The sequence below is a fragment of the Eschrichtius robustus genome, chromosome 10, assembly GCF_028021215.1.
Source record: "Eschrichtius robustus isolate mEscRob2 chromosome 10, mEscRob2.pri, whole genome shotgun sequence".
Lineage (NCBI taxonomy): Eukaryota > Metazoa > Chordata > Mammalia > Artiodactyla > Eschrichtiidae > Eschrichtius > Eschrichtius robustus.
The window spans coordinates 13,953,984-14,094,889 of record NC_090833.1 but is presented as its reverse complement, the minus strand read 5'-3'; the positions used below and the strand labels follow the sequence as shown (position 1 = coordinate 14,094,889).

Below are 140,906 nucleotides of genomic sequence, written 5' to 3'. Positions count from 1 at the left end.
CTGCGCTGCATTCCCATTTCAGAGATGGGGAAACTGAGGTCCTTGTTGAGGACCTCACCGAACTAAGACCCACGCCCTCATCAGACACCTGCAGTGGGCCAGGTGCTGTGCCTGGCAGGACGGGGGTTCTAAGAGACCCGTCAGGAGCCGGAGGTGCAAGCTTCCTGCGTGGGGGAGACAGGCTCACATGCACACTTTACCCTAAAACCCCGGGGAGAGTGGGATCGGATGGGCTTGAACCTCAGCTCCAAGTTTCCTGCTGAGTGGTTTTGTGGCCTGAGCGCAGTGTTCTCACCTCTAAAAAGGGGTGGATAGAGAGCTAACACCCCCAACGCCCCCATCCCCCTCTTACAGAGCTGATGTGAGAATTAAGTAATGATTTGAAAGGGCTTAACGCAGTGCCTGGCCCACAGTAAACCCTCATTTATGCTTACTACACTCAGTGTACTGTGTTAGGACAAGACCCATGCCGCAGCCCTGCGTGTACCCAAAGCCGCCTGCCTCTTGGGGTGGGTCTGATAGCAGGGCTTGACCCTGGGTGACACTCAACCCTGTGTAAAGCTGGAATTCCGGTGCGCAGCCTCGCACCATCGCCCAGGATTCAGAGCTCGCTCAGGCGCTGCAGCCTCGGCTCAGCAGCTTCTAGTGGCAGCCGGGCAGGGCGCGTTTGTCATCTGACAGGGCTTAATCCCAGCCCCACCGCCAACCCATTCCTGGCCTCCCCTGCGTGATGCTCGCTTTGTGTATGGCTTTCCATTAGTCACTGGCCTCCAGCAAGAACAGGGCGATGAGATTTGCGTGCAAACCCGTGTATATGTGAATTAAAAATGCATTTCTTTACCTGCATGAGGAGTGGGTGGGGAGAGGATAGTTTTGTGCTTGTGTAATGAAAACATAAACATGTTTGTGAGTCTGTGTGTATGAGTATTATGTGTATTTGTATGAGCTTATGAGTATGGGAGCTAGTATCTATTTTTGCATATTGTATATTTTAAGTATCTGCATGTGTTCTGATGTGTGTTTTATGTGTATTTTCTGTGTGTTTTTGCATTTGTGAGTACCTATGAGTGTGTCTTGGTAGGTCCATCTATATATGTAAGGGGAGGGGGCAAACTGGGAGGGCTGTGTATGGGTTCTGGTTTCAGACCAATATTTAGGAAGCACAAATCAAGATTCTGTTTTTACTTCTCTTGGGGAAGGGAGGGGACAGGTCATGCCTCTTTCCTATATTCTTTTGCTGAATCTTTCTAGCCCTTCAAACCCCAACCCAAATACCATATCCTCTAAGAGACTCTTCTGGATCTCTGAGTGGGAATTAATCTCCCCCTCCCCATGTTCCCACTGCTGTTTGTTTGTTCATTGATTATAGCCCTGATCTATCAATCTATCTCTCCCCTGCCTCTTCCTAAAAGGATTAAGGATGGCTTTCAGAAATACATACAACAGGATAAATAGAACTGCCCACGTGATTTTATTACTTCTCACAGGCTTGCATCAGCGGGAATACTAGAACTTGTGATTTCTGTGTCTGTCTCTCCCATTAGGCTGTTCTCTCTGTTCTCAGTGCTTAGCAGGGTTAATATGTGTGAGCACTGACCCATGCTGGTTAAATTGAATTAAATTGAAAAGAGATCCTGTGGTGCCCTGGGAAGAGCTTGTATCTTTAGCGTCAGACAGATCTGGGTCATGATTCTGCCAGCTGTGTGACCTTGAAAGAAACCTTTCACTGCTCTGAGCCTCAGTTTCCTCGTCTATAAAATGGGACCAATGAATTCTGTCTCACTTAGTCGAGCTGAGGCCTGAAGAGAATGTTTTTACAGAGCCTGGCACACAGAAGTTGTCCGATCTGTGGAGGGTCATTTCATTTATACCAGTGCTAACTTTGAGTCTTGTTGGCCTAAGGACCACAACCAGAAACAACTTCCCCATCAGGTGACATGGCCTGACAGTCACCCTACCAGATATCCCAAGTGACAGCTGAAAAATGCTGGGTTGGCCCTAAGCTGTGCTATATCAGAGATTCAATGGCACTAGGAGAGAAAAGCTGATGCAGCTTCTTTGCCTGGAGAATCACAGAGAAAAGACTAGAAGGCCTTGCCAAAGTAATCCAGGCCAGCTCCCTGCCTCAGACAGGGATCACCCCCACCATGGGTTCTAAAACGAGTTAATTACCCTGTAATAAGTATAGAAAATGTTGAATTTTTTGGAAAGGTGATTTAAGTGTATTAACGTTGATCCGCTCAACATTTAATCCTTAAATTTCCTGTTCTGCCTTTATCTCTAAAGTGCAAGATAACGTTTTTGTTTGTTTGTTTCTTAGGAATAGTATTTTATTTTTGTGTTTAAAAATTGGAAATGCTCCAAATATCCAAATCAGGGAAAGTTGTTATTAAATCTCTTCAATTTAATCATATAAAGTCATTGTAAGGGTGGCTCTGAAGACATTATAGTGAATATTAATAATCGACCATTGAGCTCTTACTACATGCTAGACATTATACTAAGAGCTACACATTAATTCTTTTGTTTAATCCTAAGAACAACCCCAGGAAGTAGGTACTATTATTATCCCTATTTTACAGCTAAGGAAACTAGGCCACAAGGAGGTTAAGCAGCTTGCCCAAGGTCACTGAGTAAATGATAGAGCCGGAAATCAAACTGAGGCTGGCTGGCTCTAGGCCGGCACCCTTAACAACTCTGCTCTAAAGGGAAAATGCTTATGAAATAATTTTAAGAAAATTTGAAAATAAAAATTGGAGCTATGACTCTCTGTGTAACAGAATGTCGTTTGGTACTTTGCCTGTGGCTCCAGAATTGCAGCTGAGGCCCAGGGCTCTAAAGAGAGCTGTCAACCCATCCATGGTATCCGGGGCCTCTGGACTTAATGGGGGGTGGTTAGGAGGCGCAGAACAGCAGGGGGCAGAGAGGGCTGATTCCTCTTTGTATCTTCGGCACCTAGCACAGTGGCAAATACAGAGAAGTGAATTGTATGTTGAGCTAAACAAGGCCTTATGATGTGGCAGACACCGTTCCAGGAGTTTTGCATTCGTAACCCATTTATTCCCCAAAGTTAGGACTATCATCTGTCCTTGAAAGAAGGAGAAACGGAGCCTCTGAGAGGTTAAGGGACTTGCCCAACATCTGCCCAGCTCCAAAATCCAGGCTCTTCTCCAGACTCCACAGGCCATTTATGTGGCTACTATGCCTTGCACATAGTAGGAGTTCAATGAACACAAAGAAAGAACAGGTATACACCAAATTAAACCCTCCTGCTAGAGCAGCATTTAAGAAAAGAGAAGCTTTGAGAGTAAGGAAAGAAGGCATAATAATATAATCAGCAAAATAACTTCATCTCCAGATTTCAATAAAACACAGAAACTTTCCCCTTTCTGGTTTCATTGAAACAGCAATGCTGACGTGGACTATTTCTTTTTTTTCTTTTTTAACATCTTTATTGGAGTATAACTGCTTTACAATGTTGTGTTAGTTTCTGCTGTATAACAAAGTGAATCAGCTATATGTATACATATATCCCTGTATCCCCTCCCTCTTGCATCTCCCTCCCACCCTCCCTATCCCGCCCCTCTAGGTGGTCACAAAGCACTGAGTTGATCTCCCCATGCGATGCAGCTGCTTCCCATTAGCTAGCTGTTTTACACTTGGTAGTGTAAATATGTCAGTGCTACTCTCTCACTTCATCCCAGCTTACCCTTACCCCTCCCCACGTCCTCAAGTCCATTCTCTACGTCTGTGTCATGGACTATTTCTAATCCTGCCAGAGCCTGGGCTCCTATAAGATGTGGCCAGATGCAAGGTTTGGCATCATCTGCAGACAGCTTTAGTTGTTGGGGCCACTATTAGCAAAGTCTGCTCAGCAGAAAGAGAAATACAAATGGCTAAGACACATAAAGCACTGTGTATTCAACTTAAGTCATCAAAGATTTGCAAACAGACAATAAGTTACCATTTTTTTTAACCTATTGATTTGGCAAGAATTTTTTAAAACTGGTAATACTTGTTGCTGGCAAGGGAATGCCTCACATAATTGATGAGAATGTAAAATGATACAACATTTCCAGGAAGCCTTAAAAGTGTTTGTACTCTTTGACTCGTTATTTCCACTTTTAAGAATCCATTCAAGAGAAATAAACAATTAGATGTAAATAAAGCTTTATGTATGAAAATGTTCACCAGAGTGTTATGGATAATAATGAAAATTAGAAAAATCTAAACAGATAACAGGGAATTCCCTGGCGGTCCAGTGATTAGGACTCCACGCTCTCACTGCCGAGGGCCCGGGTTCAATTCCTGATCTGGGAACTAAGATCCCACAAGCCAAGTGGCTCGGCCAAAACATAAATAAATAAACAGATAACAGTAAGGGAGAGGATAAATACTTTGTGCTGTTATGCCCTCCCTATGTTGGAACACTATACATCTATAAAAAATGATATTCACGAAGGAAATGCTTGCAATATAAAATTGTGGAAAAAATAGGTTATACACCTCTGAGAATAGCCAAAATCCAAAACTCTGACAACACTAAATACAAGAGAGGATGTGGAGCAGGAGGTATTCTTACTCACTGCTGGTGGGAATGCAAAATGGTACAGCCACTTTGGAAGACAGTTTGGTGGTTTCTTAAGAAACTGAACATACTCTAACCATATGATCCAGCAATTGTGTTCTTTGGTATTTACCCAACGGAGTTGAACACTTACTTACCCAATGGAGTTGAACACTTATGTTCATACCAAAACCTGTACGAGGATGTTTACAGCAGCTTTATTCATAACTGCCAAAACTTGGAAGCAGCCAAGATGCCCTTCAGTAGGTGAATGGATAAACTGTGGTGCACCCAGGCAATGGAATATTATTCGGCACTAAAAAGAAATGAGCTATCAAGCCATGAAAGGACATGGAGGAAAATTAAATGAGTATTACAGAGTGAAAGAAGCCGATTTGAAAAGTCCATATACTGTATGACTCCAGCTACATGACATCCTGGAAAAGGCAAAACTATGGAGACAGTTAAAAGTTCAGTGTTTGCCCGGGTGCGGTGGGGAGAGGAGGGGTGAATAAGTGGAGCACAGAGGATTTTTAGGGCAAACGAAACTACTCTGAATGATATTATAATGATGTATACATGTCGTTATATATTTCTCCAAACCCATAGAATGTACAACACCAAGAGTAAACCATAATGGACTGAGTGAATATGATGTGTCAATGTAGGTTCATTAAGTTTAACAAGTGTACTGCTCTCTCTTAATAGTGAGGGAGGTTATGCATGTGTGGGGCAGGGGATATATGGGAAATCTCTATACCTTCTCAATTTTGCTGTGAACCAAAAACTGCAATAAAAAAATAGTTTTATTAAAAAATAGGTTACATGGTTATTTGTACTATGATCTCAATTATGTAAAATAATATGCAAATATATATTCATATATTACTATATTCATATATTGTTTTACATAGTATAAATAACAAATGAATATATTATTAATTATATATAATATGAATATATTATTAATTATATATAGCATTAACTATATATTAATATGAATATAACATTTTATATATACATAAAATAAAAGACTAAAAGGGAATATACCAAAACATTAACAATCTCTGTCTCTGAATGATTGTATTATGGGTATTTACATTTTTTTCTCCTTCATACTTTTTCACATTTTCCAATTTTTTTTTTTTTTTTGCAGTAAGCACATATTACTTAAATAATCAGAAATAACCCACAATAGAACTCATTTGGATCTGGAGATATGTTTGCCAACCACATCCTGGATCTGCCTCCATGGTATCTCTTCTCAAGATAATGAGGAAGAGAAAGTTTTTGTTTTTGTTTTTTTAATATTTTGTCACTAGAAGAATGATAGCAATTCTGTATTTTTTTTTTTTGAAAGACATACTCATAATTTCTCAGATTTTCATGCACTTTTTTTTTTTTTATTTATTTATGGCTGTGTTGGGTCTTCGTTTCTGTGCGAGGGCTTTCTCCAGTTGCGGCAAGTGGGGGCCGCTCTTCATCGCGGTGCGCGGGCCTCTCATTATCGCGGCCTCTCGTTGTGGAGCACAGGCTCCAGACGCGCAGGCTCAGTAGTTGTGGCTCACGGGCCTAGTTGCTCCGTGGCGTGTGGGATCTTCCCAGACCAGGGCTCGAACCCGTGTCCCCTGCATTGGCAGGCAAATTCTCAACCACTGCGCCACCAGGGAAGCCCAGGAAGAGAAAGTTTTAAGTTGTAAACTCACATTAACAGCAAAGTGCCTTCCCCAAGGAAGCTAAATGTTGAAATCCTGCTTCAAAGTCCTTCTGATGCTAAAATAAGCTCAGAAAAGCATTTGCTGCAGTTCTTGGAGATCCACTGAAGGACGTCATTCACAGTGGGCACCAAATCAAACCCTCACTCGTCATCAGCACTGGCTGCAGAGCAAAGAATTTGAACCATCTAGAGAAGGAATGGGGTCAGAGCTTCACAGATAACTCTTTCCCTTAGGTTGCTATAATTATAATACAGGGGATTACTGACAGGTGCAGAACACACAAAGCTTTCCCAATCATTGTCTTGTTCGAGCTTTGCAACCACTCTGGAGAGAAGGTGGTGGTGGTATTAGTAGTAGTAGTAGTAATATTAGTAGTAGTGTAATAATAGTAATAGTGACTAACATTTACTGAGCACTTATTATATGCCAGACATCCATGCAAAACAGTTCATGCACATTATCCCTTTTAATCTTATACTGTGAGGCAGGAGTGATTATCCCCACTTTATAGGTCAGTAAACTATTGCTTAAAGAATTCAAATGACTTGCCCAAGGTCACCAAACTAATAAATGGAAGAACTAGGATTCATAGCCATTTTTTTTGTCCTCAATTCCGGAGTGATTTCCACAACTGCTTACTGAACTTCCTCAACTTTAATTTTTATTGCTATTGTTATTAAGAGAGACATTAGTGCAGAAGTAAAGAGTGCCTGGCTCGAGGAGCAACTAAGCCCGTGCACCACAACTACTGAGGCTGCGCTCTAGAGCCCACGAGCCACAACTAATGAAGCCCACGTGCCACAACTACTGAAACCTGCATGCCTACAGCCTATGCTCCGCAACAAGAGAAGCCACCGCAATGAGAAGCCCTCGCACCGCAACAAAGAGGAGCCCCTACTCGCTGCAACTAGAGAAAGCCCACGCACAGCAACGGAAGACCCAACGCAGCCATAAATAAATAAATAAATAAAATCTAAAAAAAAAAAGAGTGCCTGGCTCAATCCTGGTCTTTCTAGCTGTATAACTTTGGACAAGTCACTTTAGCTCCGTGTTTCAACGTCCTCCTCTGTAGAATGAGGATCATAATATCTATCTCACAGGTCGAGGTCAAACAAAGCAATGTATACAAAGTGTTGAGCTAAAGCCTGCCCCATAGTAAACACTCAGAAGACATTGGAACATATCTGATTTTCCTAAACCTGGTCTTTTCACATAGTGGGTCAAGGCCAGGAGAATACAATGACCTTGGGGGTCAATGCCCAGTATTCATACTACCCATGACCTCGGCCCCCTTGAAGAGCCTCCTTCACTGGAGTGAGTACCTGTCATTGGAATGTATACCTAGTATCTAGGGCTGGGAGAGTGGCAGGAGTGCACACCTGACTCCCCGGGTGTCCTTGAGAAACCCAGGCCTTTGGGACTAAGATGCTCTTTGTTGAATTATTTTAAGGTAGCCATGTTGGTTTCGTGCTGACTTCTGAGGGCTGGAAGATAAGGAAACCCAGTCCTAGGGGGGACCAAATGTTTCCTGAAAAAGCCACAGAAAGAGCAAATATCAGAGCAGGAAGAGGACTCAGGAATTAGCCCCTCCAAACCTGTCCTTGGACCAGTGATAAACCAAGACCCAGAGAAGGAAAGGGCCTTGACCAGATTCCATGCTGCACATTAGTGACAGAGCTGGGGTCAGATCCAAACCCTCTGCCTCTCAGGCCACCAACAGACCCAAATCTTTCCTTACAAAGGAGGCAGCTGAGGGCCAGCGAGGGACCAAGTGTCTGCTGGCTGGGAAATCCAGGGCCTGCCCACCCACATCACTGCCCTTCTGGCTTCTGGTCCAGGGCTTTTTATGTCACCAGGCTCCCTCACCAGGAACTTTACTCCTGGAATCAAAGAAATGGTACCCTGCTGTCAGCTCTTTACCAATGGCCAAGGCAGTATTTTAAATGATAACAATAATCAAGGTCTGCTCTCAGGCAGTATTTGAGACCTCAAGAATGGCAAAATCTGCCAAATTAGGCCACATGAAACTGAAGGAACTAGAAACAACATCTTTCCCATTCCATCAGGCCTAAATTAGAACAGCTCTGAAGAGGACCCTGGGAGATCAGGCCAGCTCTCAGGCCTGTGGGTTTGATTTTCTTCCCCAAGCAGTCACTGAACTTTTCTTGTGATCATTGGGTGTTTATTAGGTATGTGTGATGCCTCAATGCAGCCTGGAATTCGGAATTGATTGTAATCCTTAGCCACATACAGACACCTCTTTAGAGATAGGAACTTTGGAATCTCTGCCATCTGGTCCCATGTTGTGGAATTAGTATATGAATCAGCCAAGGTGGGTTCCCAACCCAGAGACTATCTCCCCTCAAGGTGAAATAGTCTAGCGGGAAGAGTTCATAATCTAGGGCCTGGCTACGCTACTTCCAGTCTATGTGACTAAGGCAAGAATCCACCTCTCTAAGCTTCATTTTTGACATCCGTAAAGTGAGCATATAATGCCTGGTCTATTCATTGTGCTGCTAGGAGGATTCAATCCATTCATTCATTTATTCATTCATTCATTCAGCAGAAATGTATTAAACACTGATCGAGAGATACCCTAGCGAGCAACACAAAAAAAGGGAGAGTACCTTGCACTCATGGTGCTTACAATATATCAAGTGAGATAACCAATTAACGTATAAACAGGTAAATAAGCAAGGTATTTACAGCTTATGATAAATACTACAAGGGAGATGAAAGGGTGCTGTGACACAGAGAAACTGGGAAACATTCCCTTAGGGTGGTCAAGGAGAGCATCTCTGAGGATGTAGCATTCAATCCGAAATCAAAAGAAGCTGGTTCTGCAAAAACCACAAGGAACAGCAAGTGCAAGGCCATGAGGTGGGAAAGGGTCTGAAAGGAGGCCAGAACAGACAAAGCATATTGAGGGAGAGCGTATTAAGTGGTACGAAATAAGGTGGGAGCTGGAAATGCAGAGCTCTGTAGCCATGTAAGTAGGTTGGATTTTCTTCTAAGAGCAGTTTGAAGTCCAGGGAGAATTTTCAGGAGGAGACGGAGGTGGATCAGAGGGCGGCAAGGGCGGGAGCACGGTGAGAAGGCTGAGTGGTCCAGGTGTGAGAAGGCGGTGGCCTGCACTGGCCTAGAGGAGATCCAGGATCAATTTTAGACGTGGGGTGTCAAGACTTGTTATTGGGTTGGGTGTGGGGTGGGGGAAAGAAAGAAAACAAGAATGATTCCTAGATGGGGAAATCAATAGGATCACTCATTGCACAATCATCAATGAAGCACGTAGATCTGCGTGACCCTATGCTTGGTGTTGTTGACAGAGACAGGGACGAAGAGCAAAGCTTAGTCAGGGAGGAAGACCGGAAAATAGGCAAATGCATGCATTTAAATAAGTTTAGTAGATGTAAGAGAACATCTAACTCTGTTAAGGGAAAAGGATCAAAGAGGTCTTCCTAGGGGAGAGGAATCTGAGCTGGGTCTTGAAGGAAGAACAGAAATGAGGAGGAGAAGGGCTCTGGGGTCATGGAACAGAGCTCTGAAATAGCAACAACAAAAACAACAATAATAGTAATGGTAGGTGATATTTGTAAAGCCCTAACAATGTGCTAGGAACTGTTGTAAGTGCAAGTTAAGGGAATTCCCTGGTGGTCCAGTTGTTAGGACTGTGCACTCTCACTGCCGAGGGCCTGGGTTCAATCCCTGGTCAGGGAACTAAGATCCCACAAGCCAAGTGACACAGCGAAAAAAAAAAATAAACCCTTAAAAAAAAATGGGTGTAAGTTAACTTATTTAATCCTCACATAAGAACTCTGTGTGGTAGATACTATTATAATCATGTCCACTTCATGAATGAGGAGACTGAGGCATACTTAACCCTTGTTCTACCACTTGCCCAAGGCCACACCATCTCATACCAGGCTTCAGTCTCATGCAGTTTGGCTCCAGAGGTCAGGCTCCTACCACCAGAAAAACTGCCTCTCCCTGGGAGAGCACTGCATGTGAAGGGGTTGACAAGTGCAGAAAGTATAGCGCGTAGGAAGGTAGGAGTGGATGGAAGGGGAGATAAATGACCTGAAAGTATTTTGCAAACTAGTAAGTACTGTCCCCCAGCGTATGATCACCACTGCGATTAAACAGTGTGAGAGACAAAGCTTTCTCAGCAGTGTCTCTGGATTATTGGCCTTGGGGGACTGTGGCTGCTTGGGGGGCTGCCCAAAGAGAGGGGATCTCAGGAGAGGATGGGCTGAAGTGAATCCGACCCTGAGTTGGGAAGCAGTAGGTGTGGGTTCCAGCCCCAGTTCTGCCCCTGACTTATTACACGGTTTCAAGTGAGTCACTTTTCAGCCTGGTCTTCAGTTTCCCCGTCTGGAAGACGGAAGGAAGGAGGAGTGGGGATTCCAAGGGCCTGTCCAGTCTTCACATTTTGAACAATTGCTGTTGCTATTGGTGCCCTGCTTCTTGACTAGACAAAAAAGGAACGTCTGCTTGGAGCCCTTTACCAAAGCAAAAATGGCACCTCAGATGGGAGTGGCACCTTCCAGAAAGCAGGACCCATGCTAGATGAGAAGCCTATGACATATGTCTCCTGAGTCCACAGACCTCTGAGTTAAACCCCTCTCATCCCTCCTGTCCCTGCCAGGATGCTGGTTTCCAGCACCCCGCCCAGCCCAAATCCAGCCCATTCCTATCCTTTTTAATCTTCCAGGGGTGGGTCTGAGAAGCACAGACAGCATTTTAGACAGTATATTTCTGAGGATGCAGCCAGAAGATGCTTTTACATCCTAGGGGGTCTTGTTTTGAGTTTTCTGTGAACCAAACCCTCAGGGCTTTTTTGCATGTGCTGCTCCAGGCTCCATCTGCGTGATTGGTTTGGGTCCACTGCCCTGGAGTAAAAAGTGTGCATCTGGATGCAGCATGGGATCTTTCTCCTCATGTCTTGGGATCTCCATAGTGAGAACAGATTCACAGGCCTGCAAGAGAACCTTTTCCATCAAAGCAATGCAATCCAATGCTGTCTTGCTGACGTAGAATTTTGTAAACTGTAAAGCACATTCATACATTATTAATTCACATATTATTCCTTTTGTACCTCATAAAATTCCTGAACTAGTTTGGACAGGGGTAGGGTTGCAAGATAAAATACAAGATGCCGGTCAAATTTGAATTTCAGATAAACCATGAAGAATTTTTTTACCGTAAGTATATCACAAATATTGTACGGGACATACCTATACTAAAATATTACTCATTGTTTATCTGAAATTCAAATTGTTGCGAAGTCTAACAACCCTGGACAGGGAACATTAACCCCATTTTGCAGGACTGGGGCTCAGTGGAGTGAAAGTATTTATCCAAACTCCCTGAGAGCATGGACTATGTCTGATTCATTTTTAAAATTTTAGTATTCATTTATTTTGTAAACAGGAGAGGTATATTCTCATGAAACCAGTGTATCAGTTCCTTTAGTGGTGATCTGAAAGATTTATGTACTATGAAAAGTCTTCTCCTCTGAGAATCTAACCCCCATGTTTGCATAGGTATGTGTATTACACAGAGCATTAAAAAGGTAATGGTTCATTTTTAACCCCCAATTCCCAGCCTGGACTTAGCTCAGAGGAGATACTTGGGAAATGTTTACTCAACAACTGGGTTTTCTGAGCCTCTCACTCTTATAAGAACCCTACAGGGTGAAAGAAAGAGCTGGCTCAGGACAGAGAATGGTCCCAGGAACCCAGTACTAGGCTTTCCTGTTCTTCCAAAGTGGTTGTGCTTAAGATTAATTCAGATGAATTTCAGGAAAGCAGAATGAAACTATAAAACATCATGAAATCACCACAGGGCATCATGAAAAGTCTCCTTTTCACAACATCCCCTTTCCACTCCAGATGCAGGAACACAGGGAGGCTGCCACACCCAGGGAGGTCTTGGGCTAAAGGCCACCCAAGGAGTCCCTACACTGTCAGTGACAGAGGCACAAAGTCCCTCTCCAGGTGTGGAGAAAAGGGAAACTCCTACACCGTTGGTAGAAATGTAAGTTGGTGCAGCCACTATGGAAAACAGTATGGAGGTTCCTCAGAAAACTAAAAATAGAGCTACCATATGATCTAGCTATCCCACTCCTGGGCATATACCTGGACAAAACTATAATTCAAAAACATACATGCACCCCTATGTTCATAGCAGCACTATTCACAATAGCCAAGACATGGAGACAACCTAAATGTCCATGGACAGATGAATGGATAAAGAAGATGTGGTGCATATGTACAATGGAATGCTACTCAGCCATAAAAAAGAACAAAATAGGGCTTCCCTGGTGGCGCAGTGGTTGAGAATCTGTCTGCTAATGCACGGGACACAGGTTCGAGCCCTGGTCTGGGAGGATCCCACATGCCGCAGAGCAACTGGGCCCGTGAGCCACAACTACTGAGCCTGCGCGTCTGCAACCTGTGCTCCGCAGCAGGAGAGGCCGCGATAGTGAGAGGCCCGCGCACCGCGATGAAGAGTGGCCCGCGCTTGCCGCAACTAGAGAAAGCCCTCGCACAGAAACAAAGACCCAACACAGCCATAAATAAATAAACAAACAAACAAACAAACAAACGAACAAAACAGACCTGCGGTTAGCTGTAGTTTGTTAAATCAGAAAATCAAATATACACATTATTTAAAAAAAAAAAAAAGAACAAAATAATGTCATTTGCAGCAACATGGATGCAACTAGAGATTATCATACTAAGTGAAGTGAGTCAGAAAGAGAAAGACAAATACCATATGATATCAGTTATAAGTGGAATCTAAAAAAAGGGTACAAATGAACCTATCTAAAAAACAGAAACAAACTCACAGCCATAGAGAACAGACTTGTGGTTGCCAAGGGGGAGGGGGAGAAGGAGAGGGATGGACTGGGAGTTTGGGGTTGGTAGATGCAAACTATTACATTTAGAATAAACAACAAGGTCCTACTGTATAGCACAGGGAACTATATCCAATCTCCTGGGATAAATCATAACAGAAAATAATATAAAAAAGAATGTATGTATATATGTATAACTGAGTCACTTTGCTGTATAGCAGAAATTAGTACAACATTGTAAATCAATTATACACCAATTAAAAATAGTTGTTTTTTTTAAATTCCCTCTCCTGCCCCTTGGATGAGCAGCCCAGTCAGGGACGCTGGAGCGACAGCCTCCAGGGTGACTCTGGACCAGATTCAGCTCATCTCTCTCCTGATGGACATCCCGGGCTCTGCCCACTGAGAAGCTTGCATGCCGATGTCATCTGCCCAGCCAACGCTGTGACTAAACACAGACACTCGGAGAAGACTTGACCTTCTGATGACGGACGTCGGGGGTCTTGGTTCCTTGCCAGGCTGCCCACTAAGAAAGATGTCCTGCTGAAGAATTGGAGCCTGGCACGAGCCCTGGCCACAGGTCTGAGGTTCACTGGGTAGCCTCCTGGAATGTTAGGATTCCAAGAGAGGCCCTTAGAAAGCATCTAGGTCTAATCCAAATATTCTCGTTTTTCCAGAAATACACACCAAGGCTCAGAGAGGGAAAGAACTTAGTCAAACTCACACAGTAACTTGGCAACAGAACCAGGTCTGGAACTCATATTTTTTCGAGGTGCTGCACTCCTGATTCAGTTGATCAGCTTTTCAGTGCAAAGCAAAGAGCAGGTGGGACAGATGTGGTTACTCACCAGTGCACTGGCGCTGTGGGTCACCGAACTTTAACCCTGGCACAAAATTAGCATCTTAATCCAGTCTGTCACTCCCTGAAGGCCCTGCAGGCCACAGGCGGAGGATTAGAAATAAACTCCTCTCTGCCAAGGCCCTGAAGTTGGAGATGAAATGGCTCACAAAGATCATCTGATCTAGTTCCCTCAGCAATGCAAAGTCCCCACATCCGTGTTGAGGCCAGTTCCAAGTACCCGTGAGCTCAGCGAGCTTGCAGGTTGGCAGGCAGGCCCCATGGACACAGAGGGCTGTGAATGGGCCGTGGAGGGATGGACCAGGTGTAAAGCTAGCCGAGGTAAGCAGCAGCATGATCTTTCGGCCTCCGGCAGCTCTGTTCAAGAGTACGATTTACATCCACCTCAAGTCTGTCCCTATGAGCTCCTGCCCAATGGGTCCAGTCTGCTGCTTCTTCAGACTTGGGTGGAGGAGGTGGCCCAAGTCACCTCATAAGTGAAACTACCAAGTTAGGCAGGAACCCCGATCTGCATGCCGTCCAGTCAGGGCTCTCTCCCCTGGTTTATCCCACTCAGGAGAGGAATGAGAAAACCGAATGAAGAAGAGCGGGGGCAGCTCTGCCTGGGATTCTTGGACGGATTCCCCTGTATTTGCCAGCTCTCAGCAGAGAACAAATAGCCTTTGACCCTGCGCTTGTGGAGCTGATGTTCTGGCTATGGAGCCAGACAGTATGTGGCTAAATAAATGAATAAAATAGTTTGAGGAAATGACAGTGCTAAGAAGAAAACACAGGCTGATGACGGGATAGTAAAAGGACCCAAGGGGCAGCATGACCTCTTGGGAAAGGTGCCCACTGAACTGAAGGCTGAATGAGGACAAGGAGGTGGGCATGGGATGATCTAAGGAGAGGGAACACGGCATGAAAAGTCTCTGGGGCAGGAACAAGCTTAGTGTATTTGAGGAAGAGAAAAGCCAGGATAGAGCATCGTGAATGATGGGAAGCGGGGGAGGAGATAAAATCTGAGAGGCGGTCGTGGTCTGAGCCACAGTGTATTGCACTGGGCTTGGCGAAAGATTAAATCACGGTGCCAAGTCTCCTGCCAGAGTAGCAGAACCTCCACAGAGCAGGATCACAGCATCATTGTGAGGATAACGGTGAAGGCCAGGTGCTCACATGCAATGTGGCTGGGATGGGGTCACTGGAAAACTCCACTGGGGCCTGTGGTTCTAGTCTCAAATCCAACAGGAAACATCCATCCCAGGGGTCTGTTGAAGCCCAACAACCCTGAGGGGCCTTGTCTGCAACTCCCCTGGGGGCACTGCACTCCTGGGGGAGTCCCACAGGTCAGAAGCAGTAGAGAAGGAAGCCTAGGTTTTAAGAGATTTTGTGAAAGGCTGGACTCAGCTTCACCTGCTTCTTCCTGGGGCCCTTTCTCTTGCTTTCAGGGTCTTCACTAGGACTCTTCACCTACTTCCTCCATCAGGCCTGTTCTCAGAGCCAGAGATGATACAGTCGTTCACCCTGGGGTATAAATGGCACTGTGCCCTCTCCTGTGTTTTATCAAGAGTCAAAGTCCTGATCCAGAGGAATGCATCTGAAATTGTGTAATTTCAGTCATCAGCACTCCAAGGTTGGGGTGGGAGGGAGCGCTTGTTGAGTCAACAGGTTGATGGCAAGGCCCTGCCTGGAGCTTGGGCTCCTCACTCCAGGGTGGGTACTGTGCTCCCTCCACCATGTTGCCTTGTTCTGGTAAAACATTGATTCCCACCCCAAACAGGCATTTGACTCTCTCGGGAATTCACAGGAAATTCTAGAGAGCGCCCAGCTCTGTGCTAACTGCCAAGGTACAATTCCAGCAGAGGTAGTTGAGGAGGTGGAGTGGCCCTGGATAGACTGAGGGTCTAAGGATCGTGATATCAGTTGAGGATGTTCTCACAGAAAAGAAAAATCCAGCCCCTTCCAGAAAATTCTGCCTGGCTCAGCAAATTGTCCTGTCACCTCATTGGCACTGCTTCTGCATTTTTTTCCCATTTCAGACTGGAAAGAACATGTGGGCAATCTCCACGCATTGGTTTTATCTTCCTTCAGGATGATCTAACCTTCAGGAAAGGCCAAGAAGCCCTATTCCTATCCTTTGCCTCCTCAGCTCGCTTCCAGGAATTTATGCCAAGGACATACTTACAAAGATTGATTGAAAATCTTGTTTTAATAAAGGTTGATGGTATATATATAATAGCAGAAAGTTAGAACTACCCAGGCACCAAATGACAGGTGGATGAACAAACTCTGGCCCATTCACTTGAAGGAATACTATGAGAAGCTTAAAAATGATAAAGATAAATCTAGTCGAGACATGGAAAAATATATGTGAAGGAATGTCCAATGAAAATACTGGAAACCCAAACTGTACAAGTCTATCTTTTTTTTTTCTTTTTTTTAAGCCTCCTCACTGTGCCCTTGAGAGGCCCTTGAAAGGCCACCTGTCTACTGTTCTAGTTTCCTCTTGTTCATGGCTGAATTCAGGGAGACATTGCCCCGTGTGAACTGGGCCCCATGACTAGGGTTTTCTTCAAGGATGAAGAAAAGCAGCCAGTACCAATTCCAATTTACTTTTTACCATGTCAAAGACTTGTCCTTAATAAACAGTTAGCTCTCGGGCTTCCCTGGTGGCGCAGTGGTTGAGAATCTGCCTGCCAACGCAGGGGACACGGGTTCAAGCCCTGGTCTGGGAAGGTCCCACATGCCGCGGAGCAACTAAGCCCGTGAGCCACACTACTGAGCCTGCGCTCCTGGAGCCTGTGCTCCGCAACAAGAGAGGCCGCGACAGTGAGAGGCCCGCGCACCGCGACGCAGAGTGGCCCCCGCTTGCCGCAGCTAGAGAAAGCCCTCGCACAGAAACGAAGACCCAACACAGCCAAACATAAATAAATAAATAAATAAAATTTTAAAAAAATAAAAAATAAAAAAATAAACAGTTAGCTCTCAGAATCTACAAGTTTCCCATCCTCGGATACAGAGAGCTGACTGGAGGCCTATAGATGAAAACCTGAAGAGCTCAAGAAAGATTTAAATAAAACTGAAATGAAGCCCATCTTCTTTTTCATGGGTATTTGTGTGCTTAGATAAGGTAAATAAAATAATCCCTGTGAAAATGCTTTCTAACTTTTAAGTGTTATTCAATATAAAATTACTATTCCCTTTCTTCAAAAAGTAAAACATCACTTTAATAACTGCTAATTGCTCAATTCTGCATTAGGTGGTTGGGACAGAAAAATGATCGTTTGCTACCCAAGATTCAGAAGAGTGGGGATGGAGTCTTGACCAGGCCTCCCCTTCCCAGGTTACTCTGGGAGTTGGGTTACAGAGAAGAAATAGTGCATGCTCACACCCAAAGGAGGGGAGGTCGCTTTCTCCGTCACGCTTGTGCTGGACCTGGGGAAACTGCCCATCCGGCCCAAGCGGCCTGTCCTCCTAGAAAACTGCCTTGCTCCCCCAAGTAATAACCTTAACTGTATCAGTTAGGATTCTTAGCTGCAAACAACAAAAATTTACCCTGGATAGTTTAATAATAACAACTATTATTATTGTTATTTTCATCATTAGTGTCACGGCTGTTATATGCAGGCACTTGCTAGGCCTGGTGGTAAGGGTTTTCAATGCATTATTTCTTTTTATCTATAACTTTGAAAAGGAGGCAATTCCTCTGGTGAAAATGAAGTAATCAAGCTTTGGAAAAGTTGAGAAACTTGCCCCAAGGCCAGAGATTTAGTAAGTGGTGGAGACGGTTTTCAAAGCTAGAACAGACTACAAAGCTGGAGGCCTGCATTGCCAGGTCCTGCTCTCTCGGCAACAAAGGTCCTTCTGGGCTTCAGCAAGAATCCACCAAAGCGGCGATGGGGCCTCCATCCTCTGGGGGCCTCTCCTGGCCTTCATACTTCAGGGCAATTTCCAGAGGGCTGGCTAGAGGTGGCTGTTGACATTCCCACCAGCAGAACCATGGAACCAGCTTTCCTAGCAGCCACATGAACTGGCAAGAAGCAGAAATGCTCTCATGGCCTCAGGAAACATCTGCAAGTCCTCAAGGAGGCAAGACCTGCTCCTTTATCGCCTTTCCAGAGGAGATAGCGGGCCTGTCCCATCTGTAGAGACTGGACAAACTTACTGCTTTTACTCTCCAGGCCGGGTTTCTGCAAATGGAACAATTCACTCCTACTACACTTTTAGGATTGGGCACTTGGCAGCAGACCCTGTACTGGGCAGTGGGGTCGCAGTCCTGGAATCAGAGCCACCAGATGCCTTCTAGGGCTCACAGACGATGATGGAGACAGTGACAAGTAGCATTTGCAATTCAAGGTGATTGTTGCAGGAGAGGGGATGTGGGGAAAGGGGAAAAGTATGAACTTTGGAGTCAGAAAGACCCGTTTCCTCACATCCTGGTAGTGTGACTTCGGGCAAATATCCTAACCTCACATAGGTTGTTTCTTCATCTGAAAGAAATGTAAATAATTATGTTTTTATTGCATAATTCCCGTAAGAATGAAAAGGACAAAGTACATCAATACTTAAAACTGCCTAGCACATAGTGGGGTCTCACTGAATGATAATTACTAGTATTAATATTACTAGCATTATTGTAAAGGCTCTAGGAGGGGCAACTATAAATGGTGTTTTTAAGGAGACAACAACAGAAGAGACTTATAAGCTGGGTTTTGACAAGTAAGTAGGAGTCTGTTGAGTGGCTGGTGGGCAGGAAGAGTTTTAGAACAACAGCAAGAGCAGCTTCGTGAAGGAGCATGGAATGTTCAGGCAGCATAAGAGGACCAGTCAGGAACTACTGAAATATTCCCATCAAGAGATAAGGGCCTTGCCTCAGGCAAGATGACACTCTGAAATCCCCTTTCTACTGTTCTCAAATAAAGGGCCCTCATTGACTTAGTGTGAATTCATAGACCAGCATTCTTACAATCTGTGCTACCTTGAGGGAAGCAGCCTCCACGCCCCTGGCCGGCCAGTCTACAGAGAATAAATGAAGCTCAGAGCTTCCTCCAGGCATCCTAGCCTCTGACTCACCTTCCCCGGAGTTGTACAGGCTTGGGTTTCGTTCCCGGTGGAGCCGCTCTCCTTGCTGTATAACCCTGGCAAGCCCCTCGTCTCTCTACCCTCTCAGTTGTGTTATCTGAAACGATGGGAATAATGACACAGTATGTAGAGGTCCTTGCACACCATCTCAGCTCCCAGCACACAGCAGGTACCCTGCTTTCAAGAACAAGGGGCTGGGACTTCCCTAGTGGCCCAGTGGCTAAGACTCCATGCTCCTAATGCAGGGGGCCTGGGTTCGATCCCCGGTCAGGGAACTAGATCCCACATGCTGCAACTAAAAGATCCCGCATGCTGCAATGAACATCCCGAGTGCCACAACTAAGACCCGCTGCAGCCAAATAAATAAAGTTAAAAAAAAAAAAAAAAGAACAAGGGGCTGCTCTGGCAGCTGAACTTATCGCAGAATCGGGGCAGGACCGACATAGTCCTGGGGAAGCCTCTTAATATCAACCGCTACAGATAGAAAAAAAGACTTTCACCAAAATGGTATACTTTAGATATTGCTCTGCAACTTTGCTTTTTTCAATGAATAAGAGATCATGTCAATAGACATCTTCCTCATTCTTTTTTTAGCTGAGATAGAATTCACATCCCATAAAGTTCACTTATTTTTTATTTTATTTATTTATTTATTTACTTATTTATGGCTGTGTTGGGTCTTCGTTGCTGTGCATGGGCTTTCTCTAGCTGCAGCGAGCAGGGGCTACTCTTTGTTGTGGTGTGCTGGCTTCTCATTGTGGTGGCTTCTCTTGTTGCGGAGCACGGGCTCTAGGTGCACGGGCTTCAGTAGTTGTGGCACGCGGGCTCAGTAGTTGTGGCGCATGGGCTTAGTTGCTCTGCAGCATGTGGGATCTTCCCAGACCAGGGATCGAACCTGTGTCCCTTGCATCAGCAGGAGGATCAGCCACTGCGCCACCAGGGAAGTCCCAAGTTCACTAGTTTAAAGTGTACAATTCAGTGGGTTTTAGTATATTCACAAGGATATGGAACCATCACTACTGTATGATTCCAGAACAATTTCATCATCCCCCAAAGAAACCCTGTACCCATTAGCAATCATTCCCCATTCTTCCCTCCTACCAACCTCCAGTGACTACTTAGCTTGTTTTCTGTCTCTATGGATTTGCCTATTCTGGATATTTCGTATAAATGGAGTCATCTGAGGCCTTCTGTGTCTGACTTCTTTCACTTAGCATAATATTTTCAAGGTTCATCCATGTTGTAGCATGTATCAGAACTTCATTCCTTTCTATGGTTGAATGAGATCCCACGGTATGGATATTATACCACATTTTGTTTATCTATTCATTATTTGATGGACATTCGGATTGTTTTTACTTTTGGGCTATTCTGAGTAAACTCCATTCATGCATAGTGTTCTATTGATTGGATGTAACATAGTTTATTTAAGTACTTCCTACTTCAGAATAGTTCTGGTCTTTGCCATTTGGGGCCGGTGCAAAATGCTAATGCAAAAAATGTTGCCACAACATCCTTCTGGTCTTCCATAACAGGTAGTCAAAACTTACCCCATTTCCTAAGGAAATTATTCAACTGAAGCAAAAAGTTATGTTGACAAAGATATTAATCGAAGCAATTTTTGCAGTAACAAAAATGGAACTACTTAAAGAGTCCACAATAAGGAGCTCTTTCGATAAATTCTATTATTTGATGAAATAATGTACAGTCAGTAAAAATGACAATCATGAAGGCAGTGGAGCAACAAGTGAATTGCTAATGATGATCTTAAATTTAAAAGAAAATACAACAAAATGCAAAATGGCATCACTTGCCCACGCTGGTTCTCACAATAGCAAGACATGGGGCTGGGAAGCACACCCATGCCCTTTGTCCTCAAGTGTCCCGTCTCTGCCACATCACCATGACAAACAGAAGCTGGGCTTCCTCTCTAAGGAGCAGACTGGGGGTCACTGCCACCCTGCACTGCTGAGGATGCCATGAGAGGATCACTCAGCAGTGGAGGAGCGGCAGTCACAGTGCCTTCCCTAGATTTAAGATGCCAACTCCTTGTGTTGTCAGAGGGTGGGTCATAGCTGGCTGTGTAGCTGTGATGAGCATCATGGATCAAGGTCATCTTGGGGCTGTGGAACCAGTCATTCGTGGAGGTAATGGGTGACCTCCTGTGGTGGGCACCCTCTGAACTTCCCATGTGCTCTGCTGGAGTCTCTTGCCAGCATTCAGCATCTGGGACAAAGGCTGCCTTCTTAGAGTGCTGCTTGATACTGTACTGTCCAGAGTAGTGATTGCAAATACATTCAACTGTCGCAGTTGTGAATGTATTCATGTGGATCTCTTTTTTTCAATGTATGCTTTCTATTGTCATAATCATGTATACTACAGTCATTGCCATTAAAGTTACACAATGCAGCTACAGGACAGACTTGTGGTTGCCAAAGGGGAGGAGAGGTGGGGGAGGGATGGATTGGGAGTTTGGGATTAGCAGAGGCAAACAATTATATATAGAATGGATAAACAACAAGGTCCTACTGTATAGCATAGGGAACTATATTCAATATCGTGTGATAAACCATAATGGAAAAGAATGTACATATATGTATAACCGAATCACTGGGCAGAAATTAACACAACATTGTAAATCAACTATATTTGAATAAAATAAATTTAAAAAAAGAATATACAATGTAGCAAAACCAGTGACGAACATGCAGTCTTTAAAATATTAATGGGAAAAAGTTAGCCCCAATGGAGGATGTTGGCTGTATGCTCGTAGTTGTGATTTTTGTGATTTTTTGTGATGGGTTCTATCAATACACTTAGATTATATTGATTATCTATTATGTCTTAGGTTATAAGTTACAATAAATAGCAACAGATTACAGGTGTTATTTCTAAACATTCTAAACTTAAAATATACTAAATATATAATTTTTGTGAAATCAAAGTTTATATGAAGGATAAGGAGCTTAAGTTAGACATGACTCAGAAAATGCGCATATCACTTCCTTTTATATCCTACTAGTCCGAACTTGATCATGGCCACATCCAGCTGCAAGGCTCATAAATGGACTCTCTACTCTGCCCAGGAAGAGGGAGAGGAGGGATTTGGGAGAGCAACCAGGGATCGGCAGAAGAGATTTTTTTTTTTAATTAAAAAAATGTGTAACAATAGAATTATATTACTTCACACAACTGCTGACATTTCTCTATGGTTCCTTCCACACTTGATAAGTACATATCTTTTTCCAAAGTTGTAAAAATAGTGTCTATGCAATTTACTTTCTGCTAGAATAAAATGACATGATTAAAAGAAATGATACACTATTTTTCATCTGTGATGTTGGCAAAGATTTTTTTAAAACACAGTAGCCAACGATGGAGAAACGATGGAGAAATAGCCACTCTCAAATATTACTAATGAGGATGTAAATTTGTGCAACTTCTCTGGAGGGCAATTTGATGATACATCACAAAGGCTTTACAAATTTAAGTGGGAAAATTCAGAGGTGTGTATACAGATTTGTATAAAAGGCTAGCCACCAAAGCCTTATTTATAGTGCTAAAAAACTGAACCAATCTAAATAATCAACAGCAGGAAATTGTTTAAATGAATTACGACCCATCCATCCATACGATAGACTACCACACAGCCATTAGAATCATGATTTTGGTAAGTCAGAAAGAGAAAGACAAATACCATATGATATCACTTAAATGTGGAATCTAAAATATGGCACAAATGAACCTATCTACAAGATAGAAACAGACTCACAGACGTAGAGAACAGACTTGTGGGTACCAAGAGGGAGGGGGAGTGAGGGAGGGATGGACCGGGAGTTTGGGGTTAGTAGATGCAAACTATTACATATAGAACGGATAAACAACAAGGTCGTACTGTATAGCACAGGGAACTATATTCAATATCCTGGGATAAACCATAATGGAAAAGAATATATATATGTGTATTACTGAGTCACTTTGCTATACAGCAGAAATTAACACAACATTGTAAATCAACTACGCTTCCATAAAAAAAAAAATTAAAAAAAGAAACTTTGAGATACCTAAAAAAAAAAATCATGCTTTTGTAGAACATTAATGATATGAAAATTATGATAATATATTAACTGAGAGAAACACATTGCAAAAGAGCGTATGTGGTCTGTGTTGATGAAAATAATCAATAAACAATCTACAATAGGAACAGAAAAGAGTTTTATTTGAGCCAAAGTGAGAACTATAGCCAGAAGACAGCCTCTCAGATTACTCTGAGGAACTGCTCTGGAGAACCATGGTTTTCAGCACAGCTTTATGTCTTGTCAGAACAAGGAACATCAAACACGTCAGGGGGACTTCCCTGGTGCTCCAGTGGTTAAGAATCCGCCTGCCAATGCAGGGGACACGGGTTCAATCCCTGGTTGGGGAACTAAGATCCCACATGCCGCAGGGCAACTAAGCCTGTGCGCTCTGGAGCCCACACGCCACAACTAGAGAGAAGCCCGCATGCCACAACGAAGATCCTGCATGCCACAACGAAGGTCCCACGTGCCACAACTAAGACCCAAGGCATCCAATAAATAAAAAATTTTTTGTTTTTTTTACAGGTTTATTTCTGGACTCTTTACTGTGTTCCACTGATCTGTACATCTATCCCTCTGTCAATACCACATTGTCTTGATTATGGTTGCTTTGTAGTAAATTTTAAAATAGGGAACTTTGAGTGCTTCAGCTTTGGGGTTTTTTTCCAAGATTGTTTTGGCTACTCTGGGTGCTTTGAGGTTCCATATTATTTTTAGGATCAGCTTGCTAATTTTACAGAGAAGCCAAATAAATATTAAAACAAACAAACAAAAAACACGTCAGGGATATATTTCTTTCAAGGTTTCAAAAACAGCAGATCAGCACATGCACAGCAAGTCAGGATGGCCTTGACACCCGAGAAGGGAGTCTTATTATCGAAGGAGGACCGGCATTGGTGTCCCAGGAAGGAAGGTATTTAATCTTGATTTTTAACAGGGACATTCTTTACTTCTGGTCAATGTGCCCTTTCCTTTAATAATTAAAGCAGATGTACAATGTACAAACAGGCTGTTTTAGTTAGCAGAAAATTCAAGTTAACTCATGTATAAGCCAGAATTACTTCCCCATCCCTCAATCTGTGAAGATTTCTTTTATCATCTAATTCCAATTTTTTTTCACTTAAAATTATCCAGAGTTATAAAAAGGGCTTGAAGAATATTCACCAAAATGTTAACAGTGGTGTAAGCCGTGATTTTTACTTCCTTATTTCTCCTTTTTAGTATTTTTCAAATTTTTTGCAATGAATATATGTTATGTTTATAATAAAGGGGTTATTTAAAATGCTGAATCAGACGTACAGAATCCTAACACATTAGAGCAGGATGGCTCCTCGGCAATAACTCCCTCAAATTTCTAAAAACAATTTCACCTCTGACAACTTAGTCCGTGTTGAGGTGGATACAAAACAAAATGTGTATGGAGGACTCAAAATAACTTAAAACACACACGCACACACTCCCCAAACTTCCGATACAACCAGTGCTAATGGGGAAACATACCCTGGGAAAACAAACATTGACATTGGCAGAGATAGGAGATGAGAACTTCATTCATTCATTAAAAAACTATTTGTGAGCACCTGCTATATGACGTTTTTGACACACTAGATCCTGGTAATCAATGATGAACAGATATGGTTCTTGCTCTTCTTGTCTTAACAGTATTTAAAGTCTGCTAATGGTTGCCGAATGTCTATTATACACGCTACGTTTTCACAGACATCTCTCTGTCATATTACACCAATAGTATTAATCCCCACTTATCGAGTTAGGGCCTAACTGTTATGCATGGTTACATAGGCATTATTTCTAATCTCACAGCAACCCTATGAAACAGCTATCATTAACCCCATTTTACAGATGAGAGAACTGAGAACCAGAGAGACAAAGAGAATTTCTCAAGATTGCACAGATAATTAGTGGCAGAGCTGTTTTCCAATGCATGTCTCTCTGCCCTTAAGCCTAGGGTCCTGTAGCCTACACAGAGCTTCGCCCTCCAGCACCACTCATCCCAAAGCCTAAATAAAAGCCCAGGACTCAATAAATTTGGACCTAACCAGACTTACTGAATTTACTGAGATGGGGCCCAGGAATCTTCTGCTCTTTTTTTTTTTTTTAAATCAGTTGTCAGATTTATTTTGAAAGTGTTTGTCAGAATCTTCTGTTCTTAATAAGTTCCCTATATACGTCATACTCATTCTAAAGTTTAGGACCACTGCCTTAATCTCTTTATCTCCCTCAAAATCCATTCTGCAGAAATTATTTAAGTGAAATGGAAGGGTGGAACTTGTAAAACAAAACATAAGAAGAGGCCTTTGTGGAGACAGAAGTCTGTCTGGATCTGGTATGTGTACCTGGGAGCGAGGAGGTGGGTACCTGCAGCCTGGGGAAAAGGCTGATGGAGGGAGCAGAGAAGATAGGCCGGAGGAGAGGCCTTTAAGTTCAGCTATTGCCTCACCCAGGTGTTGTCTTGGGATAAACACTGCCTGCCCCTTCCCATTAGAAACCAGCAGCACAGGTAGCCACATGGGTCAGCCTATCAGAAAAGCAAAAAGGGCCTTCCCTGGTGGTGCAGTGGTTGAGAATCTGCCTGCCAATGCAGGGGACACGGGTTCGAGCCTTGGTCTGGGAAGATCCCACATGCCGCGGAGCAACTGGGCCCGTGAGCCACAACTACTGAGCCTGCGCGTCTGGAGCCTGTGCCCCGCAACGGGAGGGGCCGCGATAGTGAGAGGCCCGCGCACCGCGATGAAGAGTGGCCCCCGCTTGCCGCAACTAGAGAAAGCCCTCGCACGAAACGAAGACCCAACACAGCTAAAAATAAATAAATAAAAAATAAATAAATTAAAAAAAAAAAAAAAAGAAAAGCAAAAAGCTCTCAATGAGAAAAAAATAAAATGGAACTAGAGATGACACCCTAGAGAGACTGCCCCCTCCCAGTGCTTACTATTGAATATTTAAGGACAAATCCCTGCCCAGAGAATCAATCCCACCTAGAAAGGTGGTATTAAACCATAGGGGTCAAGAGTGATTCTGTGGGTCCTGGGGTCCTGTGTTCTGGGGCTTATCCCCTCCTGTCTCCTTAAACCCAGCTGCAGAGACAGAGACTAGAGCCTGGTCTTCAGCCCTTCCCTCTGAAAACATTACAGAGGAGCTGCTGTCCCAGGGGACCATGAGCTCATAGACCAGACTAATGAGCCACCTGAGAAACACAACCACGGTAAAAGAGGACAAACATCTACCAGGACGAACATCTACCATCTGAAGCAAGATGATTGGAATAGACTGGCCAAGAATATGCTTGATAAATACACTTAGGAAAATAAGGGCTTTTAAAGTATAAAGCAAGAACAGGAAATCATTTTTTTACAACTTGAATGGTATGTAATTAACATACAATAAGATGCACATGTTGAAAGTATTCAGTTTGATGAGTTTTGACATAAATATACATCTGTGAAACCATCACTATCATCAAGATAATGAAGATCTCCATCACCTCCCCCCAAAGTTTCCTCCTGCCCCTTGTAATCCATCCTTCCCTCCACTTCCATCCCCATACAACTGTGGATCCGTTTTCTGTCTCTTGAGGTTAGTTTTATTTTACATAGAGAATTTTGTATAAATAGAATCATATAGTTTTCATTCGAGTATTGTTTATTTCACACAGCATAATAATTTTGAAGTTCATCCATGTTATTATATGATGATAATTCTTCCTTTTTTATTGCTGAGTAGAATTCTACCATATGGATATACCTCAATTTGTTTATCCATTTAAAAACAGTAAAACACATCGGTTAAGGTACTCCTAAAACTTTTGCACATTGAGTCCACGTCTTCTAAATCACTTTTCAAGTCAAGATTGTCAATGTCTGTGATTTTCCACATAATATCTTCCCCTATGATATCAAGAGCACTGGTTTTGCAGCATTTCTTTAAAAAAAAAATAATGAAAGAATTAAACGCCTATACTACTGAGCTCTAAAGCCAGATTTGCAATTATATATGACGCTAACTTACTTTTTTGGTACTTTTTCTTATTGTGGTAAAGTGTATATAAAATAAAATTTGCCATTTTAACCATCTTAGTTCAGTGGCATTAATCACATTCACAATGTTGTGCAACCATTACCATTATCCAGTTCCAAAATTTTTCATCACCCTCAACAGAAACTCTGTATCTATTAAGCAATAACTTCTCATTCTCTCCTGCCCCAAGCCTATGTATAACCGAATCACTTTGCTGTACACCTGAAACTAACACAACATTGTAAGTTAATGACAAGTGTTGAAAAGATTGTGGGAATATGGAAACCCTCATTCATTGATGGTGGGAGAGTAGACGGGGGCAGCCATTCTGGTATAATCTGACAGTATTTAGTCATGTGAGGCATTCACGCCTCCCCCCTGCCCCAGTGGAGAGAAGCTAATGGGAAACCCAGGAAGGCAGCCTGGCCAGAGATCCAGCATCCAGGGAAAAGAGAAACTTGGGCCAGGGCTGGCCCCATGATTTGCAACAGTGCTCCACCCAAGTGCATCCTGTTCCGGAAAGTCCTGGTTCCCCCAGGGGCACCTTTACCTCTTACCTGGACCACACCACCTTGTGATCTCATCCAGGTGCTGGAGGGAAACCTTGAGGCACTCAAATGCCCAGGAAGGCATGAGTGAATCTCTGTGATGGGGAAGCCACGAGATAGATGGGAAAACCTCTGGTTTGTGGATCAACAGACCTATGTTTGCTACCAGCCCCTTGGTCTCGAGCAAATTTAGCTCTCTAAGCCTCAGCTCCCAAATGTTAGTGGGGACAAAACGTTAGATGACATCTGTAGAAGTGTGTGGCATAGACTGCATACTCAATATTAATTCCGTTGACCACATTTTTGACACGCCAGTGCTGAAAGTCTCTGGGGACACAGGGGCTCTTTTTTCTTGTTACCCTGAAGGATAGCTCTAAACAGTTTTCCCCATGCTAGATCCAAATCTACCTTCCATAATGTTAAAAAAAAATTTAAATATTCAAAATAAAATTAAATAGAGCTTGAAAAGAAAAACAGTTTTACACTCAGAATGAAATAATACACTTGGAATAAAACCGGCAGTTTCTGCCCTATTCTTTCCCATCCCTGAGTCCTGCTCTACAGGGAGCCACAGAGCTGATTGCCTCCTCGCCCCCCATACTTAACTCCATATTTTTAAATAATGTGTGTTTATACAGCTATTTCTTTCTTAGGAATTTATCTCCTACGTGAGGATTTAGCACTGTTGAATGAACTGTCCTTTCAGCATCCTCATCTGCTAAATTAGACATCACTCCTCCATACACAACTGTTTTTAACTTCAAAAATATTCTCAGGAGTCTCCCATTTATCGATGCGTTCTCCTCAGCTCCCTTTGCCCTTGTGTGTTTATAGACTGTTTTTTATTCTTTACTATCATGTTGGGTCTATAGAAGGGGAGAAAATAAAGGCAAGATGAACTTGCTATCTTTTTAAACAGAAGCCCCATGAGAGAGCTTCTTGGAACAAAACTTTATTGAAAAAAAAAGAAGTCATTTACATCATTTTTGGTGAGTAGTTAATTCTTGGTCGTTAAATCTGAAACTGTGGTTAAATATCTTTTGCCCTTGCTGAATATATATACATGAGTTGAGATTCTCCAATCTGGTTAATGTCAAAACTAAAATTTTGAATTGGATTACTGATGAAGAATTTATCTTCATCTTTAAAAAAACACAACTAATATTGAACTGAACATTCCTTTAATATTAACTGATCATAAACAATTCCTTCTCTTAAGGAACTGATTTTCAGGTATGCATTTTTGTCAATTGATTTGTTATCACTTGTAATTCATTGGAATTTAAAATTTGTAATTTAAGAGATGAATAGCCCTATTTGATTCCTACTATATTTCTTTTTAGTAGTTTTTAACTTTGGCATTTGCCAAAATCAGAGATCATTTAACTTTCTCTAGGCTAGACTTTTTCTTTTAAAATAAGGAATGGGGTGGAAATATCCGGACCCCAAGATAGCTAGAGACCAGTTAAAGAGTTTTCTATGGCTTTTTTTTTTTTTTTTTTTTGGCTGCACCACTGTGGCATGTGGGATTTTAATTACCTGAACAGGGTTCAAACCCGTGCCCAGGCTAAACCACTGGATCGCCAGGGAGGTCCCAAGACTTCTGTTGCTTTTTATTCTCTACCCAAAAAAGTGTTTTACAAAAGTCGGATATTATCTCACTGGTTTCAGCCCTCCCTTGGGAGAGGGCTTTGTTTTTTTTCTCCGTACTAGAGCAGATCTAAACCTTTCATCAATTTGGAGGGGAAAGCCAGTTTTGTCAATCTGCTTCAAAATTGGGGGGAGGTGTCCTGGCCCCATTTATAACATCAGAGACAGGAACAGAGTTCCAATCATGATTCCTTTATTTCATTTCCAGCAGGTTAAATGGGCAGGTCGTTCTCTGCTATTTAGTAGCAACTTTAAACAGTAAGAAGGCACAATTTGGGGGCTAAAATTTCTCACAGAAACTTTGCAAATGCTACATGGTTCATTTGTGGCAATGATGTAAAATGGATCTTTCTGAGAAAGGTCCATATGCATTTTAGTTTGAGAACAATCATAATTTATGCCCACCTTTTTCCTGAGAGACAGGAAAAGATTTTAAATATATCCTGGGTGTCAGGAAGCTTTCAGTGTATAAAGGGACATTTGACTGAGGGATTCTTAGAAATACGACTTGATGGCAAGTGATAAATAGCTTTCCTTTACAATAAATTCATACAAGAAAAAGCAGTTGTTTCAAAGAAAAACATTAAGTGTGCAGAAAATGATAAAAACTCCAGGGTGGTATCTGAATACCAAAAGGTCTTGAAAACATTGTTTAGTTCATTTATTTTTTCCAGAAATATTTATTGAGTAGCTTCTAGCTTTCAGGCAATCTTTTGGGCACAGAATACAGAGGTGAGTGAAAAATTGTTTGACAGCTCCAAAATATAGAGCTCATAGAATGTTATATCTGGACAGGCTCTGAATAGCCACCTAGCCCAAGTCTCCTCTTTTTACTGACAGGGAAACTGAGGCCGAGAGAGCAGACATGACTTTTCCAGCTCACACATTTTGTTTGCGTGAAAGGAAAACGAAGGAAGCCTGCCAATTCCCCATCCAGTGTGTCACTGTGTCTTCATCCCTCTGAATCCCGGTTCTCTGGCGTCTGTTCCTGGGACTGGCATCTCCAAGACCTTTGTCATGAAGGTTCTGCCCTGGCATCACCCATATTGGAGGCAGCACAGTTTACACCTGGGGGAAGTCACCCTCAGGAGAAGGACTGCTCTGGTCTTATCTCAGGTTCTACTCCCATGATCAACATTAGCCAATCAGTGCCAACTGCCAGAAAATGCTGGCCTTGCTTCATCCTGAAGAAGCTACCCCAGTGTTTGTTGGAGGGAGGAATGAATTTTAACTACATTTATGGTGACCTGGTCTTCTCTTTTTTCTCTCATATGTGTCCAGGAAATCAGGATGCCTCTAGTTTTTTTACTACAGATTTTGCTTACAGTCACATAATTCATTTTGATTCTGTACATCATACAGTTCTATATGATAAAACCAAAAGAGAATTAAGGAAAATTAAAATTGTGGCTGCAGGGTCTTCCCTGGTGGCGCAGTGGTTAAGAATCCGCCTGCCAATGCAGGGAACACGGGTTTGAACCCTGGTCTGGGAAGAACCCACATGCCGCGGAGCCACTAAGCCCGTGCGCCACAACTACTGAGCCTGCGCTCTGGAGCCCGCGAGCCACAACTACTGAAGCCCGCGCGCCTAAAGTCCGTGCTCCGCAACAAGAGAAGACAGCGCAATGAGAAGCCCGCGCACCGCAATGAAGAGTAGCCCCCACTCGCCGCAACTAGAGAAAAAAAGCCCGCGCACAGCAACGAAGACCCAACGCGGCCAGAAATAAAATAAATTAATTAATAAAAGAAAATTAGTAAGTTAAAAAAAAAGAAATCTGTGGCTGCAGAGGGGAGCTTGCCAGAGATAAAAGCACACCTCTCAGAGATCAAAGGACATTTATAATAGCCCCTGGTTTTGTTAATCCATCTCAACCAAATCTCATCCATGTCATTGGAATCGATCACCATGGAGAAGTGCAAGAGCCGTATTATTTGTTGTGCTGCCTGCCTGCTGGTAACACTTCCGTCATAAGAGCAGAAATGGTGTTCCGCAGTGATAGCAAATGGCTTTATTTTCTATATAGCTCGTGTGCTATGTGAGATTCCTGAGAATTCCTCCCTGTTGGCTCAGGGATGTGTCAATTCACTGGGCCAAGATGACAAACAGCCACATACCAAGGTTTGAAATCAGAAACCCAGTTCCCGTGGATCCTGCAGAGTTCACTGTGTGCATTTCACCTCTTTCGGGGGAAAAATTATAAGAATATTCTACAATTTATACAAAGCATAGAGATGTGCAAACTTCTGGCTCTTCAAACCTGATAATTTACAAAACCAGCTGCAGCAAATTTCTGGGAAGAATCTTGCAGTATTACATCACAGTAGGGTCAGGAGAGGTAATTTACGGCCTGACATGTCTCCTTCCTGGCACTTCTTCTTAAAGAAAAGTGACTTTGCTTACTACAGCCAGAGGACAGCCCTCAGCAAGCACATTTATGGAAATATGCACAGGAGCCCATTTGTACTGCTCGCTGACATTGAGGAGACGGTGCTGCAGAGCAGGTGCCGGGAGTGGAAGGCTATGGTCGGGGAGCTCAGGCATTTACATCCGGATGGGGGGATTTTCCTGTTTAAAAACTTAGTCTTCCCCAGTACTGTTCAACATAAATCCCAGTTTTACAGGTCTTCATGGAAGCATCTCCTTGGGGGTGAGTGTGCTGCAGTCTACTTATAACGAGCAGGACTGGTTTAAGTCATGGAAATCCAAGAAAATGTTGGTTAAACCAAAGCAAGTTGTTCAAATTTCAGCACACACTGTCCTGGAGAGATGTGGTCCCTCCTTTGATGTGCCCCTAGATCCAGATGCTGGCTTTCCTTTACCGCTGCAGAAAGCCCCTCCTGAGGGACGAAACAATAGGGCAAAGTAGTAAGTCTGTAATTTAAAATGTGGGCTTTGTGCTAGGTAAATTATACTTGACAAAAAAAGCTCCTAGATTTCCTCTTAAAAGGAGAGAGAACCCTGAGTTAACTTTTGACAGGAGGCCCAAAGTCAGGTCCAGATGCTCCAAGTCATCTAATACAGCTAAACCAGACTCTAGTGGGACTTCTCAAATACAATTACTATTGAGTGGAAAAGTCCCTAGAAGAGCAGAGAAAGTCAGCAATTTGATCAGTCACCTGACAGAAACATCCAGCTTCATCCATTTGAATCTATGGGAAAGAGATGATCCTAGGTCTTAACAGGTTCTCTATAAATATTTGAAGGACATTCTTTTCCAAGGACATTTAATTAAAAGTACAGTATTTCAATTTTTCTTTCTTTTTGTCTTTAGAATAATGTTATTGGAAGCAGAAAAGAAAAACCTTGTATTTGAGACCTAGATCATTAAATACTTCTCTAGAAAAAGTCTTTGACTTTGCTATATCAAAGCTCTTCTCAAAATCATGTCTATCAAAATGTTGTGGTGCTGAAGATGTTAGATGTCTATAAGCAAGTAAGAGATGCCTACTTGAATGCTGATTGTATTTTTGAAAGGATGATTTTTCTTTTATAAGGATTTCACGGCATTTCTTGAGGGAGGCTCTCCTGGCATTCCGGATGGGGCAGTTCTTTGTTGTGCTGGAACATGTCATGCATGTCAGGAAGTTTGGCGTCACTAGCCCTGAGGCACAGAACAGTCTAGTGACCTAGGTCCTGGGGCAGCCACCTACAGATCCTACCACTGGACAAAGTCAGCAGTACCAAGTGCCTCTGATCCAGGCACTGTGGCCGGCATTTGGGACACAGACATGAAACAGAAAAGCACACCCATTGCCCTCAAGGAACTTACAGTCTAATGGGGAAGGCAGACATCAAACGACACAGATCAGGGGCTCTGGCCCAGTAGGGCCCACTTAGCTTGGCCAGCCTAGAAGTCAGGAAGGCCGCCTTGTGAAGGACTGTGCCACTGACCCCCAGGATGAGTAGGCGGTAGCTCGCAAGGCATCATCTGTTGTGTTTAGTTCTTATGTTGCTTCTAGTTTAGTCTTCGCTTCTAAAATAATTTCTAACTCTTTTCTGAATTCTTCATTTCATTTTTGAGGTTTTCTAATTGTGATTTATGCAGTTGTTTCATGTCTTAGGCCACTTGTTCAATGTATTTTCGTTTATTTTTTTTTTTAGTTTTTTGTTTTGTTTTGTTATTTTTATTTATTTATTTATTTATTTTATTTATGGCTGTGTTGGGTCTTCGTTTCTGTGCGAGGGCTTTCTCTAGTTGCGGCAAGCGGGGGCCACTCTTCATCGCGGTGCGCGGGCCTCTCATTATCGCGGCCTCTCTTGTTGTGGAGCACAGGCTCCAGACACGCAGGATCAGTAATTGTGGCTCACGGGCCTAGCTGCTCCGCGGCATGTGGGACCTTCCCAGACCAGGGCTCGAACCCGTGTCCCCTGCATTGGCAGGCAGATTCTCAACCACTGCGCCACCAGGGAAGCCCTCGTTTGTTTTTTAATAACTGTTTTGAACTGTTTCTGACATCTCCGAGGTGTGCTTTCATTGTCTATGGGGCTATCATTCTGCTCCCTCTTATCCTTTTAATAATTTTGGGTGGAAATTGGCCTTGATACTTTCCTATTGTTTATTTTTATGCGAAATTATTTTTCCTGACTTTTTGGAATGAGGCTGTATTCAGGAAAGATTTTCAACCTTCACAGAGCCCACTCTTTTGTTGTTTTTGTGTGGAGTGTAAAAATAAAGCAGCTTGATTTCTGGGATTTCCCGCCTCTGTCCTTACCCCTTCTTGGGTCTGGTCCATCTCATTCTTTCCTTGTCCTCAAACTCTGGTAGTGTCTTCCATGTTCCTCTGTCAGCTACAAAGACCACCCTCCCTTGCCCCCCCGGGCCCCATACAGCCTCTCTCTCTCTCTCTCTCTGTGTCTCTCTCGGTTTCTCTTCTCTCATCTCAGTCCTGCTCAATTCTGCTTTTAGTCCCAGAAGACAGCAGGTCAGCCTCGTGAGCTTATAAGGGCTACCCTGCTCCAGTCCTTTCAGGTGTTCTTACCATAGGCACTTGCACTCACCTACTGTTGGGGAGGACAAACCCTCTCCCAGCTTCAGCTGACATTTTCAGGTTGGTTGCCCAACTCTCCAGTGATCACCGTTGCCCATTTTGGGTTCTGTTCTCAGGTCCATGATGTACTTAGCCCTGTTCCTTCTTTCTTTTTTTCCTTCTCCTCTTACACAAATGCTGTTCCTGTGGCAGTTTTTGGTTTGCCCCTCTAGCTTGTATTTTGGGGCTCATGGGGTTACCTTGTTACCAATTTTGTTGTAAGTATTGTCTGATTTTTTGGTCTTGCTATTTAGTTGTTATTTTTATGTGGGGATTCGAAAAGATTGAAGAACTATGCCGCTACCACCAACCACCTGCTCCTTTTGTGTTGAGTGCCAGCTGTTTACAATGACTTTGTCTTCAAATTCTGGTAGTGTCCTATGTGTACTTGCATTGATTGTAAAGACCCCTGTGAGTAATACAGTCCAGACAACCACATGTATCCTGCAGCCCTCTAACAAAGGCTGGTAATTTACAGGATGTTTGCATCTAGACTCCTCATCTTAGCTTGGGAACTTGATGGAGGGTTACTTCCTCTGGGAAATCTTGGTTATCACCCCAAGAAGAACTTCTCCCTTCTTTGAGCTTCCTTCATTACACCTCTTGGGATTTTGTGTGTACTATCCCAGAGAACCGGGAGCCCCTAGAAGCAGGGCCCATACACAATTATCTCTGTATCCCCAGGCCCTAGCACTATGCCTGGTACAAAGTAGGGACCTAACATTTCCTGATAGAAGGAATTTGAGCTAAATGATGCCTGCAGCTATATTACATACTCATACTAAAATTTTTAAAAATTATTCTTAAAAATAATTTATGTTCATCATAAAACACTTAGAAAATACCACCCCCCCACAGAAAAAAGCATACAGAAAATATTCACCTATAATCTCATTCCCAAGAGAGAACCATTATTACCCTTCTGGTATATTTCATTTTGTTCCTGTGCATATTTAAATCATATAATTTGAATCATGGTGTATGCCATTTAAAAAAAATTTTTATAATAACTTAATTTTTTTAAACATCTTTATTGGAGTACAATTGCTTTACAATGTTATGTTAGTCTCTGCTGTATAACAAAGTGAATCAGCTATATGTATACATATATCCCCATATCCCCTCCCTCTTGCGCCTCCCTCCCACTCGCCCTATCCCACACCTCTAGGTGGCCACAAAGCACCGAGCTGACCTCCCTGTGCTATGCGGCTGCTTCCCACTAGCTATCTGTTTTACATTTGGTAGTGTATATATGTCAATGCTCCTCTCTCACTTGTCCCAGCTTCCCCTTCCCCTTCCCCATGTCCTCAAGTCCATTCTCTACATCTGCGTCTTTATTCCTGTCCTGCCCCTAGGTTCATCAGAACCATTTTTTTTTTAAGATTCCATATATATGTGTTAGCATATGGTATTTGTGTTTCTCTTTCTGACTTACTTCACTCTGTATGACAGACTCTAGGTCCGTCCACCTCACTACAAATAACTCAATTTTGTTTCTTTTTATGGCTGAGTAATATTCCACTGTATATATGTGCCACATCTTCTTTATCCATTCATCTGTCGATGGACACTTAGGTTTCTTCCATGTCCTGGCTATTGTAAATAGTGTTGCAATGGTACATGACTCTTTTTGAATTATGGTTTTCTCAGGGTGTGTATGCCATTTTTAATCCTGTTTTTTTCACCTTAAGTTTTTCCATTTCCCCCACAAATTATTCTTCATAGCATTATTTGACAGCTGTGTATTATTCCAGTGTATGATAAGAGACATTTTAATACAAAATTAAAGGTATTTATTTATAAAACAATAGGGAAGAGTTTATGTAGTCTGCCTACTGATGTCTTGACATGAAATGTGCTATAATAACTGAAAATAAAGTAGAAGCCAACTCCAGTTTTAGAACACATTCAGAGTGGCTTTAATTTTAAGTGCAAGAAAGTCCTTAGTATAATTAATGTATTCTACAGCAACCGACTTCTGCTCAACTCATTGCCACATGCTATTCCCAAGGATTCCACTAGATGGCAGAACAGGCTAGGTAACAGCCATGGTTCTCAACCTTCGTGGGCGCAGGAACCATCTGCCTAACTCCAGCCTCAAGAGTTTCTGATTCATTAGGTCTGGGGTCTGGCCCAATAATTTTCATTTCTACCAAGTTCCCAGGTGATATGAATGTGCTGGGAGGATATCACACACATTGGGAACACTGGATTATAGGAATCAGTGCAGACCAATCCAAAGTCCATTCACCCACACATCCATCCAGCCCCCCCTTCCGAGTTTATATTAAGCCAGTTCTAGGCAATATGGGCACAGAGAAGAGTAAGACACAGTTCCTGTTCGCAAGACATAGTCTTATGGGGTAGAAAAAAAGAAATTAAGAAAACAATGCTTAGTGTTGTCAGCTTAAGCTGACACATAGCCTTCCTAAGTGTTTTTTTTTTCTGATTCCCTCTCAAAGAGTTCAAGCAGGAATTCCCTGTCGGTCCACTGGTTAGGATTCAGCACTTTCACTGCTGTGGCCTGGGTTCAATCCCTGGTCAGTGAACTAAGATTCTGCAAGCTCCGCAGTACAGCCAGAAAAAAAAAAAAAAAAAAAGAGATCAAGCTTTATGACCTTAAAGCTTGAATGATCAACAAGCTCAATCTGCTGAACTAACAACCTCAGGAATGTTTGCTCTCCTGCAAAACCTCACAGATGGAAAATCTCCTCACTGAATTCACAGAGGCCCGAAATATAAAAGCACACCTGACAACACCCTCTGCATTAATGAGTAAAAATAAAACACTAGGATGACTAGGTCCTTGGAATCTGCACTTGGTTTCCTTCTGAATTAGTTCCTCATTTTAAATTTCAACATATTAGTTTTGGAGAAAAACCTTTTGATTCATGATTGCCCACATTTTCCTTTAAATATTATTAATCACCTGTGGTATATCTTCATTAGGAAAAGTTTAAATTGAGACAGCTCTATATATCCAGTACTGTTGACTGGCCCTCTTCTGAAGTTCTAGACCTACTCTGACAGGCAATGCAGTTTGTGACATATCGTGTTAATTACTGGGATGTAAACAGCGACTGTTGATAGGTTTACTTAACACGGATCCTTTTTATGGAATGAAAGAAAACTTCAATGCATGCCTTGGGTTGAATTCTTACTTTCAAGTGATGCCTAGATTAGCGAAATTTTATTTGTGACTATAATTCATCTCAATGTTTCCCAAGTTTTTGAAAATGTAATAAAAATAAATGGGTAAAAGAAGACGACAGAGTTCAGAAGAAATAAAAATAAGGACATAAAAATATCTGTCTTCACATGTTAAAGAAATGACAATTAAAGCAACCTTGAGATACCTTCTTTGTACCTACTAAATTGGCCGTTTCAAATAACCACTCAACACTGATGATATTGTGTTGAAACATGTACACTCAATCCAGTAAGGTGACAACATAAATCCCTTTAACCCACTTGGAAAGCCACATGATAAATATGAAGCAAAAGCCATAAAGTGTTCCTTCCTGGAAACAGAGGAGGTTTCTGGGAACCCAGAAACGTTCTTTCTTGACTTGGACAGTGGTTAGACAGGCGTTCACTCTATAACTACTCAATAAACTGTGTGTGTTTTATGGTCTCTTCCATGTCTATAACAGAAAAACGTTAAGAAAAAAATTTCCTTTGCTTTTACCAATAAGTCATCTACTGGGAACTTGTTCTAAGGAAATCATGCGCAAAGAAGTTCTCTGTAGCATTACCTAAAAAACAAAACTAGACACTACTTAATTATTCACCAAAACAGGAATGGTTTAGCAAAGTATATGTAATAAAGGAATATTACAAAGTATTATGGTAATTGCAAAGACAGAGCACAATTCTGACAACACAATACAAAACAATGATTTGTAATTACATAAATCTATACATATATGCATAAGGATTAGAAGAGAATATTAAAAATTGTTATGATAAAGGAGTCTGGGTAATTTTCTCCAAAAGTTTGTGTTATTGTTAGATGATCTTTGCCACAAACAGAACAGAACATGTGGTTAAAATGCAACGGACAGGGGCTTCCCTGGTGGCGCAGTGGTTGAGAATCTGCCTGCCAATGCAGGGGACACGGGTTCGAGCCCTGGTCTGGGAAGATCCCACATGCCGCGGAGCAACTAGGCCCGTGAGCCACAATTACTGAACCTGCGCGTCTGGAGCCTGTGCTCCGCAACAAGAGAGGCCGTGATAATGAGAGGCCCGCGCGCCGCGATGAAGAGTGGCCCCCACTTGCCGCAACTAGAGAAAGCCCTCGCACAGAAATGAAGACCCAACAGAGCCATAAATAAATAAATAAAATAAATAATAATTTTTAAAAAAATGCAAAGGACAGGAACATCCCACTGGCAAGGACTACCCTTGTCTAATCACAGAGTGATCGTCAAACATTCTGTTCAAGTGTACTCAGAACACTTTAGATGTTTATAGAACACGGCAGAACAATGCACCCCTATGTTCATAGCAGTACTATTCACAATAGCCAAGACATGGAGACAACCTAAATGTCCAAAAATGGATGGATAAAGATGTGGTAGACACATACAATGGAATACAGTTAAGTCCCCTACATACAAACCTTCAAGTTGCAAACTTTCAAAGATGTGAATGTGCGTGCATCCTCTACAAGTGGTTGTGCTTTTGTGTACTTTACTGTACAGTCCTGAATAGAGTACAGTAGTACAGTATCTTTATTTCAAGCCCAGGATGTCTGGAAGCAAGAGGGTAAATAGAATTGAATCCAGCAAGGAACCAGAACCTGTGCCATCAACATCAGGCATGAGCGAAACCGCACCTTGTCCTCCAACTCCTATTGTTGACGATCCTTCAGCTCTACCATCTCCCACCTCCTCTCCCTCCTCCAGTGAGTAACTCTTCTTGCCTGTTCACTCAATGCCAGCCCTTGTATGCCAGCCGTTGTACTGTACTACTGTACTTTTCAAGGTACTGTACTGTAAGATTAAAACCATGTTTGTTTTTTATGTATTATTTGTGTGCAAAGTATTATAAACCTATTACAGTACAGTACTGTATAGCCGATTGTGTTAGTTGGGTACCTAGGCTAACTATGTTGGACTTACGAACAAATGGAACTTAAGAATGCGCTCTCAGAATGGAACTCATTCGTGTGCAAGGGACTTACTGTACTACGTGGCCATAAAAAAATAATGAAGTAATGCCATTTGCAGCAACATGGATGGATCTAAAGATTATCATACTAAATGAAGACATAGAAAGACAAATGCCGATTGACATATATACACCAATATGTATAAAATAGGTAATAAGAACCTGCATATAAAAAAATAAAATTAAAAAATTTAAAAAAAAAGACAAATACCATATGATATCACTTATATGTGGAATCTAAAATACAACACAAATGAACTTACCTACGAAACAGAAACAGACTCACAAAGAGAACAGACTTGTGGTTGCCAAGGGGTAGTGGGGTAGGGGAAGGATGGATTGGGAGTTTGGGATTAGTAGATGCAAACTACTATATATAGGATGGATAAACAAGGTCCTACTTATAGCACAGGGAACTATATTCAAAATCCTGTGATAAACCATAATGGAAAAGAATATGGAAAAGAATTTATATATAACTGAATCCCTTTGCTGTACAGCAGAAATTAACACAACATTGTAAATCAACTATACTTTAATTAAAAAAAATACGGCAGAGCAGGGAAGTCTAAGAGAGGGAGAGCTGTGTGTAATTGGTCTTTCATTTTGCTTCAAGGCCCTGACATTCTCAAAAGTTATTTTTCCTCCATAACATGTAGCCCCTAAGACAATTCATGGAATTTATTAAAATATCAAGAATTTATTGAGCATCTTGTAAGAACTCAATCTTAAAATGTTACTGGAGAGACAAAGCATTCACCTAAATTTTGAAAAATGTATGGCTTAAGAGTAAAAGTTAATGGTTTACCAACTGCAAAAGGTACTACATGATGAACTGCCAAATGAATTGCACACCTACCTACCCTGGAACAAAACACTGAGTCAGGCCCAGTGGGGGTGGTGGTCACCAGAGGCTTTAAAGATGGTAGGAGGTTAATGGGATCCTACAGGCTGGCCCAAGGACAGGTTGGAAAGAGCACAGAGGGCTTCCCCACAAGGATGTGGGAAGACCCAAGGTGCAAAGGCAGGAAACGAAAGAGCAAGAGTCCTTTGAAGAGATGAGTTGGGACTCAATTACACTGATAGATCTAGACACCCCCTGCTGATAACAGGGAGTCATTAAGGTTGTTGAACAGAGATACGTGCTCAAAAGAGTGGTTGGGGAGAGGCCCTGGAAGCAGAGTCCATGGTGGCTCAAGAGGTGCACATGAGTGGTGAAGGCAGAGGGCAGAGGGCAGAGGGCCAGGTCTGGATTGAAGAGACTGAAGTAGAGAGAATGGGAAGGGAAACAAGGAAAGGCAGGAAAAATCCAGGTCTGCAGAGGCTAAACATCAGGGCCCCAGCCTCATCCTTGCTACTTACTACTCCTCTAAGCAATTAGCCACTCTTTCAAGCCTCAACTCCTTTTATTTTTAAAATAAATTTATCTATCTATTTATTTATTTATATTTTTGGCTACATTGTGTCTTCGTTGCTGTGCGCGGGCTTTCTCTAGTTGTGGTGTGTGGGCTTCTCACTGCGGTGGCTTCTCTTGTCATGGAGCACGGGCTCTAGGTGCCCAGGCTTCCGTAGTTGTGGCTCGCGGGCTTAGTTGCTCCGCGCAAGCCTCAACTTCTCATCTGTAAAACAGGAAGGACAATCTGCCCTGTCATGGCGCTGCTGGGGATCAAAAGTACAGGACCATGTTTGATGACAAGGAGTCCTACAAGTTTAAATTAAGAAGAAAGAATGAACCAACTTGGGGATGTGCTGAACAGAGGAGGGCAAAAGAGAGGAAGCTGATCCCAAGGTCTCGACCCTGCATAAACGTACTTTCCCTCCATCTGCATCTATTCATGAAGGTCACCAAAATCCTTCCTGCATTTTACTTTTAAATTTATTGTTTTCCCTCTTGGATCTCATTCAGAAATTGTTACATTGTTAGACTTACATTCTAGAACACGCAGAAACAGTAGAAGAACAGAGTCACTTTAGATCACTCGAGGGGCAGTTCATTTCTAAAGATGCATTCTAAAACACTCGCTTTTGAAAAGTTTCCTTAGAATTGGTTGGGGGGAAAAAAGTAAGAAAATAGTCTTAACTACAGAATGTAATTTTTAAGGAAATGCAGCTTTATTTCTTTCAAGTACAAACAATAACTTGGGCTTGGCTAACCAAATGTTGCCTAATCAAGGGAACCTGCTTTAATGTATAGATATAAATGATTTACAGTTAGCACAATCACTCACAGGTAGAAGAATGCTTCTATGATGCATGAAAATAACTTCTCGTCTTATAGAGACATCTTGTTCCACAATCACTCCACTATTTGCTTAAGCAATCCCTTCTCCCCCGCCCACCCACCCCACAGACAGTTCAAATATAAACTTCATTTCATTCCCCCTAGATCACAACATACATCAAATAAGTGAAACATAAGTTCCATGTTGCCACAGATGTTGGATTGGTGAGGCCAGCCTTTCTCAACCTGAGCATTCTCATCAAGAGTACTAAGTCTAAATGAGTGAGATATGTTCACAATGTGAGTATATGGACACCAAACAACTGTGAGCTTTTATCATCTGAATTCATAATTTGCCAGGTTTAAACATAGAAAAACACATTTTTATTTGAGCATATTCATGAAGAGTAGAAGTAGCTGGATTCTTTAAGCTGCAATAATTAAGTATGTTTACACTGGTCAAGACTGTAGTACTAGCTTTAAGCAACTATACCATTCTGGGGGAGACTGGAAACGCATTGAAACAACTTGACAGCAAAACACCTTTTTGCACTGAGCGCGATCATTCAGCCTGATTAGGCTGAAGGGAGTGATACAAAGACTATCCAGTAATCCATGTGAGGATTTATCCTGAAAGAAATTCACTTTCCTACAGTAAGTACAGGGAGCTACGGATCAGGACACTGCCAAAGATGGCTGGTAGGCATTTCTGTCAAGAATGCTAACCTGTTCTCTCCATGAGACATCTTATCTGGGGACTGCAGAATTCTCGAGTGTCTTGGTTGTCTTAAGTATCTTGGCAAGCACCAGCATAACCAGGTAGGAAGGCTGTGTCAAGGGGACAGACCTAAGGGGCCTCTCCCCTATACTGACAACTCTATGGCCCTAAAGGCAAAGGTCACAGTGTGCCCTGGCCCAGGCTGCATCCTAGGGCAGCAATCTGACTACACACTTTCCTACAGAGGATGGCAAGTGGTTCAGACACCAAGGCCCAGTAGAGGCCCAGACAAGGAGGAGGCACGGAGAACTAGAAGAGGGACGATGGGAAGATTCACCTCTAGGCTCCCAAGAAGCCAGGGCAACAGTCGTGGCTTCAAGGAGTTGGCTGGGTTTGGCCAAAGCAACATGTAAAGCCAGGCTCTACTCTCCTTAGCTACTTCTGTTTGGTTGAAAAGCCTCACCTAACAGAAACAAATTCTTCATGTCTAATGTAATACTGTTTCCAGAAGTATTTCTTTTCTCCCTAAGATTTACAAATGCAGAGCAGCAATCATTCTCCTGAGAGCAAATACTAGAATGATTACATAACCCTCATTCACATTTTACTGAGCATTTTTAGTGGCCAGCACAGATTAATTTTAAACTATGAAAAATGAAGTACACAGCTTAAAATAGCAATATTCTCCATCTTCCATTTAAAAGCTATTCAAACACGTGTACTTCCTGTGGAACGTCTTCAAAGTCTAGCCCCCGTCCTGGAGGAAGTCCTTCTTCCTACTTCTCTGATAGGTCTAAGAGGTCAGGTTTGACAACACTTACTACTTCAAATAATGGGGCTGGCTGGAGGAAACTAGCTTCCTTTGGAATGGGAACAAAGTCTGCTAAAACCACACTCGCTCAGCTCTCCTGGACCCCGTCCTCCCCCGGAGCCTTAAGTTGTTATGGTTCCCTACACAAACCGGAGAGGAAAGAACCCCCCCTTCTACCACACCAGGGCCACTCAAGAAATCCAACACTCACAAAGAAAGATGGAGTCTATCTGCTTATGATTAAGAATTTTTCAGAAATGAGAATATTCACAAAAGAAGGGGCAGAGGCAAATCCCTTGCCTCTGAGCTAAGGAAGCAGAAGTCAGTGTGTAGGGGAGAGAGTCCCCTAATTCCATGAAGGGAGACTGAGTTATCCCCTACCCACTGTTCTGACTCCCCACCTTGCTTTATTTCTTTTTAAAGGATAAGTTAAGTTTTCCATTTGTATAAAAGCTGACAATACTATGAATAAAGCTAGCATCCATAAAGCAATTAAATAAAATGCTCAGGTGAAGCAAAGATCTCTGTGAGGAGGATCAAAGTTAGGACTCTAAGCACTGCTGTCAAAATCAGCTGTACCACCTTGATGATAACTTTGGTATTCACCTCTGAAAACTGAAATGGGACATGCCATACAGGTTTCAGGTTTGTCATTTTCAAAAAATTTTTCCCACAAATGACTATAGTTATAATCGCTTGGTCTTTGAAGCTACTGGATATATCTGATGGTGAGGTGGGAATAGGGATGGTCATTAGATCAGTAATCTCAGTTTTTTTGTTCTGGCTGGATGAAAAGGAGTTAAGTTGTTTACCCTTATCATGGCCCAAAGCCTCCTGAGGTTCCTGCAAGATAGATTCCAGCTTCTAATCTGGTTCCACTTCTTGAAGGACCGAGCAGAGCTCACACACAGAACTCAATGTGAAAGGGATTTGGGGGATGGAGAAAGATAATTGTTCTTTTACGTAATTCCCTCAGAGCCTCAACACGGATATTAACTAAACCCGTCCTTGAAACCAACCATCAGAATTCTCTGAAACCCTAACTTTGCAGCATTCAGAGGTCCACTGTCAGACTCTAGGCTGACAGGATTCTGGGAGAGCTGTGTCCCCACTGTACTTTGAATCATTCTCAGCTCTGCCAGCAACGCTTTTCCTACCTGAAAAACGTTATGTGCTTTATATCAGAGTTAAGAAGAATGAATACCTCATATTCCCAGGCAAAGGCTCTCACTCCGGTTCCCGTTAAGTTCATCTCCAAACTAGTTTCCTGTCGGTCTGTGAATGAAATGCCCCCCTCACTCCTCTGTAACACAACGGGGAAGAGCTGAATTCTTCCTACTACTTGCTCCCTCGACTTTCTCCCTAATGTTTGTGACAGTTACGTTAAAACAGTTCCACTGCTGAATCACAGCATTATCTAATTTACAGGAATGAGAGGGTGGAGAATACAAACTGGCAGCCCGCAGACATGCTTTGTTTAGCCCACTACATCTTGAATGATCTTCGAGTCGTTGTCAACATTTTTAAAATTAGGGAATTACAAATACAATTCTGCAGTTCTACCTCCTGAAAAATCAGAAGACCTGCCAAACACTGGACTTGTTTCTGCCTAACACTTAGGGCTCCATAACTGCCCTGCCAGATAAGCTTCCCCTGGTGCAGCCCCATCCTACGCAGCATGCTGCACTGCTGCACTCGCTTATGTTTATCTGCGTGGCTCCCCTGGGCGTGTGACTTTTCGAACCTTAATCTAGGGCAATTCCTTCATTTCCAACAGAAAGTTAACCTGCCTGAGGCTACACATCAAGTTAAGAGGCACAGGAGGACGAAAGTCAGGGTCAGGGATCTTTCTTTCTAATACGGCACACTGCCTCTCTAGAGGACCACAGCTGCTCTCAGCATTTCTTCTACCAATCACTTACATTTTTAAAGTGGAACATGTAACATTTTCTACATTCCCTCTTATCCATTCTTTTTTGTACGTTTGGATTTCCTTATAGATGACAACTTTCTATCAGTGATTTCATTTATGTATTATCTCCAAACCTAAAGAAGCAATGAATCAGCCATCAGACAAAACTGAAATATCAACTTTTGCACACCTCAGCAGACACAGGACCAGAAGGAATCTTAGAAACCAAGTGACAGCCTAACAACTAGCTGTACAGACAGGGAAAATGGGGACCAGAGAAGTATATGCCTGGGGTGCAGGTTTCCTAGGTAACAGAGCCAGTCTTCAACCTGCCAGCTCAGGGCTCTTTCTACTGTACCATGTCACCTCTGTGCAGTCACCTAGGCTGTGGGGGACCAAGGACCAGCTTGCTCCACCTAGAAACAAAAACTACATTAACTTCCTCACATCTCAGACATGGCCCACCTTCACTCTGTCAAGAACTAGGGTTTAGAATGTGTTACAAACCATCAATTTATACAACTGGATTTGCACTGGAAGACAACTTTTCTTTAGAACTGGTATTTGGTGGAGAGTATGAATGTCACAGAACCTGGTGGTCTTTATAACACGGGTTGTTATAAAAGCTAAGCCCCATGTGAGAAAAGTTGCTGTAACAACATCATAGCACCTTTGCTTCAACTTCAAAAGAGAAAAAGGCAATGGTAAAAAGCTTTAATAATAGACTGAATGTGTTTTCATAGGCAACCAATTAGCAGATTAATGAGCCATTTAAATATCGTTACTTAAAACCAATATTCAAGAAAGATGAACCCCAAATGCAGCCTCTTATACTGACCAACATAACTAAGTACGAATGAAGTCAATGGTGCACCCCATCAGCATGCTGCGGTGTAGGTCAACAAAACGAGCCCTCCCCCACCCCGAGCCCTGGCCCCCTGGCAAACAGAGATAAATGATTGTACACTGCGTGATGATACCATTAGGTGAGAACTTTGGTTCATGCAGTCGGCTGCCACAGAGGTTGCACTCAAAACCCGCAGCCCTGGCGCCCGAAGTCAGTCAGCGGCGCAGCTCGCGGCATCAGCCGTGCTCCTTCCACAACACCAGGTGAATACTGTGGTCAGGCATGCTGGTGGCAAAGACCAAGCCCGTGTCATTGTGCCCATCCAGTCCATTCAGCCAGGACACTTCGCCTGCCAGGAAGCTGGAGCCTCTCTTGGATTTCCTATACTCTGGGAGAGGCCAGCGGCTAATCAGGCTCTCTGTCCGCAAGTCCATGATATACAGGTAGCGGTTATCAAACAGCAGGGCAAAGATATCTCCAAAGCCCAGCAAGGCCAAGTTTGCTATCTCAGGAGTCTTGATGACCCTACAAGGATGAAAGTTAATAAACATGAACCAGAAGGCAACTGTGCTTCTGTTTATGCTACTGTAATCTTTTCTGGAGACATTTAAAACCAATGCAAAACTCAAGCAAATTTAGAATTAAATGAAACATTTTTATAGAAAGGAAAATATGAGGACAAAAAGCTCACCCTCCTTTAGAAAAAAGGCCGGGGAGAAGAACCCTTCATAACGATAAGGTGATATAACACAGGCATATAAGGAAATGAATATTTATAAAAGCACAAGATGCCCATCTAAGCTGGAAAGGATCTTACAGATTATCTCGTTTAATACTCTCACTTCTAAGATGTGAAAGCTAAAGTACAGCCAGGGTAAATAATTTGGCTAAGCATTCACAACTAGTTAGTTACCAGTCAGAACAAGAGGGTAACACTCAACTCTTACCACTAGGTAAAAACTACTATACGGTCACCCCTTGTTATCCAAAGGGATTGGTTCCTGGACGTCCTCAGATACCCAAATCCGAGGATGCTCCAGTCCCTTACATAAAATGGTGTCGTACGGCTGGCCCTCCACATCCATGGATGCAGAGCACACGGATATGGAGGGCCGATGGTGCCTTGGGGAACCTTCCCAAGCCCAGAACAAAGACTAAAAACCAAGTGACTCAGACTCAGTGCTTCTCCATTCGGCACGTAGCAAACACCAGTTCCTCTCTAAGAACAGCAGAGGCTGAAAATATAAAGTTCCCCCAAATAATTCAGAAACATTTATTAATAGATTGATAATAAGTTAGAGAAAACTGGGAGAGTTGGGAGGACAGCCTTAACCGTCTCAGGTTGGCAGTTCCTAAAACATCGACGACAAAGGCAGAAAGTGGGAGGGACCTTGCCAAACAGGAACACAAATGAAAAAAAACAAAACAAAACGAAACCCTCCGTCTCTCTTATCTGCACATTTAGTAAGGCGAAAAGTTGACGTCCTCTTTGGAGGCACTAGGAAAAGAGCTATAAGACAAGGGATATTCAAGTTCTGCTGTGACAATATACTTGAGCCTAGGTGAGACTCCAGTGTATCCTACATCTTAACAAGGACACTACCAACTAGTGTTAACGTCCAAGAGGTCAACCAGAAGGGACAGGGCCTGGTAACCAGGACAAGCAAGGAGCAGCTGAAGAATATGAGCTTGAGGTGGGGAGAAAGCAGTGGCAGGGACAGGGAAGCTATACACGATCATCACCTGTCAATAGTGAAGGACGCGTGAGAGGCCAGGCATTAGGCGCTCTAGCAGAGAGAACGAAGGTCAAAGGGAAAGACCGTTACAAAGGAGCAGATTTCAGTCTGGTATCAGGAAGGGAGGGGATTTAGCAGTGAAGAATAAGACCTGTTCCTCACACTCAACCAGTCCAAAACAACCTTCTTAACCTGTTTCTCGTCTTCATTTCCTTGCTTGCTCATTCACCCAGCTGCTCAAGCTAGGAAACATGGCAACCATGCAAATCTCAAACCACAAATCCAATCACCAAGATCTACTGATTTTACCTCCTAAACTTTCCTTTGATTTATTCACTACTACCTGAATTGCCCCAACCCTGACCCAGGACATCACCTTTGCCTGCACTACTACCAAGAGTTTTCAATGGGTGCCCCCACATCTGCCCTTGGCCCCTCCCAATCAGTTAACCTCACACTAAAATCTAATCCTATCAGATTTTAAACTTTTAAACCCTTCAACGGCTCTCTACTGCACGCACGTCTGCCACTCTGGCCCTCTTTCAGTCACTCAGATGCACCGGGCTCCTGCGTCTCAGGGCCTTTCAGCAGGCTGCCCTCGCAGTCTACAATGCTCCTCACTGCACTCTCGCCCCGGCACTTAGTTAAATGCATCTACTCATCCTTTAGAGCTTGGCCCGAATCTCCTCCTCAAAGAAGCTTTCCTTTACTCCTCGAACTAGGCAGGGTCTCAAAGTACCCCGAACCCTGTTGCTCTTATCCCAACCATGAAAACACCTGCATGTAGTCAGCTGTTTAATGTCAGCCTTCCCTGGTTAGCCATTTCCACACGTTTGGTAAGTATCTCCGCTGGTTCCCAGCGTATATCACAGAGCCTAACACACAGGTTAAATAAATAAGTATCTGCTAACGACTAGAGCAGTGGCGCAGTAAGCGTGGGAAGATACAAATTCCTACAAGAGAGAGCCAAAGGAAACTGGGGAAAGCAGCAGGAAAGTCTAGTAAGTCCCACATCATCAACACCAGCAGAAAATGACCAGAAACTTGGAAAACAGAGTGGCTAGGGACAGGACTTAAGCCTGAGGAAGTTGAGCTGACTCCAAAGACCCCAGCACAAATGTGCTGCAGGACAGAACACAGGTCCTGACAGGCTCACAGCACCTTCTACTTTGATTACTTTAGAACTGTAAACAGACATCCCTGCTGTGCACTCTGGGCCCTTAAACCTACAAGACCCCACCTGCTGTACTGAGATAACCCAGCTCAAGGGATCGCACCATAACTTAGCTTTATGGAGCAACATGCTACTATTTGTGCTTTCTTTTCAATTAGCATCAAAGCTTACAGAATGCAACCTGGTCCTGGCAACTGAGGCCACAGGATTTGTACCAAGATTTCAAAGAGAGGCTGTTAATATTCATGTTTGAGGGGAAAAAGCAAGAGATAAAATAGCCCCTTTTCAAAAAACAAAAAAAAAAATCTGAACTTAGTACTTGTTAGCAGCAAACAATCTTGCAGGTTTATTGGTTACAGCTAGTATTTCCAAACATCACAAATTAACAGAACTTTCATCTGGGACTCTGGACTCTGTATGCCATTCTGAGTAAGAAGCACACACGAGAACATAGGATCAAATTAAACCTTTAGAGACTCTCAAACTCTAAGCATTAATCAGATTATAATACCTCTATTCCACCTCGCCTCTTCACCCCCGTCTCCCAAATCTTAATTCAAAACAAAAACAATATTAAACTATCAAAGATCTGATCTTCCCACGGTGACTAAGGTCGTATCTGTGGGGAACTGGTTCCAGGACCCCCTTGGATAACAAGATGCATGGACGCTCAAGTCGTTTGTATAAAATGGTGTAGTATCTGCATATAACCTACACACATCCTCCCGTATACTTCAAACCATCTCTAGATTACTTACATCTAATACAATGCAAATGCTATGTAAATAGTTGCTGGTGCACGGCAAATTCAAGTTTTGCTTTTTGGAACTTTCTGGACATTTTTAAAAAAAAATATTTTCGATCCTCAGTTGGTTGAATCTGTGGGTGCGGAACCCATGGCCAAATGTACTTCAATTTCTTACTTTGCAAAGAATCAAGTTCTTTCAAAAGTTCCTTCTCTCTGGGGCTTGCTGGTTCCTTAAGCATATGCCTGCCCGATGATCCAACCACGGATGGATGGATGGATGGATGGATGGATGGATGGATGCTGGACTAGGGTGAGCTGTGGGATATTGGGCAAGGCCCTTATCCTCTTTCAGCTTCAGTTTCCCCATCTATAAAATGAAGAGGTTGGACTAATGTCTTCTGGCATCTGTTCCAGTCTTTTTTTGTCAAAATGGAATTATCAATCATTTCTAGAAATTATTCTGAAAGCTTGGAAATCTAACTGGTGAGAAATGTAGGTCTAACTCCAGGAAGACATAAATGAGGTTGTAACTTTACGACCAGAGAGACTGGGCCCACCAAAGTCCTGCTGGCTAGTAGGATCAGATCCCATACAAGTTGACCTCAAACAGTCATGCATAAAACCAATGAAGAAAATGTTCAGTTTCTGTCCCCAGGCCAGCACTTCCTGAAGCATGCTATGGAACACTAATTCTGTGAGCTGTTAACATGTGCTCCTCAAAACAAGGGCTCTGTGCACAATACATGTGAGGTACAGTAGGTTAAACAAATTAAAACAGGTTTCTTTAATGTAGGACTTCTCACACCTATGAGTAATAAAAACCTGTCAGGTCCTCTACTAGGTCCTCATTACAGGCATTTCATTTAACCTTTACTTTACAGGTGAGACAATTCAGACACAGAAAGGTTAAGAAACTTACATAAAATCACACAGCTCATAAGAAAGAGAACTAGGTCTTAAACCAAGGTTTATTTATCACCAAAGTAGGTTCTCTTAATCACCATGTCACTGGCTTCCAACAGCCTCCAATATGCTAACAGATACCACCAGTATCCAAGAGGGGTCTATGATATACAGTGAATCACAAAATTATTTGTCTATAGACCTCTATTTCTTTCTTTGGAGAGAAACTCTGAAGGTTGTAATTTTCTCCAAGTTTCTCTGTCTTTCTGCTAGTCAGCGGAAAGCCACTCAATCCCTCAACACAGAATTTCAACTGACCAGGAAGTAGAACTTAAAATATTAGAACTAGAGGAGATCTGAAAGATCTTTTCATCCGAACTCTTCATTTTCCAGAGAAGCTGGAAGGGGAATTCAGAAATTCTCAAAGTGGAAGTAACTCAGAGTAAGAAGAGGACTTAGAATCTAGACCCTCTACATTCTAACATATAACTCTTTCTAATTTAATTACTACCTTTAAAACATTTTTATGTGTGAGATTTTCAGCACAGAACTGATGGAGTAAACATTTCCCCAAAGCAAGTTACTAACTGGTTTATGGAAATATTGAGTCTTGTCTTTATTATTAAACTGCAACAAACTGTTAAAGGTAAAGGTCCAAGGGAATATTACCTGAGAATATCATAACTGGCAAAGTCCCACTGGTAGAGACCCAGTGCTGAACTACAGACAATGTATTTGCCATCAAAATGAAGTCTTGGCTGCAGGCAGATACTTCTATCCTCAGAGACAGACAACGTCTTTAAGCACTTACAGTTAATTTCTCTCCCAATTGGCCAAATCTACAGATAAGAGAAAATTAGGAAAGATGAGAGATCACATCACCATAGAAAAGCCTGTCCTTAAACAATGTGGCTTGTGTTTGCTGACATCAAATACAAAGTGAAGTAAACTGGAGAGACCACAGGTTTCACAGCTGAAGCATGGGTTCAAATTCTGATTTGGCACATATGTGTTGTGTAATCTTGGGTAAAATATTTAACCTCTTTGAACCTCAGTTCCTGCCGTGAAGATGGTTAGTGCCTACCATATGGAACAGTTTAAAAGATGCAATAAAAATACATGTAACAGTGCTCTGTAAACTTTTTTGCAAATTGCTATTATTATTATACAAGTAAATGTTTATGTTTTCATACTTTAGATCTAAGAACTGAGGCGAGCAGGAGATATATGTCTTAAGAAAAGGTAAGAACGCATCGAGGATAAATTTCTGTGGATTTTTTTTCCCCCTTCATTTACAAATCAGAGTTAGAAACTACCTAGAACACAGGAAAATGAACAATTCTCTTTCCAGTGGGTTTAAGAGGGCTTAAAGACATTCCTTCCTCCCTTGAAATATTCCCCCTGTGCTACACTCTTTCATAAGGCAAATTAATGGAGGAAGAAAAACCTCACCTTGATCTCATATTTGTCTGCACTTAAGAGGATGTAGTCTCCAGGGCTGTGCAAGAGAGACTTGACTTTGCACTTTTGCAAGACCACCTAGAAATAATAAATATCCATGTTACAGAAAGATCCTTTTAGTACTGTTCTTATCCCTTTTAATTAAAATATGAAAAAGAGCTCAAAATGATATGGTACGTGAGTAATCTATAACTCTATGTTAACTATAACACAAGTTAACCTTTACTGAGAGTTTTACTATTACCAGATTCTTTACATTATTAGCAAGACCTAAAAGTGTCTAATGTTGCCAGCATTTACTCTTAGCTTTAGTCTGGAAGCAAACATTAGGACTGACTTTGAAAATTATAAAACGTGACTTCATAAAAAATGTGAGGGATAGGAAAGAAAAAAGTCCATTCACATAGTAGATACAAATGACCTGTTTTCATAAGCATGTGCATCATAAAGGGAAAAGCACTCGACTTGGGACCAGAATCTGTCATATGTTGACTCTGCAGCCTTAGGCAGGACCATCTAACCTCTTCGTTTCTCAGTTTCCTCATCTTTAATAGGGGATGGGGCACCTATTATCTCAGATAATTGTAGTGAAAATGAAATAAAACAATGAAAATAATAATGTAACAGAAGCTAACATTCCATTAGCATGTGGGATAATCTGTGAACACTAGCTTCTGGTTATTTTAGGAATAAATCAGCATAAAGTGAGAGGGGAGGCCAGGCTCACTCATTCAGAAGCCTGGGTTGCAGATTCAAATGAAACTGACAGACCTGCTACTGAGTGCCAGGCACCTTGCTGGGTTCTGTCCCATCATCTCATTTAGTACTCACAGGAACATTTAGCAGATGATGAAACTCAGGCCCTGAAGGGAAGAGTAACTTATCTAAGACATCTCAGTCAGTGTCCAGGCCCAAGTCCACTGTTTTTAACATAACACCAACTTGTCTTATATAACTTTTCTATTTAAAATTGAATGCACCCAGTACAGAATTTTTTCCCCCAATATTTTTATTGTGGTAAAATACACGTAACATAAAATGTAGAATCTTAACCATTTTTAAGTGTACCGTTCGGTGGTATTACTGGTCTTCTCACACAATCACTCACCCAGTCTAAAACCCACTAGTCATCGGATTCTTTCTTCTTCTTTGTTCCCCATGAGTAAGTTCAGTTGGCTTTACCTTAAAGACACATCCTTCGTGTACACCCTTCTCTTTCTTTATTGCCACCCAAGTCCAAGCCGTGGGTCTCTTTTGCTTAGACTACTGCAAAAGCCTAACTGGCCACCCTGCATCCATTTGTGCCCCACTCTAACCCATTTTTCACTCAGCAGTTATCTTCTTAAAACACGAATCACACCAGACTCTTGATCAGAACGCATCAATTGCTGTCTACTATACTTACAATAATCCAGAATCCTTAATGAGGTCTAGTAAAGCATACGTGCTGGCCCCTCTCCCACACCTCCCCCAGCACAGCCTTCCAGGGCATCAGCTTATCAAATGTTCTAGGCTCTTTCCCACCCCAGGGCCTGTGCACATACGGCACCCTCTGGAACACTCCATTTACACAGTTACCTTCCATTTATTCTTCACATTTGGCCCCTTCTCTAAAAGCTTTCCCTGAATCAAACTGAATTAGACTCTGCACTTTTCCTCCATAGCACTTAACACAATTTGTGAACTTGTGAAATTACTAATAACTATTCCTCCTACTAGACTAACATTCGCATCAAGCCTGGGTCTGTTTTGCTCACTCTTGCATCCTTAGCCCCTCACAGAATAGCATGATAAGCTCAAGAAAAGTGTTTCTGCATGGCATTTCCACTTTTTAAATGCCTTTTGATCCTCACAGCAATCGCTTTTTTGAAAACTAGAAGACATCACAACATTCTTCTAAAGATCCTGTACATTTTTGTTTCACTTCTTGCGAGCATTATTTTCTCCTCCTTCCTCCTTCCCTTTCTTTGCAATTTATTTAAACTAAAAAACCAAAAAAACCAAAAAACACTGTCCACCCATTTCTCCCACTCCCCACATCCCACCCCCTGCCTCTGGCAACCACCAATCTGTTCTCTGTATCTATGAGCTTGGCTTTTTTTTTCCCCTGTAGAGTCCACATATAAGAGAGATCGTATGGTATTTGCCTTTTTTTGTCTTACCTCACTTAGCATAATGCCCTTGAGGTCCATCCATTTGGCACATATGGCACGATTTCATTCTTTTTTTACGGCTAAATAATATTTCAATACATATACCCCTTCATCCATCTATGGACACTTTGGTTGTTTCCATATCTTGGCTATTGTAAATAACGCTGCAATGAACATGGGGGTGCATGTATCTTTCTGAGTTAGTGTTTTCAATTTCTTTGGATAAATACCCAGAAGTGGAATTGCTGGATCATGCGGAAGTTCTATTTTTCATCCTTTGAGGAACTTCCAAACTGTTTTCCGTAGTGGCTGCACCAATTTACATTCCCCTAAAAGTGAACAAAGGTTCCCTTTTCTCCACAATCTCACGAACACCTGTTATTTCTTGTCTTTTTGATAATAGTCATTCTAACTAGTATGACGTGATATCTCATTGTGCGTTTTTTTCCCCTAATATTTATTTATTTAGTTGGCTGTGCTGGGTCTTAGTTGTGGCATGTGGGATCTTCATTGCCACGTGTGGGATCTTTGTTGCAGCATGCGGGATCTTTTTTATAGTTGCGGCATACAAGATCTAGTTCTCTGACCAGGGATCGAACCTGGACCCCCTGCACTGGGAGCGCAGAGTCTTAACCACTGGACCACTACGGAAGTCTCTCATTGTGGTTTTGATTTGCATTTCCCTGATGATTAATTATGTTGAACATCTTTTCATTTACTTATTAGTTGTTGTCTTCATTTATCATCTATATGTCTTCTTTGGAAAAATGTTCAGATCTTCTGCCCATTTTTTAATCAGATTGTTTGGTTTTTTGCTATTGAGTTGTATGAGTTATTCATCTATTTTGGATATTAGCCCCAATCTGATATATAATTTGCAAATATTTTCTCCCATTCAGTAGGTTACCTCTTAATTTTGTTAACAGTTTCTTTTGCTGTGCAGAAGCTTTTTAGTATGGTGTAGTCCCACTTATTTATTTTTGCTTTTGTTGCTTTTGGTGTCAGATTCAAAAAATCATTGCCAAAACCTATGTCAAGATGCTTACTATGTCTTCTTCTAGTCTTGTTTTATGATTTCAGGTGTTAAGAAGTTCAAATCTTTACTCGATTTTGAGTTAATTTTTATGTATCGTGTAAGACAGTGGTTGAGTTTCATTCTTTTGTATGTGGCTCTTCAGTTTTCCCAACACCATTTACTGAAGAGACTGCCCTTTCCCCACTGTATATTCTTGGCTCCTTTGTCATAAATGAATTGACCATATATACGTGGGTTTATTTCTGGGCTATTTATTCTGTTCCATTGATCTATGTGTCTGTTCTGCCAATACCATAGTTTTAACTACTATATCTTTGTCATATAGTTTGAAAGCATGATGCCTTCAGCTTTGTGCTTTTTCAAGATTGTTTTGGCTTTTTGAGGTTTTTTGTGGTTCCATACAAATTTTAGGATTATTTGTCTTATTTCCTTGAAAAATGCCATTGGAATTTTGATAGGGACTGCACTGAATCTGTAGATTGCTTTGGGTAGTATGAACATTTTAACAATACCGATTGTTCCAATCCATGAGCACGAAATACCTTTCCATTTATTTGTGTCTACTTCAATTTCCTTCATTAATGCCTTGCAGTTTTCAATATACAGGTCTTTCTGTTATATACTGGTTAAACTTATTCCTAGGTATTTTATTCTTTTTGATGCAATTGTAAATGGGACTGTTTTCTTTATTTCTCTTTCTGATAGTTCATTATTAGCGTACAGAAAGGCAACAGATTTTTTGTGTATAGATTTTACATCTTGCAACTTTACATGTAGTTTACAAGTTCTAACAGTTTTCTGGTGGAGTCATCAAAATATCATGCATCTGCAAATACTGACAGTTTTACCTCTTCCTTTCCAACATGGATCCCTTTTTTTCCTTTTCTGCTCTGTCTAGGACTTCCAATTATATGTTGAATAAAAGTGGCTAGAAACCAGCACAATGTTCTTTTAAAGAGCCTGTACCTTTTTCTTCCACTTCTTGCAAGCATTTTCTTTTTTAAAATGAAAATTACTTTTCTGATTTAAAAATATGCTTATCCTAAAGGGAAAAAAGTACTCAATTCCACAAGAAATAATCATCTTCAACATTTTAGTGCAAAAACACATTTAGAAACTGTCGTCATACTCTACACAGTTTTTTGTATGTAACCTGTTTTATTCGCTCCCTCTACCCACCTAATATATTGTGGGCATCTTTCCATGTCCGTAAGTCACTCATTCATTGAACTACTTACTGAGTGTCTTTTACATGCTGGTCACTGTTATACACCATCATGCTTTGTGGTTGTATCTATCCCATCTTACGACTCATCTACCACTTATGAGGCAGCATCTACCATCCCCCACCCCACCCCCAGCTCCCCCACCCTCAGCAAGACTGATGTCAACATTTCTTCTGTAGGTCTTCCTACCTTGGTGACCCATTCTGTGTGCCCGGTGAGTGTGTTCAGGCACGTCCCAGCAGATAAAGCCCACACTTTCACAGTGAAATCTGCAGAGCCACTCACCAAGATGTCCAGTTCATCATTGTAGTCGACGCTAAACACTAGTATATACAACACACACAAAGTTAAAATATGCCTTTGCCTGTGGGTCTTTCATAGTAGAGTTCACTTACATTTATTCTCCCTAGCCGCCCAACTGTATAATTTCTCAACCAGAACTACTGTAGGAATGATGCTTTCTCAACTAGCAATTTTATGCTAAAAAATATATCCATTTCAAAATTCTTGTTATTATCATAGCTGATAATTCTAAGGATGAAAAGCTCCTGGAATAATACAATCTCTTATACTTGTACTAGCTTCAGAGTGAGAGGTAAACCAGTGTAGGAGATAATGGCATTTCTTCTCAGGACTGCCTGCCTGATACTACACGTAACTTATCTAGCCTATGCAGGAAAAACAGAACATAGGTGGACCTACTCATATTTGTACTATTTACTGCAGTAAGATAAAATGTCAAGAGTATAAGCTGCAAAACAATAGCCATACTCAAGAAAAGCCAGTGTAATGAGAAAAACAAAACAAAGATCTTAAAGGTCAGACTAAGCCATTCTCTCAAACTGTCTGATTTTCTTTAGAGCTCTATCTCCAGCACCTAAAACAGTGCCTGAGTATAGCAAGTACTCAAATATTTGTTTTTAAATGCCTGCCAAGCTCTAAAGGAACACTGGGGACCAAAAGATGAAGACACTGCTCTTTTCTTTAAGGAACTCAGACTAAGTGAGGGGTGGAAGAGGAAGTCCAAAAAAAATAAATAAATGTTTACCTCTTGCTAGGGACACACCAAGGAGAATGACTAACTCTGCCCAGGGGTATCAGGGAGGACTTCAGGGAAGAGGCGATATTGGAGATGGGCCCTGAAGGATGAGTAGAATTTATCAAGAAAAGAAAGAGAATACTGCAGGTAGAGGGAAGAGCAAAGGCATGGAGTTAGGTAAAGCCACAGCAATGTCCAGGGAACAGCAAAGAGGAAATTTTTTAGAACAGGGCTCTCAAAGCTGACCAGGTATAAAATCACCTGGAAGTCAATGTACAACCCTGGACACTGTGGAAATATTACACTCAGTTTGATATATAAGTTCCACGTTAAATCATATATCTTCAAAATATTAATTTCTACAACAAACAAGTGGTAGCAGAGAAGACTGAAGAAAAATGTACAGGATGACAAACAAAATGGGGGGGGACTTGGTTTTTTGCCATAAAACAGCTAGGTTTATATTAAAGAATTACTGAGTACCAGGTACGGTGCAAGGAATTCAGGACCTAAGTGTGAATAAGACAGGCAGGATCCCTGTCCTTCTGGAGCTTACAGGTTGGTGGGGAAACAAGGTTATCATACTTACTTGTATTGATATGATAAGTGTTACACACATATTGGGAAACCTACAGCAGAGAAACTCAACCTGTTTAGGGAGTCCAGGAAGGCTGCTCATAAGTGTCTCAAGAGCATAGACTATGATTCTCAGGGGCTAATGCAGTGGGTAAAGGGCAGAAAGGAAGAAGGGAGCAGCTGCACAAGAGGCTAGGAACTTCATCAACATGATTTCTCCACAGAGCTCCAAAATACAGTGAAGCAGAGGGAGAAGCTCAGATCTGAAGGCTATGTTCAAATGACCAGTTTTTTTTACAAACTAAGGCTGCTGTAAAATTATTGTCAACCAAGCTCCAATTTGATATAATCTGTATAGTCACTCCAAATGATTTCCAGTCCTAATTCTACAAATAAAGTGGACTGAATTTACAAGTGTAGCACTTATTCAATTTGGAGGTATGGAATCTGATCAAAACAGAGGGGGCTGACTGTTCAATAGGATATAAATGAAACAGGGGAAAAGAAGAACTGCCTCTCCTAGCATAAGGGTATAAAGGACATAAGAGTTAAAAAATGGGCCAAGGAAAAGCAAAATTAGGGGGAAAATTCCAAAAAAGAATAACTTGAATAAAGGGATTAACTGTAGTGACTGAGAAAGAAATTGGGGGAAAGACAGGTTAAATTAAAAAACAAAAACAAAAAAGGGATCACATTCTTGGCTCCTGGCTTTAAGGAATGAGGGTAAAGTAGCTGTTGAAACCCTTGAAGAAAGGCAACCCACCCGCCCCCGTGTGCCCCCGGAAGTGCTGGGTCCTGGCTCCGGAACTCCATTCCCAGCAGGCCACAGTGTTGTCAAAGGAGCCTGTCACAAGCTTCTGCTCATCAAACTTCACCGCTGCACAAGTGTGGGTCTGGATGCCATAAACACACTGCCCTGTGCTCACATCCCATAGTTTTGCAGACAAGTCATCTGACCCTTCAAGAGAAAAACAGGGAGGTTAGTAAGAAAACAAACACTAAAGAAGGAAAATCAATTCCCCAAACCATGGTATTCTTAAAGGAGAACCTTAACAGTCACCTCCTCTAGCACTCTCACTTAATAGCTGGGAAAACCAAAGCATGGAGACAGTAACACAACTTGCTCTGGGTCACCAGAATACTGTTAACAGCCCTGGGACTGAGTCCAAGCCTTTTGGTTTAGTCCTTTTCCCTTAACTTTCCAGGTTATAGCGTGGTGTTAGACTAAAGCACCCTTTGGTGCTTCCACTTGTAAATTTTCCCAAATCTTTGGCTATCATGAGCTCTCTGATTTAAGCTTAAAATGGTGGGTACCACCTATGACTGGATGTGTACACTTGCGTGCCTGTCCATCACCCAACAATTTTGAACAAATAAAAATGTTGAATAGTAAAGTTGTCTGCTGGAACATGTTCTACTCTAAGGCAAATCATAGATAAGCCTCCAATCACTGGTTAACTTCTGCAAAGGCTAACTGCTAATTTCTTGAGCCATCTTGAAATATGTGAAGGAACTTCAAAGAAAACTAGACATAAATTATTCTCAGACGTTCGCAACAACTCAACAAAGAGCTCGTAAAGCCTCTTAAGATTCTGCAGAAAAGAGGGTAGGTTTTACTTCTGCCTCTGATGAAAATATTATACTGATTATGGTGACAATTCAGGACCTTGTCTTAATCACATTTAAAATCCTAACGATGAACTCATGTGTCACAATTTACCTGTATAAAAGTAAGAATAAGAATTGACGAAGAGGGAATTCCCTGGCGGTCCAGTGGTTAGGACTCTGCGCTTCCACTGCAGGGGAAACAGGTTCGATCCCTCGTCAGGGAACTAAGATCCCGCATGCTGCAGAGCGCAGCCAGAAAAAAAAAAAAAAAAAGAACTGACAAAGAAAAAACCATTCTGAAGCTACAAAAATGCAGTCCCTGTAATAAGGACATGGTATCTTGGAAAAGCACCAACTGATCAGTTTTCAAAAAGCTTAAATGACTAAATAAAGTTAGCCACAATGCCACCTTTAAGGGTTGATCAAGAGCCACTGTTTCAGACAATGGAAAAATAGCTATCAGTTATGAAAGAGGCAGAGTATGAATTTCAACTGGGGCAAACCCTATGAGAGCATACTGAAATGAAGACTATATTTGTTGTGATTTTACTATTTAAGGATTCAGTTTCCTCTCTATAAAATGAAAGATGAGATTTGGCTGGTGGTTCTCAATGGGCATATGAGGCATCAGAATCATCTGTGGAGCTTTATCAAAACACACGTGCAAGGCCCTATCTTCAGAGATTCTAACTTAGAACATCTGAGGTAGGATCTAATTACTGTAAAAGCTTGCCAGGTGATTCTAATGTATTAGCAATGCATTGAGAACCAATGATCTAGAACAATACCGTCCAATAGAAATACAAGGCAAGACACATACACAGTTTAAATTTTTCTAATATCTACTTTAAAAAGTACAAAAAAAAGGGGACTTCCCTGGTGGCGCAGTGGTTAAGAATCCACCTGCCAATGCACGGGACATGGGTTCGAGCCCTGGTCTGGGAAGATCCCACATGCCGCAGAGCAGCTAAGCCTGTGTGCCACAACTACTGAGCCTGCGCTCTAGAGCCCGCAAGCCACAACTACTGAGCCCACGTGCCACAACTACTGAAGCCTGCGCGCCTAGAGCCCGTGCTCTGCAACAAGAGAAGCCACCGAATGAGACGCCCACACACCGCAATGAAGAGTAGCCTCCGCTCGCCACAACTAGAGAAATCCCACGCGCAGCAATGAAGACCCAACGCAGCCAAAAATAAATAAATTTATTAAAAAAAAGTACAAAAAAGGGAAAATAATTTAATATTTTTAACTCAGTATGCCAAAATTATCATCTAACATGTAATCAATATAGAAATTAATGAAATAGTTTACATTCTAAGTCTTCAAAATCCAGTGAGTACTTCCTATTTCACATCTCAGTTTGAACTAGCCGTATCTCAAGCGCTCAAAAGCCATACGTGTTGAGTGGCTACGACACTGGACAGCACAGGTCTAGATAATCTTTAATGTCCTCTCAGCTTTTTGGTCCAGTCGGCATTTTGTGACTATATTTCTAGGAAGCAAAGCAGGAAAAGAAATCATTTCAGATCCTATCTGAGCTTGGTTCTGATTTATTGCCAGTGTTCAGCCAGGGTCTCATTCATTCATTCATTCAACCCATATTTAGAGAACTTCTGTGTCAGGCAGGGCTCTTGCTCTTATGGTGCTTAGTCTTCTTAGGAAGACAAAAAGGCTAAACAAACAATAATAATTCAGTACAGTAAGTGGTGGGCAGTACAAAAGCCCATAGCAAATACAAGGGGGGGGGTAAAAGGAGAAAGCGCCCCAGATGAAGCTCCGCTGAGTTTACAATCGTGCTCCTCAATATCGAGGTGTTCCATGAACATGCCTCAGGAGATGGAGCAACTGGCTCCACAGCTATATCCTCTGCTTTGTTGTTAAGCCAGGCTGTGGTGTAGGACTGTTGGAAGAAGGAATTTCATGGCTTAAAAAAACCCCCAAACTTTCAGGTATTAACTAGTTGAAATCTAAAGGATGAATAAAGTAATCAGCACCCTCTCCCCAACCGAAAAAAGCAGTATATGCCAGAGCTCAGCCTAAATTTCTGTAAAAGGCTAGACAGTAAATATACTAGGCTTTTTGAGTCATAGAGTCTCTGTGGTAATTACTCCACTCTGCTGGATCCAGCCCCTGCAGTTTGTGGTTTACCAATCGCTGGAATATAACTATTAAAGCACCTATGAAATATCTCTATATATTACATAAATATATGTGAATAGGCATTGTGGTCGATTCATAAAGAACTACTTGAATCCATTCTAAAAACTACCTAGGAATTATTTACAATGCTTGTCAAAATGCATTGCCTAAAACATGGACACTGATAACAGTTCGGTATCACTGGGAAATAGTGGCAAGGTCAGGCTGGAGAACTCGGTCGGGAGGATGTTTAACTATAACCTTATCTGCATTTCTGAAAGATCACTATGGCTGCATCAAAGGAAATGGTTTGAAGGGGAGCAAAACTGGAAGCAGGAAGGCCAGTTATAAACTAGGAGGGAGGATAGAGAAAACGTGGCCTATACATACAAAGGATTATTATTCAGCCTTAAGAAGGAAGGAAATTGACATACGTGACAACATGGAGGAACCATGGACACATTATGCTAAGTGAAATTCAGTCAGTCACAAAAGAACAAACACTGTAAGATTCTACCCATGAAGTACCTAGAGTAGTCAAATTCAGAGACAGAAAGTAGAATGGTGGTTGCCAGGGGCTGCGGAGGAGGGAATAGGGTGTCAGTGATTAATGAGTACAGTTTCAGTTTGGGAAGATGCTAAAAGTTCTGGAGATAGATGGTGGTGATGTCTGCACAACAACGCACTTAAAATGGTTAAAATGATAAATCATATATACTTTACCACAATCTGATAAAAAAAGGGAAGATTATCTAAATTAATTATTTAAACTAGTTTATATAGGAAAACATTAGGCCATTCAGTTTTACACCCTAATAAACATCAGAAAACAATCAGGTTGGGTAAAGAGGTTGTAAATGATACAGCATAGAGGAAAGTGAAAGGGGACTAAATGTAGACTATTTTTCATTATATAAAAGGGGGAAAAAGCCCTCTCAACTCAGAAAACAGGGTGAAAACAGTCTTTGATATAAAAATTACAGAGATGGGTAATGTAACAAAGGTAAGCAGAAAAATGAGCCGTAACCCAAATAGAGTAAGCTATCTTATCAAGTTAAGTTTAAATATTTAACTGGTAGAATCAGATCTCAGCTCTCAAACCACCCCTCTGAGTTATTCGACTCTGTTAACCAACTGAATAAACATTTACCAGTGCCTCTTCAAGTCAGGCAACTTTCATTCTCCTTCTTGAAACTCTCTTCATTACCCTTGTTTCTTTACCTCTCCCCTTTCTCTGAGTACACTCAAAGGATCCCCCCTATGCTCTACCTTCTCCTCTCTACATCTCCTTTTAAAATTTCACTTACAGCCATAGCTGTGATGTGACTAACTCCTAAATCATTCTCTCTAGCCCTGAGCACTCTCCAAAGCTCTCACCCAGCATTTCCAGATACTGTGGGAATCTCCACTTTGACATCCAAATGAATTCAGTTCATCCTAAATTGAATTCCATCTATCCTCTTGAATTTATCCCTTCATTTTCTATTCTTTTACTACTACTACTATCTTCCCAGTTATACACGCAGCTAGAAGCCTTCAGCCATTTTTGAAATCTCCCTATTCCTTACCACATATCCGATTCATTGCCAAATCCTGTCAATCTATTTCAATAGCTGCTCTTCTCTGCAACTGCTACTTTTAAAAATCTCTACCCTTACTATCCTATATCTAGACCTATTTAAGTTCATTTAAACTGCAACAGACTAGTAATTTAAATTGGAAGCGCAAGATGTGTCTATGTCAAAGGGTATCAATAGAATTAGTATCATCTCCTAGGGGGAACACTTCAGAAATTTCTAGGGTGGCTTCACTGTCACAATGAGAAGACATTACTGGCATCTACTGGGCAGAGTCCAGGAATGCTGGGCATCCTGCAATGTTTGCAGAGCACAAAAAGAATCTGTATTCTGCATGACATTCCATAAAGTTCTGCCAGATATTCGTAAGTGAAAATCTTAGTTATCTGACTGAGCCTAAAATCTGTTTTACAAAGAGTATTAGCAGTTTAACTGTATACCTAATTTTCTATGAGTGTAACTACCAGATAAATTGAGGAAAGACGTACTTTCCTGGGAACTCTAAGAGTCTTTCACCATTTGAAAAGATGGCGTCACAGATGGTATCTGTGACACAAACACAACATTCTGCATTCACAGCTGTCATGTTCACAATGATAGTACACATAGGTGTAAACATCTGATTACCACCTTCTAAGCCATGCTTGAGCACGTGTTCAATATGTATTACTTTAAATCACAGTCCTCTTATTTCTCCTCTGGATCAAAGTTTGGGTATTATATTGATTTTTAAAATGTGTACTTATAGATAAGTTACTTCCATGATTTTTACTTCATGATAGGAGAATACTGTAAAATATGTCATCAAAAGAGGACCTGGGTCTGACAGAAACAAGAAACACTAGTTTATCTGAAATGGAAAGCTCTGAACTCGGCCCTTTTTCTGCTCAAAAATCTTTCATAGTTTATAGAAAACTGTCCAAATACATGTTCCTGGCATTCCAGGCTTGTGAAAACACAGCCTAAGCCTATTTCTTCAGATTATACTCTAGGAGTCTCTCCCTAATTATATTATAAGATTTCAGCCAATATGGGTTTTCTTTATTTTCATCCTCCATGCTTCATGCTTAGCCCTTTCGAATGCTGATATTCCTACTGGAAAGCCCTGTGTATCTCAACTCTCCAAAAATCTATACGTTCTTCAAGACCCAACACAAACACTGCTCTACTTTCCCAAATGGAAGAAATCATTCCTTCTTCTGAACAACTATATAATTTTATTCCCTCATACAATTCAACGGTATCACTTTTTTGGTTGGTCTCTTTTTAATTAAGATATAATTGACATATAACATTATATTAATTCCAGGTGTAATGTAACGATTTGATATCTGTATATACTGTGAAATGTTCATCACAGTAAGCCTAGTTAAATATATCATTTGATCGTACCTCTTTTATAGCTCTCGTTTTTCCCATTCGACTGTAAGCCAGAGGTCACAACACAGCCACTTACAGGTTGAATATGACCCAACCACCATATTTTAAAATTCTGAATAATACTTAAAAATTAATACTTTTTAAAAAACAAGGATATTTCACAAAAATTTAGACTTGGGGCTTCTCTTGAAAAGTCAGATCTGACAACTCTGAGCCTGAATCCCACATGGCAATAATTTACTACAGCAGAGCAGCAGCTATCCACTTCAGTGTTTTCTTATCAGCCACAGTTCACACGGAGACTTTTACTTAATCAGGTTACCTTCCTGATCCCAGTGTGTACGTTCTCTGAGGAAAGAACTGCTCTAATTCAGCTATGCATGCCCTCACACAGTCTGTCACACAGTAGGCATTTTATAAATAAATACCTACTGAACAGCACAAAGCACAACAGTTTCCTTTCTTACCGTTTCAGAAATAAGGAGAATAACCACCTCATTCAATCCATACCATGTTAATTTTTAGCATTATCTATCTTTTTGGTAATACTGTTTTATTGCTTGCTTAAGGGCTAATCTGAGAGTCACTGTAAATTTATTGCCAAATTCAGAATTTCCCAATTCAACCACAGTGAAAATACAAGCTCTTAAGTAACAAAGTGATACAAACACATGTTTAATTCTATTAACAAATATTTCTCGCTAGTAACAGTCCCAGGAATGCTGCTTTAAACTAATGCTTTGGATCATTTTCAATAAACAAAGCATAATTTTCCATATGCAAACCTGGTGAATTTAATCATATTAAAAATAACACAGCATACAGACCCACCTGAAGAATAATCTTAAAATGCAGGGTTGGGTCCACAGTTATCTGCAGATATTAACTCTCCAGGTAGTTAAGGAATTCAGTGAATGTATTCCATTTACTTCTGTGCCAAGTAACAGGTTTTATGGCATTTTAAATGCGAAGTTTAACAAGAAATTAAGAAAAAAAAAAAAAGCTGGAATTGGTTCTGAAAATGAGTCAACTGCCAGTATTGCCCCAAGTGTGAATAAATGCCAAGCTCAAAGGCAATATGGCATCTTAATCTTTAAAAAAAAATTACCTGCCGGTGATCATGAGGCGAAAAGGATATTGAAAAGCCATCACCACAGCTGGGAAAGTACATCAAAGTATAAAAGAACAGATGATGTTGTTCCAGTAATCAGGCTTTTTATAGGACAGGGAAAATAATGTAAGCACGGAGTAATTTCAGGACGGCAAACAAACAAAACCATGAAATGCCTTAAATTTAATGTTTATTTTATAAAACTGACAAAGTGTCTAGCATTTCAGAGAATGTCACCATGTGAGAAAATGTACATCCTCAATGAATAAAGAAATGCCATTTTAAAACAATATTGAGAAATCATACCTCTCTTAATTATTAAAAATATTAAAACTGAGTCTGGTAGGACTCTGAGGGAGAAGCAGGTTACTTTAGACTTTGCTGTGGGCATAGCATCAATCCACTATATCTGGAAAGGACACTTAAGAGGAGCTAGAAAATCATTCATACGTCTGGATCTGGTGATTCTACTCTGAGGCTTCTGCCCCAAATAAATAATTCAAGGGGAAAAAATAATGCAAACAAAAATATTTATAAAAATAGAAACAACCTGAATATGCACAATACAGAAATGGCTAAATAATTATGATATATTTACACAAAGGAACAGTATATACTATTAAAAATGACAACTATGTAATTTAGGTAATACTCAAGTGCTTATTAGAAATCATCCTGGATGATTTCTAATCATCCAGAACACGGAGTATCCCTATACTATACATATTATATACGATGGAAGTGAATAGGCATTGCTATCATTGATTAAGAACTGCCTAGAGCCATTCTAAACTTTGCTTGAGAATTATTTACAACACCTATCAAAATGTATTGCCTAAAACATAGGCACTAATTATAATCACATGTAGAAACACATGCCCATTATAATTGGAAGATACACATAATTCTAATTTTAATGATTACATTTGTTATAAAAAGTTACCTAACTACTTGCTTAGTTTTAAAATACCCAACTGTCTTCATTCCCATGCCCAAACTCTTCTAATTCTTCTCACCACAGGATCTTAGAGCAGGAGAGAAATATCTCCTTTTCCATATTTTATAGACAAGGGAACAAACACAGAGAGGTTACATAATTCTTCCAAAATGACCTATTTGCTAGGACTAGACAGCAACTTTTCTACTGTTTTTTTCCCCTAAAATCATAGCTGATAGAAAAAAAAAAAAAAAAAAACCCCAACATGGAGGACTGTACACGGACGAAAAGCACAGAAACAAGTAGAGCTTTCTGACACACATCACGTTTAAAAAAATGTCTGGAGCTTTCTTCTCATAAAATTTTATAAAAATAATTGTCTTCTCAGAGTGAAAAAGGATAAAGAGGAGAAAAACCAGTCAGGGATGAAGGGATAATGCCATTATAGATATCTTATATAATTAACAATTGCCGTTCTCAAGCCTGAGGAGTATTTTGTTCTATTTGTAAGATTACACTCTATGAAATGCAAAAAAAAGTTCCAGGCTCTCTTACCTGTACAGAGGAGTCCATCTTTGTAGTAAAGTGCATACACTCTGGCACTGTGTCCAATTAATGATGAGGTCTCAAAGGCTTCATGGTCCTCCAGTTGCTTCATTCTCAAAATAGCCTTCAAATAAACCTTCTTCCAGTGCAAAGCGTCCTGAACAGAATCATCTATCTGCCAGCCCAAATTTTTACAGGCAGTCTGCCACACCTCTGTACAGGCACTTATCACCTTATTCCACTGTTTAGAGACGAGGCAGCATGTGAGTAAAGTCTGAGGATCGAGCCATTTTAACAAATAAAAACTGAGCTCCAGGGGAAGGAGTTTGAGGAAGTCCCGCTTGAGGAGAGTCTCCAGGTTATTGGAGAGATGCCTGAGCTGGACTGCCCCACTCAGACTAATCAGGTGATCCAGAGTTTCATTTTTCTGCAAGTCCGTCAGAGAAAGAAATGTAACAGAAATGTTATCAAGCCATGTCTCAAAGTCCTTTCTCTCCATAAGGTTATGGAAAAATTTACCTGTGGCACATCAAAATATTGTATTAGTTCTGCTCAAAATGACCATTCAAGCAAGACTGCTAACAAATGAAGTATTAAAAATTAGTGTAAAAAACTTGGCATTACAACATTATGCTTAGTTACATTACAACTTTACAGTTAATACACTGTATTTATCTGAAAATTTTCCATGCACACAAAAGAAAATACATTTGTGAAATCATACTTTAACAAATCATGACCTCCAAAACATAACTCAATGAAATTTATGCTGGTGTGTGTGTGATTTGCTCCTTCTGAAGTCTAGCACATGCTACATGCATCTTCACAGTAAAAGATTTACAGAGTATTCATTCCTTATGAAACAGTGTATTCTATACAATGGAACCCCCATCAAAACCATCATAATACCATTTCCTTAATACACTCTATTTGGGCACTAAAATCACAAAAATAAGCACAAGGATGTGACAACCAGAAAGCATGTCTCCGGAGCAGTAATTTGAGACATTGGTCATCATGCTAGGTACAACCTGACCTGTTACTAGAATCACAGAACTGACTACTGGCTTTTGCAATAGATGTTCAGGCAAAAAGGTCTGGGGAAGAAAAATAAGCAGATGCAGTAAGTTATACGGCTCATGTATTCTGGTTCTTCCACTTCCTTTATGGCACTGCCTGTTATAACGTGAATTACCAAAGGCCTTATCTGGCCTTACATAGTCTGTTTTTATAAGCCTCATATGAGCTGGTGACAACTCTTAACCTCATGTACCCCAGAGAGCCATGAGGGTCCTGGAGGCCTGCACAAATAAGACAAATTAGTAACCCTGATGCTTAAAAAACACCCAAAGAAAGGGACCATCATCTTCACTTTGCAGATGAGGAAGCTGCAGGTCAGAGAAGGTAAGCGATTTGCCTATAGCCAACAGAGCAGACTGAAAGCCAGTGCTCTCAAGATCAGTACTCTTCTGATCAGGTTGCAGGAGAACTGCAACCTGGCGATAAAATCTGGGAGCACCGAGCCTGATGATATACCACCTTCCCCTTTAGGGCTAAATACAACAAAAAAAACTTACAAGTATCCAGCAACACATACTATGTCAAGGTGTCAACACACTCTTTTAACAACGGGGACTAAACTAACAGGAAGAGAACAAAAAATAAAGCAAATCATGTTAAAACCATCTTTCCCAAGATAGGCCATGTTGGTAGATATTAGTGCTGGGTGATGGGTACATGGAGGTTTTTTATTCTATTTTCATATGCTGAAACATTTCAATGATTAAAAAAAAGAATAAAAACTTTCATTCTAATCTGATCACTCAGTTTCCCATCAGATTATCATACTAATTTAAAAACTTTATGTCCAAATTAAGGGCTTCCCTGGTGGCACAGTGGTTAAGAATCCGCCTGCCAATGCAGGGGACAAGGGTTCAAGCCCTAGTCCGGGAAGATCCCACATGCCACGGAGCAACTAAGCCTGTGTGCCACAACTACTGAGCCTGTGAGCCATAACTACTGAAGCCCGTGTGCCTAGAGCCCATGCTCCGCAACAAGAGAAGCCACCGCAATGAGAAGCCCTCGCACCACAACGAAGAAAAGCCCCCACTTGCCGCAACTAGAGAAAGCCTGCACGAAGCAATGAAGACCCAATGCAGTCAAAAATAAATAAATAAAATAAATTTATTAAAAAAAAAAACTTTAAGTCCAAATTAAGGTAAAAGAGGAAAATAAACTCCTTTCCATATATGTCACCTAGATCAAGATCTACACAAATATCCAGATCTCATAGTCCAACTTTGTTAATGTTATGGTATGTAAAAATCATTTTCATTAATTTCCCAATATCTAATTTGGCGGGAATGTCATCAGACAAAAAGCAGTCAAAGCAAATAAACCTCTTCCAATCACATCATCTGTTGTCTAATATTTCTGAACAGTGAATGGACTTTAACCCTGAGGTTTTGGGCTAGGTAGGATTTATTAATTTAAGGATTTACTTGGCTGCCGAAAAACGATGATTTTACCAAAAGTTTTATCAACACACGATAACAAGCCTCCTGGGACTTCCCTGGCAGTCCAGTGGTTAGGACTCTGCGCTTTCACTGCCAAGGGTCTGGGTTCGATCCCTGGTCGGGGAACTAAGATCCCACGAGCCACTCGGCACAGCCAAAGAACAAAACAAAACAAACAAACAAACAAAAAACCAAAATAACAAGCCTCCTCCTTTTTCTGTATCCTAACAACCTTTTATCTATAATATTTCTGGAAAAGTTTTACTTTAAAAAAATCATTCACAGCAAGACCAAAAAAAAAAAGTTTCTGGGCTTCCCTGGTGGCGCAGTGGTTGAGAATCTGCCTGCCAATGCAGGGGACACGGGTTCGAGCCCTGGTCTGGGAAGATCCCACATGCCACGGAGCAACTGGGCCCGTGAGCCACAATTACTGAGCCTGCGCGTCTGGAGCCTGTGCTCCGCAACAAGAGAGGCCGCGATGGTGAGAGGCCCGCGCACCGCGATGAAGAGTGGTCCCCACTTGCCGCAACTAGAGAAAGCCCTCACACAGAAACGAAGACTCAACACAGTCATAAGTAAATAAATAAAAAAGAACGTGAATTTCTAAAAAAAAAAAAAAAAAAAGTTTCTGTGGACATTGACAAAATGTCACAACAGCTAATTAGTTAATACTGGTCAATTAAAAACATAACCAAAACATCTGCCCAGGCATCATTTTTTACAGTGAAGAAGCAGGGGGGCTTCCTCTATCTCACCTGCACCGCCACACACACACAGTATGCCACAGGTCCATCACAGAAACGCTGACATTTATGTAAGATGAACTGGACACAACGCAAATTTATAATACCCGTGAAAACAATATCATTACAAAATAACTAAGAGACATCATACAGCATGCCAAATCAATGTACCCATGACACCACAGAGATTATGGGACGAGTTTTCCAACGAGCACCTTTAAAAACCCAGCCATTTCTGATATTTATATACTCTCCTAACTCCTCATAAGAATTTTTCTTCCCACTCTTACATTAGAAATTGCCCTTTAAGCTACTGAACCCTTTATGGGAGGCTCTTTTCCAGTTCTTCATCTTTCACTGTCATGAAAAAGGCATCTTTTTAAAATAAAGGAGGCCCCATTAACTTTGCAGAATGCACTATTTAAAAAAAAAATCACCTTTTGTTTCTCTAAAAAATTAACTGACTCTGGAGAGAACTTTCTTAAGGTCACTGGTCTAAACTGAACTCTTAGAGAGCCTCTAGAAATATCATGTACTGGCAGCAAAGGTCCCATGGGGAAAACTTCAGGAAGTGGGATTTCAATTCAACTGAAGGAGGAGCTTTTAAAACACCAGAGCTTTCCAATAATGGAACAGCTGCCTCCAGAGTGGTGAGCTTCCCATTACTGGGAATGGTCAAGGACAGCTGGATACAGAGGCAGAATGAGGTAAATGAAAATGCTCTGGAGTCAGTCAAATCTTTTACTGATTCAGCCACTTTCTATGTGATCATGGACATGTTCAACTAACTTCTAAGCTTCCGTTTTGTCATCTGTAAAATGGAAGCTAGCTCACCTTGAGGGCTGTGAGAATCAGGACCAGAGTAGGGACATGCCTAGCACAGAGCCCTTGTAAGTTTTATTACTATGAATACCTGGCAGGAAAGCTCCACTAACATCCCTTTCAACCCTATGACATTACCACAGTTTATCTTAAGATGGCGTAAAATATACAGACCAAAAAACTCAAGTGCTCAAACTTACTGGGAATTAATTTTATAATTAAGGGCAGTTACTGACTTGAGGCTATGATTTCCCACTAGGTGCATTTTCTCTCCACCCTCTCCACACTCCATGGTGTCTCATCCTTTTTTCCTCCCCTCACTTAAGACTAAACATTAAACTTGCCCTTCTGCCCTCAATAGTAACAATCACAAAGCTCTGAAACAGGTGGATGATGAAAAGATTCCTAAACTGGGAGATGGGAGACCTGGGTTTGGTCTCTGGTTCTGCCATTAACTCCCTATGTTCTCTTAGGCAACTCTCATCTTTGCACTGGTTTGACAGACTAAAGTACTACTCATAGATATTACCTCACTTGATTTTCACAACCTCCTGGAAGGTATCAGAACTGCCCTTAACTAATAAATGAGGAAATTTATGGCCCCAAAGGTGGAGTGACTGTCCCAGGGTCCCACAGGAAGGAGCAGGTGCAACATCTTTCCCAGCCCCCACCCTCCAAAACCAAAACCAAACCAAACCTATACTCCCAGGTCTTACTAAAGATACAACATTCTCGATTAAACATGATGAATGCATTTTCCTCTCCTCCCTCAGGACCCGGCCTAATCAAGAGAGAAAGCAAGACACTTGTTGCCCTTGGCTTCATCTTCCCTCTCTTTTCTTATCAAGTATAGCCAGCAGTTTCAGAGTACAGAGGCTCTGAACTTATCTAAATGAACTTACATACTTATATTTTGAATATTCAAGAAGCTAGTAACACTGGTTGCTTCCAGAGAATGCTGGAGAGCTGAGGAATAGGCGTGAGGGCCCCTTTATGAATTTAAAACCGTGTGAATATCAGTTCTATGTAAATCCGCCTTCAGTTTTAAGCTGAATTTTTAAAAGCTTTGAAAGAATACAAATAGTGTTTCTAAAATAAGGGCTCTGCAACCCCACTTGTTGCTGGGTGACCCTGGGCAAATCGCTTCCCCGATCTCAAGCCCAGTTTCCTCACTTATAAAAGGTAACCACGAACCGGTAACCCTACAAGGGTTTTTACGAGGAATAAACAGGATAATGCACTTAAAACGTTTAGCACAGTACCCGCACACTGTAAGCCTACAAGAAATGCCGGTTACCATTATTCACCATTAACCTTGTTATCTTTCTTGCAAGCAGCAGTCCACATACACACCTGTTTCCATGGCATACCCACAATTATGGCGCAGTCCCTCACATTAGTACAGCGCTTTGTACTTCATAAACCACCTCTCCACACTTCATCATCTTTCAAACTCATGGCAGCCCTGGGACATCACTGTTAACTCATTTCGCAGCTAAGGAAACTGAGGCACTAGGAGGCAGTCACTCCGAGACTCAATTCTCCCATCTCTAAAATCAACTCCAGATCCCTTCAACCCGTTCGTCGCTCCCGGATCCCCTGCTCCCGGAGCCGTGTTCCGCGCGGCACTGACCTGAGCGAGCGCCCCGGGGCCCGGGACCTCGCGCCGGGCTCACACCGACTAGGCGCGCTCGGGCCGCCAGAGCCTCGCAGCGGCCGGGTCCGCTCCGCAGCCATGGCGCCTGCAGGGAGAGAAAGACAAACAGCCCGAGGCGCGGCGGGTCAGCAGAGGCGCGGGCGCCAGGCAACCCCCTCCCCGACCCGGCCCCGCCTCACATACAGACCTGGACCAGCGGCCGCCGCTCTGGGTCCGCAGCCTCACAGGGGAGCGGCTTCCGGTGCTGCCTGCGTCATCTCCGCGCGTCCCTCCACCCGCGGCGCCCAGCGGACGCGGCTGCACTTCCGGCCCCGCCTTAAAGGGGAAGCGGGAGAGCTGAGGAGCGTAGAGGGAGGCGGAGCATGCGTAGGTCCGCTTAAACCTGTGACGCATGGACCAAGGCTTGCTTCCAGGCCCCGCAGGTTTATGTACGTCATCCAATCTGATCTTGCACCGACTGTGCGGCACTTTTTCTTATTATGCTCACTTTACGGAGGAGAGAGGGAGAATTTAAGAGACGTGTCCAAAGTCAAACAACGCATAGACATAACATTTATATAGATAGTAAGACACCCGTATGTCCAGTTAGTGGTAGAGCACATCTAGGGTACTTGAAACATGGGAAATAAAAAGTTGATTCTTTGTGGTGGAAACTAAGTATGGAGTCCAGAAAGTCAGGTCTCAAGAGAGCAGATTTGATTTGGTAGGCAACAGGAAGCCTCTGTGAACTTCGAAGCCAGAGAGTGACTGATGATATTACAAGAAAATTTAGGAAGACATGGGTACACAGATTGGATAAGCTTTATGAAAGAAAAGGCAGTGCTAAGGTAATCAAGAAAACCAGGCACCCCTATCTATTTGCAGCAAATGGTCTCAACCCCAGGATGGTAGGAGTTTTATGAATGAAACTGAAAATTCCAGATGGAGCTGCCCCAGAGACAACATTGTTTCAACCTCTCATGGACAAAGAAACCAAATTGTCTTAAGTTTAAGCCTAGAGGCTATCCAGGAGCAAAATTTATGGCTCATTAAAAAATGAAAAGAAAATTGCAAAATAGAATTTGTATTTAATTAAATCCAACACCTGTGTAATCATTCAATTTAGTATATGTAAAAATTCCCTCTCATTTGAATTTTTTTTAGGATATATATTCCCACTTCGTAAAAATCTCCAAGATTGCACAATGATTGTTGAGAAAACATAGCCAACTTTAAAATGTAATGAATTATTCCTAGCCAAATAACTACAAAAACTGCTATGAATCGCAGGTAGGAAGATCAACACGCAAAAAGAAAAACATGAAATATGGCCTGGCGTAGGGACAGAATGTTCAGTACAACTGCTTATGTGACAGGAACATAAGAATATGCTGGATGTTTTCTTTCTTTCCTTCCTTCCTTCCTTCCTTCCTTCTTTCATAAACCTGCTGCTCAAATGGTATTTGGAGTAATTCCTACACATTGACGCAATAGGAAAATTGCAAACATCAAATGCTTAGTTTCTCTGATTCAGGCTAAAATGGACTACACGTTGTTTTCCATTTTGAGATAAAGTTGCCTGGGCAAGGTAGATGGATGACATATAATTTATTTAGGAATGTTCTTCCATGGCCTATACTAGGAATTCAAAATCCTTCTTGATGAGACATACACCAAACCACACCATAAGTTTCTTTGGGTAGAAAAAAAATGCACCCACTAGGGATGACAAGTTTTCCTTGATATTTAACACATTTGTTGCATGTGCAGGTACCAGGGAGCAGCAACTACTCCAACTGTTTAGTTTCTTGAGATGCACTCCTTCTGTGATGATGCTATTAAGAGATGATATGCGTGAACTAACTGTTCTTTCAACTCCCACACATACTTCACCAGGCACTTCACCAGGGTCATTTTCAAGAGGTAAATAAGGTTGGAAGCATTTGAAGAGGTTTGCTTTCTAGTCTTTGTTCTGGATTCACTCTAGCTGTAACATGATCAGCACTTGCTGTCCTATGGAGCCAGCAGGTATTCTGGGACAAAAGCTCAGGCTGATTGACAAGAAACCTTATCCTTAAAGTCTCAGGCACAAGGTACTGTACCTCAATTGCTGTTAGACTGAGTGATCCTGAGATACATTTGGGCATACTTTGGCATCTGGACTCCATAATTTCCAAAGCCCCGAAATCGTTCACAGACAACATGCAGGCAAGTTTCTTATAATCTTTGAAGTATTTTATATCTATTAAAATAAGCTTTTAGTAGGCTGAAGTTTCTTCTGTGTGTAAATCATCAGAACTGAGAAAATGGAAAGGAGTTCAGATTGTAATTGTGAGAGTTTGTTTTGCTCTGTTGGTTTTTCCTATTCAATAGACACGGGAAAGTAAAAGATGGAACTCAGGATTCTCTAATGGTTAAGAGTGAGCTTTGAAATCTGACAGATTTCAGTTCAAATCATGGCCCTACCTCACCCTCTTATTCACTGAGTGATCTTGGGCAAATTCCTATACTGCCTGTACGCTCAGCTTCAGTTTGAAGATAACATATCTGAAAGGGATATTACCAGGGCTGAATGAGTTAAGGCATGTAAAGTGCTTAGCACAGTGCCTTGCCCCCAGCAAGCGCTCAGGAAGAGGTGTCATTAGGGGAGTCTTTGTTGATTGAAGCTCCAATGAATAGAGATTTAATTCCTCCGATGTCCCCTGGCTCTGTTATATTGCAATACTACATTGTATATGCTCTTCCAAATGGAAAGTTTCCATCTCCTTTGATGAGATGGAGTAAGCTTGGCACAGGTATGTCCTAGATCTCTGAAGAGGTGCTATACAGGTAGCAGGAATCTGCCCATATTGATAGACGCGTCAGATGGATTAGGGGACATTGTCAAAACAATGTCAGAATTTATTATTAAATTGAAAAGTCATACTAGAAGAATGTAAATGTTTGATAGTAGCCATTGTTCAGTAGCCAACAAAAGCTACCACTTCATTGAAAAACAGCCCTTGACCTTTGTAGTTAGAGAAGAAACTGATCCAAGTGCTTCAATTCCAGAAAGAATATCATATATTTTCCTGTAGGCTTTTAGCACAATGGCACTTGTTACTTTATATCCATGTGTCTATGTCTGATTTCTCTTTGCTTCCCCAGTGTCTAACACAGTGCCTCATATATAGTAAGTAGGCTTTCCTCCAAGCAAGAAAACAACCAACATTTTATTCATGATGCCTGCTGTCCAGGGGGCCATGATATAGTGGGAGAGACAAACAACAGAACTAAATAATAAACACTTAAAACAGTGTAGCGCTAAGTGCTGTGAGAGGTACATATAGTGTTCAGTGGGGACAAAAACAGAAATGGAGATGGAGCTTGAATGAATGTGTGTTCTTTTATTTAGGTGACATTCTGCAGACTTCGGACTCACCAGTGGTGTTTCATTCTGTTTAACGTTATTCTATTTCATGCCTTGCTTTTTGGGGCTGATTTTGTGGAAGAATATTTTCTGCATGCTTTGCCTTATGTAGATATGAAAGTTCTTGAAATTAAGGATAAGGCAAGAAAATTGAACATGGAGCCCCTAAGAAGTAATCTTTCCAAATACTATATCCTGAGCCAGTCGGAGGTGTGTAAAGGGAAGAACATATTTTTGCTCTCTCTTATCTTCAGTAGCCCAGGAAATGGAACAAGGCGGGACCTCATCAGGAAAACCTGGGGTAACGTGACCAGTGTCCGAGGGCATCCCATTCTCACACTGTTTGCTTTGGGAATGCCTGTTTTGGTGACTGCCCAGCAAGAGATAGACAAAGAGTCCCAAAAGCATAATGATATAATTGAAGGAATCTTCTTGGACAGTGCTGAGAACCAAACTCTGAAGATTATCACCATGACGCAGTGGGCTGTGACTTTCTGCCCTAACGCCCAGTTCATTCTCAAGGTTGATGAAGAGATGTTTGTCAATCTACCAAGTTTGGTAGACTACCTCCTCAATCTGAAAGAACACCTTGAAGATATCTATGTAGGAAGAGTTATCCATCAGGATACACCCAACAGAGACCCTAATAGCCAAGAATTTGTCCCTTTCAGTGAGTACCCAGAAAAGTACTACCCAGATTACTGCAGTGGTGAGGCCTTTGTTATGTCCCAAGATGTGGCTCGGATGATGTACGTAGTTTTCAAAGAAGTCCCCATAATGGTGCCTGCTGATGTGTTTGTAGGAATTTGTGCTAAATCCATTGGCCTAATACCCATACACAGTTCAAGGTTTTCTGGGAAAAGCCATATCAGATACAACAGATGTTGCTTTAAGTTCATTTTCACATCCTCAGAAACTACAGATGCTGAAATGCCCCTGGCATGGAAGGAAATTAACAGTGGGAAAGAATGTACGCTGTTTGAAACCTACTATGGGCTCATTTCCTGCAAACTTCTGACATACCTTGACAGCTTTAAACTTTTTCACATGGGCACCATAAAAAATAATGTCATGTATTATGGTGATTAGGATTTCTTTGTTTTTCTTAAAAGTGTGTTCTTTAAAAATTACCTCTTACCTTGTTACAGAAAGTGTCCCTCCTTCCTTGTGTTTTATGTAGTTTCTCTGAATCTTTAATTGTACTCAGCAAGTTGCAGTGTTCTTAGTGCTCTGATGTACTACATTGAATTGAGATCTCATTTTAAGAAATTTAAGTTGGTGTAGCATGATTCTTTTCAAAATAATACCTTTTGTCTAGAAAAGAGAGAACATTAAATTTAATTATAACCAAGAGTCTTGTTTCTCTTTACAATTAATGGATTTCTAAAAATCACATTCTATGGAACTGTCATGACTCAGTGATAGCAGCCGTGACTGATTTTTGAGAATTCTCAGAATTAAAGGAAAACACTAAATAAGGAATTTAACAAAATGTTCATCTTGTCTGTAAGAGGAAACATTTTAGTAATCTGGGTGGTGGAATTACACTTAAAAGTTTTAGCTACCTAGTATATATTAACTTAAATCTCACTAGTGTAAAGACTTGGATCTCTAATTTTTTGTGAAACAATTTTCATCAAGTCCTAATTAGGCAGTATTTTACAAATGGGATGCAACAAATACACATTTCATGTTATGTATACACTCTATTAGTTTCCTAAAGATGCCTAACAGAGTACAACAAACTAGGTGGCTTAAAACAACAGAAATTTAGTGGTATTAGCAGTAGGAAAATGGCCCATATGGAAAGATGGAAAAAGGGGACTCACGGATACCAGAGATGGCGGAACAGAGATGACTAATCTGGGGACAAGAAAATTCCAGTCACTTGAGAATCATTTTGTAACAGAGCAGGGCTGGTTTATCAACATCACCACCATGGCTTGAAAGAAACCTATCTCTCCATTCTGAACCATCACACTCTGATAACATATTCATGTAGAAACCTCTGGATTGGTGATCGCTTTGCTGTTTAGAGAGCAGAGCACTGGAAAACAGGTGGGAACATTTTTTGAAAATGAAAAGCAAGTGCATCCTTTGTTAATCAGTAAGATGGTATTCTGGTTTAGGCATAGTGACCCCTCCATTCTGACTCTAGTTATTAGGAGTCAGTTTCCCTCTCTCTGATCAACTCAATATTGACCTGATGGATCTCAGAAATTAAAAGCAAAGCTCTCAACAACGATGACCCACCAATAAATAAATAACAGTTTGGGGACCTTTCTGGTTTAGCATGTTATCACTCCTCCCCACCCAAAACCACAACACAGTAAGATGCCTTGATAAACAGCAAAAAAAAGTATCAAGGAACACTAGAAACATTTTTAAAAGATTTATTATCTATTTTTCAAAGGAATAATAGTAACAAAAAAGCAAAAGAGACCTTATTAAAAGTATTTATTCTTCGTATAGGGAACATAATTTTAAGATTGCATATTACTTGTTTTTCAAAGAACATTTATATCCAAGACTTTGAAAGTGGAATCAGAAGGGAAAAAAAGACCAAAAAAATAAGGGAGTGGGTGGATAGAAAGAATTCAGAAACAATTTGGTTCCATTTTAGTTAAAGTGGATTTTAAAATAAGATGGTGAGTAAGTCCATGAAAATTTTCTGGGAGAAGAACAAAACTTCCATCTTCTTGCAAAGATTAAGGCAGCCAAAGGAATCTGAGAAACATCTGGTTCAATTACGATCAGGTTTGCCTGCTTTCCTGGCTTTACATTGAATTTCAATGTAGAAACACAACAAATGTTGGTGATAAAATTACATTAGACACTCCATGATAATTCTGGTGGGAGGGAAGTCTCTGTTTTGTAAAATACAGATGGAGTCAAATGCCTCAGGAGAAATTTTGGTCAATAAATGGTCTAGACTCTAGAAGAAATCACTCTGCTCCTTCCACTGCTGTTGTGGAAATAGGTTTCACATAGTATGGACCTTCGCTCAGGTAAGTTCTGAGCCTCAAATAATTTGGGTTCCCAAAGATTTCTGCAATTGTCTTAGAATTGGCAAGTGCTTTCACCAGTTCATATTTGGCATCCTTTGAAGCTCTGTCATGCTCTACGGACCGGTCCATCACATATTCTACAAAACCTGGACTGTTAAACATAAGTTTCTGAGCCCAGGGTTGGTTTGCAATGGCCTGAAATAGAAGGGGAAAAAAACACAATTCCTCTGAGCCTTAAGTTAAGTTTGTTAATGGGATGGCACAAACCTTAGAAAGAAATTTGGCAACATGAACCTTAAAAATGTTACATTTTGCCCAAGTAAATTCCCTCCTGAAACTCTAACTTCAGAAAATCATCAAAATATTTAAAAAATCTTTAAACAAAGATGCTCATCACACTGTGAAAGGTACACTATAAATCCCTAATAGTGGGAAGATGAGTTAGTAAATTATGGTATATAGCAATAATAAATTAAATAAACATTAAGAATAAAGTTTATAAAGGATAGGTAAATCTGTTATATGAAAAAAGTAGATCCAAATTATACATATGGCATAATTACAACAGTGGAAAAATCAAGACAAAGACTTGAGAAGAAAAGACTACCCTAAAGAAACTCTCATACATGTGCATAAGAGGATATTTTCGAGAATGTTCATTGTAGCATCATTTGTAATAGATGCTATCTAAATTTTCATTTACTGGGGAATGACACACTGTGGCTATACAATGAAATACTAATGATTTTCTAATTGCCTCTTTAAATATAGATAAATCTTAAAAACATAACATTAGGGAGAAAAAGGAAATTGCAGAATGATATGAAGAGCACGATACCATTTGCAAAGTTTAAGAGTATTTAAAATACTGTAATTTAAGTATATATGCATAGATGGTAAAAGTATAAAATCACGCGTGCACTTGTAAACCCTGAATTCATGACAGTGATTACATTCAGAGAGGGAGGAAGGGGAATTGGATTGGGCAGAGGTAGCAAGGTATGACTGTATGTTTGAAATATTACATCAATAAATAGATAAATACTAATACCAATACTAAAAGGAAACACCTTAAAGTCATACCAAACAGGTATGACTCTATGTGCTTTAAAAACTTTCTACTTCTCAACCTTTTCCAAATTTAAAAATAATGAATAAGCAACGTTTATAAAAAATATTTTTAAAAACCTCACTACTATATTTTCATGAAGAACAAGGCACAATCAAGTTTACAGCCTATGTCTTCCTCTCAAAATGTGTTCTGCAGACCATCAGCTTTAGCATCACCTGTGAACTTGTTAGAAATTCAGGATCTCGGGCTCTATTCCAGAACCAATGAATGAGAATCTACATTTTAACAAGACATTACAGTTTGAGAAACATCAGCCTACGTAACAATAGTTGAGGATGAGTGGGTTGAAATAAAAACAGCTGCCCAAACCAGTAAATCAAAAATTATCTCTACAACTATGGCTAAGTGGAGCATAAGGTAGAAGAGTGGGAAAAAAATAAATAATGAGAATACCAGTGCAGGAGCCAAAATGACCATCACAGTGACTACTGACAAGGGTGAAACAGTCTAAAAACAACATTCTTGAAGTTGACAGGTATCCTGTATCCTTCAAGACGCAGATCCTGTATCACATCCTGCAGGAAGCCTTCCCACTTTTTTTTTTTTTTAATTTTCTTTATTTTTGGCTGCATTGGGTCTTTGTTGCTGCGTGCGGGCTTTCTCTAGTTGCGGCGAGCGGGAGCTACTCTTCGTTGTGGTGCGCAGGCTTCTCACTGTGGTGGCTTCTCTTGTTGCGGAGCATGGGCTCTAGGCGCGCAGGCTTCAGTAGTCGCAGCACGCGGCTCAGCAGTTGTGGCTCGCGGGCTCTAGAGCACAGGCTCAGTAGTTGTGGTGCATGGGTTTAGTTGCTCCACGGCATGTGGGATCTTCCTGGACCAGGGCTCGAACCCGTGTCCCCTGCATTGGCAGGCGGATTCTTAACCACTGCGCCACCAGGGAAGTCCAGCCTTCCCTCTCTTGTTGCCCCCACTCTCCTTGTTCCCTCCCTCTCTAGGCCAAGCATGCTGCCTGAGATCCCATTATTAAGATTACTAAAGTGATGACTACATTTCCATGAGCCCAGGGAACCACAGCAAGTGCTGAAGCTACAAAGTTAAATCAGATATGGCTCCTATTTTCAATAAACTCTGTTGAATAGGTCAATAAACATTTTCAACAAAGTGTAATAAACAGAACACAGAGGTATGATCCTTACCAAAACTATAATTATACAATTAACTTTATAATTATATTTACTGCTTGGGTCCTTCAATAGACGATGAGCTACATGAAAGGAAGGTCTTTGTATCTTTTGTTCACTATTATATACCCAGAACCTAGCAAAGAAAAGAAACTCAACAAATATTTGCTGAATAAATGAATAAATGCAAAGTAGGAAAGTAAGCACTGCTTAACTCAACCTTGTGGGTTTGGGCAAAGCTTGCTGAAGAGACACCTGAGTTAGTCCTTGAAGAATAAACAAGAGGTTAACAAGCAAAGTCAGGGAAGAGTGTTGAATGTAGAGCGTACACGAGGGTCCAGAGATATGAAGCAAGCAGTCTGCTATCACTAGAGCTGCCGGTGCCAGAAGCGAATGGCAGGAAATAAGGCTGAGGAAGACCAGGGCTAAGGTAGTAAGGGCTTGCTTGATGGCAGATGAGGAATGAGGAATTAATTCTGTGATCCCACAGCACCCTCGAACATTTTGCCACAGCACCTAATACCTTTTACTGAAACCATCTGTTTACATATTTGTCTCCCTAATTAGTCTACGCTAATAGTAGAGGGCAGAAACTTCCTATGCACTTGTGCATCCCCAGGGCATGGCAGAGAGACTGGCTCATTTTAAGTACACATGTGTTGAACTGGCAGAGTCCCAGAAGGCATGGAAAAGAAGAGGATGCCTACCGTGAACACTTTTAAGGCAGCACAGTGTAGTTCAAGGAAGGGTTGATTACTGATGCCACGGAAGAGCTCCAGCGGGTCCCGAGATAAAGAAGAAAACCAGGATTCTGTCATCCTCAGGAGGTCATCAGTCTGCTGATCAGGCTACAAGACAGAAAAGGAAAACCTCAAGACATTAGGAAGTCAGGAAACCTGGGTTCTGATCATACCCTGTCATTAACTAGCTGTGTGAGCTCTGCCAAGTCTGGAGCATTCTTCCCCAACTCAGCCCAGACTTCCCCAGTTTTGTCTTGTTTCTTTTCTGATGGGGTTGATTAAGCAATCTCTAGGGTCCTATCCAGTTCTAATACTCTATGATTCCACTTTAACTTTTAAAATGTCACTAGTCATATAATGAGGGTTATCTTCTTTCACTAAGAGTGAGAAAGATGGCATTTATTTGGTCAACATTTACAGTAAGTTAACTAGTATTATACAGATTTATTCTCCCCCAGATATACCACTGTTCTTCATTAATTTCCCAATCTACTTACTGGTAAATAAAAAAGAGATGAAATTGCATCCAAACACCTAATTTTGAGCTCTGTTGAGGCATTCTTTGCTTGATATCCTATTCTCATCAGCAAGCGTTCAAAGCGAGTTCCTTTGAAGAATAACAAGATATTTTTTATTGGGGTAAAATACACATAACATAAAATTTATCATTTTAACCATTTTTAAGCATACAGCTCAGTACATTCACACTGTTGTGCACCCATCACCACCATCCATCTCCAGAACTTCTTCATCATCTCAAACTGAAACTCTGTACTCATTAATCAACAACTCTCCTTTCCAACCCCCCGTCCCCTGGTAACCACTATTCTATTTTCTGTCTCTGTGAATTTGACTATTCTAGGTACCATGTATAAGTGGAATCATACAATATTTGTCTTTTTGTGTTTGACTTATTTCACTTAGCATTATATCTTCAAGGTTCCCCCATGATGTAGCATGTGTCAGAATTATATTCCTTTTTAAGACTGAATAATATGCCTTTGAATGTATATACCACATTTTGTTTATCCATTCATTCATCAATGAACACTTGGGTTGTTTCTACCCTTTTTGGTTATTGTGAATAATGTTGTTAATGAACACAGATGTACAAATATCTATTTAAGCCCCTACTTTCTTTTGGGTATATACCTAGAAGCGGAATTGCTGGATCATATGGTAATTCTATGTTTAATTTTTTGAGGAACCACCATGTTTCCACAGCAGCTGTACCATTTTACATTCCCACCAGATATGCACAAGGGTTCCAATTTCTCACATCCTGTCAACACTTGTTCTTTTCTTTTTTTAAAAAAAAAATAATAGCCATCCTAGTGGGTGTTAAGTGAACAATGAGATTTTTAAAAGTATGCTTTCATGTACTATGACTGCCACCAACCTAAACCAATATAAAAATAAACATGTAGTCAGAAACCAAGTGACAGGCCTAAAACACATTCATATGCAATACAGCATATATAAGTTAAAGTGTAGAGCTCTGGAATCAAAGGACCTGGATTTGAGTAGCAGCTGCCCCAGTCTGAATGATCTTAGAAAATTTTCTTAACTTCTCTGAGTGTCACCTACCTTATCTGTAAAATGAGAATGACAATAGTATGTTCTTTGCATGATTGTAAAAGGATCATATGTCGTAGGTACAAGCAGTTAGAAAAGTACACATAACATGGATACTAGCTGTGATACACAACAGCATATATAATTTTCAACATATATTTCACAAGGGTTTTAACAGTGCTGTACATTTTTTTGTGTGTAGAATTCATAGTACTTGCAAGATACTCATGGATGTGCCATGAAAGTATCACTCTTAACATAATATCTTGTAACACATTTTTGTTTTCCTTCCTTGACATATAAATATAAAACAAATGTGTCTTTTCATTAAATATTCACAACAACTCCGAGAAGTAGCTGTTATACTCTTTTTATATATAAGGAAAGTGAGGCCTAGAGTAGTGAAGTGAGTAAGTGAAGCTCAATAAGCTAAGTTAGTGTTAGAACTGGGACATGAATCCAGGTCTTTCTGACTCCAGACTATGGCCTTTGTACTATGAATACTATTTAAGAAAGATGTAGAGGGGAAAGAGTGCTTGGTCCAGCCAAGTTAAAAAAAAATTCCGTCATAATTATGAGACTTTTTAGGGATTAGTCCAAGGTCATGGTAAAAAGACTGCCATCTGTAAAAGCAGTTTCTACTATGCAGTTAACATACAAGCAAATGAACTTACATGATGAATTCTTGTCACCGCCCCCCCCCAAAAAAAGAGATATCCTTAAGGAAAGCCAAAACAAGTCATACCAACCTGTTTTCTGTAAAACTTGTTTTCCTTCAACATTGGATCCTAGAATTCCAATCGTGTCCACTGCTACACCAATCATGGTGGGGTCTTGACTTTCTGTCATTTCAAAGACTTTTTCCACAAAGACAGGATAACGCTCACAGATCTGCTGAGGACTATCCATGATAGCCAGGTTTCCAAAAAACTTCACAAATCCTAAAGATATTTACAAGAATATATTTTAATAGAAAAAGAAGATAGCATAAATTGTGGGCCCTAGGTTTTCATGGGACAGTAATAAACTTCAGGCCAGAAAGAGGAGAAAGGTTACAGTACTGTGTTGCCTGGAAATCAGACAGACCATAAGGAGATACTGCAGGACCTGTGATGTGTGGTCCTGACGGAATAGAAATCCCAGGGTGTCAACGGAGCTGGGTCCGAATACTGAAGCATTGTCATATGCAAGAGGGAGAACAAAGAACAAGGACCAGCAGATACAAATTATAGGAAGGCAAGTTTGGAGTCATTATCAGGAAGAAATTTTTAAACAGAGATGTTCATCGATGAAATGAGCGAGGCTATCTAAAATTAATTTCCAATTTCTGGAAGTGCTCAAGAAAAACTAATCAACCATGTCCTAGAACAGAATGGCTAGAATAATTCTATATTAGATAAAGATTCCAACTCAAGATTTGATGAATCGGTGAAATATACTGTAAGTATCATTACTAGTAGTTTTATTATGATTCTTTTGGCTAAGGTTCAAGGGAAACAGCCTAATGCTCTATACGGCAATATTTCCAGAAAATTAGAATCAACAGTGCATGGCTCCCAGAGCAATAGATTCCACCTCATTAAGGGGCTATGGGTATCATCTTAAGGGAATCAGCTCTAAAGAAAACAATCCCTGGACTCCCCTGTCAGAGATAACTCTGAAACAAAACATACACTGTCATTTCCACAAGTGTCAGTATTTCTTACCTGGCAAATAGAAGCTAGAGAAAGCATCTGAATCTGCCCCAACAATTATATTAGAAATCTGGTCAATTACTCCTTCTTGAGCGAGGTACTGTCGTCCATGATGAGTATATGCCAGTGATGTCACCATTTCTATACAGGTGGCTCTGAAATGCCAAGATTTTGCATATGATTAGTATAGTTTATGAACTGTTTTCATATAGGTTATTTTATTTAATTCTTCCCACCAAGTGTGAAAGGTGACTGATCCTGGCTCTACTTTTCAGATCAAGACACAAGGACGAGAAAATTGTAACTTGTCCAGAATCACATTGTTTTTACAAGGCAGTTAAGACTTAAATCATGACCTTCTAACTTGAGGCCCATTATTGTTTCCATTATAACACAACTACCTCCTCAAAGAGTTTTTAAACCTTTGTTTTATTTTGAAATGTCAAACATGAATATTTTCTCACAAAATTATAATGTCTTTACCACATATTTAAAAAATAATTCTTTGGCATCATCTAAAGCCTAACCATGACCAAATTTCCTCAATTAACTAAAAAAAGTATTTTTACAGTTGATACTAAGGTATTTTAATTGACTATTTGCAAGGTTTTTTCCTATGTCACAAAGTCTGATACTAAGTTAAAGAAATTTAACAAAATAATTTCCTCATTAGGAAGGCTTTGAAACAATGTAACTCAAATGCTCTGAAACAGTATGACTGAGGACTGGTTTTTGCATGTGAGTTCAACAAATTCAATCACATTTAAAGAACACAGGACAATCAGAAAATCATTTAAGATAAGGAAAACAAAGTCCTGTGTACACAAAGGTAACTATAGTGCTCTTATAACAGCAAAATACTTGAACCAAGTATTCAACAGTGAGGATGCGTTAGTAAATTGTGGAATATCCAAGGAAACACTTGGCAGATATTCAAGGGGACTTAAGGAGTAGGTGCTGGGAGTAAAGAGACTGGAATTAACATTTCTTTGAGAGCCTATATTGGCCATTGTATTGGTCTCTATGGTCAATTCACTTAATCCTCATATTATCTTCTTTACAGAATTGTCATTGTTCCATTTAGGAGATAAGGAAACTCAGGTGCAGAAAGGTTACAATAATTTGTCTAAGGTCAAACAGCTACTAAGTAGTAGAGATGCATGTAAGCCCAATTCTCACTCATTTTCAAAAGTCCATGTTTCTTCTATCATGCCGTAGTGCTATTATTTAACAACATCAAAAAATGTGCATGTTGGGAATTCCCTGGCAGTCTAGTGGTTAAGAGTCGGCGCTTTCACTGCCGAGGGCCTGGGTTCAATCCCTGGTTGGGGAACTATGTTCCCATAAACCACACGGCATGGCCAAAAAAAAAAAAGAAAAAAATTATATACATATACATATATATATATATATATATATATATATATATATATATATATATATATATATATATATATATATAAAATGTGCATGTTAACACATTAAGTAATACAAAATGATAGTTACCATGTGATTGGCAACTTTTAAACAGCACACATGCCTAAGGACAGGGAACACTGTTATTCAAAAGTAGCTGAATTGTCATGCTAAGTTCCAGTACGTTGTCACCATGTAAGTTGAGCAATTTTCAAAAAGCCCCTTCTTCAGGACATAATCGGTCATGAGACTGCAACCTGAGCATAGGCTCCACTAGCGGAGATCACACTAAGTTCCGAGGTTGTCTCCTGGCCCGCCAAGAAAGGACATTTTGCTTTAAGAACTCTCTCCGTCAACATACCTGACGAGCACATCCTCCCCGGTCAGTTCTCGGAGGAGCTGCGTTACCAATCCACTGGTGGTACAGTAGTTTAAAGATTCTGGTGACACAGAAGAAATCTCCACAATTAGCTGAAAGAAAACAGAAAAAGCAGAAAGGTCAAAATAGCCCAAAACTTGTTAGATGGCATTTTAAGTTAAATGCAGGACTAGGAAGTATATTACGTACTATTATATACTAGTATAAATTATATACTTAATATAATTGAATTTTTTAAAATCCATTATTTGTCTCCACAAGCAGGAAAACTTCATTGAACACACAAGAAATTACTCCGGCACAGAAACACTCACCCAGATATACCTGGGTATATCTGCCCTTTTTTAAAAAGAAACCATCAATCAGGACAAAAGCCCCTATCAGCAACAACAAAGAGATTGTAAAAATCATTCATTCATTCATTCTATCAGTCGGCCATTCACTTACTCGTTCAACAAGTATGTTCTGAGGGCTTACTGAGAGATCTAGGACACCGAGTGTTTTAAGCAGAGGAATGACAGAATCAGATTTCGGTTTTTAAAAGATCATTCTGACTACATGCGGCGATAGACTAATGGTGACAAAAATGGGAGCAGACCAGTTTGGATGCAAATACAGTAGTCCAGGTGAGATATACTGGGAGCTTAGACTAGGGTGGTGGTGGCTATAGCAAAGCAGAGAAATGCAGGCGTTTACGTAAAACTGACACAATGTGATGACTGAGTGGATACATGGCAGGGAGGACACGGCCTCACACAGAATGAGCTGGAGGTCCAACAGCCAGCCACGTGGACTGGGAGACGGGGCCAGTTTGTTGCTGCTGTTTTGATTAGGGGCATGAGGTGGATGGAGAAGATCAGGAGTTTGGTTTGAACATGAGCATAAGGGGCCTAGCTTGCCTTCACAAACTCCAACAATTAAAGGTTCAATAGAGGCTAAGGAGCCAGGAGACCAAAAAGAAACAGCTACAGAAGCAAAAGGAAAATCAAGATTGCATAATATTAACAATGGAAAGTAAGACATTGTTCTGAAGAGGGAATTAGACTGTACACGGTTCTGTTTTGAATATACAATCTATTAATTGCATGGCCTTGGGTCAATGACTCCATCAACAGCGAGATTAATGATAATTAAGTATCAGGTTTACTGCGAGAACTGAAGAGAATACATATGAGAGGATTTAGCACACTGCTCAGTACAAAGCTTCTTCTTACTACCACTACTACACTAATTTTTTCAAAGTCTAATTTCAAAGGTATCTCCTCTATTATAGTACTCAGAGTGCAGTGTAAATATTTTTTTATATGACTGTCTCACACACTAGGCTGGGAGTTCATCCCTACATCCCGAGCACCTGGTATATATATGGCCTAACATAGACTATATACTCAATAAATACATGTTAAATGAGCCATCTCGCCTTCTGATGTAAGCCTTGATGCATTCTGAATTATAGGCACCAGAAAGTATGCTTTTAGTCTTACCTCATACACCCTGTATCGAACAATGTCATTTGTTTCCATTACACTTTTCAAATCATCCAGCAGATTACTTTCAAATAAAGCCTCCAGTCCAGCCTGGGTCAGTGATATTCTTGACAGGGATTTAATGGCCTTATAAGGAAAGAAAATATCTCTTAAGTCATAAAAATACCAAACTGTACTTTCTACTTCACATAAGATTTATGTGAAAATTAGTGTATGGAACGCAGCTTACCCAAGGAGCATTCACTACATTTTAGCTATAATTACTTATAACTGGAAAAAATACACAGTATTCCCAACAGAAAATAGAAAAAGCTTCTTATCAAGCAACCCAATGTAAGCTCTATGATGGTTAATTTAGAAATGTGCATTCTAGAAAATAAAAGGGGTTTACTAGTTTTATTTTGACACCACTTATTTATTTCATACCATCGATATGAGGCTGCAAATTCAATTACGCAAATCATTCATTCTAAACTTCCACCTCTCAATCCAGAAGGCCTTTCTCTGTCTTTTAGGACATTAATGTCTCTGCATGTTTAGGCTGATGATTGTAGCTGACTCACCGCTTTAGCTACAGATAGATTCTCTCCACCAATACAATAAACGATTTGTTTTAGTAATTCAGCATTATTTAGAATCTCAGTAACAGCATCAGAATTTTCAACAATTCTTCCAACCTGAAAGGAAAAAAACAATCAGAAATACTCTTCCAAGGTAGGGCAACATGGAAACACATGATGGTCAAATTTCCTTAGTGTGCAGTTATTTTAGGAGTTACTGACTATAGCTATGAGTCATTAAAAAATTCCAAATGACCCAAATTCATTAAAGCCAAACACACAGATGGTATAGTCACATCTTTGAAAAGAAAGAAAAAACAAAACAGGTGAGTTAAGACTTGAGACACCTCAGTGAGTGAAAACAATACAAATCTTAGTTCTACCAACTTTCAGTTCTTGATCTTGACCAAATTAAATAACTTTTTTTGAGCCTAATTTCTTGTCTGTAAAATGGGAATACAATACTTAACTGCAGGATAGTAATAAAGATTAAATGAAACTAAATAGGTAAAGCACCTCCTACAGAGTTTTGCACATAAATGGTCAATGGATAAATCGATCCTTTCTCCTTTTCTTGAATAAATACTTTAGAGAAGGAAAGAAAAAACAGTATTTGAACATCTAGTGGATAACTAACTGCTCAGCTTCTATCCCTTCAAGATAATCCTCGGCAGCAGCTCTTCACCCAAACACTAGCATGTTTGGTTACCAGGGTGGTAAGAGTTACTGTCTTAATTTGTTGGTATAGTGACCTTTATAATAGTACTTCACTCATGCCACTATAGTAAGACTTACCATGGCAATCTTTCTCTCTAGACTAGGGGATCCTTGGGGGAAAGAAACAGGCTTTATTTATCTTGGTAGCTCTAACAGCATATGGTACAATGCCTGAAAAAAAGGAACTCAGTATTTGATGAGTAACTGATTCAGAAGGTACTCAGTGGAACTTCTCACTTTAGCTTGTATCTGCCGGTTATAATTAGCTACGCATACTAGAATAGACTAGATACTCCCTACAGAAGAGAGCACGTGTTTTCTTCACCTCTCTGTCTCTGGCTCCCAGCATAGACCCTGGCCCAGGGCAGGTGGTCACTAAATGTTGATTCCCTTATTATGTGCTAGTAAAATTTCATACCTGGGACAGAGTGAGGATTTTTACAGAATCATTGGGGTGAGTCAGTCCCCTCTGCAGGTCAACGCTGAGGTTCCGGGCCACGTGAACTGGCTCCAAAGCTTGCAGCAATCTCTCCAGGATGGATACACACAAAGTAGTCTGTTCCCTAAAAGAGACACCACAGATCTCATCAATTCATGTCCTACCAGGTAGGAAGCAACAACCTAATATCTGACACCTAGCTTAATGAGGCTCTCCTCCACACAGACTTCCCTTTGAAACACCAGCTTCTACTAGTTTATTCAAATTTACCTAGTACCAGGCTTCCCTGGTGGTGCAGTAGTTAAGAATCTGCCTGCCAATGCAGGGGACACGGGTTCAAGCCCTAGTTGGGGAAGATCCCATGTGCCGCGGAGCAACTAAGCCCGTGCGCCACAACTACTGAGCCTGTGCTCTAGAGCCCACGAGCCGCAACCACTGAAGCCCACGTGCCACAACTACTGAAGCCCTCATGCCTAGAGCCCGTGCTCCACAACAAGAAGCCCACGCACCACAATGAAGAGTAGACCCCGTCCACCACAACTAGAGAAAGCCTGTGTGTAGCAATGAAGACCCAACGCAGCCGTAAATAAATAAAACAAAACTGAACAAAAAACAAACTTACCTAGTACCTATTATGTGCCATGCCTGTGCCAGGATAATATATATAAGACATATTCTCTAAGGATAAGATATATTCTCTAATCTCAAGGAGCTCAGTTTAATGGATGACACAGAAAAATAAAAAGGCAACTATAATCCAAGTAGATAAATGCTATAGGTTAGGTCTGGAAGCTGAGGGAGCTCAGAAAAGAACACAGGGTTCGGGGAAGGCCTCTCAGAGGGTAACACCTGAGCTAAAATGTGGGATTTATCTAAGAGAAGAGAGGTGTTCCGGGTAGAGGGGGTAGTCACACATAAAAGACACAGAGGAATGAGACAGTGTTATGCATTCAAGGAACCACAAGTCGCTTGGTATGATGGGGTGGGGAGAAGGATGAATGACAAGAAATGAAACAGGAAAGATGCACAGAAGCTGGATTCTGATAGGTCTTTTATGTCCTGCTATGGAATTTAGCCTCTTCCCAGAAGGCAATGGAAAACCATGAAGTGGTTTTAAAGCAGAGAAGGAACACAATGAGCTCTGACTTATAGAAATCGCTCTGCATCAGTTTTAGAGAAAGAATTTTCAGTTAAAAGGTAGTTGATGGTGAGAGGTGATGAAGGAGCAAAACAGGGAAGTAGCAGTGGGAATGGAAAAGAGGGAAAAGATTCAAGACCTATTAAGGAGGCAAATTAAGCAGAACTTGATGACTCCCAGATGTAGATACAGAGGTGTTTCACTAATAACTTCCTTGTCTCTTAATAGGCAGTACAAATAAATGAGCACTCATATATTGCTAATAGGAGTATATGGTTAAATTGGTGCCTTCCTAAAAGGTGATGAAGCAGTACATAGCAATACACAGCAAATGAACATATCCTTTTAACTTAGCGATTGCACTCTGCACAATCAAGGGTAAGGGAGTAATTAAGAATGTTTTTATACCCAAGATAAATGAAAACATATGTCCACACAAAAATTTGTATGCCAGTTTTTCATAGCAGTGGAAAAAACCCAAATGTCCATCAATTAATGAATGCATAAATGTGGCAGATCCACTCAATGGAATATTATTCAACCATGAAAAAGGAATGAAGTACTAATACATGGTACAATGTGGATGAACCTTGAAAATATTATGCTAAGTGAAAAAAGCCAGACACAAAAGGCTTCCTTTTGATGTGATGATTTCATTTACATGAAATGTCCAGAACAGACAAATCCATAGAGACAGAAAGCAGATTCCTGGTTGTCAGGGGCTGAGGGAGAGATGAGAAGGGGAATGGGGAGTGATTGCTAATAGGTACAGGTTTCTTTTCTTTTTTAAAAGAAATGTAATTGTCTATGCCATAAAATTCACCATTTTAACCACTTTTCAATGTATACTTCTGTGGCATTAAATAGTCACATTGTTGTGCAACCATCACCACCACCCATCTCCAGAACATTTTCATCTTCCCAAACTGAAACTCTGTATTCATCAAACACAACTCATTTCCCCCTCCCCTCAGCCCCTGGCAACCACCATTCCACTTTCTGCCTCTATGAATTCGACTACTCTAAGTACCTCATATAAGTGGAATCATACAATATTTGCCGTTTTGTATCTGGTTTATTTCACTTAATATGTCTTCAGGGGCTTCCCTGGTGGCACAGTGGCTAAGAATCCGCCTGCCGATGCAGGGGACACAGGTTCGTGCCCTGGTCCGGGAAGATCCCACATGCTGCGGAGCAACTAAGCCCATGAGCCACAACTACCGAGCCTGCGCTCTAGAGCCTGCGCGCCACAATTACTGAGCCCGCGTGCTACAACTACTGAAGCCCACACGCCTAGAGCCCATGCTCCACAACGACAGATGCCACCACAATGAGAAGCTCGCACACCGCAACGAAGGGTAGCTCCCACTCGCTGCAACTAAAGAAAGCCCGCGCGCAGCAACAAAGACCCAACACAGCCAAATAAAGAAAGAAAGAAAATAAAGAAATAGAGAAAAAAAAATTTTTTTAAGAATGTCTTCAAAGTTCACCATGTTGTAGCATGTGTCAGAATTCTCTTCCTTTTTAAGGCTGAATAATATTCCATTGTGTATATGTGTATACCATATTTTGTTTATCCATTCATCCATTGATGGACACTTGGGTTGCCTCAATGTTTTTGTTTGTTTTAGCCATTCTAGGAGGTGTGTAGTAGAATCTCAATGTGATTTTCATTTACATTTCCCTAATGACTAATGATGTTGAATATCTTTTCATTTGCTGATTTGTTATCCACACATCTTCTTGTTCAAATATTTTGCCCATTTTAAAACTGGGTTCTTCTTACTGTGTTTTGAGAGTTCTTTATATATTCTGAATACAAGTCCTTTATCAGATATATTCTTTGCAAAGACTTTTCTCCATTTGTGACTCGCTTTTTCATTCTCTTAACTGTGACCTCTGAAGAGCAGAATGTTTAATTTTGATGAAGTCCAATTTATGAATTTGTTCTCCTATGGATCATTCTTTTGGTGTCACATTAAAGAAATCTTTGTTTAAGCCAAGGTCACAAAATTTTTTTTCTATGTTTTCTTCTAGAAGTTTTATAGTTTTAGGTTTCATATTTAAGCTTATAATCCACTCTCATACACTTCTGGTAGGAATGTAAAATGATATAATCACTTTGGAAAACAGTTTGGCAGTTTCTTCAAAGTTAAACATACACCTACCATATGATCCAGCCATTCTACTCCTAGGTATTTACTCAAAGAGAAAATAAAAAAAATGTGTCTATGTAAAGACTTGCACACAAATGTTCATAGCAGTGTTACTGTAATATACCCACATGGAGATAACTCAAATGTCCATCAACAGGTGGTTCATAAACAAACTGTGATTCATCTATACAATGGAGTACTACCCAGAAATAAAAAGGAATGAAGTATTCATTCACACCACATGGATAAATTTTAAAATAATTATGCTGAGTGAAAGAAAGCAAACAAAAGAATACATGCTGTATGACACCACTTATATGAAACTACTGAAAAATAAAAAAGGTAAACATCTATATAGACATCTTTGCTACCTTGATTGTAGTGACGGTTTCATGAGTATATACATGTCAAAACTTGTCAAACTGTATATTTTATTATGTGCAGTTTATTTTAGGTAAATTATATCTCAATAAAGCTTTTTTTTTTTTTTAAAGCAATGGTAGGTTAAACTGTATATTGCACAGATTTAAGGTCACATGCGGCCCTTCGGTACCAAGAAGCCAAAGAATTAATAATGTACAATCAGTCTTCCTTGCCTTCCATGTTGTAAAGCAGTAATCTTAGGACTTACTTTCTCTCACAAAAACTCCGGTCAAGATTCTAGGTTTCTGGACTTCCCTGGTGGTGCAGTGGTTAAGAATCTGCCTGCCAATGCAGAGGACATGGGTTCGAGCCCTGGTCTGGGAAGATCCCACATGCCGCGGAGCAACTAAGCCCGCGAGCCACAACTACTGAGCCCACATGCCGCAACTACTGAAGCCTGCGCGCCTAGAGCCCGTGCTCTGCAACAAGAGAAGCCACCGCAATGAGAAGCCCACACACCGCAATAAGAGTAGTCCCCGCTCGCCGCAATTAGAGAGAAAGCCTGCACACAGCAACGAAGACCCAATGCAGCCAAAAATAAATAAATAAATTTATTTTAAAAAAAAAGATTCTAGGTTTACATCTATCAGAAAAGATCTCGAACCAATATATAGTGCGGGAAAACAGCAATATATCTAGAGACTGCCAATCCACTATCCAGAGAATTATTCCCACAAATTACAATTGGTATCTACAATGTACTAAGTTCTGAATTACCTTGTCTTTAAATTTCCATTAAAATTGTTTCCTAGAGCGCTGCTCCTTCATTCAGCAAATCACCACCCCACAGACCTTATTCTTCAAACTCCCCTTCATTTCAGTTCCTACTGCATCTCTGGTGCTAACTTATAGATCACTGAAAGTCTCTTCATCTATAATATGAAGTGGTTGGACTAGGTGGGCTCTCTAAAATTTATGAGTTTAATCTTTTATTTGGCATATATTGTATTATGTGCTGTACCCTAAGAGGGTTGCAGAGATGAATTCTTCAAAGAATTTACAAACTAGACAGAAACACATATGGAATTACAACATAAGGCAATAGTGTCAAGTATTATTAAGAGAAGTAATGATAATGTCCTTCAGGAGATCTAAGGCCAGTCACTTGCAACTGGAGTGACCAAGAAAGACTTTTTGGAGGGGGTGGCACTTCACCTGGGCCCTAAAAGATGGACAGATTTGGAGGGGAAGGCATTCCAGTTAGAAGGACCGGCATGAACAAAGTTAGGAAAGTGCCAAGTCATGCTCAAGGGAAAGTAGTGCCACTTGGTAGCTGGAGCAGATGAAATATGTGTAGAGCGGAAAAAGATGAGGCTGGAAAAGTAGGATGGAAATATATTGTAAAGGTCCAAGTGCCAGACTAACAAGTCATGATTTTACACTGGAGGCAATGCGAAACCATGGCAAAGATGTGAGTCAAATATCCTGAGAAGTTCCTTGTGGTTGCAACGTGGGAAGGACACACTAGAAAAGGAAACTCAGAGGTAATGAGAAGTCAGACTAATGCAACAGATCTAGCGAGAGGGAGAAAATGAGGGCCTGAATTAACATGGACAAATAGAGATTTCATAGGCAGACCTGAATAATGTTAATTAACAGAATTAATGAAGGGAGAACACATATGAAAAAGGGAGGATTCTTAGAAGGTCAGAGCCAAGAAAGCCCTCTGAAATCATCCAGTGTTGATTCAGTGATTCATTATCTTTTCAAGAAGAAAAGTCACTTTTAAATTTCTGGATCACAAACATTTAAACAGTCTTTTAAGTTATCAGATGATCAAATACAAAGTGTTTTTAAATCAAATACTACAGATGTACATAAAATGAAAAGCAAAAGTTGCCATCCTACCATTCTAAGTCCCACTACCATATTAATGGTTTCCGATGTATCTTTCAGATATTCCAAAAGCTACACTGGCCTGTGTTCAAGTGGGTGTGGGGGGTGGTAATCCTTTTTAAAAATTACGCCTAACGGAATTATAAACTCCTACAATTTTCTTCTTTCATTCAGCAACATATATTAGAGATCCTTCTATGTCCACATATATAGATCTACCTCAATTTTCCTAAGAGCTGCATAGTATTACAGTCATGTGTCATAATTTAAGAATCCCCTTTTAATAGATATTCAGGTGGTTCCTAGTTCTTTTGTTTTGTTTTGTTTTTTTGCTGCCTCCTTCTGTTATGAATATTCCTGCATATACAGTACATTTTGTGTGTAAGTATACCTGCATGTTAAATTTCTGTGACAGGAATTACTGGATCAAAGGTATGTGAATTTAAAATATCGATGGATGCTTCCAAATTGCCAGGATAGGACCCCTTCTTAAGAGATAGGAAAAAGTCAAGAACTTGGATACGTGATTGTGGAGTCCTCCCCGTAGGTGGGCAACCTTGCTTTCCTCCTCCTATTTCAAGGATGAAGGCAGTGAGGCCAGGAGACGGCCACCTCAGAGCCTGGGCTTGAACCCCATCTCTAGACTCTCAGCCCAGGATCCTTCCCTCTCTGAAATTTCAGCGATAGTCAACCTTCACTGCGACTGGGAAAAGCCTCCCCCGTCACCACCACCCCCATCCCCGTCTCCATACTTGGGGGTGTCGCTCTCCCCCGCTCAAGCTGCAGGGTCATCTCACCGATGGTGCTCGTTGAGCAGGGAGAAAAGCGGGCCAAGGCGCAGTTCCGCCGCTTGCTCGCGGAGCTCGCTGAGAGGCACCGACTGCAGCACCGACTGCAGAGCGCGCAGCTCCTCCAGCGGCGCTTCCAGCCGAGACACCTCCCTCAGCAGCGACACCGCCTGGGCCGCCATGATACCCCCTCCCGCCGGGGCTCGCCAGTCAGCCCGCCCGGCTCCCGGCTCCCGGCTCCCGGCGCGCTTTTCCAAGCCTCGCGAGATCTGCCCGGCGCAGACTCCCTTCCCCGAGTTTTGGCTGGGCCAAAACGGCCCGGGCGGCACCAATAGAGTTGCGGAGCTGCCGGGCAGCGCGCTCGGGGGCTGCCAAGCCTCGCGAGAGCGGGGCTGACTAGGGTCGCTGGTGGTTACGGGGTCGCAGTGTGGCGTCATGTTGGGCGCTGCTCAGTTGGTCCTGGAGTCCGACTCTCCGGTTTGTTTGCTTCTGTCCCACTGAGAGCGAAGGCTGGGTAAATGCCCGGCAAGCGGAGTGGTGAGAATGAGGACCAGCCAAAGGTTGAACGGCCTTGGGGGCGGCCCCCTGGCTCTAAAACGAGGCTCTCGGCAGCTGCTATGGTGGACGCTGCTGCGGCTTGGGCAGGGGCTTAGGCTTCCCGGGGCGGGGCGGAGGCGGTGGGCATCCTGCTCCCGGGCTAGACACGTATTAAGAGGAGGCGGAGGGTCATGTCTCTGGAAGACGAGATGAAAATTCTCGAGAAGCTGGAAGAAGAGTTTGCGCACCCTTAAGCAAAACGAGAAGGCGGTCAGGACCAGCATGGAGAGTGTTTTGCCCGTCTGCTCCCAGGTGCTGTGCATTCCTCAGGACGTAAACATCGAGAAGATGGAGACGAATTAATCTTTGGGGTCTAGGATTAGACCAAAGGAGGAGGGGGCAGCCTCTGACGCTGAAGGCCATCTGCAGCCAGGCCAAACAGGTTTACAGGCAACTGGTGGAAACCCCTGGCAAGGGCAACCCAGAGAAGTTTCATGCGACCAGGGGATGGTTGGAGAAGTTTAGAAATCGCTATAGGCTGCTGAATTCGAGGTTGATAGGTGAGGAAGAACCGTTAAATACCCAGTCGGCACCCACGTATTCCACGCAACGCCAGAAACTGATCAGAGTTAGTGGCATTGTACCTCAGCAGGTCTTCACCGCCAAGCAGTCGAGCCTGTTTTGGAAGTGCTTGCCTTCGCGTACTTTTGGGGAAAAAGACAAAAATCCGGAAAGCTTAGAGGAAGCTAAGGACCGGATTTCTTTCATTTTTTGTGCCAGTGCCGCAGGTGACAAAACCATTGCTGCTTTATGAAGCAGCACCTGTTTTATGGAAAAAAATATAAAACGCCTTCCTATTTTCGGGCGATCACTAACAGTATCATTAACAGCTGCCTTCATTTTGGATTGGCTTCGTAATTGTTTTATTCATTGAACCTGGAGTTATTTAACAGAAAAAAATCTTGCCTTCAGAGTGTTGCTGTTTTTGGACAGAGGTCTCAGTTACCCAGACTCCATTCTTTGCTCATCCCAATGATGATATTGTGTTTCTCCATCTGGAGGGCAGTAGCTATCTTAAGCCCTTGGATCAGGGTATAATTGAAGCATTCAGGAGGTAATACACCAAGCATATATTTGACTACTTTGCCGACTTTTTGAAAAAAACCCTTGCCTCACTTTGAAAGAAACATGGCAACAGTACAACTTTGCTGATGCTTTGGTAGTAATAAAAGAGGTGATGGATGATATAAAATCCAGCCTCTCTTAATAAAGCCTGGTGGAACCTTTGGGATGATGTTGTGAATGATTATGCATGTTTCCCTACAGCTAATGAAGAAGTTGAAAAAAATCATAGAGTCTGAAAATGGATGGGCTTTAAATTCATCGATATTGATGAAAGTGAAATTAATAAGCTACTTAAGTTTCAAGCTTTGGCAATAACACAGAGAGTCTATATCTGTAGATGAGGAAGAAGGCAAATCTCTGGAACCAGAGATAAAGTTGAATCCAAGGAAACAATTCTGTCTTACACCAGGTGTCAGACCTCATTGAAGCTGCAATTGATATGGGTTCTTTACTGGATTGAAGTTTGGCCTTTAAAAAAGATTTCAATAAATTGTTGTATACCTATAAAGAGGCCCAAAAGAACCTTCAAAATAAAGCAAAGGAGATGAAGAAAGAGAAGGAAGACACAAACAATAAAGAGGAAGTAGTGTGGGTGAAAGAGATGGGTACAGAATCTGACTCTGAAGAGGATTCTGAGTCCATATCTGAATCCAGTAAGGAGGAGGAGAGAAAGAGGGTAAGAAGCCTCCAGAAGAAGAGCTTATAATCTCAGGCAGTGGCACTGAGGCTCTTACTAGATCTGAAGAATCTGCCAAGGCCATAAATGCAGAATTGGACTTTTGGAATCTAACCTTGGAATTGAATCTGAAGAGAGTAGAGGTGTCTGAGTTGAAGGAAGAAGAGAATCCAGAAACGGTTTCTTCCAAATAACAGTTCATCTCTTGCCATCCTTCCCCTGCTGCCCCAGCATCGTCTTCATCATGACCATCTTTATAATCACCAAATCAACAAACATTTATTGAGCATAATCTCTGTGGGATCCTGTGCTAAACTCTGGGACATCATCTCAGGATCTAAGGTAAAATGGTCATTAACAGTGGCCTGTCTTATTAATGTAATAGATTTAAAAGATCATAGCCTTGATTTATTTTAGTGGACTTTGAATATAAAGGTTTTTTTTTAGGATCACTCAGCCTCATTTTCTCTAACCCTGTTTTTTTCACACACGCTAAGTTTTTCAATCACAAATGGAGATTTTCTGAGTTAACCTTGTTTGGTAGTTGACATGAGACTACTTGCTCGTGAAACGGTGACATGGTCTTACATTTTATAAAGCATTCTTATATTAATCTTCTCAGTTAATCCTCACTTTAGACCTATGAAGGAGGTATTAGCCATTCCTTTACCAAAAAAACCCCAAAAAGCTCAGAGAGGTTAAGTTATTTGCCTGAGTCCACATAGCTATTGATGTAAATGATAGGACTAGGGCTACAGCTGACTTTGTTAGACACTTTGCCAGGAAGTGTATCAGGCCTTTAAGAATTTATAGTACCAAGGAATGAGACAGACAGGTAAACAGGTAATTAAAAGAAACACAGAGGCTGTGAACTGGCAGCCTGCAGGCCAGTTTAGCTAACAGGTGTGTTTTGTTTCGTCTGCCCAGTTTAAAACAATTTTGAATTGGTTTTCAGCATTCCCCCCCTCCTTTGTTTAAGGTACTATTTACATACAACACAATTAACCAATTTAAGTGTATAGTTTGTTGAATTTTTTAATGTTTGTGTAACCACTACCACAGTCAAGCTATAGAATAGTTTCCTTGGCTTAAAATTTACTTATGGCCTTGTGTATTCAATTTCTTCCCCTGAAGTGTCGTCATTTAAAAATTAAGATATTTCACATTAAAAAGCTGGATTAAAAAATTGGAAACCCTGACAACAGTGGACTCTGCATCCCCAAAGGGCAACAGTCAGTCCTTAGCTTGCTGCTTTTAAAGATTTGTTTAATAGTTGATGTTAAGTGCTGCAATGGAAGTGTGGACAAAGTGCCTTAGTGGAAAGAGAGGACTGTGGGGATTAACCTTGGGAAAGACTGCACAGAGCAGCTGGCCTGGAAGACAAATGAGTTCATAGGGAGACCAGTCAGGAGCAAGAGTGTGTGCTCTAAGCCAGAGGTTTGGAAGGGAGATCCTAGGAGGAGGGAGTGATGTGTGGGGGACAGGGAAGGGAAGGCAGCCATGTGTGTGCTTCATTTATTTGGGTTTTTTTGGTGGGATGGTCCTCTACAGCAGTCCCCAACTTTTTTGTCACCAGGGACCGTTTTCGTGGAAAACAGTTTTTCCAAGGACTGGGGTGGGGGGATGGTTTCGGGATGATTAAAGCCAATTCCATTTATCGTGCACTTTATTTCTATTATTATTACATCAGCTCCACCTCAGATCATCAGGCATTAAATCCCGGGGGTTGGGGACCCCTGCAAAGTGGAAGAGTTTTGTGTGTGTGTATTTGTGTTTGGGCTGACGATTTTATATCTAAGAAACTTAGGTCTTTTAATCTGTACATCTCTGGGGATTTTATGGTTTTTTTGTATGTGTATGTTAGAATGGGAAGGGAAAATTAGTATTTTTACTTTTGCAGGGGTTGGAGGTTTGCATATGGTGCTTGGGTTGTATATTTCCAGAAGGAGAGTTGCCCAGTGAAAAATTACTCCCTCTTTCCCCGCCCCCTCCACTATCTCCTTCTGGCCAGCCTGGCTGGGACCTGGCTGGGCAGTGGGGCAGGCAGCAGGTGGTAAGGGGAGAGGGCAGTTCAGTCCCTTCGTGCCCGCCCATCAGCCAGCAACTCGGCCTCAGGCCACAGTTCCAATAGGCTGTGCTGCTAAATTACCAGCGACGCCATGGACAGGCTGAGCTCACGGTGCCCTTTGCCAGGCTGCCCGCGACCCTCTGTCCTTTTATGCCTCTTGGTGAGTGTTCCATGCTACAGTGCTATGAACCCTCTCACCTCTAAACCTCCAGCCTGGGGATTGAGGGAAGAAGGTGCATTTCTCTTTTACTCTTCCTGGGATTTTGAGCTGGGGGCGGGCAGGTAGTGGGTGGACGGTAAAATCCTTGGAGGCACCACCCTGTGTCTTGGAGATTGTGGTGTGAGTGTGAAGATTACCAGCACCCCTTTATGCCCTGCCTTGTGAGGAGGAGTGACTGGGCTGTGTTTCACTGCCAGGGTCCTTGGGGTGGTGAGGGGTGTCTGCTGGTGAGTTCTCATGTAAGGGTCACATGATAGGTTCTTTCCCTCTTTCCAGTGCAGTTACCATCTCATTTTTCTGGGGGCTTTGTTTTCTCATCTCTGAAGTATGTTAAAATGTTAAGGTTGGCAGTGGCTACAGAGTCCCCACAGTGGTGCTGGTGGTCGCAGTGGGCGGGGGCTGAGTGGGGTGGGGTGCGGGGGTGGTGGAAGGGAGAGCTGTGTGGGAGGGCCGCAAGCGTAGGGGTCTAGCCCAGCTCTGCTGCTCACTTTTTGGTCATTTCTTCCCCTCTCTGGCCCTTAATTAACTGGCACAAATCAGTGGCTCAACATTTTGGGGACATTTCTTGATTTTGTGTGTGTGTGTGTATGTGTGTGAGTGCAAGTCTGGATTTGCACCCAAGGAAAGTGTATAAACACAATGTCAATTTCAGAGTATTCACAGATTCCTTAAAACTAGATGGATTACAAATTTAGAACCACTGGGTGGTTTCTGAGGCCCCTTCTACCTTAACACAGATCGTAAAGTCAACCATAATCTCTTAAAGTCTAGGCAAATACTGCAGGACGAAAAAAGAATGAAATAATTGAAAGGGTACATACAATATTTTAAAAGAATGTAAAATTAGAAAAGGTATATAGTAAAGACATAAATATGAAAATGCTATAAACTTACAGTAAATCTTTTCCCGTTATAATGTTTCTATTAGGGAATATGGTGATGTGTGTATTTTGCATTCATGTAATATCACTTTCTAATATACTGTAGTCCACTTTTGGTTCCAAACCAACCTTTCATGCTTCTGATTCTTTGTTGATATGGTCCACAAACATTTCTCAAGCCCATACTCCTTGTCAGGGGGTTATAAAGTGCTGGGGATACAGAAATGTATGAGGCCAAAGAGCTCACGTCCAATGAGGGAGACATGTAAACAACTGTCTGTATTTCAGTGTGATTGATGGTACAATAGATGGATGTTTAGCAGCAGTCCTGACCTCTACCCACTAGATGCCAATGGCATCTCCTCCCCAGTCATGACAATCAAAATTGTCCCTAGATGTTGCCAGATGTCCCCTGGGGGGAAAAATTGCCCCAAGTTGAGAGGCTCTGGATTAAGTGAAGCTGAAATAAGCCCACTGTATCAATTCCTGGTCGTGCTCCTTGCGGTTCAGAGAGCCCAGAAAAGGAGGCAGGAGTCTTGGATTTAAGTCTTGCCTCTGTCACAGAATTTCTGTATGTTCTGCCTCAGTAACATTATCTGTTAAATGAAGGGTTATCTTAGATAATCCCCGAGGGCCCAAAGTACCTCTTAGTATTTTTTGACTATGAGTTCATACAAGAGTTTCAATACATTTTAGGTGAGTTTATAGTTAATCCTATTAGCTCTGTGTTACACTGATAACTGCTGGCTGAAATGCCCTAGATCTTCCTTAGGAATGGTTTTTTTGGTTGAGGGACAGACCATTACTCCTTTTGTTTAGAGTCTGTACAGGAAGCCACCTTAGAGTCATGTAGTTGACTCCTTACAGTTTTTTAGTTTGTCCGATTCTCTGCCAAAAGCTCTGTGGGTGACCCAAAAGCCCTACTTTCTTCACAAGGCTATTTTGTCTCAATATCAACATCTTGCTGGTGTACTAATTCACCAGTCTACAAGTTATTTCTTGAGAACCTGCTGTGTGCCGTGAACTGTCCTGGGGACACAGTGATGAGCAAACCACAGTCCCTTTCTTTATTGGATTAGTGATTATATATTGTTTTTCCTATCTTGTTTGAACCCATGGCAACTCTGAGGCAGGCAGCACAGATGTCATAATCTCCAATTTCTAGGTAACGTTTATAGAAGGCAAAGGAAGTAACTTGTTGAAGACCACAGGCAGCAGTACTGGCACTAGGATTTAAATCCTGCTCTTTAGTGCCTTTATTTTTTTCCTATATAATCTAATTGAGTTGTCACCAAAAGGTTCATTGAAAAGCCTGGTTCTTTTTTTCTTGTGTGGTCACTGGTTTAGTTCAGAGGACTAGTGTGTTGGATTGGAGGTGTTGGTGGAGGTAGTGGGAGGGAATGAGAAACCCACCCCAGACAGGCTTCTAGTCAAACTGAAGCTAAAGACATAAAAACGCTACTCAGGCCCTGCCAAGAAGTAGGAGCCAGGCAGGGCCGGGCAATAACATAGGAGTGGGAGGACAGAGGTTTATTTGAGCGAGATGTGAGCCCCGGGCTGGGAGGCAGGAGAAGCACGCTCTTGTTCAGTCTTGCCTGAGTCACAGTGGGACTCCTTGCAAGTTGCCTCTATCCCTATTAATGACTCCTTTGTATCCCCCCAGCAAAGAACCCTGGAATAGAAGATGTCCTCCAGTTCTTTTCATTTCCTCTTATTTTAAAAGTTTGTCATTAAAAAAGCAAGAAAAATGTTATTTTAACTGTCTTTTCCTCTCACGGTGTCACTGCCATTTTCTTAGCTCAAGATCTTAATGTCTTTTTCCTGGAACATTGTAATGGCCTTTTGAATAGACTACCTTCTGGTCACTCCCCATCCTCCTTCAGCTTGATCATATTATTACTCTTCTACTTTAAAACCTGCAAAAGCACCTTATCACTTGAGTACAAACCCTACATTCCTTAGCCTGACCCTTTATAGTTCTAGCCAGTCTCATTTTCCTCCCAATCTCTTACCCACAGACTAAGACCCATGCGGACTAGATAGCTTATCTGTCCCTAAATACCTCTTGAGTTTGTACATATTATTATATCTCCCTCTTTTGTAATTCTGCTTATTATTTCAGTTCCAACTTAGATAGTACCTTCTTTTCAAAGCCTTTTCCTGTCCCCAACAGGTAGAGCCTTCCTCCTGGACCCTCCAATTGTCTGTCACAGTAGCACAGGTCACATTGCTTTAGAATTAGCCTTCCTTTTCCACTAGACTCCCTGTAGCACCTGGCACATACACAATTGAACGAAGGTGAAATTAACTCCCTAAAACATCGACAGGTGTAAGAACTTATCATTCATAATAATCTCCATAGGATGATAGCAGTTCAGTGGATGCCAGTTGGCATTACCTCCAGTAGCAGTTTTGTACAGTAGGAATGGATTTCAAGTTATCCAGGCTCGACTCCTAATCTTGGCTTCAGTTAAAAGCTGTGTGATATTTTTTTTTTTTGGCCACACTGCATGGCTTGTGGGATCTTAGTTCCCCTACCAGGGATCGAACCCGGCAGTGAAAGCACTGAGTCCTAACCACTGGACCGCCTGGGAATTCCCAAAGCTGTGTGATTTTGAGCAAGTTTCTTGATTTTTGAGCCTCTATTTTTTCTTTTCTTTTTTTTACCATTTGTAAAATGCAGAGGCAAATAATCTAGACATGAAAACTTTAAGCACTAAAACTCAATACAGATCCCAGGAATTATTTTACGGATGGGAAATAGGGATGAAAATATGATGCCCAGCTTTGGTTCCAGTCTGCTTGAGCTGGCAAATAGTGAGTTGGCCATGTCACTGCTGATCTGTGCTTCTCTTTTCCCACCGTGTAGATCCTGACTGCTTCTTTCCTGACATACCCCATGCTCAGGACCCTTAGCCAGCAGCTCCTTTCAGTTGTCACTGGCAGCTATGTCTCCGGCACTTACTCCATCGTTTTTGTCAACTGTCCCAACGAGCAGATTGCCAGAGATATTGCCAGGTATGGTGAAGGGGCTTAGGTGCTGCCCCAGGAGGCCCAGGAGCTACCAGGATGCTCCAGAGGGGCCACTTTGGGGTACTTCTCTTGCTTTTGACAACCCCATCCAGTGATGAACTACCCAGCTGTCTGCCTGGGGTGATATGAGAAGCATGGCTGAATGACACTTGGATGGATCCTACTGCTGGGCCTGAAAATGCTGAGTGGTACATGGGGGCGTAAAAGGGATATGAGACCCAGAGAGATAGGTGGCTTGCGCAAGGTGTTAAGATAAGAGAACAGTGGAACTCGGCAGGTTGAGAATTTAAGAATCCTAATTCCTGACCCAGCTCTCTTTTTGGAGGTAGTCTTTGCTCAGTCCCAGAGGTGCTCACCATGACAAGAGGAGGAGGAGCCCAATTCCAAGTATATGGCAGATTTCTAAAAGCAGCTGTGCTGTGGTGGAAAGAGCACTGGACTTGTAATCAGAGCAATTTGAATCTTGGCTCTGCCACTTGCTGTGTGACCTCGGGCAAGTTGCTTCCCTTCTCTAAGCATTAGTTTCCTGAATTATAAAATAGGATAATGCCACCTACCTCACAGGGTTGTTGAGAGGATTAAATTATATGATATATGTACAGTCCTTATTCCAGTAACTCAAATGTAGTAGATGCTCAAAAAATGTTTGTTGTATCTGAATTTCCACCCTTCACTCCTCTTTTATTTTTTTAAATTTATTTTTCTTTTTTGGCCGCGCCTTGTGGCTTGCGGTATCTTAGTTCCCCGAACAGGGATAGAACCCAGGGCCATGGCAGTAAACGCGCCGAGTCCTAACCACTGGACTGCTAGGGAAGCTCCCCTGCCCTTCACTCCTTTATAGCTACAGCTTTGAAGAGGGTTAGTGGGGCTGAGGGGTAATGGATTTGGCTCCTGGCTCCCTTTCTTCTTGCTCTACAACTCAGCATTCTTGAAGTTTGATGATAGCTTAAGTTATAGTGTTTTATGTGTTGAATTTGGTCTTTGGGGGCACATAGCCTCCAAACTGATGGTCACAGGTTAACTTTGCATTTGATTCCATCTTTCCTGCCCCTAACCAGAATGTCTATTTTTTCCTTATTATTTTTTTTTTGAATTTTTCTTTCTTTCTTTCTTTATTTATGGCTGTGTTGGGTCTTCGTTTCTGTGCGAGGGCTTTCTCTAGTTGCGGCGAGCGCGGGCCTCTCACTGTCGCGGCCTCTCTTGTTGCGGAGCACAGGCTCCAGACGCGCAGGATCAGTAATTGTGGCTCATGGGCCTAGTTGCTCCGCGGTATGTGGGATCTTCCCAGACCAGGGCTCGAACCCGTGTCCCCTGCATTGGCAGGCAGATTCTCAACCACTGCGCCACCAGGGAAGCCCCTATTTTTTCCTTTTTAACATTACTTTTGGAGAATAGCTCTTGTCTAAAAGAACATGTGATTACTCCAGAAATATGACCTAGTATTATATTTAGCAGCTAGGAATTGAAATCCCTTCTGTGCTTCTGGTATACCCAGGATCTGTGCTGAACTCACTGGACCCCTGGATTAGCCACTCTGGGTCCTGTCAGGGAACAACTTCAGCTGATATCTGTGAGGTGTTGGGTATCAGGAGGAGAAGGATTCTAAGGCCTGGATTCTAAATACAGTAGTTGAAAGGCCAGTTCAGGTAAATGGATCAGTATCAGCTTGGAGAGGGGTCTCTATTGTCTTTGCATCCAAGGTTGCTGATGAGAGGTCAGGAATGGGGTCTCATTCCTTCATAGGTAATGCTTTTTCTCTCTGGTTTTTCTCCTAGTTTTTAGGAGTTTCTCTTTGTCTTAATGTTCAAGTACTACTTTGTTAAATATAGTCTCTCTACTCTCTCTATTCTTTCTGCATTGCGCTTTCCTGGAACTCCTTATAGATAGATGATGAATTTGTTTTCTGTGACTGAACTTTATAGTTTTCTTTAGACTGAATTTTATAGTTTTCCTTTTCAAGATTTCAGATTGTTTTTAATAACCAACTGCTCTTGTTTTGTAATTGTCTGATCTTGTTTTATAAATGCAACAATCTTGCTTTATCTTTCTGTGGATAGTAATTATACTTATTTTATGCTTAATTTTATTCCAGCTTTATTGAGATATAATTGACGTATAACATTGTGTAAGTTTAAGGTATACAACATGATGATTTTATATGTGTATATATTACAAAATGATTACAACAGTAAGGTTAGTTAAACATCCATCATTTCAGTTACTTTTTTTGTGATAAGAACTCTTTAAGATCTACTCTCTTAGCAATTTTCAAGTATACATAATTGTACTTATTTTAAAATCTTGGTTTCAATTATCCTTCTCATGTAAATTCTTTTTTGTTGTTGAATTTTAGTCTCTCATGGTGTTGACTTTCCTTAAATACTTTGTAATTCTTAATTGTGACCTCTCTTGTCTTCTTAGCTGTGCTTATGGGGAAGTGCAGAAACAGCTGCAGGAATTGACCTTAGGTGGCACTCTGCAGTGTGCATGTGGGGCAGGTGGACATTCTACTGGCTGGGGTACCCAAGTAACTGGTCTTCTGGGCATGCACTCTCCCTTTTGTCCTTGGCTGTCGCCAGCCACTAGGACAGTGTTTTGCCTTTTGTCCAAAATTCCCACGCTCGCTGCTCTGCCTGTATCAAACATCCCGTTACTGTTGCCTGGGCCATGGGAGATTTAGGGGGTCTACCTGCTCCTGCTGTGGCATTCCAACTATTTACCTTGATGGTTGCCTCCAAGTTCCTGCCTGCTCTGGTTCCCATTACATCTAGATTACAGACTGTTGCTTTCATTTTCTCTCCCCCCCACTCCTGCCCCAAGTTCAAAAAGGCACATTTATTTATTTACAAAGGAACAGTATAAATGTAATAAGGAACAAAGGAAATAAAATAATAGGCATACATATTTACATAGCAGGTGTAGGCAAAACTTACTAAGAAGATTCTTGAAATACTTCTACAATCTAGTATTCAACAGTTAAAATCAGTTTCTAAGAATAATTTATCACCTCAAGAAGAATTTTTAGGATGGTCAACTTATATGATTCAAACTATGACTACGTTAATGAAAAAATTATAATTTTATATTCTTCAAAATTCTCCAGGTTGCTGGAGGCCAAGAAAACCAGATCACTGCCAATGTTTAAAAGATTCAAAGGCTCTTAAGTTAGGAAGTCCCCCTACATGCTCCCATGCATGACTCAGGGCTACCTTTTTTCTTTAGGGCCTCCTCCTAGTTGCTAGTACATAAAGCGTTCTCCTTACTGTGCTCTGGCACGGCGAAGAAATGTTTTGTTGTTTCTGGTGTGGGGTGTAAAAGGGAGGTTGCAGTGTGTGTGCAGCCCGCCAGCTGAGCTGTAAGTCTCAAGTGGAGTTCTGAGTGATGTGGCAGTGGAGCTCTCCCCTCAGCTGTTCTGTTCTGTATTTTTCATGAATGATTTGGGTAGAAGAGAGGCAAATAGGTTTCGCTTCCAGGATGTGTAGAAGGAGAGTAAGTGGGTACATGGTGGGGAGGGCCCCACAAATGTTAGCCGGCAGGAACCCCAGCTCTGCCTATGGAACTAGTGCTGGGACCAGGTCTTTCAGCTCCAGTTTAGTGCTCTTTCTTCTTTAGTGCTCTTCAGCGTTCAGTCTGCTGCCTCTCAGTTCTGGTTCAGTTCCATTCTGGTTCCTGGCAGTGTTCTTAGAGCTCTTCATTGACAGATACATTCTAAACTGGAAGAATCTCTTATTGGGGCTAGGGTGAAAACCTGAATGTTGAACCAGGAGACCTGGATTCTAGTGTCCTTTTTGCTGCCAACACCACATATGACCTTAGACAAGTCTTCCTTCTCTGGGCTTTGATTTCATACGTAGGGAGAGGGAATTGGGTTAGGCCAGGGTCACAGACAAAGATATCACAAGCAGGCAACTTAAATGAGTGAAGTGGGCTGGGGTGTCGCGCTGAAGAATGACTGTAGTTAGCAACCCTTACTCGTCCCAGGTGTTGAGAGGGAGAACAGTGGAAACTGACTGACCCGAGAAGCATATGTCATGCCTCGAGGGAGCAGCCCCCGCTCAGCTCTAGCTAAATCTGACCTTGTAGGACTACAGGTCCAAAATGTTATAAGATTCATTTTTGGTGAGAAGCTAGGTAATGTGTATTTTTTTAATGTGAAATACCCTGATAGTAAAAATTGGTAGCAAAATCAAGATTTTTTTAAATGCCGTGAGAGCCAAACCATGTATCTGGTCTGTGAGCCTCTAGTCTGTGAACTTTGCAGTTTCTAGAGACCCCAGAAGCTCTGTCTTCTGCTTTACTCAGATGAGCATGAGGGCTTGAGCTTTCCGTCTGTGACTCACTGCTGGGCTTTAGTGTGTGTGTTTTTGTTTTTTGTTTGTTTGTTTGGCCACAGGAGCTTTTTGAATAGCACAGTCCTCCATAACTTTACAGTCTTTTACCCAAGGACAGGTTGCTGTGATTACTCACTGAGGAGTTCACACTACCAAAGAGACTGGAGGCCCGTGAGGCAATGGATTATTTTTTTCTAGAGGTTTAACTCACTCCCTGTGTTTGCGTGCCACCTTCAGAACCAATGAAGTGTAATTTCTCAGCAGATCATTTGATTGAGTGAGCAAGACTTGCAGCAGTTGCTTAAACAAATTTGTGCCGTGTGCCTCTTCTTACAGTCAGAGATTTATTTACCACCTGGAACTTTCCAAGGGAATGAGGGTGGTGGTAATACCACATTAATGTGGAGCCTTAAATAGAGCACTGTTCAGCCTGGAACTCAGGGGAAGAGAAAGTAGGTCAGTTCTCTTGGCAGCGGTCAAGGGAAGGAGAGATCAGTAAGCAGGGCTCAGATTAGGGTTATCTGGCAGGGGCCACACACTTCAGAGAACTGAGACCAGGCCCCCTTGGCTGACTGAGACCTGAGAGGGGGTTGTCAGGGCCTGTCTGATTCCGAGGGCTTGAGGTTTGATACTTGGGGACACTTCTTTGCATCGATGACTTGGTGGTGCTTTTGTTTCTATGACACTTGTACTAGTTCAGGCACTTTTTATTGTGTTCACCAGGGCTCTGCACAGGAATCAGACTATCAGAGCAGGAATTCCAACCTGTGGTCTGTCAAAGGAAGTTTTTAGAGGTCTGCAGAGGTGGTGATGATTGTGCTCTTAGGGTTGTGGTAGCAACCTTCACAAAAATAAAAAGTGAAAAGAGCCTGTATTTGCCAAAGACAGACATAGGATAGGATGCCTTTTTTTGCTTTTCCTTGGAGTTATATCAGTTCCATGTGGTCACATGATATCTACAGAGCAGAAACCCTGTCAGCCTAGTACATATCCGAGAGAGAAAAGGCGAAGAAGGTGCGTGATAAAAGGAGTTTTTGGTGGTGGAAAGAGTTGGAAACCACCGACTGAACCAATCCTCTGATTGTACAGCAGGAGTCAGGTTGAGTGATGGGGTCGTGCCTGTCTTGGATAGGTGCTCAAATACTTATTTCTGGAATGAAAGAAAGAGCTTGCGTAAGGTCACACAGCCATCCTACTGCAGGGATGGATTGGAATCCAGGTCTTTTTGTTCTCCGTCCATTGCTAATAAATTCCCATTCCCCAAGCAGACTAGGCCTGTCCTTTAAAACTGCCTTCCCTACTTCTCTCCCCACCCAGGGAAGGACTTTTAAACAACTCTGTCTTCAGAGGTTCTGTGCACAGTAGTTATGAAACATGTTGGTTTGAGTTGGGAGGGGCACTCTAAATGGTTATCTATTTAGAATTAGGTTTCCTGAGTAGTTCCCAGGAACTCCTGGACACTTGCCCCAGTAACTGTTACTCTCTCTTTGCTTTAGGGCTATACTGGATAAGAAGCTGACTGCCTCTGTGAACATCCTGCCTAAGGCATCCTCACTGTGAGTTTTGCTGTGGCCCGTGGAAGGGTGTGGGAGTGCTAGGTCAGGTCCTGCCTGGTGGAAAGAGCACTGAACTAATAGGGAACTGTCAAAGAACAACTCAAAGGCATTTAATTAATCAATAGTTCACTGTCAATTTCTATTCAGAGGAAATCAACCAGTGAGTTTATATCATTCAACAAAAGCAAAAACAGGCTGTGTTTAGAGAAGGGAGAAAAAAATCTACAGTTTAGGAACAGTGAATCTTGTCTGCACATTCTTTGTTTAAATTAATTAGCTTGCTTTTAGCAAAGAAGTCAAACTGGGCATTCCATCCCTGAGTAAGCCAACTAGGGATATCAAAGATTATAATTTCCATTACTTTTGGATTCTCTGGAAAACTTTGAGAGTTTAGCATATGCGACAGGCTGTTTCTGTGTATTGTCTGCCTTTCATTTCATCAGCTCCTTTACTTAAGCCTGGTCTGCACCATTTCCCTCATCAAAATATGTCAGTATCCCAGTACTAGCTGTGCAGGATTTGTCTTGTGCCTTAATCTCTCTGATCAGCCTGTTTCTCATCTCCTTCCTCCCCTGATGAGCGAGAGAGAGGGAGGGAGGGCGGGAGAGAAATAACGTCTGCTCTAAAGGTCAGAACAGAAAAGTGCTATATAATGAAAGCTTTCCCCTGCCCAGCAGTGTCATTCCCTCAGTGGCTCACATCACCTATAGCTAGGGCTCCCAAATTTGGCTATGCTTTAGATTCCTGAGCTCCCTCCTGGATCTACTCAATCAGTCTCCCTGAGGATGGGGCTTGAATCTGAATTTTTAAGAGGTTATGTAAGTGATTCACATAAAGCCAGTCTGGGAGCTACTGCTTTGGAGCTACAACAGAATTTTAGCCTACTGTTCCCCTCATATCTTCATCCTTCCTTGTAATTCATCCTTTTACCACAGCTCTGTGAGATGAGGCCAGTGGCCTAAGTCATCTTAGATTTGCCCTGGGTCAGCATAGGCATTCTCAGGCCGAATTTCTTTCCCTTCCCATGATGCTGTTCTCGTACTCTTTTTCTAAACATTGTCACTGACTTTGTTTTAAACTTTTGGACCTGTTTCCATATTTTATAAGGCTTACTTCTTCCCTGAATCTTCCTGTGGTTTTTCATTTACCCATTGGTGGGCACTCAGCTTTGAGAGTCAGTGATACAGAGAGCACCAGTGCAAAGGATGGGGAGGTGCCTGGAAGCCAAGAGTATGGGATGAGCATTGAAAAAGCTGGAGATGCCCAGTGTAGAGGAGAGAACATATAGGAGTTTCTGTAGGGCTGTCCTGAGGTGGTTCTTCATGTGGAAGTTGGGGAAAACAACTGGGTTGCAAATGTTGGCACACCATAAGAAAAACCATCTCATGTGAAAACCTTTCAGGAGATGGTGAGCCTCTCACCTCCAGGGAAGTTAAGGCAGGTGCTAGAAGCGTGCATTAGAATGTTTAGACTAGATGACCTGTAGGGCCTTGGCCAACTCTAGGCTTTTTTATATGGGCTTGGAAAGATTTTAAAGTTTCCACCTTAGTAAGTCACCTAATTGGGCCAGGTTTATTTCACTGAACTCATCTTGTAAGCATGATAATTTTTGTTGTTGTTGTTCTCTTCTCCAGATACTATTGGAATGGAGAAATAGAAGAAGCCACTGAAATCCTGCTGGTGAGTGAGGATCGGGGGATGCGGCCTTGATAGGGAAAGAGTGAGAGCAAGGTTCCAATTAAAAATTAGCAAAGATCAATTAGCTGAGGTTCTTGCCCCACATACGATGCCCTAGGTTCATTTGTAAGCTACTAACAGGGCCTGGGGACCCGGAGGAATGCTGTCTCCTAAACAGCCAGATGAATGAGCAGCTGCAGAGCTGGGGCTGAGCTCCTGAAGCAGTGATTTTTTTTTTTCTTTCTTTTACAGTTAATAAAGACAAAGACTTCCAAGGTCCATATGCTATCCAGCTACATCAGGTAATAGTGCAATCTCTTCCCAGCCGGGACATGCTGGGAACTAAGTGAATGAGCTTGAGAAGTAGGAGACCTAGAGCTTAGTCACCAGCCTCCCATGTGACCCTGGGTATGGCCCTGTCCCTCAGACTCTCCATCTGTAAAGTGAGTGAGTTTTAAACCAGCGGTTCTCAAAATTTTGGTCTCAGGATCCCTTTACACTTTTAAAAATTATTAAGGACCCCAAAGACCTTTGTTTATATGGGTTATATCAAAGTTTACTGTATTAGAAATTAAAGCTGAGAAATTTTTAAAATATGTATTTTTAGTTAATTTAAAATAACAGTAATAGAACAATTACATATTAACATAAATACAGGCATACCTCAGAGATATTGCAGCTTTGGTTCCAGACCACTGCAATAAAGTAAATCATGTGGTTTTTTTTTTTTTGGTTTCCCAGTGCATATAAAAGTTACGTTTAACTTATACTGCAGTGTATTAAGTGTGTTAATAGCGTTATGTCTAAAAAAACAATGTATATACCTTAATTTAAAAATACAAAACAGAAAACAATTATAGTAACATCAAAGATCACTGATGACATCACCATAACAAATAAAATAATCATGAAAAAGTTTGAAATTTTGCAAGAATTAGCAAAATGTGACACAGAGACACAGAGTGAGCAAATGTAGCATAAATAGACTTGCTTGATGTAGGGTTGCCACAAACCTTCAATTTCTAAAAAAACACAGTATCTGTAATAAAGTGTAGTGCAATAAAACAAGGTATGCTAGTAATGTGTTTTTATGGAAAGTAACCATATTTTCCAAAAAACAAAAAAGTGAGAAGAATGGCATCATTTTACATTTTTGCAAAATCTGGCTTAATAAGAGAGCTGGATCTCGTCAAAAGCATCTTTAAGTGTTGGGACACTTTTAAGCTCCTGATGATAAATTCAGGTTTTCCAAACTTCTGATTTTTGCTTAAAAACATGAATTTTTTTTTTAATATTGTGTTTAATTTCTGCTGTATAGCAAAGTGATTCATATATATATATATATATATATATATATATATATATTCCTTTTCATATTCTTTTCCATTATGGTTTATCAAAGGATACGGAATATAGTTCCCTGTGCTATACAGTAGGACCTTGTTGTTTACCCATCCTATATATAATAGTTTGCATCTGCTAATCCCAAACTCCCAGTCCTTCCCTCCCCAACCCCCAAAACATGAATTTTTTGATTGGCATTAAATGATATAAATTGTCTTCATTTGAGTGATGGGCCCACTTTGTTCATATTTGAGAAAACGTCTACCTAATACTCAAACCTGAGTAACCTTAATTTGTAAAACTGACAAATGATGGTTACTCAGGCTTGAAAGTAAAAATGGTATTCTTTGGGAAAAGTCTAGTTTAGCTTGTGTCTCAATCAGACAAGTTTAAGACAACATTGAACTTAGGTATATAGTGGAAGTGCTTTATGTATGCTTCCCATTCTGTCACACAGAATATTAAAAAGGCACACTCAAGGGTCAAACTTTAATAAAAATAGTAATTTTTACCATATTATCAAGAATGTTCTTAAGTGAATTTGACTTTTTTAAAATGCAAGTATTGTGGTGATAGCTACAGTGATAGCTAGTACAGTTTGGTGCCGTTGTCTTGATGCATGCTAAGGTGCCACCAGTTTTACCCCTCATTGCTTTTGCACCATCAGCGCAAATGTCAACATAAGTGAAAAGATAAATAACAGTTAGTATTATTATGAAAATAGTTTTGGCCTCATGGACCTCCTGAAAGAGGCTTGGAGTTCCCCAGTGGTCAGTGGACTCCCCTTGAGAACCACTGGTGTAAATCCTTATTTATCATTCAGAGTATAGTTTTGTAATAATTGGCATCACCTGGAAGCTTGCCATAAATGGAGGATCTCACACTCACTCCAAACCTACTGAATCAAACTACAGTTTAACAAGATCCCCAGGTGATTCCTATGCACAGTAAAAGCATGAGATTCTCTGGTCTAAACCAGTGATTTTTGATGTTGGCTACATATTATAATCACATGGAGACTTTTTCAAATTACCAATTTGGGCTCCACCTCAGATTCTGACCTAATTCATCTGGAATGGGGATCAAATATGGTGTTCTTCAAAGCACCCAGGTTGACTCTCCTATGCAGCCAGGATGCAAGTTACCTGTCTGGATGATAAAACCCTTTCCTTTCACATCTTAGGGAACCAGGCAGGATTCTATGGTTATATGGCTATACTGGGTCTCAGATCTATTGGTAGAGAAGGCCCTCATGTTACCGCCTTAGCGCAGGTGTGGAAATAGGGCATCTTTGGTAGAACCAGTGCTGTTGAGAAATTACAGCCTGACTGGTGAAAGACAGCTTCAGGGTTAAGACAGTGAACCCCAGAGCTTGACCTCCAGCGTCAAATCCTGGCTCCTCCACTTGCTGGTTGTAGCATAAGTGCATGCAAATTACTTTCTGTGCCTCAGTTGCCCCATCTATAAAATGGGGACTATACTAGTACCTTGGGTTGTTATGCATATTGGAAAGAATTTATGTCAAGTATACACATGAATTGCTGTATCAGTGACAGCTCTTACTACTAAAGTGTTATTAAAATGTCTTATACTGAATGCTATTCAGACATACATACACTGAATTCTGTATGTCTGCTTATAAAAACACATACACTGGTCTAGGTATCCATGAAATAAGAAAATTCATTTTTCTCAGGCATTAGATAAAATTACCCAGCTTACTGCTAATGTTTAAGCACCTATACATACACATGTTGTGATTTAGTAAGCATCCTATCTCATGAGAACTTTACAGTGCCTAATTCAGCAAAAAAGAAGCAGAGGATTATTACTCCTGTGTGACAGATGGGACCAAGGCCCAAGGCCCAAGGCCTTATGTTTTTTCAGTTTGGAAAGTGAAGAGAACTGGCATTTTGTGCCGAGGACTAGGTGAAAGAAATGGGGAAAAGGGAGAGATTGCTGTGGGTTTGGATGGTCAAGGAAGATCCCTGGGGAAAGGTCAGTGGTTGAGTTGAGCCTTGAGGAACAGAGACGCTTTTGATTTATCAGCAGGAACAGGGAGAACTTTCTAGGTGGAGAAGAGAATACAGAGGTACAGGGGAAGGGGGAGTTGTTTGGGGAAGGCACAGTGATGAGTGAAGGATAGTAATAAAAACAGTAGCTAACATTTACTGAATGCATACAGCGCCAGTGTACCAGGTATGTGCCTTATATACCTTGTCTCATTTAATCCTCAGCAATCCAGTCACATAGGTACTATTTTTATCCCCTCTTTTGCAGGGCCTTTAGGGAAATTAAGTGATTTGTCCATGCTTACATAGCTAGTAAGTGGCAGGCTTAGAATTTGAACCCATGTCTGTGAGACTCTAAAGCCATCCGGCCTAACTCATCACGTGGTGACGGATGGGTAACAGGCGTAGGAGTGCTGGGCTGTGGGGCTGGAGCAGTGGGCTGCAGGCGTATTGTGGAGGGCCTCAAGTGAGGCTGCCCAGTTGGGTTCTATTGCATAGGCTGACTAATCCTGGTCACTCACAGAGCTCTGCTTTCTTTCCAAAGGTTGGTGCATCCTTTTGAAATCCCAGAGGTCTTCAGTCTTCCCATGGACCAAGGAGATGTGCACTATTTAAAGTGGCTGGAGGAGGGCATGGAGGAGGAATGAGTGGGGGCTTTTTGTGCCTCCTGCTGGCTGACTCTGACCTTCATCAGCTGTTCTCTGGGGGAGGGGAGGCTTCTTTCTGCCCCCTCGCATCTCTGGATTCCATGCTTCTGTCAGCACAGAGGAGTTAAGTAACTTGTGGAGGGCGAAGGTCCAAGGCTTCTGAGGCTGGAAGAGGACGCTGGGCCAGTCAGGCCAGGCAAGAACCCAGTGGATCTTGTCTCTGAGTGCATCATGCGTAAAGGTGGCTGGGGGTGGGAGGGCGAGGGTGAGTGTGTATGGGGGCCAAGGGGAGGCAGCAGTGAGGGTGAGGTTTGTCATCTATGTTCACTGAGCCTATATTGAGTGCCTAGTATGTTATTACTCTCCTGCCTCTCATGAGGAATGGACCTGTTGACCTGTCACCCAGAAGTGTGTGGGGTGAATGCCACCTCCTAGGGGAACTGGAAGTGCTTTATCCAAAAGCATGAATTGGTAATGGTGGAATTTCAGGGACAAGCAGGATATTATTTCTTCTAGCTAAAGATGGTGTTTGTTATTCCTGAGTCCTGAGGAAGTGGGACCAGGAGTGGGCTTCCTGAGTGCACGTAGGACTAGGGGAGTATTAGGGCTTAGACATAGCCTCACGGATTGGGAGTAGGTCTTGACTCTTTCCTAGCCTGAAGGGGCAGATATCAGAAGGTTCTGGTGCCTTGCTCAGTGGAGACATGGGTTCTGAGCCCACCATACTAAGCTTTCCACTTGAGCACTGAAACTGAGCATCCTGAAGTAGGAAGAACCCAGGGGGACTGCTAGACAAGTGTTTTTCAGACTTGCCCCACAGAACCCCAGGGGTTCACAGAAGGTACCCTGGGGGCTACTCATACTTCAGCCAGTGCAACTGTGCTTTTATTATTTTTATGTATTGAGCTAAGTTTCTGTTGTTAAAAGTTTGTAAACCAGTGGCCTAAGCCAGTCTCCATTTTATAGGAAAGGAAACTGAACTGCAGTGAGGTCCAGAAAGTGGGTGGCATGTTGAGTTACAGACGGGATAGCCAAGGCTGCTCACTCTGTCTGGTGCTCTCCTAAACCTGCTCCACGGGTGTCTTCTCCATGGGGAAGATCCCTGTGGGATGAGAAGAGAGACCTGATCTAGGCTGCTTCCATGGCTCTGTCACAAGGTGACTCCACTCTGGGGACACCATGGGCAGTTTGGGTGGGAGTCCACAGACATCTGCGGTATCCTAGGTCTTCCTTCTCAAGAGGGAAGGGTGTGTGGGAAGGGTGTTGCCAGGCTCTGGTTCTGACACTTTCTGTGCTTCTTGGACCTTAGTTCCTCTAGATATAAAATGAGGGAGGATCTGCAAGGGCCCTTCCATGAAGACCTTGTAGCGACTTTAGGCTGAGCCCGTTCCAGAGGTCCAGAGGATCCTGTTTGTGATAGTGGGGAGTTTGGTGGGCTGCCTCAGGAGAAGAAAGAAAATGATAATGGTGATGTCCTCTTTATTTACGACAGATGTTTCTGGTGCATGTGAAAATCTTGTGTAAAGTAAACCCTACCGAAAATGTACTGGGGACCCCAAATGGACTGTCCGTATTGCTTTCACGATAAAGTCAATTTCTTGGTCTGGATTTCAAGGCCCTTCGGAGCCTTGCCTCAACTCAGTTTTCCATCCTCACCTACTCTGGCATGTGGGTGCTCCAGTATGCTGTGCTGTTACTCCTGTGTTCAGGCTGTCCCCTCTGCCTGATCACCCTTCTGCATGAGTGCTTAAGAAGTCTCCTTGGCAAGGCCTGGCGTCCCCGGTTGGAAGGAATCTCTCCTGCCTTGATGTCCTGTTATCCTTGTGCGTCACAGTCAGTCTCCTGTTTCTAGATTGTGAGCTGCTCGAGGTGAGGGATATGTTTGAATCCGTTTGGTCTCTTGCACTGGGTTTGGCAGATATTGATGTTTCAAGGATTATTATTGGCATAATAATACAAGGATTATTATTATGTTTCAAGGATTCATCTGAATTGATGTTTCAAGGATTTGAATAGCTAAAGCTTTCTGTATGGTCCACAATTACTTCCTAATTTATGGAGTTGGCAAAATCCAACTTTTTTTCCTTCAACTTTTTTGAGGTGGGACTAATTCCAAAGGAGGTTTTTCTTTCTATCTCTGGCCTTCATTGGTTCATTTTCTGTGCTGACTGTGCATTGAAAACTGTTTCTTGGTGGCCTTCCTTTGTCACAGTGTCACAGCTGACTATAGGAAATAGGAGAAGACAGGGACAAAACACCAGCCCTCTCTGCCAGGTACTGCCCTAGGTTCGTAACATTATTTTATCCTTACACGTCAATGTTATCCTCATTTTGCAGTTGAAACCTGAGGTCAGAGAGCAGGAGACACTTAAAGTAAGTGGCAGAACTAGGCTCCTAACCCAAGTCTCTGATTCTAAATCTGATGCTCTTACTGCCTCTTTCAAAGAGGTTGGATGTATCCCTTTGTAGGCCAAAGACCCAGAGAACCTGCTGTAGCCACCTCTAAGGAAGAGTTGTTTGTTCCTAAAACATCTGTGTGGTAGTTGGTATTGATATATTGCATTACTTCTCCCCACAGATCTGGATGTTGGTAATAATATCTTCAATTCTACAGATGAGGGAACGGATTTAGAGGAGTTTAATGATTTTTAGGGTCTGTGTGACTCCAACTTACATGGTTTGGCCACTCTACCACACTGTCCTCCCAGATGATGCTGTGGGAGCTGGGGCTAGGACCTGCATCAGGGTTTCCACGCGGGAATTCCTTCCCAGCGTTTCTCAGGAAACTTATGTTTTTTGATCCCAGAATCCCTGGGAGAGTCAGTTGAGGAAATGTGAAAAAGTAGTAAAATTTTATCTGTGAATACTAAAGCTTAAAAGCATAGAGACGTTGCTGGTTTGAGGGAATCCAGCTTCATCAAATAAAAAACTAGAGCAAGAAATGCTAACATAGAGTTGAAGACTAGGAGAACCAGGACAGGAGCATGTAGAAGAGAAATGGTTTCCACCTAGTCAGTCTTGCCTGTGATTGTTGGCATGTCATAAGAGGGTGTGTCTAGCCCTGTCTGCCGCAAACTGTGAGTTATTCTTGCAAATAAGATAAGTTTAGACACATAGTGTACCTTATACAAATCCTATGAGCAGTGTTCCAAGAAATAAGCTTTGGAAGCAAAATAAACTCTTATTTAATTTGGCAATTTTGACACATGATTTCTATATACTCTTCACCTCGTTAGGATATTTGAATGTTACGTTATCTGAATACTATCCAGTAATGTTCCCCGGTGTTTTCCAGCGTTTAAGTATTCCCTAGAGGCTGTGGTTCTTTCTAAATTCTACTAAGCTTAATATTCCTATTTGTTAATTTTTTTTCCCCAGATATCTGTAATAATGGGGAAAATATGAAGAATGTTCGCAGTATTTTAAGAATAAGTTATGATTTAGGGAATTTGTGAGAATTCTAATTTCTTGCTCCTAAATTCTAAAGGTAGATAGATGTGTGTTGTAAATTTGTAAACACTAACGTAGACCACACAGGAACAGGGACTCCCCAGCTTGGGGAGGACCACTGACCTCAGGAGGGTCTATAGGCCTGTTCACTGTAGAACTTGGACTAAAGCCCAGATCTCTGGATGCTTGGTGCCATTCACTTTTTATTCCGTTACACTGATTTCAGCCCAGAGAATAATCCCATCCTCTACCCCGCCCCAGCTCCAACTGTGGTTTTGTTCCAAGGGCAGTTATAAGGTTGCAGCAGAAAGAGTGGTAGGAAAAAGTGGGAGCTGTAGTTAAAGAAGATTTTTAGGGGCAGACATTAACACTCGGGGTTTAACATGCTACACTAACCTCTGAAAACAGAGTTCAGTTGAACTCACAGCCTTCACTTCCCTGTAGCTTTTTCCTATCCCTTCATGCTGCCTCTTTTTCTCTCTCTAAACTACTACCCCCGATTTAGAGAAGTTTACTTAAGGTGGTAATCCATCACATTTATATGTGAGAGGGTTCCCTCAATATCTGGGGTGCTGAATACAGCAGGGATTCTCCCAGGCATGTGAAGGGTGAGGAACTGGAGCAAAGGAACCTGACAAAGTAGTGCAGGTTCCAACCAGCAGAGCCAGGCCAGGAATGCACTTCAGATTTCTACAACTGTGTGCTTGCGAACTCTGAATGAAGTTTTACAGTGCCTGTACTTAAGCATCTTCACAGGGTCACATTCTAAATTCAGTCCCCAGCTTTCACTTCTCTGTGGCCCTCAGCAAATGTTTTTTGCCCCCATGGGTCAGGTACTCACAGAAAAAAGGTTCCACATCCTTCTGGTGGCAAAGGTGAGAATATTGCTGAGAGAATGTGGTGGTGGTAGGAGTGGCCAGAGAGAGGATGGGGTCTCACCATTCCTCTTCACCTTCCAGGAAACCAGAGCTAATTCGTCCTGGTACCCAATAGCTGATATTTCACTAGGGGAATGACAGGCAGTTTTTCAAAGTGAGCCTTTAAATTGTAAATCAGACACATTAATTATAATTTTAATATAACAAATGTTATTAAAAGCAGCAATTCAAAACCATAAATCTTTTCGAAGGTGCACAGGGTTATGATAAGGTCAGTTGGCAGTAATGCAGCTATTTTCAGGTATGAATGAAATGCTGGGGTGTGGAGTCGGTGTGACCTTGCCAGGCCTTCACACTGACCTCCAGGTGAGGAAGACACTGTCTCCCTCCTTCCTCCTCTTCAAGGCCAGAGCCTCTGGAGCTTGAGTAGAGGAGGTGCAGGTACACTGACAGGCTGTGTTCATCCTGCACTTTCTCAGAAGCCTGGAAGGCAGGCCTGGGAGGCTGCTGTGTTCTCTGGAGCCAGGCAGGAGGCCCCCGGTTAGATCTGGCCCCATATTTCAGGCAGCTGGGGGCTGCCTTCTCAGCTCCCCTTCCACCTGGCCCCAGTTGGGGGCTTCAGTGGCAGCAGCTGTGGAGCTGAGAAGGGAGAGAACTGGGCCCAACCAGCTTGTTCCTGCCTGGACCATGCTGGGAAGCAGAAGGAGGTGGGTGGGCTGTGTACAGGAGGTGAGGTCCCAGTTGAAAGGCACTGTTGGGGCTGAGGTTTGAGGCAAGGGGCATCTGAACTCTCTCAGGGACCCCCCTGAATGCCCACAGATGGGGAGGGGGTCAGCCTAATGGAAAAGCCAGCTCCAGGCCTGCTGCTCTCAGCTCATTGTTCATCCCCCTTCACCTTGCCGCCGGCAGCCTCCAAAACCCAGCCGAGCTGGAGCCCACAGCAGCAGTTGGCAAGGATGGTCCCCATCTGGTACAGCCCTCGCCCCAGTCAAGGCACTTCTTTCCAATCAAGTGAGTCAGTTTCTAATACCTCTGGAAGCAGCAAAAATGAGGGGTCTCCTCCCCCTCCCATTTTTGGTCTCCCTCCAGGTGGGTCTGAGTTTTAATGTTGGGTCTAAGAACTCTGTATACTCCCGCTGACAAAGGCTTCCCTTTGAGGGGACTTAATGACTCAGGCCCTTTAAAAAAATCCCAGCCTGCCCCACAAGTGATTGTCAATTTCAGAACGGGGCAGGGGATAAGGCAGAGGGTATGAGTCCCCCGTGCCTCCCTCTGGGGTCACAGCTGGTTCACGGGCAGGTGCTGGATGTTCACGTTGAGTTGCAGCACGTGGCCCCCAGAAGAGGGCCAAGGAAAAGCCAAGGGCAGGAGCCACGCTGGCACCCGAAGGAATGTGTGGCTGTGTGTGTGTGTGTGTGTGGTGTGTGTACACCTGGAGGCCGGGGCCCGTGTGTGCGCCTGGAGGTGAAAGCACACACGCAGATGGAAGCTTATGTGTGGGGGGTGAGTCTGGGGGTGGGAGGCAGAGGAGACAGTCTGAGGTGTAGCAGGACACGGCTTCCCTTCCTCCAGCCTCAGGTTTGCAAGGCCAGGCCCAGCTCCATGGTAACAGAGAGAGGGATGTGGCCAGGGGAGGGAACACGGGTCTCAGAAGCTGACGCCTGCAGCCTGCACTCTGGGCCTTAATAACTGGGCTCTGGTGCTGGTGCCTTCGGAGGCAGAGACCCAGCCTCCTCACGCCTCAGATCCTGAGAGTCCCAGGGCCTCTGCCACACAGGCTTTGCAGAGGCATTCTCTCTCCCACCCTCACCACCTCTTCCCAAGGGCAGAAGGAAAGGCAGGAAAGTGAGAGGGAAGGGCTCCTCAAGGCATCCTCTTACCCACCTTCACCCAGTCTTTCTCAAAGGTTTCTGTTCTCATTATGTGGGCCCTGGGATGGGTCAGGTGTAAGGATGTCCAGTGGAGGGTTGGGTGTGTAAACACACACACCCAAAAGGGGAAGGAAAGGTAAAGGGACGCACTGGGGACAAAGAAAGACTCGGGCCTCAGGAACAGGCCACAGAGCCAGCAGGACACTAATTCAGAGGAACAGGTAAACAGTTTGAGGGAGTGTGTGGAGACACTGAGAAGTAGCCAGCGGGACCTCAGAGACACAGGCAAAGAGGTGGTGAGCCTGAGGAGGCCGGAGAGCAGAACGGGCACAGCGGAGGCACAGCCCTGGCAGGCAGGCAGGCAGGCAGGCAGGGCTCTGGCCAGGCACTTGCAGCTCCGTCTTGCTTCCCTCCCCCACCCCAGCCTGGAGAGAACTGGGGAGCCTCTGGCTTCCGCTGTCTCCCCTTTGGTTTCCAGGACTGCTGGCATCCTGTGGGGGCTGGTCAGTAAGGGGTAGTCCCTTCCCACTCCACCAGGTACTGAACCTTGCCCTCGGGCGTGACCCTCCGAGCCAGCACCTGGTACTTCTCCCCACAGGCTAACCGCCCGGCTGCGCCAAAGTAGTTGGTGATGGATGACTTGAGGTGGGACAAGGACGAGTCATCTTCACTGATGCTCTCGAACGTGTGGCTGTCGATGCCCTCGTCGGGCCGCTCGGGGCCTGAGGCCCCCTCTGCGCTGCTGTCGGAGGGGCAGCGTCCACCCAGCTCGGCCGCCCGCCGCTTTGCCCGCAGTGGCATGTACGCTTTGGCTGCCAGCTTCCTCTTGCGGCTGCCCACTGTCCGTCTGCACCGGAAGGGGAGGAGGAGGACGACGGGAATGAAACGGGATTATCCCACCAAGTCCCTGTCCCTGAGCACTCCGGGCACCAGGCCCTGGGCACCGATGATCCCCCTGGATCCCTACAACAGCCCTGAGGAGGCTCCAGAGGAGAAACCACCAGCCGGGGAGTGGCAGAGCCCGGATGCAAACCTAGGTGTGTCCAGCTCTAAAACCGTGTTTCTTACGTTGAGGAGCTCAGTGTTGCCTGAGTCCAGGAGCACCGTCCTCTGCGCTTCCCGCAGCCACGCAGTGCAGAGGCCCTGCTTACTCTGCCTAGTCCGTCACCTGCACTCACTGTAGCTGGAGGCGTCACACAGGGGTAGGGATGGGGAGACAGACATGTATCCCCTCTCCTCCCCTCTCCCCGCCGTCTCCCCTCCACAGGGACAGAAAGGCGGAGGGGGGGAAAGAAACACACACACAAAAGAAGAGGTACACGTTCACAGGTACTTCGAAACAAACCAAGACCCAAAGAGCTAGTGAGAACCAAAGAAATAAAAGAAAGTACAGAGGCAACAGCAGAGAAAGATGTCCGGAGACAAGACACGCTTCAATGGGCATTACATCGGTACTTTCAATTCTACGTTTTGCAAGGGCCTCAAGTATCCTAAATACAGTTAAAAGAGCCTCAGTTAAAAAGTTGTCTGTGTGCTTTGCAGCACCACCCTCCCTTTGCTGCTGAGGACCAGCTATTGCCAAGCAGGCTGTACCCTTAGCTAGGCCTCCAGGGATTTCTGTCCCCTCTCCTAGTCCTTACACTTTGCAGGATGCCATTTCCCCTCTACCAGGCTCTTCTCCTTAAAGACCCACAAGACAGACACCAGGTTCAGACAGCCAAGAACCAGGGTCAGGGGACCCTGCAGTCAGAGGCACAGACATTGCAAAATCATGGCAAACAGAGGCCAAGAACCCCAGAATGGAAGGACCCTGGATCTGAAACTGCCCAGCAAGAGGTGTCACATAACCTGTAGCAGGCTGAGGAGCAGCCCGAATGCCCACAGCTCAGAACCGGATGGTCCCAGACCCTCACACACTTAAAGGCGGCCAGGTCCTGAGACTCAGATGCACGGAGTGAGCCACACATCACAAAAGGGGTTGGGGGCTCTGGGGGGAGCGACGGAACTTGAATCCATCGTGCTGGGAGGCTAACCTGGAGTCGTAGGAAAGGCTGGTGGAAGCGGAGCCGGAGGTGCTGGCAGCGTCAGTGGAGTCCACGTCGGAGAAGAAGGTCTGGCCTGAGCTGGCGCTAAGAGGGAGGTGAGGGTGAGCCAGCCGCTGATCCTCAGCGCCCCTTGGGACCTCCCAGTCATCTCCTGGTCCCTCTCACGTGCATCCTTCGTCCCAGCCAAAGCCACCTTCCCACTGAGCTTCCCGCCACCACAGCTGCAGTGGCACCTCCTCTCTCCTGAACGTTTCCTACCCATCCAGCCTTCAAAGTCCAAGGAGTCACAAAAGCCTTCCCTGACCGCCCTCCCCTGGCATTAACATCAGCACTGTGACAGTCATTAGAGATGATAACGAACATGATCCCAGGCGCTCGTGCAGCACCTTACAGGCCGGGAGTGCTTTCGTGCACAGGATTTGGAGTCTCCTAACAACCACGCAGGACCAGGTGAGGAGGTTCAGAGAGGTTAAAGACTTTTTGCTAAAGTCACACAGCTGGCGATTGCTAAGGAGGGGCTGGAGCCCAGGCCTGACTGACTGAAGCCCTTGCTCCCTCCTCCGTGCCTACAGGAAAGCACGAAACGGCCTTTAATAGTTCTGGAAATAAAACGATGGATGCAGCCCCTCCCCTTGGGTGTACCAAGCACGAGGCTCTGTGGGAATACACAAGGAGCATCCGCCACAGCCTGGGGAGGGTTAGGGAAGGCTCCCTGGAGGAACGTGAATGTGGGGTGATCGCAGCAAGTTTGGTATCAGGCGTGAGGCAAGGAGAAGTGGGAGAGGTAGGGAGGGCTGGGCTCGGCAGGCCTTGAGCGCTGCCCTGCGGAGCTGTCCCCGGGAGCCCTGCAGGCTTACAGCGTGGGTGTTAGGCTGAAAGCCCTAATGCAGACAGACCTTTCAGGCAGCCTTTTGCAATGCAGACCCTTTAACTCAGTGACCCCAAGGGAGCTTCCCCTCCCTCCAAAGGCTCTCTGCTTCACATCTTCCAGGGCTGGAGGAATGGTGGTCTCCCTGCTTGGTTCCATCCCAGTCTCCAGAGCAGACCTCTCTGTCGGGTCCCTCACTGTTACCTTTTTAAACTCTGTATCTCATCCAGCGTGAAGTCAAATATGCTGGCCAGGTGGTGGTTGGTGCTCCAGGCCGAGGTAAAGTCACTCTGTGGACACAGGAAGGAGGGGTGGTCAGCTGGAAAGCATCACTTCCACCTTCCACAGCGCCCTCCTCCCCGCTGAGGGCCGCACAGGCTGCGCGGGGCCAGCTGGCCTTCTGAGGGTCACGCTTGTCACTTCCTCTTTTTTCCTGTCCTGACCAGGGAGCCGGGTCATGTCAGTTCTAGTCCTGGCTCTGTCTCTGGCCAGTTGTCTGACTGTCCCATCTCTGGGCTTGAGTTACCTCAACTGCAAAAGGTGGCTAGTAACCCCTTCTGAGCTTCATTCACTCTTAGAGGTGTCAAGGGGGCGCGGCAGAATGGAATGACAGTTGTGAAGGTGCCTTATAAATGGTCCAGGGGAGACAACGTCTAATGTTACTGCCCACAGCGAGGGCTTCAGTGAGGATGCAGGGCTACTGAAGAAGGCAAGAATGCTCTGGAGCCCTGGCTCTGGGCTGGGCTCTGCCACTGCCTGAGGTGTGACCTCAGGAGGGTCACTGCCCTCCTGGGCCCTCAGTTTCCCCACCTGGACAGTGGAGGCAAGGATATTAGCTGCCCTTGCCCAGCCCCGCTCTGGGTTCTTGGGAGAACTTGGGGAGATAAAGGAGGAGTCTTGCAGTGCCTGGCCCTTCCTTGTTTAACCAGCTGTAAAAGGATCCTTTCGGGGACGTGGGAGAGTCCCCTGAGCCTGGGGGACTTAGTTTTCTGCACAGGAATCCCTAGTATGTGCTGACCCTGAGTGTGAAAGTGGAGAGTGAGAAAACGAGAAACTAACACTGGGGATAGCATCTTCCAGCAAAAACTTTGATCTTTTTCTTCTATAAACTCGCCTTTTCTGCTGCTGGAATTCATGAGGCAACAAACTGTGGAGACAGAAAAGGGAAAGGGTGGCCCAGTCAGAGCCTGAAGGCCCAGAGGGTGGCCCCGAGAGAGGAGTGGCTGGGCAGGGGTGGGGTCACAGCGTGGGAGTGGGCACAGGCTCTCCTTTACAAGGAGACCTGGGGAGGGGGGGTGTCCTCTGGGGCAGCAGGTATGCGAGGGTGGTGGGGTATAGTGGGCAGGCAGGAGAGGAGGTGCCTCTCCTGCCTCGGGCATCCAGGTGCTCTGCCCCCCACCCCCCGATGCCAGGAAGAGGGCGCTGGGCTCAGCCGGGAGCGCTAGGGACCCCTTACACACTGACTGCCCCTTGACCTCTCTGCCTCAGCCCTAAGCCAGCAAGACTGGGTCCCGTGATCTGGCTTTCCCTCCAAGCAAGGCCACAAGGGGCTGTGGCTGAAGGAGCGGGGACGTGGGATGAGGTCCCGGCTCAGCCACTGACTGGCCGGTTCAGGGTGCCTCCAGCTGGGACTAACTGGCTGGAGGCCTGCCTTGATCACTTGGATGCCACCACACAGCCCATCGGAGGGGGCTGCAGCTGGAGCCGGGAGCAGAGAACCCGAGGTCGGCTGCGGCCCCGGCCCCGGGGCCCCAGGCACTGACCCAGGCTTGCTCTTTCCTCTCTTACGCAGCTCAGAGGCGCCGTTCTCAGTGGGCACCAGGCCCTTGTCGGGCAGCAGCTTCCCGGGGGGGTTGGGCGGGACGCGGATGCGCAGGCGGAAGATGCACTTCTTCTTCTTGATCTCCTTGCCGCAGAGGAACCTGGGGGTGGGCAGGGAGAGGAGAAAGCTCTGGAGCCTGTCCGTCCATCCTCCTGGGGAGGAGAGTCAAGTGTTAAAACCTCCCTCTCTGCCTCCCAGGACCCAGAGCTAAAATCCAGAGTGGCCCGTGGAGACACTGATTCCTCAAAGCCTGTGGGATCAGGGGCTCCAGGTGGCGGCCGAGAATGTAGCTGGTGGGTCCTCCCTGTCCTTCCTTGTCTTGTGTGTGGTTCTTGCTGCTCCTCTCCCTTTTCTTCTCTGCCTCAACCAGCCCCAAGGCCTCTGCCTACAGGAAGCCCTCCTCCAGCTCCCCGTGGAATGCTATGGTCAAAACACTGGATTCCACACCGCTCTGTTCTCTGCTCTCCCCAAGGAGACTGAAAGCACCTCCAGGCACTTCCCTCACCCTTTCATCACTGGCTGAGCTGCCATGAGGCTGCAGAGGTGACTTAACCACAGTCCTACCCTCAGGAGACTGTCTACAGAGAGGTCAGGAGGCCCCATGTACTCAAGTAGAGGGCTGTGTCTGGGCCCCAAACCGTGACAAGATGAAAGAGAGAGTGGATAATTCTGTCTAGAGATGTCTGGGGAGGTTTCACAGAAGCAGGGAGCGTGTCTTATTCATGGTGTCCTCAGTACCTACACAGGGCTGACACAGAGTAGTTCAATAAATAGTCATTGATGGAACAAATGAATGAAAGGCATTGAAGAGCGTCCTAGGTGACGAAAGAGTGTGAGCAAAAGCACTGAGTAGGAAAGCAAAGGGTTCAGAATGGCTGGCGCCCAGAATAAATAAAGCAAAGGGTCCGTGGCAGAAGGTATGGGCAGGCTCTGATCATAAGAGGCCTCGAATGCCATGCTAAGGAGCTTGGGCATTCTCCGTGGTGGTAGCAAGGGGCGTGCCAGCTGTGTGTTCTGAGAAGAACTCAGTAGAGTGGATGGGCAGACATGGGCTGGGGACAGGTGATGAATCCGTGCTTCAGTGCCTGGCCCAGAACCATAGATGGCTAGTGCAGGGGAGACCTCAGAGAGCAGGGGTTGCAGCCCCCTGTGGAGCTGAGTCCAGTATCAAAATGTGTCTGGCTGCTGGCGTGGTCAGGGGAGGCATCCCAAAGGAAGCGGGTGCTCCCTGATCTTGAAGGACGGGTAATATTCATATAGTTAAAGAGAAGTGGAGGGAGACCCAGGTGGGAGCATAGCTTGTACAAAGGTTACGAGGTAGGAAGACGCTTTAACTGAGATCCAACCTGTCAAGGGGCCCACAGCACTCCCTCCCTTCCCTGCACGCACCGGCTTTTATAGCTGTTCAGAGCGTTGAGGAGATGCGGTCCTCGGTCCGTCACGGGGGTGCTGGTGAGCTACCGGGGGGCAGGGCAGAGGACAGTCAGACCTGGCACATGGCATCTGAGAAGGCCTCATCCCCTGTCCCCACCCTCCCCTCAATCTCCTGATGCTCTGAGTCCTCCAGGTGAGGACCACTGACTTGTTCCATGATCTCAGACAAGGCTTTTCACCTCTGAGCTCACGTCCCCATCTGTAAATGAGGAGAATAACTCCTGTCCTAAATGTATCAAGAGCTTTAAAAATGTCCATGCCCTTGACCCAGTAATGCTGCTCCACGGAACCTGTCATACAGACATGACACACAAATAAAGCTTCATGTACAAAAAAGTTCACCGCATCATTTTCCTAATGATGGGAAAGAAACTACGTGCCCAACAGGAAGGAAACAAGTAAGTAAACTATGGTGGAAACCATGCAGCCATGAAAAATGCTGATTAAAACCTCTTTCATAACATGGAAAAGTATTTATGATGCAACGTAAACTGAAAAAAATGACTTAAAATTGTGTATACTGTCTCTTTGTTTTGTATACAGATTCATTTTGTATTATTTTTTAGATTCCACATACAAGTGACATAATATTTGTCTGAGCTACTTCACTTAGTATAATATTCTCTAGGTCCATCCGTCTTGCTGCAAATGGTAATATTTCATTCTGTTTATGGCTGAGTAATACTCCATTGTATATATATACCACATCTTCTTAAACCAATCATCTATTGATGGGAAATTGGGTTGTTTCCATGTCTTGGCTATTGTAAATAGTGCTATGACCACTGGGGTGCAGGTGTCTTTTCGAATTAGAGTTTTCATCTTTTCTGAATATATGCCCAGGAGTGGGGTTACTGGATCATATGGTAGCTCTATTTTTAGTTTTCTAAGGAACTTTCATTCTGTTTTCTATAGTGGCTGCACCAATTTACATTCCCACAGATTTATGGTTACCAAAGAGGAAAAGGAGGGGGAAGGGATAAATTAGAGGAGTATGGGATTAACAGATACACACTACTATACATAAAATAGATAAACAACAAGGATTTACTGTATAGCACAGGGCACTATATCCAATACCTTGTAATAACCTATAATGGAAAATAATCTGGATAAAAAATATATATGTGTGTATGTGTGTGTATATATATATGTATATACACACATACACACACATATATACATATATATGACTGAATCACTTTGCTGTATGCCTCAAACTAACATAATATTGTAAATCAACTATACTTCAATTAAAAATTGTAAATACTGTATAATCTAAGCCATATAAAAAGAAAAATAGACGTAAATGAGAGGATTGAACTATGTGCACCTATGTGTGTTAGCAGTGGATGTTTCTGAGTGGTGAGATGCAGGAGTATGGATGGTTTTCTTTTAAGTATACTTTCTTACACTTTGAAAATTTTCTACCAGGAATATGTACGATTTTTTAAAATAAATCAGGAAAAAAATTATTAAAAAAATACCAGCTTTACCTATCTTTTAGGGCTTTATAATATGTATGCCTTTTATAAATTATCAAACACTGTAAATGAAGATGTTACTATATGAAGAACTTCTGCCGAGCATAAAGGTTACTTTAAAAAAAAAGCCCTATTTCACTAAAGGATTTGGGGCAGTCAGCAGAGAAGATGCCTCACTCTGGATGTGGTGGAGAGGATTCAGAGGGTGTCATTAAAGGGCGCATGGCCCTGCCGTGGAAGTGGTTGGGGAAGCCCTGGCTCAGCTCTCCACCTCTGACATGCTGAAAGTCTCTGGTTTGTGACTTCACTCCGTGAATCCCAGCTCCCAGACCCCTGGTGATCTCTTCTGCTATTCAGAGTACGACCGGCAGAGGGCAGGCCCACTTCACTTTCCATCCTAGCCAGGTAATCTGGGGTGGGTCACACATCTCTGTAGGGAGATCTCCTCCAGCCAGACTCGACCCCCAGCTCCCTACAGCTGAGCTGGTGAGGCCCTAACCCACCCACCACCAAAGCCTGGGTTAGGAAGCTCCTTGCAGGGAACAGGCTCAGATGCCTGGACTCAGAGATGCAACGGCTCAAAGGCTCTGGGTCTTTGTCCCCACTCAGCAGCCCTCACGGACAGCCAGTGTTCCTGAAGAATTGTGCTCAGAGACCCAGATCCTGGTGTGGCGCTGTGTGACCCTGGGCAAACCTCTCACCTCTCTGGACTTAGGCAACCCCACTGTGGAACGGATTCTCGCCATTCTGATGTCCCATGGTCTTGCATACCTTGCCAAGCTGCAGGAGCTCCCAGTGGTGGTTGACAAAGGCCAGAATCTCCTCAAAGTCAAAGTACTTCTTCTTGCTCTGCACCCCCAGGTTGTAGAGGGCCAGGTGAACCACATCGACCCTGGGCAAGGGTGCAAGGAGGCGGGCCCAGAGTGAGGTGGCAGCCTGTCCAGCCAGGGCTGGAGCATCCTGGGTCCAGGCTGAAGGGCAGGGGCAAGGCTGGGACCTGGTGGCTGGAAATGGAATTGTTCCCAGAGGGAGGAGGGAAGGGAGAAACTGGGAAGGGACAGGAGCGGGCCTGGGCCAAGCCCCACCCTCTCACCATCGCAGGGGCAACCTCTCGATGTACTCTGGGCCCTGGTTGCACACGGAGCAGAAAAACAGGTAGAACCTGTGGGTGGTTGAAAAGGGGGCCTGTGGTAGGAGCGGCTCTGACACCCCACCCTGGTCCAGCGCCCTCACCCCCCGCCTGCTTTCCCATAGTCAGCACTGCCCTCATTCCCTCTGAGGAGGGGATAAAGATGGGGCAGAACAGGGACCAAGAACTACTCCCCTACCCCTTCTAACCTGTACCTCAAACCCTTTCCCAAATATCACTGCCCTGGAGTGTGGCTGAGTTCAGACTGAGCTGAATTAGGCTGGGCTGCAGGGACCACCCTCTTCCCCTCTGCCTGACACACACACACACACACACACACACACACACTCAATCACAAACCACGTGAGACACCAAGACACACACAGTATCCTGTTTGACACACATAAGCCTTCCACTAGCTTAGCCCCCCTGGTTAGAAGCCAGATCAAGTCATCCATTTCCCCCATGCCTCCTCCAACAGTCCCGGTCAGGGCTGGGGCAGGGCCTGTGTCTCTCCCCCTTCCCCAGACACTTGAAGCATCTGGGGCTTAGGGAAGGTGGGGCTGCAACTGGGGATGTGGCCCAGCGTGTCCCTCTACTGGGAAGGCCTCCTCACCCTGAGCTGCCTCTGTAGACAGGGACACACTGTCCCAGCCCCCCACTGGGGGTCTAGGGCCTGGCAGGCAACCTGAAGGAGTTGCTGCAGCTGCTGCCCCCCTCCCCCCACCTCACCCCCAAGGCTGAGCCAGACCAGATTAGCACCTACCGGTCTCCGAACATCATGGGCTCATTGAGACACTGGGTGCAGGCCTCGTGGAACCACTGCCTGCACCGGTAACACTGCAGCATCCGCAGGTACCATCTGGAGAGCCAGAGGAGCCAGGGTCAGCCAGGCCCACACTCCCAGCCAGGGATCAGCCTCAGCAACCTTTCCCAACACAAACTCGCCCTCCAGCGGGGGAAAGGGAAGAGAACTCACAGTTACTGAGCACTGGGCTGTGCCAGGGGAAGCCCTGCCTGGCAGCAGGGCATAAGCTATATCATTTGATCTCACCATCTGGTCAAACACGGGCTGCTGTCCACATTTTACAGGTGAGTCAGAGGTTAAATAGCTTGTTCAAGGTCACTCAGGAGGCAAGTGGTGGATGGTGACTCAAATCCTAGCCTCCCTGACTTCAAAGCCCATGCTCTTTGTGCCACACTGGAGCCCCCGTCTCTGGTCTGTGCCTCACACACTGCTTCCCAAACACTACTGATGGGGAAAGGTTTGCCCTGGAGACTTCATGGGAGAATAAAGGCTCCTATAAGCCCCTCACCTGGTAATGTATCTACCCTATCACAACCATTCAGCAACTACTCATTGAATAAGAATGAAAACCAAAAAGGTGTTTTCTTAATTAACAGTCAGTGCTTTGTTCACACCTTGTCAGGTGTGGGCCTTGGACCACCTGCATCAGAATCACCCGGGGTCCAGGTTAAAATGCAGAAGATTCCTTGACCCGTTCCAGGCCTACTCAATCTTTGGGGTAGCCCCTGGGAGACACACTTCTGACAATCACCCGAGCAACTCTGCCCAGTAAGCATTGAGAACCACCACCTCAATGCTGCAAAGGTCTCTATAAGCATTTCTCCATCTGTTATCCCAAAGGCCTCAACACCCACGGAAGGATGATGGGGCCAAGGTTATTAATCCCACTTGAGAGATGAAGTACTTCAAGTGATTTGCCCAAATCACCCAGCTAGGTCGTAAGCACAGCCTCCAGACCCCTAGTGCTTGTCAGCAGAACTTGGGGATGAGACTCAGGACTTCAGGGTGTCGGGTAGGCTGTTTCCTGAGGGCAGAGGTTCCATCTCTCACTTCTGTGATTCCTCCCACAGTGTTGGTGCAGTCAGCCCAAGGGAACAGGCTCAATCAGCCATGGCTGCATGGAGGCCCAAGCCACAAGGAAGAATCAATCAAAGACTCCCATCCTACATATAGTCAGGGTAAGAACCCCCTCCACAGCGTCCCCAAGGTAGTCCCCCCAACCCCTGCTTGCGCACCTCCAGGGAAAAGGACCTTCCTATCTCATCAGCAGCCTGTCTCACTGACTCTGGCAACGGAAAGGTTTATCTCAACGTCCATGCACCAACAGTAACAGCTCACACTTGTTAAAGCGCTTACCAAGTGCCAGGCACTGTGTGAGCCTTTACCTGAATGACCTAATTCACCCACCGCTCACAACCACCATGTCGCGGGAAAACTACGATGAGAACTGAGGCTCAGGGGTAGCACAGCTCTAAGGGGCTGGGAAAATTTGGACACTGGGGGCCAGTCTGGTAACCACTCTTCAATACTGCCTTCTTTTCCACGGTGCCCAAAGAAAACACCTCCACTCCCCCGCACCCCCCTGCGGAGAGCGCTAGCCCTGTGCTCTCGAGCCCCGCGCGCGCTCAGGTGCCATCCCCGAGGCCTGAGGGAGGATACGGGCTCTTCCCTGGGGGTCCGGCTCCCCCAGCCGGCCGCGCCTACCCCGCTTCCCTGGGGCCCCGCCCCGCGCCCCGCCCCTCGGGGAGGCCCCGCCTCGCTCCGCCCCCGCGGCCTTACTCTCCCGGCCCGCCGCAGTAGCAGTAGCATTGCTGCTGGTTGGTGCGGTGGGGCGAGTCCCACTCCAGCTCCTCGGGCTGGTAGGACAGCACCATCTTCACAGCCTGCAGGGTCCTGGCGATGGCGCCCTTCTTCAGCGCGCCGCCTTTCTGCGGGAAGATGAGGGCCGAGTTACCCGCGGGGGTCCCGGTTGGGCCACACGTGGCTCCCTATCAAGGCTAGTGCCGACCAGGTGGAACAAGATATTCCAGTGTAGTCAGAAACGCACAAAGCCTCTTCTCATCAATCCCAGATCCATCCCCTCTCTATCCCCAAGGAGCTGCATTTTCAATAATATTAATAGTAATAAGCACAACAATAAAAGTAACAATAATAACCAACACATATTGAGAGTGGGCGCTTACATGGATTTTCTTTCTTAATAGTAAAGCACTATTTGTTGGGGGCCTCCTACTCCTGACACCAAACCTGTATCCATTTAAAGAGTACATTTTTTTTTTTTGGCCGCACAGCATGTGGCACCTTAATTCCCCCACCAGGGATCGAACCCACGCCCCCTGCATTAGAAGTGCAGAGTCTTAACCACTGGACCACCAGGGAAGTCCCCAAACCTGTATGCATTTAACAGCCAAGGAAACAGGCTCAGGGAGGCTAAGGAACCTGCACAAGGACATACAGCTTGTTAAGTGGCAGTCGCTGTCTGCCTCCAAAGCCAGGCTCTGTGACCAGGAGTGAGGCCCGAGCCCAGGGAGTCTCTGGGCTTCCAGACTGGAGGATGGGGAGAAGCAGGGTGGGAAGGATGGAGGGCTCACCCGCACAGCCAGCGCAAAGATGCAGCGTCGGCAGAACCAAGGTGTGAGCAGGGGCCGGTCGGCACTGCCCGCTATGGGGATGTGGCACTGCTGGTGGTAACCTATGGCAAAGGAGAGGGGGTGAGTGCCCACGAGGAAGCAGTGGCCCGAGGCCAGTCAGCCCAGAGGCGGCAGGCTGGGGAGGGCTGCGGCAAGTCCTAGGAGCTGTGTGCCTGCCAGCTGCCAGGGGACTGGCTGGTGATGTTCACCAGGCAGCCAGGCTGGTGTCCAGGCAGGCCACTAAGAGCCAGCGTTGGCCCAGTGCGGGAAGCACCAAAGGTCTGGCTTCAGCCTCTGTGCCCCATCTCTCCTACCCATCCTCTCCACCCACGGGGGCTCCAAAGTGCATAACTTCTCTCACTTTCCAGAAGCCCCAGCTCTCCCCAAGGATCACCTCCCTGGGCCCTCATTCGCAGAGACTGGCCCCTTGTCACTCTGGAGCTCCAAAAGAAACAGGAAGCCAGCTAAGGCGCAAGTGGTCTGAGGCGATGCAGGTCCCGATCCAGTGGTGAATGGGGACCCACAGGTCTGGGCCTTCTTCATGCCCTGCTCATCACACTCACCCAGGCCACACTTCCCACAGATGAGGATCTCATTCAGTGGTCCTGATGTCTTCCCCAGGCAGATGTTGCACTTGGGTTCCTCTCCTGGAACACCAGCTGAAAGAAAGAGGCCCTCTAGGGTCAGGTCGGGCTCACAGGAAAGAGCAGTTTTAAAATTACATTCCAGGTGCTGAGCCTCTACTGAGTGCTGGGCTCCATAGGCCAACTCACTGAATCTCCCCAACCAGTCTGAGCTGCCTATTACCATTAGCCCATTCTAAAGATGGGGAAATTGAGGCTCGGAGAGGTTAAGTCCCATGCTCAGCTGGTAAGTAGGAGGGGGGGGATTCAAACCCGCAGCTATCTGACATCAAATTATTTGTCCTTTTTACCACATCATGCTGCCTCTTCTGCTTAATTTAACTTGATTTGTATAAGTTTTTTATGTTAAATAATTTTTTAAAAATTTTATTATGGAATAATAACAGAACGTTACAATGAAACTCCACGTTCTTATCAACAATCATGAACTCACGACCAATCTTGTTTTGACTATATTCCCACTCACTTCCCCACCTCCTGTATTAAATATTTCAGTACATATCGCTGAAAGTTCAGGACTCTAAAAAAAAAAACTACAGCGCCTTTATTGCACCTAAAAATTAAAAATAAGTTCTTAATATCAACAAATTCAGTTAGTGTTCACATATCCAATTGTCTCAAAAAAGTCATAACAATTTTAAGTTTGATCAATTGCTTTTAATCTACAGGTTCCCTCTCCATCTTTTTTTTTCCTTTGCAATTTGGCGTTGTTGAAGAAATATGTACTTATGACTAAAGGGTCTGAGTGAATAAAGTAAGATACATTTTGATGTGTGTTTCTGTCTCATTTCCCCTAGCAGACGGAAAGTTCTGTAAGGGCAGAAAAGGTATCTGTTCATCTCTGTGTCCCCAGGACCTCTTATGGGGTGTGGCACATAACACGTGTTCAAGACATGTTTGTTGAATAAATGGTCTCTTGCCTCTTATCCCTGAATATGCTCCCAGGAAGGCAGGACCCACTGTGGGTCGCAGTTAAGTCTTCACTGGCTTAATGAAGTGATGGATCAGTAACTATAGCGTGCTCAGCCTTATGCTCTCATCTTGGGCAACCCCAGAGGGCTGCTGTCCTACCTGTGAGGAGCAGTGATCTAGCTGGGGAGCCACACGGTTCCCCAGGTGAACACTGCAGCACCTCCTTGGTGCCTGGCACACAGTGGGCCTTCTATTCAGGGTGTGCTACTTCTATCCATGGTTTGGACTGTCTTTCCTCACCAGCTGGCTCCTTCTGCTTTCAAAAAGAAGGCAGCCCAGGAGAGGAGACCCTCGTTGCTTTGGATTTTTAAATAATACCTTTAGGGTGAGAGGGGCTTGGAGAAGCATCAGCCTGCATTAGCCACAACATCTTGGAGAAAAAGGCAATTTGGAAGCTCGACTAACTGGCTGGGTTCTGTGGCCTCTGCTTGGCAGGCTCTTGAAATCATCTCTTACGGTAACAAATTCTTCAGAAACAGCCTCCCTGTAACTCAGCAGCACTGGGCTAAGCATTTAACCACACTGTGAGGCCAGTACGTTCAGTCTCCTTTTTCTCAGATGAAGAAACAGGCTCACAGAGGTTATGTCACTCACCCAAAGATATGCAGCAGTAAGTGGCAGAGCTAGAATATCTTGGTCCGAGGAATACTGGACCCTAAAACCTGCCTCTTCCCCACATACCGCCATGTCGGTTCTCCTGTTAGAGCATAAATGGCAAAAAAAAAAGTCTCTTCTCTCACGGTAACTCTGATTGGTAGTGGCTGCTTGGAGCTCCATGTTGAAAATATACAAGTGTTGTGATTGATTAGTGATGTCTGTCATGTACATGGCAAGGGAGAAAGGTGGCAAGAATGCCCCCAATCTGTCATCTCTGTAAGACAGTGTCAGCTCTCTGAGGGCAGGGATGGTACCCAACCCAGCTCCCTTTCAACTCTGAAAACTGGCCCAGCTCCATCCCAGTAAGTCCATCATCACCTTGCCTGGTTCATATCTGCTTGTTTGGTCTTTCCCCCACGGAGAGAGCTGGCCCAGCTCCATCCAGGTAAGTCCATCATCACCCTGCCTGGTTCATATCCGCTTGTTTGGTCTTGCCCCCATGGAGAGAGCTGCCTCCCTAGTTTTCTTACCATGCTGATAGGGGACACTGTGCTTATACCGAAAGGTGACAATTCTGATTGCCTGGGCCCTTCCCTGTTCCCTAGCCCCAGAGTGACCCAGAGCTTTGGGCAGCAAGGAAGCAAACACAGGCCTGGGACCCAACCCTGCTCTCCCAGCACCTCCCTGAGCCACTTTCTCCATCTGCCTGCCTCCCTCATGAGGTAGGAGTACGCAAGGGGATGATAGATGTCATAAGTGTGTTTCCACATAAATGTACAGCTGGTAATCCGATCAGCACCTCAGGTGCGCCTGGGGCTCCAAACACAAGGCCAGATGCCAGAAGTTAGAGACAGAAGGAGAGAAGGAAAAAATGGAGGGAGAGGCGGAAAGAGGATCGGGGGTTGGGTGGGGGGGTGGGGGGTGCCTGAAATCACAGGAATACTCACCATGCTGTATGTCCTTCCACAAGACCCAGTATTTGGAGTTATCTTCAAAAGTTACAAGGCAGCTCTGCTTAGAACTGCTGACCTGAGGCAGAGAGAGGGAGGGGCAGTGTGAGACAGTAGCTGGGGAAAAGCCACTTGAACACGGTCTTCCTCTCCCATTTCTGTCCCCACAGGTCAGAGGGTTTAGACCTCTCCTTGTGCTGCAAAAAGGAGAGCCAGGCTAGAAGGGGAAGGAGGATGGCAGTTCCGGAGGTAGTGCACACCCACTCACTGGAGTTGTGCAGTCAGGGACTGGGGGACGGCAACTTGGCGGGAACGCCGAGGACAGAACAGGCCAGGTGATCGTTTGTGATCCTCTCCAACCTGATTTTGTTTTGTTTTGTAGGCTCACAGAGCACTTTTCTAAAGATGTTGACCCTAAGGATGGCACCTGCTTTTGCAGGCTCCGCCTCCTTCCACTTTCAGCTTTGGAGCATAAGGACAAGGCGGGAATTTCCCAGCAATCTCCCACCCTCCATCACTGGTCTGAGGCCGAGACCAGAGGATGAGCAGAGAGATGCTGAGCCTGGGAACTGGGGCCAGGGAGGAAAGGTTTACCCTCTTGATCTTCCCGAGATAATACAGTCCATCTGTCCACCGGCACAGCACATACTGGCCCTCTGTCAGCTTGGACATCAGGTCTTTGAAGTTGTTCTTGGCTTTTGCCAGGGCCCCCTTGTTGGGGAGGTGGCTGGTGGCACCATAGGAGTCCCGAGTCCCTGGGTCCAGACCTCGATTCTCCATCAGCTTCCACTGACACTGGAAGAGAAAGAGAAAGGGGTTTTTATTCCTTACTTCAGGAGAAGGGGAAGGAAGGAAAGAAACAACCATTTATGTAACCTGTGCTATGTGCCAGATGCTTTTATCACCTCACTGGATCCTCCTGACAATGCTGTGAGGGAGGCATTATTATGCCCATTTTACTGGTCAGGAAACTGAGGTTTGGCAAGGGGAAGTGGCTATGGGGTCAGAGGCAGAGCCATGGTCCATAATCAGGCGAGCTGATTCTAAGTCCTGCTCTCTCCCCACCCATACCATGCAGCCTTCTACATAGAAAGGCTCTCTCAACCAACCAGGGAGCAAAATCTCCCTGCCCAAGGGGGCCTGAACCTCACTCCCTGGCTTCACAGCCAGAGGTTTTATCCCTAAAGCAAACATACTCCGTGTTCTCTAAGTGGAGGACCTTCTCCAGCGGAGCAGCGGGGAGTTCTCAGACCCCTGACCCCTACCCTGAGAGCTGGCCAGAGAAAACTCACCTGGAGAGGAAAACTCCTGGGTGGCTTGTGAACTGGTATAGACTTGGCCATCTGTGTCTTCTGTAATCTCCTTTTCTGTTCTCAATTATGGGATGATTTAATGGAAACCAATTCTGGGACATTTAAACTCACTTATGCTTTTACTCAGATGCAAACCGGCTCCAAGCAGTGAAGTCATTGCCATGCCAACCTCTCCACATCTGTCTCTCACCATCCTACAAAATGTGCCGCTCCCACTGCTTTCACTTCTTCCTGCTAATGGTACTACTATGGTCCCCAGACCCCCAAGCATCTTAGATTTCTCCAACCGATGAGTTGCCACAGCAGGCAAGCACAGTGACTTCTGGCACCCTACTCCTCTTTTCCATCCCCCTGTCCTGGTCTCAGTTCAGGCCTCATCTTGCCTGGGCCATTCATTCATTCAATAACTGTTTCCTGAGCCTTGTGCCCACTCACCTATGCTGGGCACCTGGGATTCGGAATGGAACCACCAGCGCCCAGTGCTAAACAGGCCACTCCCTGTTTCCTGCCTCCCCACCAGACTCTTCCTCAGGGCCATCAATTCCCATCTTCTTATTCTCCCAGAAACCTTCTGTGGCTCCCCAGTACCTTCAATGGCATTCAAAGCCCCCCCACGGCCCCTTCCTCCTCAATCTGGGCTCACCTGGCTCCAGGCCCCTCCACACACTCTCCACTAAGCCAAAAACACAGCATCCCTCTGTTCCCTGCACCCGCTACTCTGGTCCCCTCCTCCTCTGC

General features: G+C 43.2%; 5 protein-coding genes across 10 annotated transcripts; 2 read left to right on the top strand and 3 right to left on the bottom strand.

Moving 5' to 3' along the window:
* Positions 1 to 41,921: 41,921 nt before the first annotated feature.
* Positions 41,922 to 73,446, bottom strand: FBXW2 (F-box and WD repeat domain containing 2). Of its 3 annotated transcripts, XM_068551903.1 has the most exons (8): positions 73,358 to 73,446; positions 73,147 to 73,255; positions 67,442 to 67,951; positions 58,898 to 59,092; positions 56,709 to 56,842; positions 52,096 to 52,182; positions 51,313 to 51,482; positions 41,922 to 46,607 (listed from the first exon to the last, which is right to left on the bottom strand). In XM_068551903.1, exons 3-8 carry the CDS (start codon positions 67,929 to 67,931, stop codon positions 46,319 to 46,321), a joined length of 1,365 nt encoding a protein of 454 aa, XP_068408004.1. In that variant the 5' UTR covers positions 67,932 to 67,951; positions 73,147 to 73,255; positions 73,358 to 73,446; the 3' UTR covers positions 41,922 to 46,318. The 3 variants fall into 3 exon arrangements, with proteins under 3 accessions (XP_068408004.1, XP_068408003.1, XP_068408005.1); XM_068551902.1 differs by lacking the exons at positions 73,147 to 73,255; positions 73,358 to 73,446 and adding an exon at positions 72,867 to 73,117; XM_068551904.1 differs by lacking the exons at positions 73,147 to 73,255; positions 73,358 to 73,446 and adding an exon at positions 72,867 to 73,115 and having other exon boundaries at positions 67,442 to 67,859.
* On the top strand, positions 73,249 to 77,647 carry B3GALT9 (beta-1,3-galactosyltransferase 9). Its single transcript, XM_068553966.1, has 2 exons — positions 73,249 to 73,536; positions 76,544 to 77,647. Exons 1-2 carry the CDS (start codon positions 73,249 to 73,251, stop codon positions 77,645 to 77,647), a joined length of 1,392 nt encoding a protein of 463 aa, XP_068410067.1.
* A 1,351-nt stretch (positions 77,648 to 78,998) lies between these two features.
* Positions 78,999 to 97,434, bottom strand: PSMD5 (proteasome 26S subunit, non-ATPase 5). Of its 3 annotated transcripts, none has more exons than XM_068552158.1 (10): positions 97,176 to 97,433; positions 90,805 to 90,949; positions 89,673 to 89,786; positions 89,107 to 89,235; positions 87,605 to 87,714; positions 85,840 to 85,982; positions 84,883 to 85,074; positions 83,056 to 83,165; positions 82,526 to 82,666; positions 78,999 to 79,761 (listed from the first exon to the last, which is right to left on the bottom strand). In XM_068552158.1, the coding sequence occupies exons 1-10, from the start codon at positions 97,346 to 97,348 to the stop codon at positions 79,504 to 79,506; spliced, it is 1,515 nt and encodes a 504-aa protein (XP_068408259.1). In that variant the 5' UTR covers positions 97,349 to 97,433; the 3' UTR covers positions 78,999 to 79,503. The 3 variants fall into 3 exon arrangements, with proteins under 3 accessions (XP_068408259.1, XP_068408262.1, XP_068408260.1); XM_068552161.1 differs by lacking the exon at positions 78,999 to 79,761 and adding an exon at positions 80,108 to 81,535 and having other exon boundaries at positions 97,176 to 97,434; XM_068552159.1 differs by lacking the exon at positions 78,999 to 79,761 and adding an exon at positions 80,109 to 81,444 and having other exon boundaries at positions 97,176 to 97,434.
* Positions 97,435 to 97,494: 60 nt separating this feature from the next.
* On the top strand, positions 97,495 to 117,562 carry LOC137769954 (protein CutA homolog). The gene is made up of 6 exons (XM_068552162.1): positions 97,495 to 99,846; positions 105,543 to 105,691; positions 111,534 to 111,593; positions 113,228 to 113,273; positions 113,523 to 113,572; positions 117,171 to 117,562. The coding sequence occupies exons 2-6, from the start codon at positions 105,573 to 105,575 to the stop codon at positions 117,271 to 117,273; spliced, it is 378 nt and encodes a 125-aa protein (XP_068408263.1). The 5' UTR covers positions 97,495 to 99,846; positions 105,543 to 105,572; the 3' UTR covers positions 117,274 to 117,562.
* Positions 117,563 to 123,873: 6,311 nt separating this feature from the next.
* Positions 123,874 to 140,706, bottom strand: PHF19 (PHD finger protein 19). Of its 2 annotated transcripts, XM_068551894.1 has the most exons (15): positions 140,148 to 140,704; positions 139,450 to 139,650; positions 138,853 to 138,934; positions 136,256 to 136,351; positions 135,654 to 135,754; positions 134,842 to 134,990; positions 133,021 to 133,116; positions 132,219 to 132,287; positions 131,897 to 132,017; positions 129,597 to 129,664; positions 128,149 to 128,307; positions 127,445 to 127,532; positions 126,590 to 126,675; positions 125,506 to 125,601; positions 123,874 to 124,319 (listed from the first exon to the last, which is right to left on the bottom strand). In XM_068551894.1, the coding sequence occupies exons 1-15, from the start codon at positions 140,196 to 140,198 to the stop codon at positions 123,977 to 123,979; spliced, it is 1,806 nt and encodes a 601-aa protein (XP_068407995.1). In that variant the 5' UTR covers positions 140,199 to 140,704; the 3' UTR covers positions 123,874 to 123,976. The 2 variants fall into 2 exon arrangements, with proteins under 2 accessions (XP_068407995.1, XP_068407996.1); XM_068551895.1 differs by lacking the exon at positions 123,874 to 124,319 and having other exon boundaries at positions 125,515 to 125,601; positions 128,174 to 128,307; positions 140,148 to 140,706.
* Between the last annotated feature and the right edge of the window lie 200 nt (positions 140,707 to 140,906).

Excerpts from the sequence above, each read along its gene's own strand:
- FBXW2 (XM_068551902.1), bottom strand. Across the intron at positions 56,843-58,897 it reads CCGGGGGCACACGGGGGCGG|TGTTTAGCGTCGACTACAAT; the intron begins GTGGGTTGCCTT and ends TGTATATACTAG. Across the intron at positions 46,608-51,312 it reads GCCAGTTATGATATTCTCAG|GGTCATCAAGACTCCTGAGA; the intron begins GTAATATTCCCT and ends TCATCCTTGTAG.
- B3GALT9 (XM_068553966.1), top strand. The coding sequence starts at position 73,249 with ATGGCGCCTGCAGGGAGAGAAAGACAAACAGCCCGAGGCGCGGCGGGT. Across the intron at positions 73,537-76,543 it reads TAGAGGGAGGCGGAGCATGC|GTGACATTCTGCAGACTTCG; the intron begins GTAGGTCCGCTT and ends TCTTTTATTTAG.
- PSMD5 (XM_068552158.1), bottom strand. The coding sequence starts at position 97,348 with ATGGCGGCCCAGGCGGTGTCGCTGCTGAGGGAGGTGTCTCGGCTGGAA. Across the intron at positions 87,715-89,106 it reads TTCGATACAGGGTGTATGAG|CTAATTGTGGAGATTTCTTC; the intron begins GTAAGACTAAAA and ends GTTTTCTTTCAG. Across the intron at positions 82,667-83,055 it reads CATCTCTTTTTTATTTACCA|CCTGATCAGCAGACTGATGA; the intron begins GTAAGTAGATTG and ends TCTGTCTTGTAG.
- LOC137769954 (XM_068552162.1), top strand. The coding sequence starts at position 105,573 with ATGCTCAGGACCCTTAGCCAGCAGCTCCTTTCAGTTGTCACTGGCAGC. Across the intron at positions 111,594-113,227 it reads CTGCCTAAGGCATCCTCACT|ATACTATTGGAATGGAGAAA; the intron begins GTGAGTTTTGCT and ends TCTCTTCTCCAG. Across the intron at positions 113,274-113,522 it reads AAGCCACTGAAATCCTGCTG|TTAATAAAGACAAAGACTTC; the intron begins GTGAGTGAGGAT and ends TTTCTTTTACAG.
- PHF19 (XM_068551894.1), bottom strand. The coding sequence starts at position 140,198 with ATGGCCAAGTCTATACCAGTTCACAAGCCACCCAGGAGTTTTCCTCTC. Across the intron at positions 132,288-133,020 it reads CCCATGATGTTCGGAGACCG|GTTCTACCTGTTTTTCTGCT; the intron begins GTAGGTGCTAAT and ends AACCACCCACAG. Across the intron at positions 129,665-131,896 it reads AGCTCCTGCAGCTTGGCAAG|CTCACCAGCACCCCCGTGAC; the intron begins GTATGCAAGACC and ends GCCCCCCGGTAG.